This window comes from Oryctolagus cuniculus, chromosome 11 (genome assembly GCF_051225735.1).
Source record: "Oryctolagus cuniculus isolate XC-2025 breed Fujian yellow rabbit chromosome 11, ASM5122573v1, whole genome shotgun sequence".
NCBI lineage: Eukaryota > Metazoa > Chordata > Mammalia > Lagomorpha > Leporidae > Oryctolagus > Oryctolagus cuniculus.
In genome coordinates this window covers 696,779-821,453 of record NC_142877.1, presented here as the reverse complement: position 1 = coordinate 821,453, position 124,675 = coordinate 696,779, and the positions used below count along the sequence as shown (strand labels likewise).

Here is a 124,675-nt window from a genome sequence, read left to right as displayed (position 1 = left end):
TGCGGTCGGGCAGTGCACAGACCGTGCACTGGGGGTCACTGGGGGGGACAGGGAGGCAGGGGGCAGTTGGACGCAGAGGCCAAAGTCCCTTCAGCCACACTGCGGGGGAGGGGCAGGAGCAGGAGCAGGGTGGGCAGAGAGTCGCCCCACCGCCCCCAGGATGCCCCTCTGGGGTGATGGGGTGGGGGCAGGACTTCACGTGCCCCCCGGTGCAGCCCAGGTGAGGCAACAGGAGGGGGGGCAGGGGCTTATCCCCAACCTCTGGGGGCTTCAGCCAGGAGGTGACAGGTGAGGAGGTGATGTGCAGCTCCCCCGAGGGGAGAGTGACCCCTTCCTGCGTTGACCCCTGGCCTCTGGGGACTGGCCCCGCCTCCCAGAGCAGGTCGCGTTCTCAGGGGTCAGGTACATGTGGGGCCCTGCTCTCGGCTGCTGCCAAGGTTCCTGCGTCTTAGGCTCAGACCCGGGGCCCCGCCCCCAGCACCTGTGCCAGGCGCAGGGGTGTGATGAAGGCCACAATGCTGGGGTCATCGCGTGAACCTGTGAAGAGGGAACTTGCCCCAGCCATCCCTGCGGGTGGACTCGGGGGGCCGCAGGGAGCGGGAGGGTCTGGGCGAGCAGGAGGAAGGGGCCCCCAGAAGCCGGGACAGCCACAGCCAGCGAGGGCTGGGCACCCACTCCCACCACCCATGGGGCTGGATCTCACGACGTCCCCAACGGGCAGCAGGCAGACGTCTCCCAGGGCCACCAGGACCCCGGCTGCAAAACCTGGCTCTCGGCCCAGAGACCCTGAGCAAGGAAACTGGCTGGGCCCAGGGCCCCCGAGGGCCGCTGCCTGGGCGTCGGGCGAGCAGAGGCGGCCCCCGAGGCCCGAGGTGACTTCCAGCAGCAGGGCCAAGGCGGTACCACGCGTCTGGGGGAAGCTCGCCCCCCCACCCCGCAGCCACCCTGCACAATTGTCTGCGTGTTCCTGTGCACCTGCAGGGGAGCGAACTTGCTCCTGAGCCCCGAGTTAAGCCCCCCAAGACACCACAAAGCCAGGGCACCCATCGGGCGCCCCGTGCCCAGGCTGCGTCCACACAGGACGGACGCGCGCAGGAGGGGCAGCTGGCTCCCGGGCACCCCCCCACCTCGGCCGACACCTGAGCAGTGGCCCGCCCGAGCGCTTGGCTCCCTGTTCCGGAGGAGCGGACGGCTCGGAGCATCTGAGCTGCGCTGAGACACACGACCCCAGGGCCGCACAGCTGACGGGCAGCCGGGGAGCCCTCGGCGGGGCCGGGCCCATGGCGGGTGCGCCCGTCCCTGCTGGCCGCCACCTCTGCCGCTCTGGGCAGTGCTGCAGGCCGCGGGTGGTCTCCGCCCCGCTCAGTCCCTGACTCTCCCGAAGGGACGTGGTGGACCCTGGCACAGCCACCACGGGGCTGCCCTGGGAGGGCTGATGTGAGGACCACCTCTTCCTGCGGCCGGGGGGAGCTTGCCTGGCCGTCTCTGAGGACAGGAAGCTGCCGGGAGGGGGGACAGGCCAGGCCCCTGAGTGCTGGAATGGGCGGATCCTGTCAATCTCGCACAGGAACTGGTTTGGGCTGACGTCTAGGCCCGGCCCCGGGCACTCCGAGCTGCGAGGTCAGGGCCCCTCGCACCTGCTGTCCATCTCCCAGACTCACTGCCGAGCCCCCAGCGAGACTGCAGAGGCCACGCCCCACGGCAGGTGGGAGGAGGGCCGCCGCGGGGAGGACGAGGGGACGAGCATGTGCTGTCGTTTCTGTTTTTAAAGATGTATTGATTTGAAAGCCGGAGTTAGAGAGGAGAGACACAGAGAGACACAGGTCACCACAGGAGACACAGGTCACCACGGGGGACACAGGTCACCACGGGGGACACAGGCCACCACAGGAGACACAGGCCACCACGGGGGACACAGGCCACCACGGGAGACACAGGCCACCACGGGAGACACAGACCACCACAGTAGACACAGGTCACCACGGGAGACACAGGCCACCACGGGGGACACAGGCCACCACAGGAGACACAGGTCACCACGGGAGACACAGGCCACCACGGGGGACACAGACCACCACGGGGGACACAGGCCACCTCCTTTTCTCTGATCTTTCTCCATTAGCCATGTACCAGCATCCTCTCATCACTGTGTCTCTGCTGTCAAACAAGGAATCTTGCTGTGCTCACTGTGTGGTGCCTGGCAGAGAAGCAATGGGACCCAAGAGTGGCGGGGGGTGTGTGGGTGTGAATGGGGGGTGCATGGGTGTGAACAGGGGTGCGTGGGTGTGAGTGTGAACGGGGATGCACAGGTGTGGGTGTGAATGAGGGGTGCATGGGTGTTGGTGTGAACGGGGGTGCATGGGTGTGGGTGTGAACGGGGGGTGCACGGGTGTGAACAGGGGTGCGTGGGTGTGAGTGTGAACGGGGGTGCACGGGTGTGGGTGTGAACGGGGGGTGCACAGGTGTGGGTGTGAATGGGGGTGCACAGGTGTGGGTGTGAACAGGGGGTGGATGGGTGTGTGAACGGGGGTGCACAGGTGTGGGTGTGAATGGGGGGTGCACGGGTGTGGGTGTGAACAGGGGTGCGTGGGTGTGAACGGGGGTGCGTGGGTGTGGGTGTGAACGGGGGGTGCACAGGTGTGGGTGTGAATGAGGGGTGCACGGGTGTGGGTGTGAATGGAGGGTGCACAGGTGTGGGTGTGAATGGGGGTGCGTGGGTGTGAATGGGGTGCACAGGTGTGGGTGTGAATGGGGGTGCGTGGGTGTGGGTGTGAATGGGGTGCGTGGGTGTGAATGGGGTGCACAGGTGTGGGTGTGAACGGGGGTGCGTGTGAATGGGGTGCACGGGTGTGGGTGTGAATGGAGGGTGCAGAGGTGTGGGTGTGAATGGGGTGCGTGGGTGTGGGTGTGAATGGGGTGCACAGGTGTGGGTGTGAACGGGGGTGCGTGTGAATGGGGTGCACGGTGTGGTGTGAACAGGGGTGGGGAGTGGTGGGTGGAGCATGGACGTTGGCGGGAGACAAATGTGCTGCTCAGGAGGGCAGCTGCCTGTGTGCTCGGTGACGGGTTGGCCCCTCCCCTTCCTTGCCGTGGGTCCCAAGGCAGCTGGTAGGGAGGGAGGTCAGCGCCCGTCGGACTTTGCCAGGGGACTTCCGTTAGGAAATGAGCGTCCCTGCGGGCGTGGCAGATGTGACAGGGAGGGCACGTCCCGGCGATGCCTCTGTCAGGCTCTGAGGGGACCGGGACGGCAGAGCTGAGGGCGGACGGTCAGCTGCAGGCTGGGCCCCCAGCCCCCACGCTGCCCCAGGTGGGCGTCTGCTCAGCACCTGCTAGTGCCCCAGGGTCCAGTCCACGCTGTCCACACAGGCGCTCCTGCCCCAGCCTCCCCTCACACAGCCCAGGACAAGGTCCAGGTGCAGGGGTCTCTGGGAAGAGCCCCAGAGAGCAGGTGGCGACGGGAAGTGGGGAAACCGAGGCCCAGTGTCCACGTCAGGCTGCTCGGCCACTCCAGGGAGGTCCCACCCCGGGCAGGGACCCGGGGCTCACCCAGCAACACCACCAAGCATCAGGGAAGGCCACTCCCGGACACCAGCGCCCGAAAGCTGGACCCAGGACGCCCACGGCAGGGGCGGTACCCCCCCCCCCCCGCCAGACGGAGCAGAGCCGCCGCCCCCCAGGGCTCGGCAGGCGCTGGATCTGCCGTCCGGCTAGGAGGAGGGTGGGCCTGCCCGCTCGTTGGGGTGTCCATCAAGAATGACGCGCAGCCCAGCTTCCGAGCCGGGCGCTGCCCGTGGGCGGCCGGGGTGGGGGGTGCCATCCCCTGCCGCGTGCGCGTTTCTGTGACAACGACGCCTCCAGCGCTGGGGTCGGAGTTTATTTCCTGCACTTGGACACGCGAGGACGCTGCTGGGGGCACCAGCGCGCCGGCTGCAGGCACCCGCGTTCCGCTCTGACTGTGCTACACGCTGGGGCCCTGGGTCGGGGGCGAGGGGGCAGCGGTGGCCCTAGCCTGGCCCTGGGGGGAGGCGGAGGCGGAGTGGGCGGGGCCTGACGCGTGGGCGGGGCCTGCTCCCCGCCAATTGTTTGCTGCTCCCCGCAGCAGACTCGTCTTTGACAGCTTCATGGGGGAGGTGATGTGTCGGGCTTTGGGGAAAACGTGACAAGCGCTCATAATTTTCGTCTTCTGTGGAAACCACAGCGCAGAGAGGCTTCCCCTGCGTGGCCCAGCACGGGGGAGGCAGGCGGCTGGGTCCTAATGCCCTCACTGAGACTGGGCAGCAAGGGGACAGACCCCGGGAGGGCAGCCAGGGAGGACCCTCGGCCTGCGAGCCTGGACTGAAACCTGACAGCCCCGCTGGTGACCCCGCTCTTGACGCCACTGACAGCCCCAGTGGACTCCGGGGCAAAAGAGGCCCAGTGGGGTCCGGGCACAGTCGTAGCCGCAGCTGGAGCGGGGAGGGGGGTGGAGCGGGCCAGGCCAGCGAGTCTCCAGGACGCAGCTCGAGGGCTGTTCCTGCCGGCCTCGTGGCCCCCACCCCCCGCAACAGGCTCAGTTCCCGGAGGCTTCAGGACACAGGAATCCCCGGGATTCCCGCGCTGACCCGGGCAGGCAGACAGAGGCGGTGTCGGCCCCTTCCCCGCCCTTCCTGGTGAGCCCGCGTGGTCATGCCGCACGGTCCAGGCGAGGCCATGTCAGGGCTGATCGCCATGGCGACCCGGGCTCTGGGTTGCAGCTCTGCCTCACCAGGGCCAGGCCAGGACCCACTGGGGCTTCTGCGTGGGCAGGTGCCCCTCACCCTCGCGGTTTGCCGCAGCCCCCCCCCAGCACGCAGAAGGACCGATGTTGCAGAGTGGACAGCCACGGGCGCCTGCTCCACCCCCAGCTCGACCACTGCCCCACGAGGAAGGAGAGGGCCTGGGCCAGCCGGGACAGATCCGCGTTGAGAGGCGCTGGGCTCTGCACGCGTCCGCACCTCAGCATGTTCATGCTGTGGACACGTGTGTTCATGCTGCACGTGTGTATTAATCGTGCACACAGGTGTTCATGCTGCGAGCACACGTGTTCATGTTGTGTGCACACACGCATGCACCTGTTTCTCACCAGTGCCCTGGGCTTGAGGCTCCTCCTCTTCCCGCCCGGCCCACAGGCCTGAGCCGGTTCCAGGCCGCGGGCAGCACAGACCCCCAAGGCAGTCTGGGGTGGCCCTGCACCCACACAAGCAGCGAGCAGAGGGGGCCTGTGTCTCCCCAGGGCCCCACGCCTGACTCCTCCCTGAGGAGCAGCGTGGGAGGGGCTGCCCTGGCCTGCTTCCTGCAGCCGTGGGACCGCGGCTTAGCGGCCAATCAAGCTGCTGGCCAGGCGCCAGCTGGGGAGAAAGAAGCGAGAGCCCGGGCCAAGGGCAGAGCGCCAGCGCGGGGCGCTCACACCCGGAATTCTCCAGGGTCACCTGAAATTCCGATTCAACTTGGCAGCCGGAAGTTTATGTTAAATCTGGCAACTCCTAAACACAGCCGAAGCCCCCACGGCCAGTCAGGGGCGACGCTGGCCCCAGCATCCTGCACCTGCCCCCATCTCGGTGACCTGGCCCTGTGGGTGACATGGAGGCGACAACAACAGAGGGCACTGCCGTCAACAGAGCTGCCCGCGAGCCGTGCCACTGGGCGGGGATGGATGCTCCCCCCCACCCCCGTCAACAGAGCTGCCCGCGAGCCGTGCCACTGGGCGGGGATGGACGCCCCCCACCCCCGTCCTCAGAACTGTTTTGTCCGCTAGATGGCAAGGACGGCCCCTCCCACTGTGCGGGCCACCCTCCTGGAGACCAGGAACGGCTCCTGGGTCCATTCAGTGGGTGGGAGACGCCCCCTGCAGGCCCAGCGACTCCCCAGGGCCAGCTCCGAGGTCCGCGCAGCCGTGGCCACGCCAGCGGAGACAGAATTCGGGCGTGAGGGCCGTGGTCAGCAAGGTTGCAAGGTAGCAAGGCTTATTGGAGCAGGGCGGCCATCAGAGTGGACGGGACAGAGAGCGCCCAGTCCCTCAGACCGGGGACAGCAAGGTCACGTGGTTAAGTGGAGCGGCTGCACCTGAGCCCGGGCGGGCGGCTCAGCAGAGCCGAGTGCTGGGCACGGGCTTCGTTCAGACCGGGGTTTTTAAGGGAATCGGTCTGGTTCTCCCAGGCTTTTCTCTCTCCCCCTCCCCCTCCAGGAAAAAGGGCTTTCTCAGCGTAAATTGTGAAAATTCTTCCCAAGGGTTTACTACTCGGTGCTGTCAGACTGGGGGCCACCACTTGGTCAGAACCCAGAGCCAAACCCAGAGCCCCCACTCCTGGGGTCCAGGAGCGGAGAGGTCATTTACCCCTTAGTTGGTCAGTTAGTCCATCAACAGATGGCCACTGCCCCCTTACGTGCTGGGTCCTTCCTGGGAGGCTGGGCAGACCCAGCCAGGAAGCCCGCCCTGGCCCTGCAGGGAAGGCGCACATTGGACGGCTGTCACCAGTCCAGCGTGAGGAGCAGGGGAGTGCGCCACGGCAGCCTACTTCCTGTCTCAGCCTCCTGGCCCGAGAGGCTGCTGCTGCCCTCGGCCCTGCCATCTGCTTCAGCTCCCGCTCTGGGCATCCTGTTATTCCTGCCCCGCCCCACGCAGGTGTGCACCCCAACCCCCAAGGCCGGCCTGACCCGGGCCTCCCTTCTGCCTCCCGCAAGTGTCTGCTTGGTCAGGCTCACCGCCCCGCCCGCCCGCCCGCCCTCCCTCTAGGAGCTGCTGAAGCCGCCTCGCCCGCCCCCGCCGTCAAGATGGGGGGGGGACACCTGGGCCTGTTGACTGGGGCGGCCCCTGCCCATCCCCTCTTCCCAGTCTAGGGAACTCCAGGGAAAAGCCTGGGTCTCGGCTGGCTCCGCCCACCTCCAGGCCTTCCCGGTCCCCAGGCTGTGCGCCCCCTCGGGAAGGGACCCAGGCCAGGCACACGGCAGGCGGGGGAGGGACAGCAGCTGCGTGGCGCCCTCCCCTTCCCCACCATGGAGGACGCCACTGCCCAGCACCCCACTCCCGGCCTCAGCCTGGACACGCAGTCCGTCTACTGAGGGCGTTTCAGTTTTTAAACAAAGATGTGAAGGCTTCCTGGGCCTGGCTCTGTGGCATAATAGGCTAAGCCTGTGCCTGCGGTGCCGGCACCCACATGGGCACTGGTTCGAGTCCTGGCTGCTGCTCTTCTGATCCAGCTCCCTGCTGTGGCCTGGGAAGGCAGAAGATGGCCCATGTGCTTGGCCCCTGCACCCACGTGGGAGACCCGGAAGTTTCCTGGCTCCTGGCTTTGGATCAGCCCAGCTGCCGTCTGGGGAGTGAACCAGCGGTGGAAGACCTCTCTCCCTCTCTCTCTCTAACTCTGCCTCTCAAAGAGCTGCGTCCCGCAGCCGCCCAGGTTGTGCCCCGTGGAGACCGGGCCGGGAGCCGGCACCAGCAGTTTGCCCACAAGATGCCCGGGAGAGAGCGAGGCGCTGCCCTCGGCCCGAAGCACCCTGCCGGCGTCTGCGGTGGAGCGCGGGTCGGGGCAGGGCTCACCGGGCAGGCGCACCAGCGTGGAGATGACCTCAGGGCCAGGGGCAGCCCGGGGGAGCGGGCAGGGATGGGGGGCCAAGACGGTGAGGCCGCCGCCCGCGGGCGCTCAGACCCCCACGGGGACCCGGCCGAGGAGCACCCGCCTCGGGCTCCTGTGACGACTGGTGGTCCGGGCAGCTGGGATGGGCGCTGAGCCCGAGCCCAGAGCCGCCGTCCCGAGGGCGCGAGCCCCTCCTAACCCCCTAGGGCGGGCTGCCCTTCGCCCCACCGCACGGGGACGACGCCGAGACCGGACGCGCGCGGGGCCTCGCCGGGGGTCTCAGCCGAGACGCCGCAGAGCCCGAAACGCTCCCCGGCCTGCAGCGCCGTGCACAGACGCACGTGTGCGCCGCGTGGGCGTGGCGCGCGGGGAGAAGGCGGGGTGGGGGCGGAGCCACGATCCGTGCGGACTCCTTCGGGCGCCTCTGGGAGCCGGTCCCCGGACGCGGTCCAGTCGGCGGCCTCGCTCCGCCCAGGCCCCGCCAACTCCGCCCCTCCCTGGCTCCGCCCACGACCGACTGCGCCGGAGGGCACGCGGGATTCCCGCCTCGCGCAGACTCCGCCCACTATGGGTCCGCCCCGCCCCCGTTGACTCCGCCCCCGGGCCCCTCCCACGACCCACTCCGCCCCGGCCCGCCGGGGAGTGGGCTGAGACCCCCAGGCAGCCCCGCGGGACCCGCGGCGGCAGAGCCGGGGCTGACACCACCCTGGTGGTCCCGCTGCAGGCCCCGCCCTGGGCCCGGGGGCGCCGGCGGGGGTCGAGCGGCGCCGCCGAGCTGCTAACTTGGGTCCGACGCGAGTCGGGGGGATGTGTCCGGGCGGCGCTGCTGGGGCCACGGAGTCGGACAGAGACCTGGGAGACCCCCACCCATAGCAGCCGCGCCCGCCTCCCGCCTTTGCGCGGACTCGGGCCCCACCCACCCCCGGGCCTCGGCCCCGGGTCCGAGCCGCGGGCTGCCTCTGCGGGCAGGTTCCGTTCGGGCCCGCGCCGCCAGGGGCCGCCGCCAGGGGCCGCCACAGCGCGCCCCCCCCCGACCGCAGCTGCGCCTGCGCCGTCGCCGGCGCGCGCGCCCGAGCGGCCCGTGACTGCGCCTGCGCGGAGCCCGGGCCGTGCCCGCGCCCTCCGGGGGGCTTGTCGCCGGGCGGCCATGGGGGAGGCCGAGGTGGGCGGCGGGGGCGCCCCGGGTGACAAGGGCCCCGGCGAGGCGGCCACGAGCCCGGCGGAGGAGACGGTGGTGTGGAGCCCCGAGGTGGAAGTGTGCCTCTTCCACGCCATGCTGGGCCACAAGCCCGTCGGTGAGCGCGGGCCTGGCGCGTGGGGGCGGGGCGGGCAACCGTCAGGGCGGGGGCGGGGCCTGGGACCCCCGCGACCCCGCACGCCCTCACCCCGTCCCCGGAGACCCGCAGCTCCCACGCCGGCACCCCGCAGCTCCCCACCCCGCCCCCCACTCCTCTGCGCCCTCCCCGCGCTCTCCCACGCCCTCAGCGCCGAGGGGGGCCGCGACTTCTTCACCCCCACCCCCCGGGCCCCCGCCCAGCCCCAGCCCCCTCACCCGGCCCGCCGCCCCCGCAGGTGTGAACCGGCACTTCCACATGATCTGCATCCGGGACAAGTTCAGCCAGAACATCGGACGGCAGGTGCCCTCCAAGGTCATCTGGGACCACCTGAGCACCATGTACGACATGCAGGCCCTGGTGAGCTGACCGCTGCGCGGGGCCACGCAGATGGGGCAGGCCCGTGGGACCCCAGGAGGTGGAGGGGGCGTGCGGACGCCTGCCTTGCTGGCCACCTCCTGGGGGTCCCGGGCCTCACCTGTGTTGCTGCGGGGGGCAGGCTCCCCCCGGGCAGGGCTGCGGGCGTCGGGTCTGGGAGTTCAGAGGCGCTGACTGCACCGGGAAGCAGGTGGCTGGGGGGGAGAAGGGGCCGCACCTGTGCCTCCCAGGCGGACTCGGGGCTCCCGCGGCTGTGCGGGGCGGGGGGGGCAGCACCTGTGCCTCCCAGGCGGACTTGGGGCTCCCGCGGCTGTGCGGAGCGGGGGGGGCCGCACCTGTGCCTCCCAGCCGGACTTGGGGCTCCCGCGGCTGTGCGGGGTGGGGGGGGCAGCACCTGTACCTCCCAGCCGGACTCGGGGCTCCCGCGGCTGTGCGGGGCGGGGGGGGGGCCGCACCTGTGCCTCCCAGCCGGACTCGGGGCTCCCGCGGCTGTGCGGAGCGGGGGGGGGGCCGCACCTGTGCCTCCCAGCCGGACTTGGGGCTCCCGCGGCTGTGCGGGGTGGGGGGGGCCGCACCTGTGCCTCCCAGCCGGACTTGGGGCTCCCGCGGCTGTGCGGGGCGGGGGGGGGGGGCAGCACCTGTGCCTCCCAGCCGGACTCGGGGCTCCCGCGGCTGTGGGTGAGGAAGGCGCCTGCCGCCCGGCGCCCGAGGGAGCGCGCAGCCGCCCTGCGGCACCTGCGTCGTGCCTGGGGGTTCCCCTCGTGGCTGCAGCGGCCAGAGGAGCCTGGGAGGCCGGGGCCAGGGCGCGCTCACGGCCCAGGTGCTGGCCCAGGAGCAGCGCCCGCGGCTCCAGTTCGCCTTCCAGGACTTGCTGAAACCCCGTGTTCCTTTGCCGTGCCTGACGTCAGCACGAGTCGGAGATCCTTCCGTTCCCGAATCCCGAGAGGAACTTCGTGCTCCCGGAGGAGATCATTCAGGAGGTCCGGGAAGGTGAGAGTCGGGCAGGGCTGGGCAGCCGAGGCCCGCGTGGCCGGCACAGCGGGTGTCCCACGGTGCCGCCTCCTCCGCAGGCAAAGTGATCATGGAAGAGGAAACCAAGGAGGAGATGAAGGAGGACCTGGACCCCCACGGCGGGGCCGACGATGGTGAGCGCGGGGCGGGGCCGGCGGAGGGGGGGGGCCGGCGGAGGGGGGGGACTGCGCGCGGGGGCGGGGCCGGGGCGGGGCCGGCGGAGGGGGGGGACTGCGCGCGGGGGCGGGGCCGGCGGCGAGATGCGGGGTGCTGCGGCGCACAGGGCCCTGCTGGTCCCCCGCGCCGCAGGATGGGTCCTGGCCGTCCCTGAGCGCAGGGTGCTGGCTGCGCTGGCCTTCAGGCTGGACACACCCCTGGAGCCCACGGCCCGGGCTCCCAGCCCAAGAGGGCACCGAGGGTCAGGTGCGCAGAACCCGACTTTTGCAGCTGACGGGCGGCCGGCCGAGCTCCCGGCTGGGTGCTCAGCTGAGTGGTTTTGTTCTCAGTTTTCTCATCAGGGAGCTTGGGCAAAGCCACAGAAAAGCCCGGCAAAGACAGAGAGAAGAACTCGGAGCTGGGCTGCAAGGAGGGGGCGGACAAGCGGAAGCGCAGCCGGGTCACCGACAAGGTCCTGACCGCCAACAGCAACCCCTCCAGCCCCAGCGCCGCCAAGCGCCGCCGCACATAGGCCCCAGCCCGGGGGCAGCCGGAGCCGGTGAGGAGCCGCGGCCGTCGAGGGCCGAGTGCCGGCGGCCAGCAGTGGGAAGCCCAGGTGGGCCCGCCATGTCCACAGGCTGGACACACGCAGCTCGGTCCAGCGTCCAGCACGGGTGGGCCGTGGCAGCGGCCTGGGCCCGGGGCAGACCTGGACTTGGCGAGCCAGGAGGACAGCTCCGCGCCCCGCTGCCGTCTGAGGCCCCGAGCCCGCCCCGGGGCCTGCGCGGATGGCCGCCCTGGCCACCTGGGGCCTAGGACGAGGCCTTCTGCCCCCGCCCCGCCCCGCAGTGGCGCGCGGTCGGGTGGGCGTCTCACTATTTAAATTTCATAAGCCTGTTTTACTAGGGTTTTCCGTGAAAGCACACGGCGGCGGGAGCCAGCAGCCTCGCACAGCGCCCGGCGGGGAGCGGGGGGCGGGGCGGGGCGGGGCGGGGCAGGGCAGGCCGGCGCCCCCGCCCTGGGATGAAATTTCTTTTCCTTTGATTGCTGCACATTAAAGCAGAGAGGGGCGTGTTCACAGCCAGTGGCCTTTCCTCCAGCAGGAACTCGCGTGGGTGACCTCCTGCGGGCGCTCGCTACATTGTTACTGTGTCTGCAGCAGGGAGAGAGGAGGAGTGTGGGGCTGGGCGGCCTCCCGGGTTCCGCTCCGGCACCGCCCCCCACCTCTGCCTCGGGTCTGCGGTGCTGGGTTCTCTCCTGCACTGACCCCACAGCACCCACCGAGGCGGCCGAGCCGGGCCTGCTGTGGGGAGGGACTGGCGGCTCCGGGTCACTTTCCGGGCGATGTCGGGCTGGCAGCTGCTTCCCTAACGCGCACGCAGCACCCTGTGCCCCCTGACCCCCCCCAAGCCAGAGCCAGGGCCCAAGATGCATGGCTGCCCTACCCTGGCCACGCCCACCCGGCCCTGGACTGCAGAGGGAGGGGAGGGGTCCCCTGCACAAAGCCAGCCCCCCCTTCCCCCACCTGCCTTGGGCTAGCTCTGCGGCCAGCTCTGTGATCTAAGCGAGCTGGGCCTTGCAGGAGTCGGCCCGGGCGCGTGCTCGCCACCCAGCACCTGCTCTGCTCTCCGAATGTGCCCACCCCATCACGTTTCAACCCTGGTCCCTTCGCGCGGGTTTTCTAAGGATGGACTGGTGCCGGGCGCACGCCGCTTCGCCCCCCAGAGGGCAGTGCAGCTGGCTGGGCCGAAGCCTGGAGCTGCCTGCAGGGGCTGAGGCACGCGGGCCGTCTTCCACTGCTGTCCCAGGTCACAGCAGGGAGCTGGGTTGCAAGTGGAGCAGCCAGGACTTGAACCTGTGCCCGTGTGGGTGCCAGCCCTGCAGGTGACCACAGCACTGGTCCCAGCATCCAGTTTCTGCAAGCAGAGGTTGCCCACACACCCCAAGAGGCCGGCCTGGCTGGACGGGTGGGCAGCCCTCCTGGGCCCCTGCGGGCAGGTCCCGTGGCACTGCTGTGTGCAGGGACTTGTGGCAGGTTCACATGCACCTGGGACAGGTGCTCGCGCTCTCCTGGCCGGGGTGCGGCCTGCGATGGGCTTAGGAATACCTGGGCTCAGTGCAGGTGGTGCCAGCCGGGACTGGAAGGTAGAGGCAGGAGACGCGGCCCAGGGGCAGCTGACCCTCAGCTGAGCCAGCGCTGCCGTGTGCTTTGTGTGGGGGCCCCTGGCGAGCACCCCGTGTACCACGCAGGCTTCCCTAAAAGTTATTTGAAAGCCAGAGTTAGAGGCAGATCTGTCCACTGGTTCACTCCCCAAATGGCCACAAGGGCCAAGGCTGGAGCCAGGAGCTTTGTCCGGGTCTCCCTTGCTTTCCCAGGTGCATCAGGGAGCTGGGTTGGGAGTGGAGCCGCCCGGACTTGAACCAGCGCTCGTGGACTGCGGCATCTCCCGGCCCTGGCCGTCTCCTGGTGGATACAGATGGGGGTTCAGGAGGGGCCAGAGGGGTGGGCGTGGCCGCAGCCGGGAGGGAGACTGGGCCCCGGTGCTGCCCAAGTAGTGGTGACTGCTGACCGGCATTGGCCGCTTGGGTGAGGCCCTGGCCACACGCCTGTAGCCTGCTGCCAAGGACAACAAGGGGATTCGAACCGGAGCCGCCGGAGCTCCAGTCCTTGGTGCTGGGCCGGTGTTTCCAGGTGTGCCACCTGCTTGCTGCCTCCCCCAGCCCCGGCCCCACCTCACAGGTGGCAGGTGCTGTGCCCACACCGGCCAGGGAGCGTCTCACCAGCAACGCTGTGGGAACGCAGCACCACGAGCCCGGTGAGACGGCCACATGCGCTCCGACCCATGGGACTGCCCCAGCACCCACCTGTGCCCCACCAGAGGCCCCTGTGCACTGACTTGGCAGCTGGGCCTCAGCTGGGAAGCGTCCAACAGGCCGCTGAGGCTCGGGGCCAGCCCGCTGCCCTGGCCACACGGGGAGTCCTGGAGGAGCGGCGGCTCCCACAGGAGGTCAGCTGCGGTGACAGGTGCCATGGGCAGGGGCCCTCGGCTGCAGTAGCCACAGCCCCAGGCGGCCAGGGGTCCCAGCCAGTGACGCAGCAGTCCTCACGGCCCAGCCTGGGTTTTGCCTGAACTTGGAAAACCCAGGAGGCGGGATCCCAGAGTTGCACCTTGCCTGGCCAGCCGCCCGCCCCGCGCGCCCGGCTCCCATTTCACCTGCCCAGCAGAAGTCAAGGTCAGAGGTTAAGCCCGGGGCCGCAGTGGCTGGGGACTTGAGTGACCTGTCCGCAGGTGTGACGAGAACCGCGACCACGCGGAGGCCCTGAGACGGCGTGGGCGGACCTTTCCCGGCGCTCCCGCCTCTGAGACCCGCTCCCTGGAGTGCGCACTCGGGAACTGTCCGGCGGGGGCACGCGATGCGGTGCGGGGACTCCGACACCCGCGGCCGGGCGGGGGCGTGCGGCGCGGTGCGGCGGCTCCGACACCCGCGGCGCGCAGCCCACAAGGTCCGGCCTCCCCCCAGCCCCCGCACAGCGCCTTCGGGGCTACCCTGGCACGCGGGGTCGCGGCGGGCGGAGGATTCCCGCGCCTCCGAGGGGCGTCCCCGAGGGCGGGGCCGGGCCCGGGGCCGCCCCCCGCCCCGCCCCCGCGCTTCCTCCGCTTTCACTTTCGCTTCCGCCCGAGCGGGCCCCGCCGCCGCCGAGCATGGACGACCCCGACTGCGACTCCACCTGGGAAGACGACGAGGAGGACGCGGGGGACGAGGAGGACGAGGACGCGGGGCGCGACGACGCGGAGGACGAGGACGCGGGGGAGCTCCGGGCGGCCCGGCCCGGCGCGCACCAGGTGCGGCCCGGGGAGGCTCCGGGCCCCCGGGGGCAGAGGCCCCCCTCGGCCGCGCCGGGGGCCCCCGAGACTCCGGCCTAGGACAGGCTGCGGAAAGCGGGGCTAGCCCTGGGACCGCGGCCGGACCGGGTCTGTGTGTGCGTGACGTCGGAGCCGTGCGCGCGTGACGTCAGGGGTCGGGGTCGGAACGTGGCTGTCCTCAGAGCCCCAGGCGGGGCCGCGGTCCGTGAGCGGGTCCCGCAGCCCGACCGCCTGTGGTCACCACGGCCGCCGTGGCCTCTGTGCGCTCTGCTGGGCACAGCCGCCCCTCTGCGGGTGCAGCGCCGCGAGCTCCCGGGGTTGGGCTGGGGGTGGCGTCCCCGGCGGCGGTCAGCGCGCGCCGGTGGTGCTCGGCTCTGCGGCGGGTCCCGCGCGGTTGCCCAGAGCGTCCGCTCCCCGCCCGTGGTCTCGGGATGGGTCCTCCAGCTCCACTCTGGCCCGCGGTGGTCAGGCAGAGCGGCCGGAGGACCTCCGACCTCGTCTGCCCCGATCTGGACCCTGGCCAGGGGCACTTGTCGCCCTCTGCACACAGAGGGGAGTAGGGACCGCCGGCGGGCGGGGCCGGCCGCCGAGTTTCGGTTTCTCAGCAGCTGGCCCTGGTGTCGGCGGAACCAGGAACGAGTTCCGGCGTCCAGACGTTCCTCCGGGGCCTGGGGCCCCAGCGTTTCCGCGGAGGGCCGCCCCGGCCCCTGCCTGGGCCCCAGCGTTTCCGCGGAGGGCCGCCCCGGCCCTGCCTGGGCCCCTTGCTGCCCTGCGATCACCGCGGGGCTCACCCCCACCCCGCCCCCGGCCAAGGAGGTGGGTCAGGACTGGCCCCCCCTGTCCCGGGTGTTTGGCTCTCCTAGCGGGAGGCTGAGGGGCGTGGTCAGCCTGGGCCAGGAGTCCCGAGGTGGGGGCGCAGCCTCGCCCTGGCTCTGGCAGCTCCTCTGTGCAGGGATCCCACGCACCCTCTCGACCCAGCTCTGCCCACTGGGCCGTCCTCCCCGAAAAAGTATCCATGTGGGGGCACAGCAGCCACAGCCTCTGTGCCCTCTGCAGGGGGCCTCACCCTTCTCTCCTCCCCTCAGTCCAGGACACCCCGGCCCCGCAACTGGCGAGCCATGCAGGACATGTGCAGGTACCGGCGCCACTACCCGGTAGGTACCGCCCCGGCCCCCCGCACCTCTCCTCAGAGTGCCTCGGGGCCCCGTGTCAGCGGTCAGGTCCCAGGGAGATGGGGGGACGTGGGTCCCACGAGGACGCCCCACTGTGCCAGCAGCCCGCACCCCAGCCTCTCCCCGCGGCCCCCTTTTCAACCCCAGGCTGCCTTGGGGCTGTAAGACGGGGGTCTCCCTCCCTGCGCCGCCTGGTGGGGCCGTGAGGGTGGCTGCCAGGGGTCAGCCGGGAGCCCCGCCCCCAGTGCACACCTGCTGCTGCCCGTCCCTGACCCTCTCCTCCTCCCGCTTTCTAGGGTCTGGTGGAGCGAGACGGCAATGGTGACATGCCCAACCTGAGCTTCTACAAGAACAAGATCTGCTTCCTGCCCAACGGTACACACCCGCCTCCTGCGGGGCTCCCTTGCCCCTCCCGGGCTGTCCCCCAGACCCTGGCTTCTTAGGTAGCTCCACAGTGCCCCCTGCAGGCGGCTGGGGGACTCCAGGGAAGGCCGGGTCGGGGCTTAGTGAAGTCAGAGGCCGGGCCCCGGCCCCGGGGGATCTCTGCGGTGCTGGGTGCTGTGCGCTGCCCCGAGACCCAGGGCGTGTAGCCTGGCTGGGAACCAGGCACGCGCGCGCTCTCTCTTTCTCTTTTTAAGATTTATTTGAGTGGCCGGCGCAGTGGTGTGGGAGGTAAAGCCTCCCATATGGTTGCCGGTTTGAGTCCTGGCTGCTCCTCTCTCTCTAACTCTGCCTTTCAAATAAATATTTTTAAAAAGATTTTGTTTATTTGAAAAGCAGAGTTACGGGCGAGGGGGTGGTCTTCCATCTGCTGGTTCACTCCCCAAACGGCCGGAGCTGCGCTGATCCGGAGCCAGGAGCTTCCTCCAGGTCTCCCACCCACGCGGGTGCAGGGGCATAGGCACCTGGGCCATCCTCCGCTGCTTTCCAGGCCACAGCAGGGAGCTGCATTGGAAGTGGAGCAGCCGGGACTCAAACCGGCGCCCATAGGGGATGCCGGCACTGCAGGCGGCTGCTTTACCCGCTGCGCCACAGCGCCGGCCCCTGATGCTGGAGAGAACTTTACGGAGTGGAATGCTCTGTGCCATGAAAATGCCTGGGTTACTAGTGAGCTCTGGGCGGCTGCCGGAGACCGCGGCCTGCACACGGCTCAGTCCTGGGCGCGGGCGGCTGCCCCTCCCAGGCGTGGCGGTCTGGGCTGGGGTCTGTGTGAGGCTGAGCTCTGTGGCCGAGAGGCTGTGCAGGGGGAGGTGGCGAGGCCAGGTCCTCCGGACGCCCCCAGGCCCCCTCTGCGTCGCCCCAGTGGGGAGGGGAGGGGCGGGGCGGGGCGGGGCCGCCGGCTGACTCGTGCCTGGGCTCTAGGCTGCCTGATCGAGGAGTTTCTTCAGCAGTGGAGGAGCCGCTACAGCCTGCTGGAGGACAACCACTCCTACATCCAGTGGTGAGCGCGGGGGCTCTGCCCGGCCTCGGTGCTCCGCCAGTGGGGGAGGGCGGGGCTCCACAGCGTCCGCCCTGGGCTCGCCGCCTGGGAGACGCTGGCCCTGCCCTGAGCGCGGCCTGCCAGGCCCCCTCGGAGCCTCCCCGCAGGCTGCATCGGGGATAACTGCAGCCGTGAAGACGGGGAGAGAACCGGAAGCGGAGGCCGGGCCCCTCCCTGACGGGCCGTGGCCGTGTTGGCTGCAGGAGGCCTGGGGGGGCCACTTTCTGTCATTTACGGGGCCGCCCTGCCCGCAGGCTGTTTCCTCTGCGGGAAGCAGGAGTGAACTGGCACGCGAAGCCCCTCACGCTCAGGGAGGTGGAGGTGAGCTCGGGCCGGGGCAGCTGGGGAGGCCTGGGCTGGGGACAGGGCTGGGGCAGCTGGGGAGGCCTGGGGTAGCTGCCCCTGCCCAGGGCCGGGCTCACACCTAGCCCGGTGTTTGGGGGCCCCTGGCGAAGGCCTCTGGGGTAACGGTCTTCTGTACAAGGTGGTCCCCCCTGCCGCCCCCGAGGCATGGAGAAATCCGACTTTCTGAGACCGCCCGCTCCCCAGCAGGAGGGAGGGCGGCGGTCTCTGTGGTGTGGCTGCACAGGGCCGCGAGGGTCGCCGGGGAAGGGGCTCCCGTGGCACCCCAGTGGCCTGAGCCTGGGCGGGTGTTTTCCAGGCATTTAAAAGCTCCAAAGAGGTCAGGGAGCGGCTCGTGCGCGCCTACGAACTCATGCTGGACTTCTACGGGATCCAGCTGCAGGACCGGGACACGGGCGCCGTGTGCCGGGCGCACAACTACCAGAAGCGCTTCCAGAACCTGAACTGGTGAGGGGAGGTCCCGCCCCTGGGGGTGGCAACTTGAGGCCTGTCCCAGGGCGAAGCCAGAGCCGGGGCATGGGGCATCGGAGGGGCCACAGCTCCTCTGGCCTCTCCCAGCGGGGGGAGGGGGCGGGGGGGGCGGGGAGTCGGGAGTCGCGGGGGTGGGGCGGTGAGGGGCGGGGGGTGGAGTCGGGAGTCACCGTGGGGGGCCGGGGCTGGCCCCCTTCTGGGTGACGCCCCACTCCTGTGCCCAGGGCCCTCGCCCACTCTCTGGGGTGTGGGGTGAGGGTCCCCCCCGCCCCCCAGGGAAGGGGCCTGGCAGGCCCCGCCCACCACCCCTCCCCCTCCCCCTCGCAGGCACAGCCACAACAACCTGCGCATCACGCGCATGCTCAAGTCGCTGGGCGAGCTGGGCCTGGAGCAGTACCAGGCGCCGCTGGCGCGCTTCTTCCTGGAGGAGACGCTGGTGCGCCGCGAGCTGCCGGCCGTGCGCCAGAGCGCGCTGGACTACTTCGTGTTCGCCGTGCGCTGCCGGCGTCAGCGCCGCGAGCTCCTGCACTTCGCCTGGGAGCACTTCCGGCCGCGCTGCCAGTTCGTCTGGGGCCCGCACGGCAAGCTGCGCAGGTTCAGGCCTCTCGCGCCGCGGCCGGCCCCGGGGCAGGCAGAGGGCGGCCAGAGCCCCGAGCAGGGCCAGACCTGCGGGCCGGACCGGACAGGGGTGGGGGACGGGGAGGCCGAGAGTCCCCCGGGCGCCAGCACCCTGGAGGGGGAACCTGAAGCCGAGGCCGGGGACCGCGGGGAGGACCAGCCCGAGCCCCCCAGCCCCAAAGAGACCAAGAAGAGGAAGTTGGAAGCCAACCGGCAGGAGCGGACCCCGGAGGAGCCGGGCCCGCAGGGCGCCTCCGACGTGGAGAAGGTCGCCCAGAACCTGGAGGGCTGCGCGCTGAGCCAGGGCGGCCAGGAGCCGGGGGACACCGAGCAGCCCTGCCCCGGGCCCCCAGGCGCGAGGCCTGCCGAGACCAGGAAGCGCAGGAAGGTGGACGGGGGCGCCCAGGCGCCTGCCCCGGCTGCACCCTCCGCCCCGCAGGGGCGCCCTGGCGCCGGAGCCAAGGCGGAGGGGCCGGAGGAGCCGGAGGAGCTAGAGGGGCCGGAGGAGCCGGAGGGGCCGGAGGAGCCGGAGGAGCTAGAGGGGCCGGAGGAGCCGGAGGGGCCAGAGGAGCTGGAGGGGCCGGAGGAGCCGGAGGAGCCGGAGGAGGGAGCCCAGGGCTGCCTGTCGGAGAGCTCTGGCCAGGGCACGGCGAGAGACGCCGAGCAGGACAGGGCTGGGGCGGAGGAGCCCTCGGAGCCATGAGGAGTGGACCCGGCCGGACAGGAGGAAGCTGGGCCCAGCCACGGGAGTGGAAGCGCCCGGTGGTGGCCAGGACGGAGCCGCTCAGGGAAGGCCACGGCCTTGGGGACGCCTCTTACCTCAGCTTCCCCCTTCTCTGCGACCCCCATCTTTTGCGTGGACCCTCGGGGGTCGGGGTGGGGTGGCTCCTGTTTTCCTACTCTGGTGCCGAGGGAGGCCTTTTCCAAATAAACAGTTTACTTGGAGCCTCTGCTGTCGCCTGCGGCCCGGCTTGGGGGGCTTCGGAGCGGGGAGCCCCTCTCTGGACTCCTCCCTCCCTGGTAGGTGCAGCCTTGCTTTGCCCAGACGCCGCCCACCCCTCAGTGTGCACCCCGCGCTGGGCTCCATCCGCCCTGGCAGGTGCCCCTGGGGCCATGCCCCGCCAGGATGCCAGATTCTCCACCAGGGTGTCTGCATCACTGGGCGGGGGCCTGTGTGGGCCTGCGGGCAGAGCAGCAGAGGAGGCCGGGACACAGACAGAGACGGCTGGGGGAGGCCGGGACGCTCATTCCTGAGCCATGGCAGGGGCGCACCTGGGCTGGGGGGCCCAGCGCTGGCTGGGGACAGGGGTCTCGTAACGCTGGCTCCTCAGCCTGTGGGTGCACCAGACCCCGGTGCCTCCACTCTGGCTCGGTGCCGGGGTTCTGCCCCCGGGCAGGGACTGGGCGCTGAGGTGAGCCGGGCACTGGTCCCTCCAGCAGGGTCCGTTGGGCTGTCTGGCTGACCATCAGGGGCCTCCGGGGGGACAGAGCCCCTCAGCGCCTGCCCTGCCCTCCAGCTAAGAGGCTGGTGCCAGTGGGGCTGGACCCTGATGGGTGGGTTTTGTGGGGGCTGATGGCGGGGGAGGGTGAGTGAGGTCTCAAGCGCCTGTCCACCCGCCGAGCGCTGGCCACACGGTTAGTCCAGCAGGAGCCCTCGCTGGCCTGTGCTGGCCGTGGCTGCACAGGGCCAGGCCGGATGGGCTGAGGGGCACTGGCCTCACCTCGTCTGGTCCCAGGCCTGGTGTGGGGGTGGGCTGGCTGCCTCCCCACCCGCCACCAGTCTTCTGAGACTGGGCTGGGAGCTTCGTCCCCGCCCCTCCTGATGCGATGCCCACCGAGGCTCCTGCCCACTCCCTGGTTGGCGACCTCAGGAGGTCAGTGCCACTGTCCTCACTCCTGTCCCGCCCCACTGTATCACACTCAGCTTTGGGGGAGGGGCCTGGGATTCTGTGCATTGGGGAGCTGTAGGGGACCTACAGGGTGCCCCCCGCCTGCCCAGGAGGTGTCCCTCGCCTTGGGGACCTGGTACCCCCTCAGGAAGGGGCCGAGCTTGTGAGAAGGGGGTGGGGGTCCTGACAAATCCCTGGGGCCGGAGCAAGGCGTGGCTTCCTCCTCCAGGGGCCAGGACCTCCATAAGGCTGTGGCCCTCGCCACTGGCGCCGACGTGGCCACGCCATGTGGTACAGCCCGGGCTTCGTGGGCAGGGGATCCAAGGGGTCCCAGCCTAGCAGCCACAGAGCCTTTGCCAGGGCGCGGCCTGGGGGTCTCCCTGGGCTGGGGGTGGGGCGCACGGCTCACAGGAGCCTTGTGTGCGGCCGACGTCCGGAGAAAAGGTGTCTGTCTGCCCCGCCGCGAGGTGCGTAATTTTAACTCCCCGGCTGGCCGCGAAGACGCCGCCACCCGCTCCCCCCGCCCGCCCAGGGGCGGCCGGCTGAATGGGGGGCTTGTGCGCTCGGCCCCGGCCCGCCCCCGCCCCCGCCCGCGGCCCCACCCCCGGCCCCGCCCCCCGCGCCGCCGACCCCGTGCGGCCGCGCCACGGGCGCTCAGAGCGAGCGCAGCCATGGCCCGCGCGCCCGCCCTGCTCCTGCTGCTTCTCGGGCAGCTCCTGGCGGCCGCCGCGGCGCAGGTGAGCGCGGGCTGCGGGCCGGCCAGGGTCTCGGATCTGCGGCCGGGCCCGGGCCCGCCGCCCCTGACCCCGGGACGCCCGCGCAGCCTGGCTGCCCGCGGCCCGCCTCGCCGACGGCGCGGCCCGTGAGCCCCCGGACGCCGGGATGCTGCGGGGAAGAGTCCGGGCCAGGGTCGGCCGCTCCGGAGCCGCCGGCGGACAATGTCCTCTTTGTTTCCGGAGGCTCCCCGCGGGCCCGGCGCAGCTGCTCCCCGCCCGGGCGTGGCGACGGCCGCGACCCAAGGCTCGGGGGTCTCTGGGGCGGGCGGGGGTCGCGGGTCCCGGAGCTGCTCGAATGCGGGAGCTCTCCAGCGACGCTTCTCCGTTTCAGAAAACCGGACCGCGAGGGCCCCCCGGCCCCCAAGGGCCACCTGGGAAGCCGGGAAAGGATGGCGTCGACGTGAGTTTGGGATTGGGTCGGGGGTCCTGGGTGCCGGCTGCTCCCCCGCCTCCCGGAGCGCTCTGTGGCTGGGTTGTGGGCCCCGAGGGCTCCCTGCTGTGGGTAGACGGCTCTCAGGGTCTCTGTGGGGCGCAGCTGAGCACCTGTTCCCTGCCGCCGCCTCCTTACCTGAGCAGTGCCCGACCCTGCCTCAGCCTCCCCCATCTCCACTGGGCTGTGTCCAGGGCCCCGTGTAGGACCCCGGGCCTCAGCCTCCCCCTGACTGTGAAGTTGGTGCAAGGATTTCAGGCCTGATGCTGGCCACGGGGGCGGGGGCTGGGGGTCTTCCTGGAGGAGGCTGCCCTCAGGCAGCCTCTGAAGCTCCTGGGGTCCTGTCCCAGGAGCTGGCCCCCACGCTGCCGGCCCATCAGTGCAGTGACCGGTGGGTCCTGGCAGGAGCCAAGGCCCCACCTCCTCTGACTGGACACAGGGGTGCAGCTAAGGGGCCGGGGCAGGTCTGCCCATCCTGTCCCCTGGGCTGGGTTCCCGTGGGGTGGGATTTTCTGGGGTCACAGTGGGCATCTCTCCCTGTGCAGGGAGAAGCTGGTCCCCCCGGTCTGCCTGGGCCCTCGGTGAGTGTCCCCCGCCGTGGCGGGGAGGGCGGGCCCAGACAACAGAGGGTCATTGAGCACAGCGGCCCTGGGTCTGGGAGCAGGGGCTGGAGCCAGGAGGGGGAGGGGACGTGTCTCTGGGCAGGGTCTGGCTTGAAGCTTGCTTTGGGCCGGTGCCCAGGCAGCCAGGCAAAGGGAGCGGAGCAGCCCCGCAGTCCCCCAGACAGGGCCCCGGCAGCCCTCAGCTGGGGCGACTGTCCCGGGGCTGGGGCCGTGGGGCCGGCTGCTCCCTCACACCGGTCCCCTTTGTCCCCACGCAGGGACCCAAAGGGCTGCCAGGGAAGCCGGGGACGCCGGGCGAGGCCGGACTGCCGGGGCTGCCTGGAGTGGATGTGAGTGCCTGGCCCCGCCCCCGCCCCGGCCCTGGACGTCCCCTGGGGCCCGGGACCCCCTCCAGCTGTGCCCACCCCAGCAGGACCCCCGGCACTGACGGCCACCTCCAGAATCCCACAGCGAGGGTCTCGTGGTCGCCACGCCAGCCCCCAGCGCTGGCTTGTCTGGGAGCCAATTCCCATTGGCGGGCTGCTCTGCCTGCCACTGCCCGTGCCCCTCCGAGCCCCAGGCCCACCTGGGCGGGCATCCGTGGGCTTGGAGCCTGGCGCTAGGGTCCCTGTAGTTTTGCTAGATGACATGAGGAGTGACTGCTGCCTGGTCCCCCGGGCCTGGCTCCAGCAGGTGCCCCCACTGCTGGCCCCCCACTCACTGCCCCCGCCTCCCCCAGACCCTAGGTGTGCACTGGGTGGACGGGGCCGGGCCTAAGGCCGAGACCGCCTGACCCCGGGGGCATCTGTGAGGTCCATGTGTTTGCGCCTGTGTGCTGTGCGTGTCCCGTGTAGCTCCTGGAGTCCTCTCCCTCCCTCCCTCCCCAGGGTCTGACTGGGCAGGATGGACCCCCTGGACCCAAGGGCGCTCCTGGAGAGCGGGTAAGTGCCGGCCCCGTGTCCAGGGGCTGCCGTTCAGAGGTGAGGCCTGGCTGGGGTGAGTAGCAGTCTGTGTCCACCTGGGACTGGCAGGATGCGCGGGCAGGGGGGCCCACGTGGTATTGCCTAGTGGTCCCGCGTGGCAGCCCTCTGTGCCCCGTCCACATCTGGCACCCAGACCGCAGCAGGCAGGGTAGGTCCATGCAGGGGGTGTAGGTGGGTGGGCAGCCCCATGCACCTCCTCCCTTGGGTGTCCCTGGGGCCCCGAGGAGGGCCACCGCCACGCGGCCTCCCTCGCCCGGAGTCTGACCGGCACAGTCACCGTCACTGTCACCGTCACCGCGGAAGCCCCGCCCGGCTTTCTTCTGTGTGGCCGCTGAGCTCACGGCTGTGCCCAGCCCTCGGAGAAGTGACCGTCCCTGTGGGGCTTCTGGGCCTGGTGCCAGGCAGCACCCAGTGGGAAGGCTGGGCGGGGGGCACGGGACGCCCCCGGGCCCCTGGGAGCTCAGCAGCTGAGCGCCACGCTCTGCGCCGGCCTCTGGTGCAGGGATGGCCATGTGTCCCCTCCTCGGGCCAGGAGCCGGCTCCTGGTGGCTCAGGCTGCTGGGCCTTGTCCCTGCTGAGGCGGCCTGTCTGGCTGCCTCCCCTCGGGGGTCCTTGCTGCTGCGCTGCTCAGCGGGGCTGTTGGGGGAGCGCCTGCGCAGTGCTGGGGCGTCAGGAGCCCCTTGGGCCTCAGCTCCCGGCAGAGCGAGGCTCCCTCCCTGCCCCCCCCCCCCGCAGTTGATTTCTCAACAGTGTTGCACGAGGGGCAGGTTCCGTGTCCCCTGATGCCCCTTTCTTTCCACAGGGCAGTCTGGGACCCCCAGGGCCGCCCGGGCTGGGGGTAAGTGCTGTCGCCTGTCCAGGGGTCTGGCTGGGCGGGGTGACCACCAGGCGCCCCCTGCTGTCCTCTTTGCAGCCCCTCCTGGGGTCTCCTAGACCAGGTGCCTGTGTCCAGGCCCCCTGCACCGTGTGTGTGTAGGGGGGTGGGCTGTCCTGTGCTCTGACCCCCATGGCCGGGCCCCCTTCCCCAGGGCCCCCTGCACTGTGGGGGGGGCTGTCCCGTGCTCTGACCCCCATGTCCGGGCCCCCTTCCCCAGGGCCCCCTGCACTGTGTGGGGGGTCTGTCCCGTGCTCTGACCCCCATGTCCAGGCCCCCTTCCCCAGGGCCCCCTGCACTGTTGGGGGGGGCTGTCCCATGCTCTGACCCCCATGTCCGGGCCCCCTTCCCCAGGGCCCCCTGCACTGTGTGTGGGGGCTGTCCTGTGCTCTGACCCCCATGTCCAGGCCCCCTGCACCGTGTGTGTGTTGGGGGGCGGGCTGTCCTGTGCTCTGACCCCCATGTCCGGGCCCCCTGCACTGTGGGGGGGGCTGTCCCGTGCTCTGACCCCCATGTCCGGGCCCCCTTCCCCAGGGCCCCCTGCACTGTGAGGGGGGTCTGTCCCGTGCTCTGACCCCCATGTCCGGGCCCCCTTCCCCAGGGCCCCCTGCACTGTGTGGGGGGGGCTGTCCTGTGCTCTGACCCCCATGTCCGGGCCCCCTGCACTGTGGGGGGGGCTGTCCTGTGCTCTGACCCCCATGTCTGGGCCCCCTTCCCCAGGGCCCCCTGCACTGTGTGGGGGGGGGCTGTCCTGTGCTCTGACCCCCATGTCCGGGCCCCCTTCCCCAGGGCCCCCTGCACTGTAGGGGGGGCTGTCCCGTGCTCTGACCCCCATGTCCGGGCCCCCTTCCCCAGGGCTCCCTGCACTGTGTGGGGGGGGGCTGTCCCGTGCTCTGACCCCCATGGCCGGGCCCCCTTCCCCAGGGCCCCCTGCACTGTAGGGGGGGCTGTCCCGTGCTCTGACCCCCATGTCCGGGCCCCCTTCCCCAGGGCTCCCTGCACTGTGGGGGGGGGGGCTGTCCCGTGCTCTGACCCCCATGGCCGGGCCCCCTTCCCCAGGGCCCCCTGCACTGTAGGGGGGGTTGTCCCGTGCTCTGACCCCCATGTCCGGGCCCCCTTCCCCAGGGCCCCCTGCACTGTAGGGGGGGTTGTCCTGTGCTCTGACCCCCATGTCCGGGCCCCCTTCCCCAGGGCCCCCTTCCCCAGGGCCCCCTGCACTGTGGGGGGGGGGCTGTCCTGTGCTCTGACCCCCATGGCCGGGCCCCCTTCCCCAGGGCCCCCTGCACTGTAGGGGGGCTGTCCCGTGCTCTGACCCCCATGTCCGGGCCTCCTGCACTGTAGGGGGGGCTGTCCCGTGCTCTGACCCCCATGTCTGGGCCCCCTTCCCCAGGGCCCCCTGCACTGTAGGGGGGGTTGTCCTGTGCTCTGACCCCCATGTCCGGGCCCCCTTCCCCAGGGCCCCCTGCACTGTAGGGGGGGCTGTCCCGTGCTCTGACCCCCATGTCCAGGCCCCCTTCCCCAGGGCCCCCTGCACTGTTGGGGGGGGCTGTCCCATGCTCTGACCCCCACGTCCGGGCCCCCTTCCCCAGGGCCCCCTGCACTGTAGGGGGGGCTGTCCTGTGCTCTGACCCCCATGTCCGGGCCCCCTTCCCCAGGGCCCCCTGCACTGTAGGGGGGGCTGTCCCGTGCTCTGACCCCCACGCTTGGCTTTGCAGGGCAAAGGCCTCCCCGGACCCCCGGTGAGTACAGGCCAGCGTCACGCGCCAGTGCCGGCCTGGGCGGGCGGGGGGGGTGGTGCTTTTGGGCTGCTCTGGCCCTGCAGAGACGGGCGCTGGCCCAGGGGGGCGCCCTCTCGCCGTGGAGCTCCCGGGGCCTCACTGGTTTGCTCTCCCCAGGGAGAGGCAGGAGCGAGCGGCCTGCCTGGAGGGATCGGCCTCCGTGGCCCCCCGGTGAGTGGAGACCCCCACATCCTCGCCCCTCACCCGGATTCCACTGGGGTGGGGGAGGGCTGGGAGGGCTGGGAGGGCTCCCTCCCCTCCCCTCCCCTCCCCTCCCCTCCCGTCCCCTCCCGCCCTGTCCCCTCCAGACTGTGGGCACAGCACGCAGCAGGAACTGGGTGCGTCTCTTCTGGGAGTGGTGGGTCACCTCGGGTGGGGGTGGGGGCTGGCGCTGCTCTAACCCCCGCCTCCCCACAGGGACCCTCTGGACTCCCAGGCCTCCCCGGCCCTCCTGGCCCTCCTGGCCCTCCCGTAAGTACTGGGCAGGCACGCACGGGAAGTCGGGACAGAGCCCAGGGCTGCAGCCAGGGCTTGGTCAAGGCCTGGGCACCCACGGCCACCCTGTCTGAGGATGGTGGCTTGTGTCACTCTGGTCGTGCAGACGGGCCAGCAGCACCTGGCGCTGGTCACATGGGGCTGGAATGAAAGGCCCCTAGGTCCCTGGGGGTGGGTGGACCTCAGTGTTTTCTCTTTCCAGGGACAGCCAGGGGTCCTCCCCGAAGGCGCCACTGACCTTCAGGTGGGCACTTGCTGCCTTTGTGCAGGGGGTTGGGGGCATCTGCCTTGGGGGTGGGGCTCCCGCCTGGGGGAGGGGTCCGTGTGGGCGGCTGCGGCACAGCCTGGAGCATCCCCCACCCCGGCCCCGAGGACACGGGCAGCCTGAGTTGCACACCGAGCTTCCTGTGGCCCCAGCGCAGCCCCGCCCGTGTTCAGCCCCAGGAGGCCGGGGCAGCTCCGCGCGCCTCCCTCACACACCAGGTTCCCGACGCGAGTCTGGGACTGGCTTCTGTCCTGACGTCTGCCTGGTCACTCCCCAGGGTCACGGCCATAGCGCTCAGTGCCGTCTGCTGGCTCCTGGCCACAGAGACTTCTGTGTTTTGTTTTTAAAGATTGATTGATTGATTGATTTGAAAGAGCTACAGCAAGGGAGCAGAAAGAGATCTTCCGTGTGCTGGTTCAGTCCCCAAACGGCCGCATCACGGGGCTGGGCCGGGCCGAGCCAGGAGCTTCCTCCAGGTCTCCCACGTGGATGCAAGGGCCAAGCACGCGGGCCATGTCCACTGCGTTCCCAGGCCACAGCAGGGGGCTGGGTCAGAAGTGGAGCAGCCGGGTCTTGAATCAGTGCCCGTGTGGGTGCCGGCGCTGCAGATGGCGGCTTCACCCCCTACGCCACAGCACCAGCCCCAGGCTTTGTATCTGCAAGGGAAAGTGTCCCCCTGGCTTCACCGAGCCGCAGGGTGGCCTGCCAGCTGCTCGCCGCACCCTGGGCCCCACGTGGTAGCCGGGTCGTGTCCTGGGAGGGAGAGCCTGGGTAGGCAGAGGTTGATGGTGCCAGCCCTGCACCCCTGCCTGGTCTCCCGGGTCAGCTGGGGAATGATCTAGAAAGCTCCATACCTTCCATGGGTTCCGGCACAGGGGAGCTGTGGCACAGGTCTAGGGCCCGGGCTCACGTCCCTCCCAGAAGCCACACAGCAGGCAGATCGGCACACGTGAAGGTGCCGCCATGGTACCGGATGGCGCGTCTCAGGTGTCCCTGGGGCTGCAGCCCTGCTGGGGGTCTGCTGCGTCAGGCTGGGAGGGGTCTGACCACTCTGCTTTCCAACAGTGCCCAGCCATCTGCCCACCAGGCCCCCCTGGGCCACCGGGAATGCCAGGGTTCAAGGTGAGTGGCCACAAGGTGACTCAGGCCGAGCCCACCTCCCCCCTGGCAGGGGCAGCCCGCCCAGCCCCCGACACAGGCCGTGAGACATCAGGATATGGGAGGCCTGGCCCTGGCTCCAGGGCTGTCCCCGTCTCATCACCGAGACTCATGCACCTGGAGAGACACCCCCCCGGGTGCCCAGGCTGGACGCTGGGCCGGCTGGCGTGCGGGCTCCGTCGGCAGCACTGCCAAGGGGCAGTGACTCTCCGTCTGCTTTCAGGGGCCGGCTGGCTACAAGGGGGAGCAGGGAGAGGCGGGCAAGGACGGCGAGAAGGTGAGGGCGGGGTCTGCTCATCTGGGTGGCTGGGGCGGGGCTGCACGCACGGACGCGCACTCGTGTGCTGGGGCTCCGCGGGGACACTCGGGTTGCAGCCTGAAGTGTCCCAGGGACGCCCCCACCTTGAGCCTGTGCTGAGGCCAGGGGGGACCACCGCGTGCGTGGCTGGGGTTGTGCCTGGCCACAAGAGGGGCCTGAGAGGGGGCAGGCTCAGGCAGACACCAGGCGCGGCCTCTGGCACTGTGGGTGCGTGACCCTGCTGCTTAGGCCTGGACCCGCTGACCACTGCTCTGTCTTGACGCAGGGTAACCCTGGCTCTCCAGGGCCCGCTGGCCTCCCAGGCACTGTGGGGCTGCAGGTGAGCCTGGGCAGAGGGGAGCCGGCAGTGTGTGTGTGGGGGGGGGGCTCGGGCTGGGGGTGGTTGGGGGTCCTGTCCTGGAAAGGCTGCTGGTACCGAGGCTGGGCCCCTCCCTCTGGGGGCCTGAGCCGAGTCAGGGGCTTCCAGGGGCCCGGGTGGGTGCAGTGCTGCCTCCATGTCCTTCTCTGTCCCTGCAGGGCCCCCGGGGAGCACAAGGACTTCCAGGGCCACTTGGACCCCCCGGGGACCGGGTAAGTCGTGCTGGCCGGGTGGTGGCCGGGTGGTGAGGATCCGGGGCCTGCACCCCCCTGGACTCCAGGTGGGCCGGGAGGGCTGCTCCCCAGCGAGGCGCCGCTGGCTCTGCCGGGGGTGGCTGCCGTCGGGCCGGGCCAGGCCCCGGCGCTCGCGCGTCTGTGAGGACCCAGAGCCCCCTCTCTCCTGCAGGGTCCTATCGGGTTCCGAGGTCCCCCTGGGATCCCAGGAGCACCTGGAAAAGCGGTACGTGTGTGCTGGGGGCGTCCCCGTGCCTCCCCCTCGTCATGGACACCTCCCCCAGCTGCGCTGCTGCTGGCCCGGTCCCAGGCTGGGCTGTCCGTGGCCCCGATGTGCGCGAGGAGTCCGACGCGGCCTCAGCCACGCTGGGCCTGGGCCTGGCCCTTCTGCTGTTTAACTGTCCCTGTCCCCTTCCTTCGCAGGGTGACAGAGGCGAGAGGGGCGCAGAGGGGTTCCGCGGCCCCAAGGGCGACCTCGTAAGTGAGACAGAATTTGGTTCTCTGGGTCCTTCCGGGGAGAACCCTCATCTGCTTCCTGGGTGGGGGAGACGGGATCTGCGGCCCTGACTGGAGGGTGCCTGCAAACCGCGGGGCCTGGCCGGGGCTCCAGGCGCCGGCGCCAGCGTCCATGCCACCAGGCGCCCTGGCGGGACGGGGTGCAGAGCCTCCCGGTGCTGTTGGGACCAGGGCGGCTGCCCCTGCAGCTCAGGATGGGGGGTGGGTGCCGCCGGCAGGAGGGTCCCCGGGGTCCCCACTGCAGCCCTTCCTTCCCCACGTGTCGTCCAGGGCAGACCTGGTCCCAAAGGACTCCCCGGAGTGGCCGGGCCTGGCGGAGAGCCGGTGAGTGCACAGTGCCGCCGCGCACCCCTCCCGCATCCTGGCCCTGCACCTGGTGGGCTCGTGGCCCATGTTCTCACAGCCCTGCTCAGGAGGGGCCGCGCTCAGTTGACCGCTCTGCCGTTGCCAGCCTGCAGCTGCCACGCCATGTCCTGGGGGCCCCTCCCCCATCCGTGCCCCTCCCCCCTCCCCTCTGGAGCTGCTGGAGCGGCCTACAGGGGAGACCCCTCCTCCTGCCACTCTCCAGCTCCAGAAATTGGAGCGAGGCCCCCGGGGGGGCCTGGCCTGTGTCCTGGGTCCGCAGGGGGCGGCCACCAAACCTGCCACCCCCGGGCCTGAGGCTGCACAGTTCTAGGGGCTGGGGGGGCTGCACCCCACCCAGAGCTTGACGTCCTCATCCCCAGGGAATGCCGGGCAAGGCTGGCCGGGACGGCGTGCCAGGCCTCGATGGCGAGAAGGTAGGTGGCTGGGGGGGGGGAGGGGCCGCAGAGGAACCCGGTGCCCCGTCTCAGCACCTGTTCCCCTCCCCCTCCATCTCGGTCCTCACAGGGAGAGGCAGGTCGCGGCGGTGCCCCGGGAGAGAAAGGCCCCGACGGGCTGCCGGTGAGTGCCCTGCAGGGGGCTGCCCGCCCAGCTGGCCCCGCCCCCTCGTGTGCACACACCTGTCCCTCGACACGGAAGGGCCAGCCCCGTGTGGGGCGTCAGTGGGGGTTCACAGAGGGCTCTGCCTCCAAGGCTGGGGAAGTGCAGGAAGCCCCTGGGGTCAGCAGGGCTGGGGGCAGACGGCCCCACTCACCCCGCGCTCTCCCCCAGGGCCTCCCCGGAAGAGCGGGGTCCAAGGGCGAGAAGGGAGAACCGGTAGGTGGCTGCTCCCGGGGGGGGGGGGGGGGCAGGCGGCTCCGCAGCCCTGGCCCCTGGGGTGGGCCGGCACCTGAAGCTGTTTTCCTCAGGGCCGAGCTGGGGAGCTGGGCGAAGCCGGCCCCTCGGGAGAGCCGGGCGTCCCTGTGAGTATCCACAGCCCTCCCCCCACGTGTGCGCCTGCCTCAGCCCTGCCCTGCCCTGCCCCGCCCCCGTGGGCGCGTCTGGACCCTGCTCCAGTGTCCCCATGCCCCCTGCAGGGAGACGCTGGCGTGCCTGGGGAACGCGGCGAGGCTGGCCACAGGGGCTCTGCGGTGAGTGGGGGGCACGGCCCCGAGCGCCCCCGGTGCCCCAGTTTGAGTAGGCGGGGAGGGGACTCGGCACGCAGATGGGCCAAGCGCCAAGGATGCCCGCATGGGACAGGGGCCTCGTGTTTTTGGTCCCTGGCCCATGCGGAGGTGGAGAGGCCACCCGTAGCCGCCGCCGGCCAGGGCCCTGGGGGAGGCAGTGCACATCAGTGCCTGGCGCAGAGGCCGGCCCGAGGGTCTGAGCTCTGAGCCTGTGCGGGAGGCTCCCCGCCTCTGTCCCTGGCCACTGGAACAGACGCGACCACCACTGCAGCGTCCACCTAGCCCAGCTAGGGAGGCAAAGCCGAGGCCCTGGGGCCCTGCCACCCTGGGCACTCACTCACGCCTTTCTCTTTCAGGGGGCCCTTGGCCCGCAAGGCCCCCAAGGGGCCCCTGGCACCCGAGGCTTCCAGGTAAGAAGGTCGGGGTGGGGGGGGCAGGTCCCCTGGGCCCAGTGGGCACTGACGCTGGGCCTCGTCCACAGGGCCAGAAGGGCAGCGCAGGAGAGCCTGGCCTTCCAGGCCCCCAGGGCCTCCGAGGTGACGTGGGTGATCGGGTGAGTGCCCCCAAGGGCTGGGCCCCGAGGTCAGAGACCACTCAGGCCAGCAGGAGGCTTACCTGCGGCTGCACACCTTGTGGGGGCGTGGTGGTGCGACCCTGCAGTCCCGTGGGGCTGGCCTGGGGGCTCTGTCTACCCCCCGCCCCCGTGGAGGTCCAGCCAGGCAAACAGCTGTAGCTGCCCCATAATCAGGACGGGGTGTGGGGTGACTCCACCCCCTGGGTGTCAGCTGAGGTTGGCTGGGGGACGGGTCCCACTGCTGTCTGAAGTCCTGGGAGTCCCAGCTCACCTCAGCTTGGTCCCTGTTGGTCTCGTGGCAGCGGTGCCATCAGGGCACAGGGGGGAGGGCAGGTCCCTGGTGGTCCCGTGTGCCTGCCTGGCTGCAGGGCAGGGACAGAGCTCTGGACACGCACGTGGCCCGGGCAGGCGCCAGGACCCCCTGCAGACAAAGCCCCGGCTGAGACAGTGGGCCCTTTATTAGCCCCCCGGGCAGGACATTCCAGCTGGGCCAGACGCTGCCAGCAACCCCGGGGCCCCAGACAGGGAAGGCGTGGCGGTGGCTTTCTGCCCTGTCCCCGCAGGGGGCGGGCAGGCCCCACACCTCAGTCTGGGCCAGGAGCTCTGGAGGGAGTGATCCCGGGCCGGGGCGGGGGCTGCCAAGGACGGCACAGATTCACAGCCGTCCAGGCAGGGTCCACCGCAGGCCTCTGAGGCCCAGGCGGGCAGCGTTCCCGTGCCGCACTAACCCAGGGCCTTCTCTCCGCCCTAGGGCCCAGGAGGCGCCGCAGGCCTCAAGGGAGACCAGGTGAGTGGGCGCAGCGTTCGGGTCAGATCCGGTCCCGGCTCTCCCAGGTCCTGCCGGCCCGTGTGGCTCTCGGCTCCCTCTTCCCCCTGCCTGCTCTGCACAGTGACAGCAGGCAGGTGCCGTGGCGGGGATGGCGAAGCAGACGGCTGCAGTCCCAGGCCCCCGGGGAACAGCTTTGGGTGAGCCGGGTGCAGGCTCCAAGCTGCGCGTGGGCCACGGCAAACTGAGAAACGCTTCCGCCATCTCTGGCGAGGCCGTGCGGGGTTCTGGGCAGAACAGCCTCCCTGTGCTAACCCGGGCCTCAGCCCGCGGGCGGCAGGGCCCAGCTCCGGGCTCTGCCCTGGGGCTGGACAGTGCGTGACGACTCTTACTGGTGGTTCTGACCTTTGGGTCTCTTTCAGGGAGTTGCAGGTTCCGACGGTCTTCCTGGGGACAAAGGCGAGCCGGTGAGTGTTGGGGAAGATGGGCGCTTGCTCCGGGTGGGCAGCTGCCCAGACAGGGCCCTCGCCCGCCCACCTGGGAGCAGTACCTGCACCGGCTGCCTTCCCCATCAGGCGTCACAGGGAGGAGGGGCCTCCTCCAGGCAGCTGGAGGGTCAGCGCTTCGGGGAGTGTTGGGCGAGGGTATGTGGTGGTCTCACCGCTTCCCTGGGGGCTACTTCCCACCCAGCCAGCGACATCTGGGTAATTCAGCGGTCAGCGCTGTGGCACTGGCTTCCCGTATGGGCGCTGGTTCCAGTCCCAGCTGCTCCACTTCCAGCCCAGCCCCCTGCTAATGCACCTGGGAAGGCAGCGGAAGATGGCCCAAGTGTTAGGGCCCTGCAGCCACGTGGGGGACCCTGCCGGAGCGCCCGGCGTCAGCCTGGCCCAGCCCCAGCTGTTGCGGCCATCTGGGGAGTGAACCAGCGGATGAAGATCTGTCTGTCCTTCTGCTCACTCTGCGTTTTCTCCTCGCAGGGTCCCAGTGGCCCAGTCGGACCGAAAGGAGAGGTGAGTGCCTGGCAGGTCCTCCCTGGCAAAATCCAGAGCCTGTGGCCTCCCGTCCGCCTCTGGGCCAGCAGCCAGGCCCCGGCACTGGCCAGATGCGGTCACGGCAGCTCGCCAGGGAGGCCTCTGTGCTGGCTGGGGCGCAGGCCCAGGGCGCAGCACCGCTCCTGGCGGGGCCCACCTCCAGCCCCTTGTCCTGTCCCCTGCAGTCCGGCAGCCGAGGGGAGCTGGGCCCCAAAGGTATCCAGGGCCCCAACGGCACCAGCGGCGTCCAGGGCGTCCCGGGCCCCCCCGGCCCCCTGGGCCCCCAGGGCGAGCAGGGTGTCCCTGGCATCACCGGGAAACCAGGAGTCCCGGTACGTCAGCTCTGCCCCGCGAGCCCCTGCCGTTGGCACCTGGTTCACCCGCAGTCAGAGCACGGGGCTGGGGGTGGGGGCAGTAAGAATGCCTCCGGGGCTGCCAGCGCGGCCCCCCGCTCACGGCCCTGGGCTGAAATTCCAGGGCAAAGCGGCCAGCGAGCAGCGCATCCGAGAGCTGTGCGGGGGGATGGTGAGCGGTGAGTAGGTCAGCCTCGGCAAGCGGGCTGTGCCCCCGCCCTGCCCACCCGCCTGTCCTCCGGCCAGGGCCTCCCTCGCTCCCCGTGACCGTCCGCCCGTGGCCTCACGGGCGGCCTTCACGACCTGGAGCCGCCTCTTTACCGCTTCCCGCACGCCCACAGCAGCTGGCCTTCGGGAAGGCTCTGCCTCGGGCACTCTGACCTGCCGCCCCTTGTCTCCCAAGAGCAAGTCGCACAGCTGGCTGCGCACCTAAGGAAGCCGTTAGCCCCGGGCTCCATCGGCCGGCCTGGCCCAGCGGGTCCCCCCGGGCCACCGGGCCCCCCAGGCTCCATCGGTCACCCAGGGGCCCGAGGGCCCCCCGGATATCGTGGGCCCCCCGGAGAGCTGGGAGACCCCGGACCCAGAGGTGAGTGTCGACTCAAGAAACAGCTGCTGCAGCCACAGGCAGACCCCAGACACCCCCACGCACGGGGAGGGACAACTCGGGCCCGTGACGACCCCACACCTGGGTGTGACCAGCCTGTGGCCTGACACGTGAGCTGTGTTGCCTCAGAGCCCCCCCGCCAGCTGGCTCACGCGTGTGGGCACGGAGGTGTCACCAGGGACTCCCGGGAGGCGGGGACCCTGTGCCCCTTTGGGACCTCACGGTGACTCCTCACGACCCTGCAGGACTAGGCTTTTGTTGAAGTGCGGTATTTTCCTTAAATACCATCAGAATGGCATCTGGTAGGAAGAGCTGATAAAAAGTGAGGTGTTACGGGAGTCCTGTGGGTCCCCCAGCTTAGCTGATTCCCCCAATGTGGCTGACTGTCCCCCAGCGTGGCCAGGTCATCCATTGTGGCCAGGTCCCCCATTGTGGCCAGGTCCCCCAGCGTGGCCAGGTCGCCCAGCATGACCAGGTCCCCCAGCGTGGCCAGGTCCCCCCAGCGTGGCCAGGTCGCCCAGCGGGGCAGGGTCCCCCAGTGTGGCTGACTATCCCCCAGCGTGGCCAGGTCGCCCAGCGTGGCTGACTGTCCCCCAGTGTGGCCAGGTCACCCAGTGTGGCTGACTATCCCCCAGCGGGGCAGGGTCCCCCAGCGTGGCCAGGTCCCCCAGCGTGGAGCGGCTGCGGGTGCTGGCTCCCGGGACTGAGCGGGCTGAGTGTGCGGGAGCAGGAGTCGGTACTGACCTGTTACAAAGCGACTGGCGACCCAGTGTGCTGCGAGACGAGACGCGCTGCTTGGCTCCAGCCTCGGCCCGGCCTCGGGTGTGACGCTCGCGGTTCCAGTGCCGAGCGGCTGGCGGACGGCGCCGAGGTGCAGCTGAGCTCAGCAGGGACGCGCGGGAGCCCGTGCCAGTGGTGCCAGTGGCGGTGTTTCACGCCCTGAGAGGGCAAGCGTGTGGAGTTCATCTTGCCCGCAGGCACCGTCTGGCCCAAATCCGGAGGCTTCCTGGGTTCTGGAAGCCTCTCCAGGTTCTGCCTGCTCAGGCCCCGCTCCAGCAGCTCCAACGGGCACCTGGACGCCTGCTGGACTCTTGGGGATAACAGTTCAGAGCACTGACCCTCCCTGGGTTCACACCCATCACACAGCAAGGGCAGACACACGGCCGGCCCGTGGAGAGCCAGACGCAGACACACGTGTGCACGCACACACGGGCTTCAAGAGGACGTCGTGCAGAGTGGAATTGTTTGATATCAAAACAATTCCGAGTCCACGCGCAGGTTTTCCATACCACACGTCCCACTAACTTCACACAGCCGGGCCGCAGGTCCAACAGGAGACCCTGCCGCTGTGCCTGGGCCCGCCCACGCCCGCCCGCTGCACGGGGCCACTGTCCCGCCTGGGAGGCCAACCTCTGACCTCCCTCCCGGTGTAACGGTGGGGGAGTGGTGGCCGCCGCGTGACCCACGCCTGACGGCGCACACGGCCGCAGCACTGAGGGTTAACCCAGAGCCCGGGGGGGGGGGGCTGCTGGGGTGAGCGCCCTCACGTGCTGACCGCGAGGTTCGCTTACCAGGAGCAAGGTTCTAGAACAGTCTGCGTGCTGCCGGCGAGCGTCGGCTGGCCCCTCTGACGTCACAAGGCGGGGTTTCCCCAGCGCTCTCACCACACGGGGGCTCCCAGGCCGGGAGGTGTGCGACCCGAGTAGTGGGGGGCCCCAGCACCCTGGGTCAGCTGTTGGGTGGCACGGTGCCTCCAGCAGAGCCGGGCTGCCCGTGGCTGGAGGCTGGGGCCTCTCTGCGGACTGTCGGGCCTGCACGGCCGGCTTCTCTGCCGGACGAGCCCCCCGCAGACACCCCAGCACCCTGTGTCCTCGCCACAGGGAGCCCAGGGGACCGTGGAGACAAAGGCGCGGCGGGCTCCGGGCTGGACGGGCCTGACGGAGACCAGGGACTGCAAGGTAGGAGGTCACGGCGCCGCACTGTAGGCGGCCCGGGGTGCGAGCGTGCCTCTTCGTAGGGAGGACGTGCCCTCCCTGCCTCCCCGGAGGCCAGGTCAGGAGCTGCCTCAAGGGTCCCCTTAGCCAAGAATGTTCCGTTAAATCTGCTTAACTGACGCCCCGGACGCCCACCAGCGCCCGGGATGAAGCAAAGGGCCAAGAGCTCCGGCCAGGTCCAGCCACCTGAGCCATCCCTGTGTGTGCAGGAAGCTGGAGTCAGGACCCCCGGGCATGGGCTTCCTCGCCAGTCTTTTTTTAAAGACTTATTTGAAGGGGGGTGGGATACATAGGTAGGTAGACTAACAGAGCTTCCATCTGCTGCTTCACTTCCTGAATGTCCACAGCAGCTAAGGCGGGACCATCTGGAGCCAGGAGCTCCATCCCGCTCTCCCACGTGGGTGGCAGGAGTCCAGGCACTTCCGCGTCACCCGCCACCTCCCAGGGCACGTTAGCGGAAGCTGGCCAGGAAGCGGAGCAGCCGACATTCAAAACGGCCCTCGAGCGTGGGACGTGGAATCCCAGGCAGCGGCGTAACCGGCTGCGCCACCGTGCCTGGCCCCCAACCAGCGGCTTCAACAGCCACACCCCAGTCCCTGGAGGGTCCGTTTTTGTAATGCCCAGCCCCTCCCCCAGTGCCCGGCTCGGGACCCTCACCTGCACCCACAGGCCTGTCCACTCCAGCTCTGCCTCCACCCAGGGCCCCATGTCCCCACCTGCGAGGCTTTCTGTCGCCTCCGTGTGGCCTCCAGGTGGACGGCAGCCCCAGCTGTAGGCGATTCCAGCCCTGGACTCGGCCACCTCCCCAGCCTCCAGAGTTCGAGTCGGAGCCGGGGCTGGGTGCCTGGCGCTGCTCACCTCCCCACTCTGTCGCAGGACCCCAAGGCATGCCTGGCGCAAGCAAAGACGGCCAAGACGGCGCTCACGGCGAGCCTGGCCTGCCCGGGGATCCCGGCCTGCCCGGGGCCGTCGGTGCGCAGGGGACTCCAGGGATCTGCGACACCTCGGCCTGCCAAGGAGCCGTGTTAGGAGGGGGCGGGGAAAAATCAGGTCCCAGAAGCTCCTGAAGTAGAACTGAACCAAGTGAGGCGGCGGCGACCACAGCTTCAGCAGAGCGTGGAGAGGGCTCCCCGGGAGCAGCGCGCCGTCGCCGGGAGCGCTGGGGGCTGGCCTGGCCTCAGTGCTGGCCGAGTGGACGCCGGGCCCCCCCCGTTCACCCGTGACGTCTTACCTCAGACGCAGGCCTGGGTGGTGACTGCCACCCGACACTCGAGGGCTGGGAGGTGTCGGGCCGAGTTGTGCACACTCCCGTGCGATGGGGTCACTCGGCAGTGTTTACACGACACGTGTGCAGGCTACGGTGCGACCCCAATAAAACGGTACGAACGCTCAGGGCGCTGGCCGCAGTCTGACAGGAAATCCGGACGGCGTCCCGGCCAGAGAACCGGACCCCACCCACAGCCGCGTGCAGACTGCACTAAAGGCTTGGTCTGTTGTAATAAAGCCACTCATTGGAAAACTCGGGTCCAAACACTGCAGTTTATTGCACATAAAATAATGACTCTCAGTGTGGAATGCGCACACTGAGCGTTCTACTGACAATATCGCTCTTACGGACGGAGTGGCTTTGCAGGGGTCTCTGGGGAGTTTATTTAGGACCGCCCCTTGCAGCACGGCGCCGTCACCAAGGGGAGCGACAACAAAGCAAATAAAATTTCCGAACTACTACTACCTAAGAACAATGTAACTTGTTCCAGCTGCTGGAGGGGCAGGTTTAAAATGTAAATGAAATAAGTAAAAAGCAAGGCACCTTCTAGGACGAAAGAAATTACACAGGATGTAACCCTTCCAGGTATCATGTTGAGGAAACATGATGCAATCAGATCACTGAAAATTACTAATTGTCAAGATGTCATCACCCCGAATGGTCTCACAGCCACGAGTGGGCTGGTGTTGCGTGCGGACTGTGGCAGAGTGTGCTTCCACGGGGCCCGGTGTTGTGTGAGACAGGCAGAGCGCGCTCTCACGGGCCACGAGTGGGCCGGTGTTGTGTGCCAGGGGAGACAGCGGCCCCGTGTGTGGGCTGGTGTGTGTGGAGACGGCAGAGTGTGCTGTCATAACATGTGTGGGCCATGTTGGAGCCCGGGGAGCCTGTGGGCCGTGCGTGGGCCATGTTGGAGCCCGGGGAGCCTGTGGGCCGTGCGTGGGCCGTGTTGCGTGCCAGGAGAGCCTGTTCTACAGAGTGTGCTCTCAGGGGCCCTGCTGGAGCCCATCAACCTGAGTCGGGTCCCCCTCGAGCCAGACGGTCAGCTCCAGGACCAGGGAACCCTCTGGATCGCGGAGGGACGGCCGCTCGCTGCCTGAGGACTCCTGTTCAGTCCGTCACTTGATCTCCATCGAGGGGCTGCCCTGCAGGCTGCCCTGTGCGGGACAGGTGATCAGTGAGTCCGGCCTGGTCAGCTTCAGCCTTCTGCCGGTCTTACCGCAAAACACACTCTCAAATTCCTAGGGCCAAGACGGGATCGTTAGTGCACTTTCTTCGCAAGCACGGCTGCTAAGATGGGGCTGCGTCGCGAGACGGAGCCGTGTCACCCCGATTCCTGTCCCCTCGGGAGGGCGCCCGCGACAGACAGGGACTCGGGCTTCTCTCCAGCAGCTCCACGCAGCCACTTTTAGACTGTGGCAAAACCAACACAAAACGCACCACTTAAAGCACCAGTGGCGCCAGTGCCGGCTCGGCAGTCACCCCTGCCAACCGCGGACAGCGGGCAGCGGCGCTGTGGCTCTCCCGTGGGGCGAGCTCCTGGCGCGCCAGCTCTAAGAAGCCGGCACTGCAATGGCTGCGTCAGCCTCAAACCGGGCCTCCTGAGGAACACCACACGCAGAGCCGGGTCCCATCAAGACTTCAGGGCACCCACCCCTCCACGGGAGGAAAGACAGCACGGCCGACGTGCAGGGCGGGAAAACCGCCCACTCCTGAGGACGGGAACTGACGCAGGCTGAGACGCATCTCAGCCGTCGACCCAGCACGAGGTCTGGATCCCGACTCAGAGAGGCCACGGGGGGCGCGGACAGGGCTGGCCACCAGGTCAGGAAGACCACGGGGGCGCGGACAGGGCTGGCCACCAGGTCAGGGAGGCCACGGGGGCGCGGACAGCGCTGGCCACCAGGTCAGGGAGGCCACCAGAGCGGCGAGGACGTCCTGGCCGCGTCCTCACACAGCCCTGTTCTGAATGGAAGCTTTACAGCAGGGAGGATGAAGGACAGGGAAGCCAGGGGGCTCGTGCCTGCAGGTTTCCATATGCCTTTTTTTTTTTTTTTTTCCACAGCTAGCGTTAGTGAGAGACAGAAAGGTCTTCCTTCCGTTGGTTCACCCCCCAAATGGCCGCAACGGCTGGAGCTACTGCCGATCTGAAGGCAGGAGCCAGGCGCCTCCCCCTGGTCTCCCATGGGGTGCAGGGCCCAAACACCTGGGCCATCCTCCACTGCCCTCCCGGGCCACAGCAGAGAGCCGGACTGGAAGAGGAGCAACCGGGACAGAACCCGGGGTCTAGAATCTGGCGCCGCAGGGGGAGGATCAGCCCAGTGAGCCGCAGCGCCGGCCCCAATTTGTCTTTTAATTTGGTGAGGGACGGGGTCAGGTGCTGTGTTTCCTGTGCACGTGGACACCCCACTTCCCCGGCACCAGCTGCTCCAGACTTGCCCCTTCCACCGTGTCAGTCAGTCGGCGGAGCCCACGGATTCCCGGTCCTCTGCCGGGCTGTGCGTCCCGTCCGCTGCTCCGCGGTCAGGGATCGAGACGCGTCCACCGCGGGTCTCTGCTCAGCTCACCGCGGCCGCTCAGGGGCTTGTGTGGCTCCACAAATCCTAGCAGTGTTTCTCCACTTCTCCGAACAACGCCGTGGAGTTCTGACGGGCTGCACTCAGTGTGTAAATCGCTTGGGCAGTGTGGCCGCATCAGTAACGATTCTTCCAGCTCACGGACACGGGACACCTTCCCTTTCTGTGCGTGTCCTCTTCAATTCCCTCTGCGATTCCCGGGTTTGGCAGCTCTAGGGCACGGGATGGCTCTCCTGCTACTGATAAAATCAACCTCGGCTGCCTGCGTTGGCCACACCCTAACCCCCCCCCCCCCCCCCCGCTCACTTCCCGGCAGCCTCTGGGCGGAGCGCGCGTGTTCCCTCTGCCTGCGATTTCCGACGACTTCGGGGCCCCACGCACTACAATCACACGGCACTGCTTCTCCTGGAGCTGGCTCAGTTCACTCGGCAGAACGCTCGCGTCGTCACGCCGAGGCAGGCGCGGGGCTCGCCGGCTCGTGCGCTCACTGCCGGTGGCGGCCTGGGCTGCTGCCGCCAAGAGCATTCCCGGACAGCATCATTCCGGCTCTGGGACAGGACTGGCCGACCGGGCGCTGGTTCTAGCCTCAGTTTTTTGAGCAACTGCCGTAGCTGTCCAGGGCTGCGTCGTTGCCATCCCCACAGCAGCGCACAGGGTCCGGGCTGCTCCAGTCCTCGCCGACGGCCACACTGGTGGCTATGGAGCGGCGCCTCCCTGTGCGCTTCCTGCCTACCGGCGTGTCTCCCTCGGAGAGACGTCCACCTGCACGTCCTTCCTTGCTGCTGACTTCCGTTCAGTTCACATCTGATTCCAGATGAGAAGCGGAAGGGGCTTGCGGGCGACACCGACACCGACACCAAGGCCGGCCGACACCACAGTGCGCGCGGGAGCTGTGTCCGCACGTGAACAGACTCCGGCTCTCCCAGGCCTCCAGAGGCTTTAGGATGCAGTTAAGATGAAGCACATCTCGCTAACTGCCTACACCTGACACCTAAAGCAGACACAAAGTAGCTCCCTGAATCTGGCAGAGCAGAATTTGCCTTTTAGAATCACTCCATGAAAGGGAGAAAATGACCACTTCTCAGACGTCAGAGGGCACCTGAGACTCTCCAAACCATTTCCATACAACCACGAGGCCGCGCAAGGCCTCTGCTGCAGGCCGGCGGGAATGCGTCAGGCTGAAGCTGTCCCTCCAGGGACAGAGTGTGGTGACCAAGACGCAGTGGACAGACGGACCTCACTGGGCCTCCTCAACTGGAATGACGACCCAGGATCCTCTCCGCGGGCCGGCGCTGTGGTGTCCCGGTGAGGCCGCCGCCTGCAGTGCAGCATCCAGTATGGCTGCTCCACTTCCGGTCCAGCTCTCTGCCAAGGCCTGGGAAGGCAGTGGAAGATGGTCCAGGTGCCTGGGCCCCTGCACCCACGTGGGAGACCCAGAAGCTCCTGGCTCCTCAGATCGGCTCAGCTCCAGCCGTAGCAGCCATTTGGGGGGTGAACCAACGGAAGGAAGACCTTTCTCTCTAACTCTGTCAAAAAAAAAAAAAAAAACCTGCGCAGATGGAAAATTAAAAATGGACTTCGAGAGAACTCACAGCTCGAAGAGGCAAACAAATGAAAACTGCAAGATACGAAGGACGGCGCGACGACCAGAGATCGCAGCCCAGCCTGGGGCGCGCTTCCCCAGGGCAACACAGAAACCCGCTTCCAATGCACCCCAATGCACCGGGCACTAAGCAAACAAAGCAAACTCAACTCAGCACACTGGGAAAAACTAAAACTTGAGAAAGGAAAACACAGATCCAAGGTTTTAAAGAATGATCAAGATAAAAGCAAATTTCAACAGAAAAGACATGCACCCCCAGCAGGGGTGACGGGGGCCCCGGCAGCTCAGGACGGCCCAAGGGTAACACGGGGTAGATTCATCGGCACAGACAGCAGACTTGATTTTCAAAACAGATCCCAACACAGCTTTTGCAGCAGCCACACGCAAGCTACATTCATTCAACAGCGTGTCCCCAAAGCAGACAAAAGTCCCCGTCCAACAGCCCTCAAAGCTTCCACGGGGACTCTCAGCCTGCCCCGAGGCTGCGCCGGGGCCAGCCCTGCGAACATGGGGTTCAGCCGTCCCTGGGGCCCCTTAATTCCCGCTGACGCCAGCTGAGGCACCTGTCACACCACCCCCCCCCACACACACACGGAGACAGGCAGAGCCCCTGGCGTCCTGCTCCTCCTCAGAGAAGTCACGCAGCACTGAACGCGACAGACGGCCTCGGAGGTCCAGGGCAGCACCCACCGCGTCAGTGCCCACGCCCTCAGAGCGCGCCCCGGGCAGGTCGCGGTGCTCACAGCCTGCTAGAGGCCGGGATATCCTGTGCGGGCCCCACCTGCTGGTGACTACTTCTCTTGTGGGCTGGGTCTCTGTGCAGAATGGCCTGCCACGGGCACGTCACAAAGGTCAGGTGACCGTCCACACCCCACTCACACGACACGCAGGGCAGGGCTGGTTCACAAACACGAGCCTGGGAGGGGCGACGCGGGCTGGCGGAGGCAGAGCCGCCGGGCACCCAAAGACCGTCCGGCTCCGGGCTCCGGGAATACGGATACCGGGGCGCTCAACAGAACCAGCCTTCGCCCTGTGCGAGGACTGTCCTCCCTATCCTGGAGGCAAAAGACGGGGGAGGGAGTTCCTGTTTGGAGGGCGAGGCTGGTTGCAGACTTGGGGGGCCAAGCGTGCAGGCAGGGGAGGCACCCTACTGACCACGAGAGCCAAGGACACTGGACACAGATGTGGGGGGGCTCTCCAGGTCCCTCAGCTGCCCAGCTCCAGGACGGCACGCACAGCCTGGGCTCCGCAACGTGGAGAACCCGGGCACAGACCAGCTGCCGGCAGGGAGGGCTCATCCCGGAGGCTGTGGCGTGTGTCCGTGCTACTCAGAAAGCCACGAGGTCCCCTCTCATCCCGCGGCTGGCTACACAGGAGGCAGAGGGGGGCCGCACCCAGAGGCTGACGGGGATGTGGGTCTAGGAGAGGGTGGGGAGGGGGCACCTGACTCGGCAGCTAACGAGGGCCAAGGGCTTACTGCTGGCAGGGATCCCTGTCCAGCGCTCCCCCAGGACAGCGACAGGCAAAGTGAGCAGGGGCGGGGCAGGCCCTACGTCGTCGGTGCCAGGCTCAGAGCAGCAGTGAGGGCCTGACTCCAGTGTGGCCGGAGGATCCAGCCCTGTGACGAGGGGGCAGCCGGGCAGGTGGGCTGCCACTGCCGACAGGGACAGGGAGCGTGCGGGGCCGTGCTGAGGCTCGTCACAAGTGGGCCCGGTCAGTGGCTGGCCCAGTTCCTCCAGGGAAAAGCACGCAGACGTTACCGGGACAGAGGCAGCACCTGAATGGATCAACAGGGCACCTAACCCCTCCTGCGATGGCCAAACCCAGGTCCAGGCACGCGAGAGCCACGCGTGGGCGGCGGTAGGGACGGAGCTCTCTGCGCAACTCTGAATGTGTCTGGGCTTGAAATGATGCCGAAACCGAAATCACAGTAAGCAGCCGGAGCCCCAGGAAGTGCGTCCTGCAGACAAGCGGCCTCGGCCCCCGTCTCCGCCCGGGCCGTCGGCGCGGGCCACGACACACACAGCGCCAGCCACGGCGTGCTCTGGGTGAGGGCAGAAGCGCACCAACGCCACGTGCAGGGACAGGCATGAGGTGGATGCCATCATCCTCGGGCAGTGCGGGCGCGGGCGCGGCACCAGGAGGAGCCATCCTGAGACGCGTGAGACAGTCGAGAGGAAGACCCGGGCTCTGAGCGTGAAGCTGTGCGCACACAAGGTGCACACGGTCAGCGTCAGCTGCTGAGGTCGGGGCACGGACACGGGCGTCCACAGTATCTGCACATCATGTGCATCCGAACACACACGAGTGGCTGTCTGCTGGGGACGCCTGCCCCCGGCTGGTCGGCAACACGCTCCCCACTCCCCACCGGCCGCACCCCCAGCCCCCAGCTGTGCCGGTCAGCTCACGCCCTCCCAGCTACGCTTAACCATCGACACGCAGGGAAGCCTCATTCCTGCCACGTCCTGTGGCCAAGGCGTGTCTCCCCCCCCCCCACGGCGGCCAGGGATGGCTCTAAAGGCTGTCAGATCTCGGGGCGCCTTGACCCTCAGGAAGCCTCCAGCCCAGCATGCCTGGCCAGTCCGCCTCTGCCCCAGACCCTGGCCACGTGGCTGCTTGTGGTGGCCCCCAAACACAGCCGTGGCACTGTCTGAACATCTGTGGAACCCCAGCTCCTACTCACCCCCAGCCTCAGCCAGACACCCAGTCCCTGTGCAGTCCCACAGAGCCGCCCACAGAGGACCCTCCATGCCTGAACAGACGCCTCGGACGGAGAGAGACTTGTCGCGTGAAATGCACGCTGAAACCACCCAGAAAAATCGCCTCAAAACCTCAGCATCACATCTGTAAAGACAACAGTGCCCACGAAGGGGGGCAAGTTGCCATGGAAATGCGTGCGTGCACGTGCTCGGGCCGTGTACACGCGCTGGGCGCCGGCCTACACGTGCTTGGGCCGTGTACACGCGCTGGGCGCCGGCCTACACGTGCTCGGGCTGCGTGCACTCTGACAGGCCTGACAACGCTGACTGGCTTCTCGTCAGCTGACCCCTGACGGGCCCAACGACCTGACTCAGAACAAGCCACCGTGTCCACGTAACCGAGTTTATCTAATCTTTGAGCGTAAGCATACAGTGACGACAGGGGTTCTACTTCCGAGTGACAGACCTCTAACGAGTAACGCGGGGGTAACTGCACTGAAATACCCAAGAACGACGCCGCACAGCACAGCGCGGCTGGAAAACGCAACTCGAGGTCTAAGGAAAATAAAGAACGGGAAACAAGGAGACCCGGACGCGGCTGCCACGCGGACACGGCGGGGTGGGGGGGTGAGAACCTGCGCACGCACGGCCCACTGGGGCACTCCCAGGAACGCTTCCGGCGGCCACCCCAGCTCCTTCTCCAGTCCGATTCCTGCTGGGCCAGCAGCAGTGCCCGCCGACGGACTGGGCAAGGCACACAGGACCCCACAGGTCACATCCCTAAGGCCTGACAGTCACTCCTGGAGCGACAAAGCCACCAGCCTCGGCGACTGGACTTCTGACGCCGGAACCTGGACCTGAAGTCCCCCCAAGGCAGGCGCCCACGACTGCCGCCCCTCGCCCCTCAGAACCACCTGTGCGTTCAGAGAGCAGAGCAGGCTGGCCCACAGCTGACAACCACGCAGACGAGACCCAGGGAGCGGTGGCTCGTCCCAGGTCACCAGGCCCCTGGGGCCCAGCACAGAGCAGGTGCTCAGTGTCGCCGGACAGGGTCACTGCTTCGGGAGCGACGGGCGGCCTCCCCGGGAGGCTCTGCTCGCGCTGCCGCCGGGACCGGGCGTCCGTCTTCGGGAGCGACAGGCGTGGGAAGGCCGCTTCGCGGGCAGTCGTGCCCCACCGAGGGCCCGCGGCCCGCTGAGCACTGACCTTCTTGAGGGCGTCTCCGTGCCGCTCCTGAATGTACTTCAGGAACGCCGTGGTCCACTGCAGCGTCGTCGCCTTGTCCGTCTCCGCGTTGCAGAACGGAACCAAGAGATTCAACTCGTCGCAACAAATGCGGATTCTGCGCCTGCAGTCAAAATCCAAAGGCGTCACACGGAGGCTGAGGCGGGAGAAACGCAGCCAGCGTCCCAGCCAGCGGCTGCACGTGCCTGAGGCCTGCTCTCGGGTCCCGCTGCTGCTGGCCCAGGCTGCCCAGAGCGGCCCCGGCCCTGCACACGGCCTGCAGCCTCCCCTGCCGACCTCCCGAGGGCCAGGCTCAGAGGCTCCCGGCGCTGAGCGCGCGTGTGCACCCGGCACGGCATCCTGCCACTCGGAGGAGCCGCCGCTCTGCAGGCGCCAGGGCCCGGGCAGACCCCCCCCCCCCCCCCCGTCCTGAGACGCAGCTCTCGGAGGCCATTTAAAGCCCAGCTCGCGACTTAGTTTGCGGTTTACACGATTCCGTGTTGCGCTCAGCAAGTCACAAAGTCCCCAATAAACCGCCCTCAGCGGCCGCACGGGTCCTCCTCACTCCTGTGTGACTAGAGCGTTTTTTAAAACAACCTTTTTTGAAATTTACTTATTTCCATTTTATTTGAAAGGGAGACACACAGGGACCTCCCATCTGCTGGCCCATCCCCAAATGTCCACGACAGCCAGGCTGGGCCAGGCGGAACCCCCTCCAGACCTCACACGTGGGAGGCCGGACCGAGGACTGCGGCGGGGGCGCAGCTGCCGCTGCACGAGGGACGGCCGCTCTCCCTGCAGCCGCACGCCGGCTCTGCTCCTTGTGCAGACAGCAGACCCCAGGGCAGAGGCAATGAACTTGCAGACGGCGTGGAATCAAGTGTGGTCACAACCCACAGCGAACACGCGGCAAAGGCCTCTCTCCCGCAGGCGCTCGGTCCCTGTCCACGGCAGACACAGCGCCCGGCGCAGCCCACAGTGAGCCCAGGAGGGCCTCAGCCGCAGTGCGTGCGCACAGCCCCGCCGCGTCCTCCAATCTGCACGTCGCACGGACGCCGCACGCACACACGCAGCAGAAAGCTGAGGACTTGGCTCCGCGTCACTGCCCGAGCGGGAGACAGCGACCAGTCCGGCCCTTTACCTGCACATGGAGGGAACGCTGGGAACGCCGCGGGAAAGCCCAGCTCACAGAGAGCAGCACAAGTAAACCCACGCGCGAGCCAACTCAGTGCCCCGAACTCCTCCTTCCCCAGCGTTCTCCAAAGAGCAAATCAAAATGCAGAACCAAGTGGTCCGTGTGTGCCCGGCGGGCCCTGGACCGGCTCCTGGACCACAGCGCTCCGGGGTCAGTCAGGGTGGCCCCCGGCACCCAGGGTCGGTGCTCAGCACCTGCCTTCCGCTGGGGAGCTGCGAGCCGCGTGCCAGGGAGACGCCGCCTACGCGATGGCCCCCAGCAAGCCCCGGGCCCTGGGTCTCCCTCGAGCCTGCTGCTGCTGGCTCTGGGAGAGGCCGCCTGGGGGCGCGGGCCCGGTCTCCCCCACACCCACTCCCCATGCGCCTCTGTGGGCCCTCACTGAGGCCAGGGCGGTCCTGGGGGCGCTGACCCGCCAGGCCACGCCCTGGTGATGCTGCTCGCCCCCGAGCATGTGGCTAACGGCGCTCTCTGCCAAGCACCAGCTCCAGGGCGGCGGCACACACGCCGACCCGACAGCCATGCACCGACCTGACAGCCACATGCCGACCCGATGGTCACACGCCGGCCCGACAGCCACACACTGACCCGACAACCATGTGCCGACCCAATAGTCACACGCCAACCCGATGGTCACACGCTGACCCGACAGCCACACGCCGGCCCAACAGCCATACACCGACCTGACAACCATGTGCCGGCCCAACAGCCACACACCGACCCGATGATCACACACGGGCCCAACAGCCACACACGCTGACCCGACAGCCACACCCCGGCCTGATGGTCACATGCCCACCCGACAGCCACATGCCGGCCCAACAGCCACACGCCGACCCGATAGGCACATGCCGACCCGACAGCCACACGCCGACCCGATGATCACACGCGGTACCTTCTGTCTCGTTCCATCCGGTTGTGCCTCTCCCGGCGCTGGGACCTCCCGCCCTGGGGCCCGCTCTGGGCCTGCTCCCCCAGGGGGCACTGCGAGGACTCCGAGGACTGCCAGGCCTGCGCGGCCGCGGGGCCCTCGCCCACGTTCTGGATCTCCCCGAGGGCTCTGCGCTCCGTGCTCGCGTCCAGCTGCCGGATCCGACTCCGATTCCGCTTGTTGATGGCCTGTTTACATAGCGCTTCTTCTTGCGGAAGAAGACGAGAGCGCTGTTTCAGTTTCTCACCCCTGCCTTGTGCCCGCCCACGCCGCACGCGTTCCAACACCCCGGGGCGGGCCGCGCAGAAGTGACTCTGACCCTGGTCCAGCTGCCACACCCACGCCAGCCCCTCCCCGTGCTGTGGGGCAGCTCACCTGTCACAAGCCCCCCTCTCGCCAGCAGACCAGACCCTCTGTACATACAGTCACCCTAATGGGACAACGCTGTTCTGACCCCAGGAGGGGGCGGGGGTGCCCCCTCAGCCGCGTTCTGACACCCAGGAGGGGGCGGGGTGCTCCCTCAGCCGCGTCGGCCCACAGCACACAGTGCCCCCGCCGCGGGCTCCCTGCTCACCAGCCACCTGCCGCACCCTGAGGCCCTGGGCCCCAGTGCTGGTTTGGCCGGCGCGGGCTCGGCCGTGTTTGACCCCTGCCCACAGGCACCGCCCAGGGGCTGCTCGACGCTCACTTCTGCCCCAGACACATGACAGGGAGAAACCACAGGACGGCCGGGGCCGCACCCCCAGCCCAGCGTCTCCAGGCTCGGACGGCCTAAGCCGTCGTTTTGCTGGGAGGACTCAGGACTAAGCTCCAAGGGCCCGGGTCAACTCGCAAGGCGGGAGGCACCCCTTCCTCGGCGGTTTCTTGAACTCCGGAACTTTCTGAAGCCCCCAGGGCCCCCTGCCCACTGAGGGCCGTGTCTCCTTGGCCCCCTCCCCCGGCGCTGGTGGACACCAGACCCCTGCCTCGCGGGTGCTCCTGGACCTTGATGAACCGGGAACCCCGTGCGTCCACCAAGGCACGGCGGGTGGAGCCCCTCCCAGTCCTCGGCTCCAACGCTGGGATCCAGGACATGCCGACGCGACGGGGGCCCCTGAGCCGCACACACCGGCGGGGCTCCCACGAGCAGCCGCTGTCGCCCCCGCTGCCCGAGGCCCAGAGGGCGCCCAGCACCGGCCGCGCGGCCCCATCTTACCTCCCACTTTGATCCAGACCTGCTCGGGCAGCGCTTTGTTTCTGCTCCCCAGCGTCTGCTTGGTGGACTCGATCTCCTGCTGGTAGCAGAACGAGAAGGCGCGGGGCAGGCCCACGTCCTGGTGCTTGGCGGCCTCCAGCATGGAGCAGGCGCCGCCCGAACTCTGCGGGGAAAGGAAGCGACAGCGGCCTCACCGCCTGCGCCGCGGCCCGCCGGGGGCCCTGACGCGCCAGCGGCCCGTGCGGCCGCACCTGCGTGGGCGCCAGGCCCGAGGGCCCGCCCGCCGAGCAGGCGCCGGTGGTGAAGAGCGGGTAGCTGAACTGCAGCGCCGTGGCGGCCGCGCTCTTGTTCTTCACCAGCGCCGTGCACTTGCTCTGCTGCTGCAGGGGCACGTTCATCAGCTCGGACGGGTGTCGGATCAGAGTCACCAAACTGCCAGGCAAAGGACAACCCGGCACGTGAGCGGCAGGTGCACCCCGGCGGCCCCGCCCCGCGCCCCGCGCCGCACGCACTTGTTGAGCGCCACGCCCGGCGGCTCCGGGGGCTCGGGGCCGCGCGGCGCGGGCGGCGGCTCGGCGGGCATGCTGTTGAAGCGGTCCTCCAGGCGGACGCGCACGGCCGACTTGGCCCGGGCCTCGGGGGCGCCGTCGGGGCCCGCGGCCGCGGCGCCCTCCTTGGCGCCGTCGGGCCGGGCCCGCGCCCCGGCCGCGTCCGCGCCGCCCGGGGTCTTCTCGGCCGCGCCCGCGCCCGGCGCGCCCGCCTCGCTCAGCAGCATCATGCGCAGCTCCTGGAAGTCGATGTGGCCCAGGCAGGGCGCGTCGGCCGCCAGCGCGGGCGGGCACAGCACCGGGTAGACGGGCGGCGCGGCGCCCACGCCCGCGCCCGCGCCCGCGCCCGGGCCCGCCAGCAGCGCCGAGCTGAGGCGCGCCTCGAGCTCGCCGTCGGCCGCCTCCATGTGCGAGTAGAGGATGTGCTGCAGCTGCGTGTACTCGATCTCCGTCATCTCCACCAGGCTCAGGTCGGTGGTCGTGAAGCTCAGCCCCGGCTCGCCGAGCGCCGCGTCCCCGCCGCCCGCGCCCTCGGGGCCCGCGTCGCCGCCCGCCGCGCCCGCCTCAGGCGGCGGCTCCCGCGGCCCGGGGCCCGACATGGCGGCGCGGCGCGGCCCAACGGCGGCGGGGCGCGGGGACGCGGGCGGCGACGCGGGACGGGGCGGCGGACGCGGGACGCGGGCGGGGCAGCCGGCCACCCGGCCCGAGAGGACGCCGGACGCAGCGCCGGCCACCGCGGGCGCGCCGTTGGGGGGCGGGAAACCGGTGAGCGCCGCGCAGTGCGCCTGCGCCGCCCCGCCCCGCAACGGTAACCCCACCCCCTGCGCCGGCCACGCCCCTCCGTTACCCGCCGCCCCGCCCCCGGCCCAACCGCCTGGCCGCCCCGCCCCCGCCGCCCCGCGGCGGCTGCGCACGCACCTCTGCGGCCCGACAGGACGCGCCTCGTGCGCCGACGGGCGGGCGGGCACCACGTGCCTCACACGCGGGCCCTCGACGCCCGTGCCTGGCCACGCCCCCAGCGACGGCTGCGCGAGCACCTCCGGGGGGGTGGTGCCATGTGCCTCACGCGCGCGGGCCCTCGACGCCCCTAGGCGGGGCCACGCCCCCAGCGACGGCTGCGCGCGCCTCCGCGGGTGGGAGCCACGTGCCTCGCGCGCGGGCCCTCGACGCCCGCGCCCGGCCACGCCCTCAGCGGCGGCTGCGCGCGCAGCGCCCACTGCCCGGCCACGCCCTCAGCGGCGGCTGCGCGCGCACCTCCGCGGGCTTGCGGGAGCGGTGCAGGGCGCCGAGGCTGGGCGGACTCGCGGGGTCGCGGCCTGCAGACGGCGGCGGGGGATCCGCGCTCGTCCCGGGGCGCCACCGCCGCGGCGCCCGCCTTCCTGGGCCCCGGTGCGGCCGGAGCTGCCCAGGCTCTGCCGGCTGCGTGTCCAGAACCCCCGCTGCTGCTCTTCCTGGAGAAGGGGCGTCTCCGCTCCCGCGCCGCCCACCCGCTGTGCCCGCGGATGCCCCTGGCCGGGCCGGGTGCCCGTCTCCGGGGCACTGAGGGAGCCGCTTTCCCCAGAGGAACCGGACGCCGGCCTCGGCCTGCGGTCAGGGTGTGCACGAGGTGGGCCCGGGGGCCGCAGGTGACCGCGGGCCCGGCGCTGGGCGGCATCGCCGGGCCCCTGCCCCTCGTTCCCGCGGCCTGTGCCTCCTGCCTCGGCCTTTGGGCAGGGTGCGGGCTTGCCTTCCCGTGGGCAGCTCCGTCACTGCCCACGTGCTCCTCCGTGGACGCTGGGGCCCGCCCCACCCATCTTCAGGGAGCGCGCATTCCGTGACACCTGTGTGTCCGCCGGATGCCTCGGGCTGCCCACGTGTGGCAGGTGGAAATCCCAACTGAAGCGAGGAGAGGAAGGAAGAAGTCGAGGAGCCGAAGCCACTGCGGCCCCGTCGTGGCTGTCCCGGGCCTGGGCAGTGGCCGCGGTGTGCGTCCTCGAGCCCGTGTGTCCCCCTCTCTCCCATCCTGGGCAGCTGTCCTCCCAGGGTGCCCGGTCCCCGTCTCTGCAGGTGGTCGACTGGGAGCTCCACCTGCCGGACACTGTGGCCTCCGGACCCGGGCGCCTGTCTACCTCCTGTGCTGGCCAGTGTGCTCATGAGGATGTCCCCTGGGCGCACCTGCTCACAGCTGGCATGGACACAGGGACTTGCTGACAAGCTGAGTCGTGGCCAAAGCACCACACCGACACTCGCGATGCCCGCCTTTGGGACAGGCGACGTCCCAGGGCGAGGTCGGCACCTGCCCACTCCCTCCCAGCGGGGGCGGTGCGCAGCTGGACGGGCCAGGCAGGGCGGGGGACCCTGGCCAAGGGGCATGGCCATAGCCACACTGTGCCTGACCTCTGTAGCCAGTGGCTCCCCGTGAGGCTTGTGGCTTTGTGGTTCTTGCTCTGAAAACCCAAGGACCCCGGGTCAGAGCCCAGGCGGGGAACCCTCCTCCCTGCATGCCCCGTCTGTCATGGATGGGGCTTGGTCCAAGGTCAGGACAGAGCCCCAAGAAGGCGCCCACACCCAGCCTGCAGCTTCCCCGGGCTCAGGGTGGACGCCTGCAGGGGCCACGGCACCCTGTCCTGGAGGCCCTGTGGGCAGCAGGTGAGGGCTGTGGGAGGCCCGGCTTGGCCTGGGCCACTGGGCCGTCTGGGGAGTGAACCAGCAGGTGGCCCATCTCTGCACTTCAAGTTGTCATCTCTTAGAAGGCTCAGTGAGGCGGGAAACGAGAACTTTCTGTGGATGTTTATTCTGCTCAAGTAACAAAACCTATCAAGTCCCGTGTTTAATGTACAGTGATATAATACTCTGCAATATAAAATACAATTTACAGAAATTTCTATCAAGTAAACCTAAAGGAACACACTTGATTTTTACATTTGTGTATTTAAATTAGAAAAATTTGCTTTATATGTAAAAAAAAACAACAAAAACCGAACCCTTCACATCCTACCAGACGCCGGTTGACGGGCGCGTGGCTTGACCGCCGCCCCCCGCTGCGAGGCGACCGCGATGGAGCAAGGGGCTGCAGGGAAGACACGAACTCTCTCATCTTACATCTGTTTTATGAAAACATAAAAAATTACCGAAGTCTTGTCTGCAGTCAGGTGGATCAGCCGGGCCGCAGGGGCCGCCCCCGCGCTGACTGTGCGAGCCCGTGCCATTTGGTCACCTGGGAAACAGAGCTGGGAGCCGGGGCCCAGGAAGCGCTGCTGGCGGTGAAACCCCAGTGCACCCGCCCTCGAGGTACACCTGTGGGTTGATTTGCTCTCACATCTTTCAACAAATTGTTATTTCAAATGCAAGACTTTCTCTACTAGGACGGATGCTGGCTTTAAGTCACGTTTTTGAAAGAACGCCTTTGAGGGGGCAAATAAAAACTGAGCCAAACTGCGAACTTCATCTTTTGGTTTCTGGATTGAAATTTGTAACTCAGATTTCTTTATAGCGAAAGAAAGATATATTTGTAAGTTTCGGGTTCCTAACCGTTCCGGACGCGCGTCTCGGGCACCGGCCACCCCGGCCACGGCTCGGCACACGCAGGCATGCGCGCGGCCAGGGCCTGTGCTGACCGACGCCCCCACAGGCGGGAAGCCAGCAGTGGTGTGGTCCAGGGCCCACCGAGATTCCCTTAAAATTCACAACAGTCAAGTTACTGGAAAAGATAACTTTATAATCTCAAAAAGCAATATGCTTTTGTGGACACGTTCCCATTTCTGTAATTTTAAATGGAAATATTAAAGAGTTCTTACTTTTAAAAAAGTATCAGAATTTTAAGAGGTGAAATTTTGTAAGAAACCATTATACACAAAATTACAGTCATTTCTGAAGTCCAGAATCTGCTATCTGCGTCTACGTTCACAGCTATTTCAAACTATTTGTTCAACGCATTTTATGACCTTGGCTTTTGAAAGGACCTGTGGGGGCTGGGCCTGTCCGCACAGGAGGACCCCCTGGTCCGGGTGGGCCGGGCCCCTAGGCCTGGGCAGAGGCGGCCTCGGCCTTGGGGTCCCGCGCGCTCTCCTTGCTCTTGCCCTGGTCCCTGCGGTCCCGGTCGCGGCCCCGCTCCCTGTCCCTGGCCTTCTCGCGGTCCCGGTCCCGTCTCCTGTCTCTGTCCCTCTCCCGGTCGCGGTTCCTGCTCCGGCTCCGGTCGCGGCTGCGGCCCCGCTCCCTGTCCCTGTTGGCGCTCCGCTCCCGGCCCCGGTCCCAGTCCCGGCCGGAGTCCTTGTCCCTGTGCCGGTCCCACTCGCGGCTCCTCTCCCAGTCCCGCTCGCGGCTCCAGTTCCTGCCGCGCTCTCGCTCCCGCCTCCTGTCCTCGAAGCCCCGGCCCTGCCGACTCTCGGGCACTGGGGCTTCGGGCTCGTCCACTGGTTTGTCTTTGGGTCCGGCTTCAAAGCGCTCTCTCGGCCTCCCCTCAAAAGCCTGGCCTCTGTACTCGTGGCCTTTGGCCTCCCGGAAATCGGGAGACGCCCACTGCGCCTCGGCCTCGGGGCCCTGTCCGGATGAGCCGGGGCCAGCCTCGTCCCAGCGGTCCTTCCTGTGCTGCGGGGGGTGGCTGGGGAGCTCGAGCAGCGGCCGGGGCCCCGGCTTCAGCACCTGCGGGGACTGGCCCTGGAAGTGGAAGCGGGCCGGCGTCTGCTCATTCTTCTCAGGAAAGGGTGCAGAGCCCCTGGGCCCAGCAAACGGCAGGGGTGCGGGTGCCCTCTGACCTGCAAACCTGGGTGGCGAGTTCACTCTTTGTTCTTCAAACTGCTGTGGCTGAACCCCCCTGGGGCCCGGCATGAAGGCTGGCGCTTGGCCTCTGGGGCCTTCAAACTGGCCAGGGTGGGGCCCACGTGGACCCACAAAATGGCCAGGGGGTGGTCCTCTCTGGCCTCCAAACTGGGATGGAGGGGGGCCTCCCCGGGGTCCTTTGAGCTGAGACAGCAGAGGCCGTCTCTGGCCTCCACACTGGAAGGGCACGGGGCCCCTGCTGCCCACGCAAGGGGCTCGCTCTGGTCCTTCAAACTGGGCGGGCGGGCCGGGCGCCTCGCTGTACGGGGGGTCCTGGAAGTCCCGCTGCTCCCCGTGGAGGTCCTTGCGTTCTTCAAACTGGGTCGGCGCTGCTCCTCGTGGCCCGCCGAGGAAGGGGGGCGAAGGGCCTCTGGCGTCCCCGTAAGGAGGGGGCCCGTGCTGACCCGCAAACAAGGAAGGGATGGGCCCCTTCTGGGCCCCGAACCTGGCAGGTGGAGGCCCCCTGGGCCCGTCGCTCGGAACGACGTTCTCCTCGGGAAATGAAGGGCCCGGCCCCCGCGGGCCTGGGAAGTTGGAGCCGTGAAGCGCCGACACCCCAAAAGGGCGGGCCGGCTCACGCTGGCCCTGAAACGGGGGCGGGGGCGCCCCCCCTTTCTGCCCAGGCAGGGGGAACTGGGCGGGGCCCTCCCCAGCCCGGGCCAGGGGCTCTCTGCCCATCTCAGCGCCGGCGGCGGGGCCGTTGCCCTTGCCGGCACACTGGCTGTGTCTGGGGCTCTCGTAGGGGGCCCCACCGAGAGGCCGTTCCTGAGCCGTGAACGCGGGGCCGGGGAAGGGGTCCCGCCCTGCGGGGGAGCAGAAGTTCTGCCCGTCGCTCTGCAGAGCGAAGCCGGGCTGCAGGGCGGTACTCGGGGGCGTGGGCAGCAGCACCCTGCGGGCAGGTCTGGCCAGGCCGTCCCCGGCTGCCACGGGATGGACGCCCTCCATGGGCAGCTGGCCGGGGTTTCCGGAGTACTCGCCCCTCTGGCTGTCCTGGGTGGGCATCAGTGGAGGTTTTTCACCTGGAACCCACGGAGGAGGTGTTGCCTCTTCCTCCTCCAGGGCCTGCACGGGCCCCTGGACCCCGGGAGCCCCTGCGGGAGGTCCCCTGGCTGCAGGGCCTGGCTGGCTGCTGCCTGCTGGGGGTTTGACGGGCCCAGCCTCGCCACTCTCCGCGGCCAACCGCCTGGCCTGCCGCGGGTCCCGCCGCTGCCGCGCGTCCGCACTCTGCTGCGCCACGGGGGCCGCGGGATTTGGGGCGGCGGGCGCGGCGGACCTGTCTGGAGCCTGCTGCTGCTCGGGCTCCAGCAGCTCGCCCTTAGTCAGAGCCGCCTTCGGGGGCGGCGACATGAGCGCGTCCGACACGGAGAAGTGGGCCATGGACGCGCCCACGGCCGCCCTCTGCTGCCGGAGGGCCTCCTCCTGCTCCTCCAGCTGCCGCTTCTGCTCCTCGATCTGCTTGTTCAGCTCCTCCAGCATCTTCTGCTGCTCCACCAAGGAGGGGGTGGGGGCGTCAGGGGCGCAGCCCGCCGCCCTCTCTGCGGGCTCTGCCCCAGCGCCTGCACACATCCTGTTGGGCAGGTCGTCAACCGTCACTTTGGCTTCCTCTAGAATCGTCTCATCCTCGGGGTCGTAGGCCACCTCCTCCCGCTCCGTCGCATCGGGAGCCGACTCCGTGTCGCGGCGAGCCCCCGGCCGGGCGGCGGGCTGCGCGCCGAAGGCTCTCTCGGGGCCGTACTCCTCCTCGGGGTCATAGGGCCTGTCGTCCTCCTCCTCCACCGGAGCCTTCTCTTTGGAGAACTGGCCGAACTGCTGCACGATGGGGTCCAACAGAGGGGCTGCTGGGGCCCCACTGTCCAGCGGGGGGGCCTTGGGGTCCTGGTGGGGAGCCGGGGCCGCCCCCCCAGACTCCTTGGCCTGGGCGTCGAAGGACTTCTTCTTCCCGAAGAGAGCCTGCAGGATGTGTTCCAGCGGCGAGGCCGTCTTGGACGCCGGCGCAGCGGCCGGGGGTGCGGCCGCCGGGGCCGCGGGTGGCGCAGCAGGAACCGAGACGGTGCCAGCGCAGCCAGGCTTGAGGGGTGGCAGCACTTTGGACACGGGCGGCTCTGGAAGAGGGGGCGGAGGCGGAGGGGATGCAGGGGGCGTGGTGCTGACCATTGGGTCTGCAGAGCAGAGCGGGTACCTGGAGGGCCTCTTGTCGCTCAGGGGAGCCGCGGGGACCTTGGGGCCTGCTGAGATGTCAGCTTCGTCCTGGAGTCGGCTCCGCCTCTCCTCCCCCTTGTCCAGCTCGGCAGTGTTTGAAGGGCGTTTTATTTTTTGACAGATCACAAGCCCGAGGATGATATTGGGACGCGGACACTCAAGACCTGAAAAACAAAACTGGTATTAAGATTCTAAATCTGGTCCCAGCCCTCGGCGAGGTCAGTTTTATTCAGGGCTCTCTCCAAGGGAATGTTGAAAAGGCAGAGGGAGACTGGGACAAACCCAAACACCTGAGCAGCTTACTCCAAGAGCCCGGGGGATTCCGATCCGTGACGGCACGAGGCCACCTCCCCAGTCCTGACCGTGGCCTTCTGAGCGGCAGCCACAGACCAAAGCCCACGCAAGCCGTGAACAGACTCCCCCAGGGTCAGATCCTGTGGGAGGGGCTTCTGCTCCAAGAGCCTCGGGGAGGCGGGGCTCCATGCAAACGTCCACCGCTAGGCCTGGAGGGCTCAGGCCACGGAGCAGCCGCGTGTTGTACACGGAATCTGGCTACTTGTCCTTTCAGCTGCCCTTCCTGTCTCTACCCCACTAAAACATTCTAACAGTGAACGAGCAATGCGTGACCAACAACAGTGCATAACCATCCATAAGGCATAAGTCATTAGGCAAACCCATTAGTCTCTGGCATCAGAATTGCAGTGTGGAAAAAAAGAAAAAAAAGACGTGGACTGAAATGGCTAAAATAAATGCCTTTTACGTTCAAGCGTTCCTGGATCAAGAACTACTTAACGCTCAAGTCTCTGCTTACCGCCATGTGGCCTGGGGATCTGTGCTCAAAAGCCCTTATTTCTTTAGAATTGTGCTAACGTGGATCAGCCATGTTGCGGTCCCAGTATGGACCCCAGCCCTACACGTGATAAACCAAGAATGCCAAGAGGGGAACCCAAACCTCCAAGTCACAAAAATCCAACTTGGGACACACACACACACGAGTCATCGATGCAGTCAGCCAACTGCACGCTGGACTGCCTTGGGATCACTGCACACAGAGGCTTCCTTCCTGCAACCAAGACGGGGACTAAGACCTTCCTGTTCTCTCTGTGACTTCCAAAGATGATCACAAGTCTTCAGAGCTCTTTGGGGCACCATCACGCAGTTCTAACCACAGCTGTCATGGCTGTGGAGAGGCTGGGCAGGTGGGGGAGGCGGGCCCCGCCCCACGGGGGGAGAAGCTTGCCGCTCCCCTCCCCCACCGCCACGGTGGGAGGTCTCCACGTGCACTTTGCAGGCACGGTGCCCAGGCTCCGACGCGGGCCAGCACCCTGCCACGTCCCTCCCTCACGGACATGCCTCCCAAAACGCCCTCTGCCAGCCCTCCTTGGTTAACAGTGGGCCGGTGGGGGGAGGGGCTGCACAGGGCGGGCAGCCGGGGAGCCAGACAGGCCACAAGGGACGTCACACCCACAGGCCCCTGCTTGGCAACCGATCAAGCAGTTTCCTTCTCTGTGAGCGTGAACTACGGGTGTTCTAACAGAACTTCTCCCGCTGGGTGTGCGCAGCAGCTGCTACTCCGGAACACCTGACTTATTCACAGCACAGCCTGAGGGGGATCGATTTTCAGTCGCCGCTAGACAGCTTCGCACAGCAGCAGCAAGGGCTCGGCGGGGGGAAGCCGATGGGGCCCCAAGGGGCTGAGCCACCTCGCACAGGAACAGGTCCCATGACAAGGGCTGCTGTCAGGCTTCTGGCACAAACCAAAGTCAGGTAGGTGGATAAACCACAGGTCCCAGGCGAGCCAGCGCTAGGCCTACCTAGCTGGACCTGACAGCTGCTCTGGGCTCGGCCTTTGCTGCCCCACTCGGCAAAGCCAAGGTGGCTCTGATCACTCGGCATCTCCACACAGCTCCCTAGGGTGGGCTGGAGCAGGATGCAAGTGCTGCCAGTCCTTAGCATAACGCAGCCCTGGCCTGGCGCAGGGCCGCATGGGCACTGGGACTCCACCTGTCCTGCGCCTCAGAGGCCACTTCACTGCCCCAGAGCGCGCTCTACACTGGGCCTGCAGCCTGGCATCAAAGGCCACACGTCCCGACCACGTCCCGGGTCTGGGGGACGGGCATAGGGCCAGGCGTCTGCTCTGAGCACGAACCCCAAGAGTGCCAGGCGTGGCAGACCCGGCTGCAGCCGCAGGGCGGTGCAGACGAGCCACCAGGCGGGAGGGTGGGTACCAGACCACCCTCCACCACCACAGAAGAGAGTGGTGGCCAGGCCCACTCCCCTCCAAGCCCCCAGAGGGCCAACGTTCCCCACGCTGTGCAAACAGCCCTGGTGAGCCCCGCGGGGCTGTGTCCCCAGTCTTCCTGGTGGAAGGGCTGGCTTCAGACGCAGCGATGAGACCAGGACACAGGATGAGCAATCAAGGAGCCAGGGACACGTGTATCTGGGAGGGTGCGTGCCGGTCAGAGACGGGCTGTGCGCCCAGCAGTGTGGGCACAAGCAGGGGCCCTCCAAACCCAAAGCCATCAACTGACCCCCTCACTGCTGAGTGAATCGGGAACCCTCTTCTGTCAAATTTCCAAACCTGCTGGAACACAAAGCTGTGTGGAAGTCAATAAACGATAGTTCTTAAGTATAACTGATAGAGACTTGGCAAATATGGGGGGAAAGAGAATACTTCCTGCACCCCACCCCCACACGCACACGCTCAGACCCACCCGCCCAGGCCTGCACAAAGCCCTGGTGGGGGGCTGTGCTGCCACCGTGCACTGTGCCGGCTTAGGAAAAGCAGGGCAGCCAGGAGCTACCGAACGGTTCTGATCCAAACAACAGTGACCAGTTTCCAGGAAATACTTTATTGATTCAGAAGGAGACAGCAGCACGTGCATGCACCTCGCTCATCACAGTTTCAGTGCACAGCTGTGGGTACAGACACACGACACCCTGCTTACCTGGCAGACGAGGGTCCCCACCTACTCAGGCAGCAGCTCAAAGTGAGCAGACACAAGGCACCATGGTGGTCTGTGCTGGGCACAGGGGCCTGCTGATGGCCTGGGAAAGCAGGGAGGACAGCACGAGTGCTTGGGCCCCTGCACCCACCAGGGGGACCCGGAGAAGTCCCGGGCCCTTGTGGCCATTTGGGGCGGGAACCAGTGGATGGGAGGTCTCTAACTCTGCCTTTCAAGTAAGAAACAAACAAACAAAAGGCACTCTGGATGCGCACGTCTCTCCGAGAAGTGGCAACACTCCGGGAACAGGACCCTCAAGGGGCCAGTGCCCTCGCCCCTCATCCGGGGGAGCTGCGGGGCTGGATCAGGCAGCCAGCCAAGCCCTCCTGACTCAGACATGGGCTGGGGGTGCCAGCAGCAGTGTGGCTGTCCTGGCTGCAGTCCTGGTCCCGTCGGGGTCGCGGTTGGAGCCCAGCACGAGGCCCCTGGCTGACCAGTCGTCCAGGAACAAGGCTGGGACTGGGACTCTGAGGTCCCAGGTCTCTGGCTAAGCACACCGTGGAGCTGGAGTTGGCTAAGCTGGGAGAAGGTGGCCACCTGCACTGGGCTGCCCTGGAAACAGTGCTACGTGACCCAAACCGTCACCGTGTGACACAAGACAAACCAGGACTTGCATGGACAAGTCTTACAGATGCCCAGGACACGGGCGTTCCCGGAAAGCTCGGGCAGGCGCAGGGATGCTCCGGACGCTGCTCTGAGGCGCACGGCTGTCGAGGACCCGGGGACAGCACCCTCCAGTCACTGTGGCCGAGCACAGCTGGACAGGAGCCCAGCAGTGGCCAGGAGCCAGGGCACCACCCCCTGGCTGTGTTCACTGCTCCGCAAGTGTGAGCAGCAGGCCCGCGGAGGATGCGTGCTGGCAGGGGCACCTGGGCCCGGTGCTGGCTGAGGACCGACGTGGCAGCCCACCCCGGGGCTATTCTGTGTTCGCCACCTGAGAACTGAAGGGCAGCAGCCTCACTGTGACCCTGAGCGCAGGACGCGGGGCCCACACAGACCCCACAGTCCTGCCACCTCTGTGACTTAGGCCGCAGGTGGCGTGGGCAGCAAAGGGATCCCGGGTAAGGGACACCGTGGGCCGCTGGGGCCAGGGCCGGCTGTGCGGTATGTGTTCGTGTGGGACAGCAGGCTGCCACGCTCGGCACAGCCTGTGCTGGCCAAAGGCTTCCGTGCAAAGATTTAGGCTCTGTGAGGACAGGAACCAGGGGGATGGGCCCCAGCTTCCCCCAGCCAGCCACACGCGTGCGCGCACGCACACACACACACACACACACACAGCCACGCTTGCACACCTTGAAACCAGGATACACATGTACACACCTGTATCCTGAAAATGCCAAAGTAGTGTCCCAGGCAGGGCGGGCCAGGCTGAGCCAGGCCAGGGCAAGGCTGCTGGGCTGCAGAGGGTGTTTGGGGGCACAATCGCACTGACTGCTACTTTCCTAAAATCCTCCTTCCTGTTTTGAAACATATTTGCTCTTCACCGTGGACAGGAACCCGGGGCTCTGCCTGCCCCTCCGGCCAGCATCAAGGCCTCAAGCGAGCGCTGTGAGGGTGAGTGTGCAGCCACGCGGCCGGGCACCCAGTGTGCCTCTGGGTGGTCAGTGCCCCACACAGCTAGCGTAAGGCAAGCCTCCTCTCCCCCAGCGCTCCTCACGGGGAGGCGCTGCACCTCTGTCCTCTCGCAGGCGACTTCCCCACGCCCCTGCCCCGACCCTGCGGCAGGGAGGGAGACCCTGCTCTAGGTTGTCACGAGGGGCTCCAGGTGCACTGCTCCCCCCGCTACAGAAGAGGCTCTGCACAGCAGCCAGCATCTCATCACGGCGAGGGGCGCTCGTGCCCGGGGCCGGCCAGCCACTCCTCCCAGGCGTCCGACAGGTCAGCTCCAGGTTCTTCGCCCCAGCAGAGCCAGGCACGTCCTCTCTCCACACAACCGCCTGCCGGGCAGCTCAGCTTCACCCCGAGCGGTCTGACAGCCCAGATTAAAGCATTTTGCTTCTAACAAGTATTTGGCTTTAAAATAAAATAACACAAGGCCGCTGTTGTGGCATAGCAGGTAAAGCCGCCACCTGCAGTGCCGGCATCCCATATGGGCGCTGGCTGGTTCGTGTCTGGCTGCTCCAGTTCCAATCCAGTTCCCTGCTAATGGCCTGGGAAGGCAGTGGAGGATGGCCCAAACGCTTGGGCCCTGCACCCACGTGGGAGACCCGGATGAAGCTCCTGGCTCCTTGCTTTGGCGCGTCCAGCCCCAGCTGTTGTGGCCATGTGGGGAGTGAACCAGTGGATTGAAGATCTCTCTCTGTCCCCTTCTCTAATTCTGACTTTCAAATAAATATATAAATCTCTTTTTAAAATAATATAATGCTACCCAGCCAGGGATTACTTAACCCTGGGATCACTGACACCAAGTGATGGCTTCACGCACACCGAGCTCCAAAGGGAGCGCAGCCTGGGCCCCGGCTCAGTCGGGCGAGGGCGGGGCCTGGGAGACGGGTCTCTGGCCTCTCCACGCGCCCGACTGGCCTGCGTGTGCGAGGCAGCGCGGGCTCTGAGCACCTGCTGAGCCCGGGGTGGGGCCGCAGTGTGCTGCGGGCAGGTCCTGCTGCACCCATCAGTCTCAGGAGCGCAGTGGCTGCCCAACGCCACTTCAGCCTCTGAGGGGTCACAGAGACCACGCACGCTCCCTCGGAATCACCCTCAGTCCTGTACAAACCTGAAGTATTTCTAGATTACGTTACAAGTGGTCCTGACAACATCCTACTTCCTGAGAAATGAGCAAACACAAGGTAGCGGGCCGAAGCTGGCAGGATCCGGTAACAGCCGAGCAGCGGCCTAGAAGCGACCCCTCTAGAAGCGTCCTGTGTCCCGGTGAGAAGTACCGGCTGAGGTGCTGCCGCCCGAGGGACCCAGGCTCACCCATCCAGGGTGGAGGACCGAGAGCCAGGCCTCCCCTCTTCTCCCTGGTCCTGGCTTCAGCCTGCGGCTCATCCCTCTCCACTAACATCTTTGAGACCACGTCTGCTACTGCCCAGGAGCGTGCAGCGCCGCCCTCTGCGCCTGCGGCAGCCGCTCAGGAGCCCACCAGTGAGAAGAAGGCGTGGGTCCCACGCGCCTCAGCACCAAGGAAGTGGGCGCTTACCTGGTCCCTCAAAGGGCAGGAGTTTGGACGGAACCGGGTCCTTGGCACTCAGCGGAATCAAGTAGAGGTCCTTGACGTGCCTGTTGTTGTTGGCGACCACACCGAAGCGGCCACGGCTGCTAAAATAGGAGTAGAGAGAAATATAGGCGACCTCCTCCTCCTCCGTGGCGGGGTGGAAGCGGATCAGGCAGAGCTCCTGCAACGCAAACAGAGGACGGCGAGCGTTCACCTTGGCTGCCCGGGAGAGCACGCGCTGTCCAGCCTGCACCGAGCCCGCACGCCTCCAGCGGCTGAGCCGAGCACACCGAGCGGCACGGCCCCGTGGCGGAGGACACTCAAGCTCCGGTGCCGGGCTCACACCTGTTTTTCTGCAGGAAACTTGGAACTGCTCTGTCCACACCCCGACCTCAGATTTGCGTGCCAGCTGGGGGCAGCCCGGCAGCGCGTGGTACGAAGTTTTCACCACACGCTGAGACCAGGACAGTTCCAGCCTCCTCTCAGGAACGGGACAGCCACCACAGCCCTTTCCACGTGCCACGGCGCAGGTGCGCGCGGTGCTAACTCAGCCCCGACCGAGCGCCTGAGCCGCAGCACTGCCGCGACCCCACCGTCTGCTCCTTCAGCCGTTAGAGAAAAGTGAAGCGCACACACTTGCTAGTGCCGTGTGCGGCACACGCTGGAGCCGTCAGAAGTCCCGCTGCCGAGGGCTCAGCCGCTCTCACAGCATCGCTGGGTCAGGCTGTGGGCTCGGAAGCCCAACGGGAGCGCCGGGGCAAGCAGTGCCGCGGCTGTGAGCAGGTACCTTGGACACGGAAGACTTGAGTTTGCCAACATAATCCCAAACTGTCCTTGGCGCAATCCTCCCGCCAATGTGGATGGTGTCGGGCAAGTCCTAAACAGAAAGCACTCTGGGTAAGCAAAGGAAGTACAGCCATTTCCAGGCACGAAGCCACCGAACCAATGACAGGCCCACGCCACCAAAGGCAAGGTGGCATGAGGCGACCTGCCACACGGGGCCGTGCGTGGAGACCCCGCCCAGCACCGCGCGCTCTCACGCGCATCCGCCCCAGTCCAGGTGCCGCGGCACCCTCGCTCCTCCCGTTCTGCCCACTTGGCAGCAGGAGACCCCACGTTCAGCAGGCTCCACGGGCCTGGCCGTGCTCACAGCCGGTCACCGCCCCCCTGAACGGAGAACCAGGGCCCCCAGCTTCTTGTCCAGCTTCTGCTCCGTCCCAGCCGCTGGCTCCTCCCAGCAGCCCGTTCGTTTCCAGAGCGGTGGGAGTGGCACACGCTGCTCTCCGGTGAGATCTTGTGCGGGACTCCCACGAGCGACACAGGCGCGCACACACCCACACGCACTCTCGGTGCTAACCTCACTGAGATAATCCAAACTCCCAGACACAGGGTACGCCTTAGTGACGAACTTGGCCACACCCTGCATGTTGATGAATCCCTTCCAGATGGCGCTGAGGCGAGACAAGAACAGGCTCGTGTCTCCTTCCGGGGGGGACCGAGAGCCGGAGACACTGGAAACAAAACAGAGCGTGAGCCCCTCTGTACAGGAAGCTTCCCGGCACGGACACGCACGTGTCCAGAAAAGCAGAAGTGAGCTCCTGCCAGGTCTGACAAGTTCACTTTTGCTAATTAACTATGCAAATGAAACTACACAAGTGGACGTTTTGGTCAGAGAAAAACAAGCTGATTACACTACAAATGTGCTCAACCAGATTCAAATTTCAGTTTTCAAAACCCACACCTCCAAGACCCAGCACCGTGGCACAGCGGGCTACGCCACTGTAGCACCAGCAACCCACGTGGCTGCTCCACTGGGAAAGCCACAGAAGGTGGCCCAAGAGCTTGGGTCCCTGCACCCGTGTGGGAGGCTGGGAAGAGGCTCCTGGCTTTGGCCTGGCCTAGCCATGGCGACTGCAACCATTTGGGGAGTGAACCCAGGGGTGGAAGATCTAGCTCTGCCTTTCAAATAAATAAATAAATCTTTTAGAAACCAACAACAAAATCCCACCTGTAAAGACAATTACACATCCTAAAAACCGCCTCTTGGAAAGCATACAGTGGTGTTTCTGTTTCTGGATAAATCTTGGAGTCGCAGCTACTGAGTACCCTCCCCCCCCTTTTTATTATTTGACAGACAGAGTTAGACAGTGAGAGAGACAGAGAGAAAGGTCTTGCTTCTGTTGGTTCACCCCCTAAAATGGCCACCACGGCCGGAGCTGCGCTGATCCGAAGCCAGGAGCCAGGTGCTTCTCCTGGTCTCCCATGCGGGTGCAGGGCCCAAGCACCTGGACCATCCTCTACTGCACTCCCGGGCCACAGCAGAGAGCTGGACTGGAAGAGGAGCGACCGGAACTAGAACCCGGCACCTGTATGGGATGCCGGCGCCGCAGGCAGAGGATTAACCAAGTGAGCCACGGTGCCGGCCCCTCCCCTTTGCTTTGTTAATCAAAACAAACTGCTCTCAGCTTGTCCGTGAGAACCACACACCTGACACCTGGCGACGGTGGAACCGACAAGTACCGTGGGTCCGGAGACAAGGAAGAGGAAGGCTTAGCCAGTATGGACTTGGGCACCGTCACAGAAGTCACAGCAGGCTTCGGCACATCTGATTTGCTCTCCATCGCGTGCGGACTGTCCAGGTGGGCTGCCGCAGAGGCCATGCCTGTGCCTGACCCACTTGGAGCCGTCCTGGGGTCCCGGCCCGATACTGTGACAGTGGTAACCACCCCACCCCCAGCGGGGGCTGGGCAGGCGGAGAGGCCCTCGAGTGGGGACGGCTCGGGACAGCCGTCTCCCGGGGGCCCAGGGAGCGGCTTCCTCTCCAGGTGTGGCTGCGAGGTGCCCTCCAGGTCGGGCTCGGCAGCTTCTCCGGGCGGGGCTTCTGGGATCTCGTCGTCAGCCGGGCTGGCAGCGGGGTCCGGGGGAGCGCTGCCGTCCCTGGACTTCAGGTCGTCCTTCTTAGCGGAGGCTGACAATTTTTGCTTTTTTGGAGCGGGTTCTTCCGATGACGCGACCTGACCTGAGGAACAGGAGAAGGGACGTCGTGAAAACCCGGCAGATCAAAGGCAGGGAGCGCGCCCCAGCGGGCCAGGGCTTTGTGGAAGAATCCAGAGGCGACGGGACAAAGCCAGGGGTTGAATACAACTGGCTGCAGGAGGCGCAGCACCGCTCTGTGTCCGACTGCCCTCTCCGCCGATTACGCTCACCTGTGCAGATCTTACAGTTCAGGTCAAAGAGGTGCGCACGGTGCTGGCTCGTCGTGTCCTTCAGCATGCTGCTGAAGACGTCCAGGGCGGGGGCTGTGCTCCGCTCAGGGGCAGCTCGGACGGCCTCTTGCTGTTCCTGCGAAGTAGCAGCCATGTTTCTCCCAAGCTCACGGCCAGGAAGAACCCACAGAACAGACAGGTCCACGGGGGCGAGTCACAAAGTCGGAGAAAACAGAATTAAAAGTTTTGGTGCGAAAAACATCAAATCCAAGCACACGTGGCTGCTTGAAGTTCATGGAAAAGTGGAATTAAGATACATCTCGTTTGCTGCCAAAAAAAGGGCAATCTCCACTCCTTTCTTCTTAACACGCATTTTTCACAGATTTTTACCCTCAAATACCTGCCACAAGCTCAGCACCTGGCCCAGCGACTTAACGGCAGCTCCAGCAGACCCGGACACTCACCTCCGAGTCCGACACGGGGGGAGAATCCTCCATGTCGGGGGCGGCCTCCTGGACAGCAACTACCCGCTTGCCCCCATTATGCAGCCTGGCTCTGGGCTCCACCGCCTAGGACACGAAGGACAGGGTGAAGGCCGGGCAGACGCTCAGCCCGCCCCGCCCCGCACACGCCGCTGTCCCAGGGGACTCACGGGTCTCCTCGGTCTCTCCTTCCACGTGGAAAGCTCTTTGGATACCAGTTCTTCTGGCTTCATCCTCACAAGTTTTGCCAAGGAGATTTCTTCACGCAGAACACGATGGAAGAGCCCCTACAAACGAACGTGTTTCATTCGCTTGTTCACAAACTGTTTGTGTTTGTGTCTGTGAGCTTGGAGAGGGCACGGGAAAACGGGGCACAGCAGTCACAGGACCAAGACCCGAAGCAGCCAGAGAAGGCGGCACCGTGCCAGGCAGCAGCCAGCACCCAGGGGATGCCACCCATGCTGGGGACCCACAGCTGGCGTCCGGGCTCACCCCAAGACCCCAGCACTGGACCCCGCCCGGCAGGCAGCTTGTCCTTCCCCCACAAAGGCCCTGAGCCAGGCTCGCCCCGCGGCTGCAGGAGGCAGTGCCCGCTCAGGACCGCGACGCAGCCACAGCTTTGCTTTGCAGGCAGTGACGCGGCGCCCTGGGGTCTGAGCGTGGTGCAGCGAGTGACCGAGGGAGCCAGTGAGGCCACCGACGGGCCCAGAAGGCCCTGCGGCGTCCGTGCCGGGCGAGCACACACCTGGTTCTTGGGGTCCTTCAGATTGAACATGATACTGCGGTACTTGCTCTTGTAGCGGTTGTCTGTGACCTGGAACAAGCCGAACATCTCCTTCTCGATGTGCAGCGCGACCTTGCCCACCTCACTCTCCGTCATGATCAAGTCGTCGCTGTCATTCACCCTGAGCAGAGAGAGCACAGGCGTTACCTTCTCGCGCCGCGGGGCCGCCTGGAACCCAGCACACCGCACAGGACGGCAGCCCACCTCTTCCACAGAATCTCCTTCAAGGAGCGCCTTATGTTCTGCCGTATTTGTGAATTTGGCTGGGACGGTGCAGGGCTCGCGGCTCCGAGGCGTCCGGCGGCCGGAGAGGCTGCCGATGCGGAAGTCGCCGCTGGCTTCCTGACGGCTCCCGCCAGAGCAGCACCCGGTGCCTTCTTGGAGGCGGCCGTCGCAGGGACGGCTGTGGGTCCCGCCTGCTTGGCAGCTGAGGCGCCGCCCGAGGGAGTGGCCGAGAGCCACGGTCTCTTGGGGATGGCGCCCTTGCAGCCAGAGGGTGCCTTTTTAATGACTGGCCTGGCGGCCACCATGCCACCAAGAGGAGACTTCTTTGGGAGGAGACTCCTGGGCGCTGTCTGTCTGCTCGCCGAGGAACCTGGGAGGGCCGTCTTCTTGGAGGCTGCTGCCGTCGTCACTTTCTCCTCCACTCTTCTGTCTTCTTTCACAGCTAGAACAGAGCAGGAGGCACGTGAGAAAGGGCGCTGGCGTGGCCAGCAAGTGCACACGAGGCACGCTCGATGGGACAAACTTAAAATACAGGAGAGCATGGTTCAGGGCTGCCAGGAGTGGTCACGCGACCACACTGCTGCAGAGCACGCAGGGCGGCGGTCTAGCGCAGTGGCCCAGACGCTGACCGGGGCACCTGCACTGCAGCCCCCTGCTCGTGTGCACCCTGGAAGGCAGCAGGGGTGGCTCGAGCCGCAGGTTTCTGTCTCCCACCTGGGGACCTGGATTCAGTCCCTGGCTGCTGTAGGCTGTGAGCATCTGGGACCGCGAACGTAAATGCTTTCCTTCACTGCACTGACGCTCTCACCTCGGCTGACCAGCCAAGCAGCAGAGGCTGCACCTAACCATGAGCTGAGCGATCAAGCTCAAGGACAAAGTCCAGTGCCACAAGAGGCTGCACGGAGAATGGCACTTTGACCATTAAGTGCGCAGGTGAGATCCTCGGCAAACTTGCACTTGGAAGCCTTCCCAGGAAGGGCAAACGCACGTCCTCTGAGGGACCCAGGAGGCCTCGCACTGGCTCAGCCAGCAGGAGACGAGGCCGCTGCCGGCATGGAAAGGGGACAGGAATGTGCGACACGGGGAAGCCACACCAAGTGCCGGGCCAAGAACGCAACGAAGCCGCTACATCCCCTCCCAGTCACAACGCTGCACTGTGACTCAACGCGGCGTGTGTCGTTCGTCCTCAGCGCCACCGGGGCTGTGGCCCAAAGCTCAGCAGAAAGGCCAGTCTCTGCATGTCCGCACCTGACAGAGGCCATCCCCACCTGACCGGACCACCAGAGTCCAGGCAGCAGCGCCACGAGCTCTGGGCGCTGGGAGTCCCTGGGCTTCAGGGACCAGCACCAGCCTTCCCTCTGGCACCCCACGTGCCCCGGAGATGCCCTCTCACCCAGGAGTTAAGAACAAATGAACCCTCACTCCTCTCCCATTGCTTGTGTTCACCATCCCCAAAGAGTCCCAGAAACCTGGGAAAGAGCTGAGACCCCGTCTGTGAGGGCCTGAGTGGAAAACCTGCCCTCCTGAAGAGCTGCTCCCGGGGTCCCCGCAGGCCACAGCCTTGCCACCGGCCTGGTTGTGCGGGCAGGGGGCTGGCTGTCAGCCCCTCCCTGGCAGCCTGAGCACCGTCACCACACAGCACCAGGCCTGCGAGCCACACATTTCCCGCACTTCACAAGGTTCCTTAACAAAACCTGCACTAGCACTACTCGGGAGGTGGGGGCAGGCATCACCAGGTCTTGTGCTTTTTCCTAAATACCATCCCACTGGCAATGCACCAAGGCAAGCCCACCACTGCCAGCAGGTACAGTCCCATCTCACACCCCCAACACCAGTGAGGGGCCAGTGCATGGGCTGCCTTGCCCTCTCCCACTTCCATTGCCTGGGGGTGAACACACACCCCCAACTGCTGTCTCTCCAAGTGCAGCACCCCTTTTTGGAGCTGGGTTTTTACACGGTGGGCACTATAAAGCCATGACAATGCCTGGCAAAGCAGAATAATGGGACACCCATCCCCCACACACAGGGCTCAGCAGGTCACAGGCCCCTCAAAGCTGGGTGCCCAAGCTATTTCTCAGGGTGGCGGGGGGACTCTGGACCTCAGTATGCCCACTCACTTCTGACGTGCAGATTTCGCTCCAAGGCAGCAGCACCTAGCAGAGAGGATGCCCGAGTTCCAGCTATAGGGACCCCCGAAGGCCTTGCTCTCGGAGGGCAGGGGCGCATGTCTGCAGCAAGGACAGGGCTGTGCCCCGGGAATGAACTGGCCAGCTCAAAGCTGAGGCCAGAGCGCATCCAGTCCCTGCTGCTCTGAGCGCAGAGCCAGGGCCTCAACAGGACACCCCGAGCGTCACACACAGGATGCTGCGCCACGCGACCCAAGGCCAACCTCCAGGGCATTACACTCTCGTATCAGAAACTTAATTCCACACGTCAACACTGCTTCTCCCAACCCCAGGTCTAGATGAGCCATCCACGGAGACCAGAGCTTCCACTGATGTATGTCCTCCCTCTTGGGGGAAATCCAAGTCTAGACGTTACCTTTAGGACTTCCCCAACACAAGGCTGAGTCACCCGTCCTGGAGCCCAACCGCCCTCCGTGAAACCAGCCGCTCCTATACCGTCTCTCTGTCGCCCCCTACTGCCACTCCCGATACACCACTGAGCTGATTAGGTAAATGAACTTGGCAACAGCCTCCCAGATTGGTGGACTCCAGCTAGCTGGTCTGCTGGTATCTGCCACGCAGCAAACACGTCTGAAGAGCGTGTGACACGCTGGAAGTCCTGCCCAGCTGCTCGGGCCAGGGCTGAGTGCTCTTCCTCCTACAGCAGGGGCAGCACGGCCAGGGCTGGGCCTGGCTTGGCCTCTGCTCAAAGGACAACGATTTTCAAATGCTGTTAACCCAAATCTGCAACTTCTTGACTCTAGTTCGCTCTTCAGTGTGTTGTGCAGGCCAGCCCTGCTGCTGCCCTCCCTCCCTCCCAGGCCTGCCTGGCGAGGCAGCTCAGCCCTCAGCAGCCACAGGAGGAAGTGTATCCAGGCAGGCAACACCATGGAACTTGGAGCAAGCTTGCTGTGGCCGTGTCTGTGAGGGAAACTGTTTGCGCCTGGCCTTGGTGTGCCGGGATAAGCCAGCAGGCTCCAATTGGCCGGCTTTCCTGAAACAGGAAACCAGGAGTCGGGCCTGGGAAGGCTGGCGCTGCAGCAGCACCAGTCACTGGGTGGCACTAGTGGGCCTCCACCAAGACCCCGTGCACCAGCCCAGGGGGACTGCAGCACCGAGAGGGTTTCAGACGCCCCTCCCCTCCTCGCTGGACAGCTTCCCAGGGACAAAGGAGCTGCAGCCTCCAGCCAGGGCTCTCCCATCGGAAACAGTGCCTCAGGCCAAAACCCAGGACTCTGCCCCCTGCGCTAGCTGCTCCGTGTGAAAGATCAAGGTGACAGCACCCAGAGAAAACAGCTTCTCTGTCTGTCTCAGAGGTAGAGAGCTACTGCCTTGTCGGACTGACTCCTTGAGGAGGAAGCAACACTGCACGGAGCGATGCTTCTGCAGCTGCCGGCAGCCGTGTGAGCAGCGCCCACGGCCAGGTCGCGCTCCCTCGCAGCTGTGCAGTCCCTGGTCTCCCGGGGCAGACGACCTCGTGGCACGAGCTCCACATACAGCACTCTCAGCTACGACTCGCGCTGGGTTGGTCACACACAAAGAATTCATCAAATGACACTTCAGGGTGGACCACCAGGATGTGACGTGGAGGGGCCACAGGCAGGGGAGCACTCGCTGTCACTTAGTTGTCTGCTGGCTGCGCACGGCTGTGCCCAGCTTCCAGACCAACACTCACTGGGAGGGGAGTCGCTGCTGTCCTGAGCCACCCGGCTGCTTCCGCAAGCGCATGTCTTAGTGGAGGTTTGTCCGCGCCTGCACTGTGCCCTACTTGAAGCCCGTGACAAGGCCACAACCCTCCCCTTGAAGGCCCACAGGGTCACACTCAGTGTAAGCTTCAAGGCTGATGGCACCCAGATCACAGCTGGCTACCGCTCACAGTCTTCCTGCTGGAAACTTCAGGTTTGCAGCGTGTCCAACCTTCGTTTAAATGACAGCTGGGGCGTCACTGTGGTGTAGACAAAGCCACCACCTGGTGCCAGTTCCAGTCCTGGTGCTCTTTGCTAATGAACATGGGAAAGCAGCCAGAGTGTGGGAGACCTGGGAGATGCTCCTGGCTTCAGCCTGGTCCAGCCCTGGCCATTGCAGCCATCTGGGGAGCCAGCCAGCCGATGGAAGACTGTCTGCCTTTCAAATAAATTAAAAAACGGGACAGGCACTGTGGTGAACCTGGTAAAGCCACCGCCTGCAGTGCCGGCATCCCATATGGGCACCTGTTTTGAGTCCCACTGCTCCACTTCCAACCCAGCTCTCTTTGGCATGGGAAAGCAGAAGATGGCCCAATCTTTGAGCCCTGCACCAGTATAGACCTGGAAGAAGCTCCTGGCTTTGGATCGGCCCAGCTCCAGCTGCTGTGGCCACTTGGGGAGGGAACCAGTGGATGGAAGACCCCTCTCCACCTCTCTAACTCTGCCTTTCAAATATATAATCAAAAAAATTAAACATAGTAGGGACCAGCATTGTAGCATAGCGGCTAAAGCCACTGCCTGCAGTGCTGGTTCAAGTCCCGGCTGCTCCACTTCCACTCCAGCTCTCTGCTGTGGCCTGGGAAGAAGCAGAAGATGGCCCAAGTGCTCGGGCAACTGCACCCACGTGGGAGACCCCAAAGAAGCTCCTGGCTCCAGATCGGCACAGCTCTGGTTGTTGCAGCCGTCTGGGCAGTGAACCAGCAGATGGAGGCCCTCCCTCCTCTCTCTGCCTTTCAAATACATCAATCTTTCAGCAAATTTTCTTTTAAAAGCCAAGAATATGAGCAGGCAGGTGTTGATGTGCAAGAGAAGCGTACTACGGAACTTCACATACACCCGGAGCCCACGTGGCGTGGTCATCACCGCAGGCGTCCCGAGAAGACCTGTGCCCTTGGACAGGGACCTTCCTGGAGCACGGACTTCGGAGTGAGCAGACCCGCAGCGCCCAGGCCGCAGGACGGTCATGTGGGCTGGGGGGACCCCGTGGGCCCAACACCCACTCCCGCCAGAAGCTTCCACCTCCCCCAGGGTGGCCTTGGCACAGGCACCTGAAGACGGGCGAGGGGGCTTCCCCTTGCAGGGTCATGGCCAAGGAGATGTGCAACCTCTCCCTAACCTGAACTTCTTAGTAGGCTACTCTAAGGCTAAACTTCTAACATAGCATTATTGACAAATGAGAATTCTAGCTGTGTAAACATTCAAAGATAGCTGTTCAGCTAAACTCTTTTAGCGTAAGCTTTGACTTTTTCCTCTAATTGGGAGACAAAGTCAGGTTCCTCGTTTTATTATCACCAACTCTGGATGAGGGAGACAAAAGCTGCTCATGAAACCAGCAAGATGCCCGCCCCCCCCCCCCCATGCCTGCACAACCACCGACACCCCAGATACTTGACAGGGGCTCTGTTCCTCTCAGGGCTTCGGTGCAATGTCCTTCTGCGTGTTCCCTGGGCAGGCTGCCCTGAAGCCGCCCGGGCTGTGCACAGCGAGGCATCTGGGTTCGGGTCTACAAAGTTGTTAAGAAAGATTTTCACTCTCTCTCCCACCGCAAAAGGAAATGAGGTTTAGAAATCCGTTTATCAAAGCCTGTTTGGATCCTCCACTGTAGCTTAAGGAGTCCCAAATCCTAGAAATTATGCTACGAGGACCAGGGCTCCATTTCCGAATCCTAGCGCATCAGGAACATTTCGGAGGATTACAGCCACACCACATCCTGACAATAACGGAGATGAACAGTGGGAATATAAAGAGGGAAAAATGGAATAAGGACACAGAAACAAAAGGAATGTGATTTTGTGGAGAAATAATAAGATGACAATCGTTCCGTAAGCTAGAGAGACTACACAAAGTCCTAAGAAGCAATTTGAACAACAAACCAGAGGGCTGGCTGCACGCCCACGGCATCACCTTGCGTGAAGATCTGCGGCTCCCACGGGCAGCACCGGTCCCTGGCCCGCACTCCAGCAGCTGGGCCTGTGTCCACACCTCTGTCCCAGCTGCCCACGGGGAGGACAGGGCTGCCCAGTGCGCCTCTGCAGCAGCGGTGGCGCTGAGCTGTGCCACGTGGGCTCCTCGTGCACGGTGAGCCGAGTGTCAGCCGACTCACAAGGGGCCAGCAGCATAGCCCCCGCTGGCCTCAGGCGGGCTCTCACCCCAAGCAGCGCCTGCCAGGGAGGCAGGACACAGGTCCTCCCAGACGCAGCGCCCCAGTGGACTGTGTGTGAGTGCCCATAGTGTGTCCTGCCCCAGGGAGAAGAGATGGAAGAGGGAGGGGTGCAGCCCCGCTCTGCTCCCCACGGCTAAAGTCGGGCTCAGTCACTAAAGACCCTGCTCTCCTGCCATCAGCTCATGGGGAGATGGCGTTTCTGGGGTAACAGATCAGAAGCAACTGTTTCCACGTGCGTGCTGCGCCGTCAGTTCAGCCGAGAGGTGGGTGCACTGGGAAGGTCCCGCAGGCACCCGTCAGTCCCGACCTCCTGCCACGCAGCACAGCAGCTCCACTGAGAGCTCACAGTAGGAAAGGGGGGGGCTGGGAGACATCAGAGCAGGAATGCACAGGACCCAGCCCCCAGGAGGAGACAGGAAACCACGGTTCAGACCTAGTGCCCCACCCCCACCCCATCCCCTCCCCCCAGTGGGCAGAGCCTCCTGAAACTCCCCCGTTCTGGCTGGCAGCCAGGAATCAACTGCACTGCACTAGATGGCCCTTTGCTGCACTGGGTTGCGGGCCTGGGTGCTCTCCCTTCACTGCTGTGTCTGTAAGCAACAGAGGCCAGGCCTACTGACACACCCTTGAGAGCTGTGACAAAGGTCACGCCGTGGACACGGGTGTCACTGCAGATAGCCACGTGCTGCCTGGAATTCTCAGCTGCAACAACTGAAGGTGTTCAGGAGTCACTGCAGGGGCCGGTGCCCTGGCACGATGGCCCGAGCCTCCGCCTGCGGGCCCAGCACCCCACATGGGCACCGGCTCTTGTGCCGGCTGCCCCTCTTCCAGTCCAGCCCCCTGCTGTGCCTGGGAAAGCAGCAGACGGCCCAGTGCTTGGGCCCTGCACCCACATGGAGACCTGGAGGAAGCTCCTGGCTTCAGATCTGCTCAGCTCCGGCCATTGCGGCCATCTGGGGCGTGAACCAGTGGATGGAAGACCTGTGTCTCCTCTCTCTGCAACTCTGCCTTTCAAATAAATAATTTAAAAAAAAAAAAGAAAAAAGAAAAACAAAATCACTGTAACACAATTCGTGGAGGCCGTGCACTTAGCTCTCGGGCTCAGGGGCCTGAGCACAGTGCACCACCCACAGGGCTCGTCAGACGACACAGCCCTGTCTGATCGCGGGGCTCAGGGCTACTCCACCTCTGGTGCTCCTGTAAAAGGCACAAGGAACGAGAGCACACCCAGGAACTGAGCGGGCAACAGTCCTGCTGCTGCAAGCGGTGCCTATGCATCTGACGATCTGGGAAGACCAGAGCCACGGTGGGCGTGGCATCCAAAGCTCTGCTGACGTCCACCTCACTGATCCGGCAGTGGGGCAGGGCACTTCAAGTCTAAACATTCCCAAGGAGCCACGAAGTTACCCCTCCCCAGCCACGACCCTCTGGCCCTCGGGACGGGCGCTCTGCTGTCACTCACCGCGGCTCTGCAGCAGCCTTTGCGCGTGCGTGTGTTAGGTGGGTGTGTGGTACGTGAATGGGGGGAGAGAAAATCTGTATCCAGTTAAAAACCAGTGTCACTCTTGAGGGCCACCGCCTCACTGAGCGTCAGAACACTAAAGTGCAGGGCCCCACAGCAGTGATGACGGTGGGCAACGTGGAAGAACCACACTTCACACGATGAGCTTCGAGCGCTGGCCAGGGTGCGTCTGTTCCGACTTCGCTGTGCGGCACAGGGATACTTACCAGAGCCTGGCAATGCGGACGGACTAGAGACGCTAACAGGGACACTCAGCACGAGGCTGCGAGCTGAGGAAAGACTGACAGACGTCCCGCACACCAGGGACACACACGGGGTCAAAGGGCATCCTGCACACCGGCACATGCTTCCAGCTCTGACAGCGCTGCCCGTGTTCAGGGCCAGCGTCAGGACACCAGCGCAGCTCCCAGTCCCGGAGAGGCCAGGAAGCGCCTTCCGGAGTGAGCGGGAGGGCCCGGGAGGCCAGCCCCAGGTCATACATACATTTACACAACAGTGCCGACGAGAGCGCAGCACTCTTCTCCGGCTTTACTGCGTTGTAATTGTGGTCGCTCGCCCAGGACGGCGTGCTTTCGCTCGGCGCCTCCTTCCCCACAGCTTCGCCCCTAGGAGGGGCCAGCACCACCTTCTTTGTTGGGTTTTCTTTCTTTTCTGGAGCTGGTCTCTTGTGTACAGAAGAGATTTTTATGCCTGCCTGGATAACCAGTAAAACCCCGGTCATTAAGGTGTCACTACTGCTTCTTGGGGTCAGCTGAAGGCCCCTCACGCACCCTGAGCCCGTGCACCGGCACAGCCCTCAGCCCCCAGCCCCCAGCAGCAGGGTGCACGTGAGGGTGCCGTCTCCTCAGCTCAGTCTGGAGCTCGAGCGCCCCAGCACCACCGTCCTGAGTGTGCCGCACCCACGGCTTCTGCAATCCCGGCACTAAAAATATCAGCCTTGAAATCCAGCCGTCTAAAGGCTAAACAACAGCCTGAAAGGAAGCCAGCCACCTTCTCCAAGCAGCACGAGTCACGTGTGTCACACACGTGATCGCGGCAGGGCTGGCACAGTCTGATTTCTAACCCCCCTGGCTGCTTCCCAGTGGTGCCCCAGAGACGCACGGCAGCCCAGGGCCCCGCCCCGACCCAGGGCAGCTCCTGGAAAGACCAGCGCCGTCTGCGCGGCTGCCCCGCCCCCGGGCCGACTCACCTGCACGCTCCAGGTGGGCGGACGGAGCTTTGCTGCCTTCAGCTTCGCCTTCTCCTTGGGGCCTGAGCGCAGCAGCTCCATGGTGGCGGCGGCGTGCCTCAGGATGCAGCCACTGCTGCAGTAGACGGAGTCCGGCTGCGCCGTGCTGCAGCACCCAGGGCCGATGCACCTGGCGGCCCCAGGAGCCTCCGCCACCTGGGAAGGAAGCGGGCACTTGGAGCGACGCACACGGCCACCCTGGCCGTCAGCGTCTGTGAGTCACCAGGTGCCGAGGACACTGCTTCCAATTCTACCCCACCCCAAGCATCGAGCCTTGGGCTCTGCTCTAGGGAGACTCGTGGGATTCTACAGGTGCCATCCAGGCCCCGACTCTGCCAGCAGAAATCGCTGGCCAGAGGCACTGGGCCTCTTCTCCAGAGGGGACCCCACGCCGGCCTTGCAGTTAAGCTGGCCTGTGAAGGGGGGACACCCAATTAAACCTGACGCTCAGACAACCAACAACTTTTAGTATGTGTATGCCACAGACTAAATGCTGGACAACGCTTCCGGACACTTCTACCTCCTGAGAGCACACGTCCTGGCCTGCAGGCTGGGAAGCACCGTGACAGCCCGCCCGGCTGCCTCCGCTCACAGCCCGGAGAGAACGCTTTGATGGAAAAGAACAGATACACAGTAACGTGTTCTCCAACTGCCATTTCTCGAATTAAATAGTCAAGATACTTATTCTTCCCCCAAAGACTCAAAAGTTGTACTTAGAGTAAAAGTTGGGCTTCTGTCAACAACATGGAGAGTGAAGACTGGAACTAAGGGCCTTCCCCGCAGCTCACGTCCCTGCTGATACTTCTTGTTTTTGCTGATTCTCAACGACAGCCGTGGCCACGGCAGCAAGGCCACACGCCCACCTCTGCAGCGTGCCCACCTGCACACTGCACAGGCCACATGGCAGGCCGGCCACGGCGCAGACCTGCGGAGCCACAACCGTCCCATCCCCCCACCATGGAACTGGACTGCAGCACACGTGGGACACGTGACAAAGGCCCACGGCCCAAAGCAGGTGTCCACCCCAGCGGGAGACTTGGGTAAACAGCGGCCAGCAAAGAAACGCCATCACCAGCACCAGGAGGGCCACGCTGACGCCAGTGCCGCCGGCCCTGGGCTCCTGGTGTGAGTGGCAGCCGCTCCAGGTGCTGGAAGGGGACACGGGGTGCACGTTTACCGCGGCAACGCGACACCAAGTGCCCGGCAACACCAACGATACTCAGGTGAGGCTCGCGCACCGGCACGGCTGGACGGTGTGACAGCCGCTTCCAGGTCTGCACTGCTGTGCTGTCAGCAGCAAGTCTGAACCACGAGGCAGTCCCTCGCGGCTCACCAGGGCAGCCCCCCACTCACCGGCTGGAATATCTTCAGCTTCTTCTTGCCACTCGGGTGCGCGGCCTTCTCGATCCGCCCCTTGATGCCCTGGTCCTCGCTGGCCCGCTGCTCCACGGTTCCCATGCTCATCAGGGCTGTGCCATCCGCGCTGCCGGGGGTCACTCCCGCGTCCTGCTGGTCGGCGGCTTCCGCGTCGGGCTCGGCCTGCACTTGCAGGATTGTGCAGTTTGGGCAGATGTAGTCTTCCCCATTCCGCTCCAAAAGCCTCCCCCGATTTTCAGAAATGCCCACACAGTCACCGTGAAACCATTCCTCACATCGGTCACAGCAGATCATGAACCTGAAACCACGACACCGGGAGGTGAGGGGGACAGCCACTGTAGTGCCACAGTCAAGACTCGGCTTAGCATTCTAACAGGGCAAAATCAGAAATGCACAGAACAGGAGAGAGCAGGCCCACCGTCACATCCACAGGAGGGAGCAGGACCACCATCATCCCACCTGACCTCCTCTGGATCCCAACACCCCACTAAAATCTGCTTCTTGTCCTGACCCCACGTCTCCATGTGCATCTCCCGACAGCACCCACACCCGTCCTACCCTGGAGCCGGGCCACGCCCCACCACCACCCAGCCCCGGACCCTGCAGAGGCTCCAGGCAATCTGTACACCCCAAGGGCTGTCTAGAGCCAACAGGGCTGACCAGGTCCAGGCCCAGAGTGGACAGCGTGCCTCCACGCAGTCCTGACAAGGACTCTTCCTGTAAAACCCAAACACAGGCAACGTCCTCTAGCGCCATTTTTCTCTGCAGGCCGGGGCAGCTGACCACTCCCCAACCCACCTGCTGTTGTGGGGCTGGCGGCAGATGCAGTACAGGGTGCTGGGGTCGTAGATTTCGCACTCAGGCTTAGGTCTCCCCGTGTTCCTGGGCTCTTCCTCGACTCCCTGTGCCGCGCATCCCTCGGCCTCACTCTCGGCGCCCTCGTCCGCCACCTGGGACACGGCCCCTCGGCCAGCCTCGGGCTCCTGGGCACTGGGCAGCACCTGCTCAGCAGCAGCGCCGGCCTGCGCGTGCAGGGGCTCTGCGGGGTCCTCCTCCCGCCGCTTCTTCCTCAGGCGACTGGGGGCCCCTTGCGCGGGCCTCTCGGCCGGCTCCCGCTCCCGCTTCCTCCGCAGGCGGTTCTGAAGCTCCTTCAGGGTGAGGCCGTCACTGTCGCTGTCGGAGGTGTCGTCCTCCTCGTCACCTGCTTTGGCTTTCTCAGGAGACGCGAGTCGCTCCTTCGCCGGCCCGGCCCCAGGCACAGAGCCACCCTTGCTCTCGGAGGCGCTCTCCACGCTCCCTTCCGAGGCGGTCTCGGCGTCGGTGACGGGGCAGGACGCTGGCTCCGTGCCGTCCTCCAGGGAGGCCGGGGCGCTCCGCCTGCCCCGGCGCCGCACCGTGGTGAGGAATTCTTCCACCCGCTCCGTGCGCTTCGGCTGCCGGCCACTGCGCCGCAAGGACAGGCCATGCTGCGGCTGCGGCTGCGGCTGCGGGGCCGGCTCTGCAGCGTCCACCTCGGCGTCGCCTGCGCCCTCACGCTTGGCAATCGTGGTTCTCCGGAAGCCCCACGTCTTCCTGAACTCCTTACTTGTGGGCTTGATGGCCTTGGGGGCCTCCTCACTGCTCGGGTCTCCCGAATCATCCATACCTAATGATGAAATGTAATCGGGTCACGACCAGCACACAAGTTCAAAGGTCACACGGCCAGCACCGCCTACCATCAAGTGCACAGCTAACAGGAAGCCCCGCTCCACACATCAGCCGAGCCTGAGAGCTCTGACAAGGAAGTGTGGCGGGGAGGTGACTGTAGGCAACTCACAAGGACGGCCGTTCCGGCTCTGTCCTGGCTCTGTCGCCAGCATTAGCAGAAAAAGCAAAGCCAGCAAAACTGTATGTGCTGCTGAGAGGACAAGGCCGACAGGCAGCGAGCGGCAGCACCAATCACGCAAGGCACTCGATGTGGTAGTCCTGAGGCCACGCAGGTCCCCAGCACCGGGTCAGGCTGGCCCTGCCTGTAACCGACCTAGCCACATCCACCCTGGCCCCTGGAGCACTGCTGCCCAGCCTGCTGAAGCCTGCGTGGAGAGGCAGGCCCACTGTGCCCTGGAGCCAGCCGGGACCCTCCGCACAGCCCTGCTGCAGGCTGAGCCAGGCAGGGGCGACCCCCCGAGCCCACAGTCTCCACGTGCACAGCTTTCCCCCATTCTTCCTCAGACTGCTAGAGGAGTTTGCAAAAACATGCACTCTTGCTTAAAACCACAAGAGCTGAGAAAGGCAGTATATACCTTCAGAGTTTTCCCAGCTGTGCAGGCTTTAATCCCATGTAACTGCTGAGGGTGACCCCGGCTTCACGCCGCGTTCCATGCTAGGACAAGGCACACAATGAACCCTAAAAGCAGAAAACACACGAACTTAGAACGACCTGCAGCTTCCGCTTCTTCCTGACCACGGCCTTGGCCACGCTGTGCGTCTGACCCCCACTCTCAGGACACCCGCAGCTGCCCAGAGCACCCAGAGGCCCCTGAGCAGCACCGCCAGGGTGGGAGCAGATGGGGTTGTGGGGGAGGGGGCTGTGGGTCTGCATGTGAGACCCAGACACACGGCAGAGGGCTCATTCATCACCTTGATCACAACTGCTCGTTCCCAATACAAATTTCACTTCCAGGAAGCTTTCTGTGGCAATTTGACAGCTGTAGCTGTCTCGAAGAGGATCAAGTCCTGATTTTCAAGCAACTTTAAATTTCTACTGAAGATGTCTCAGTCTCGGCCAAGTGGAGCGTGCATGGGGGGGGGGGGGGGGGTGTCTCAGTTCTCCCCGGGGCAGCGCAGTCGCGGGCACTGGCTCTCAGACGCCTGCACTCACCTGAACACCTCCGACTGACCTTGAGAACGCTTCAGATAAACACGAATGCCACATGTGCCCAGTGCAAATGATGTCACTTCAGACACAGAAAACACAACTTTATCCCACCATGTAAGACCAGCAATACTTTACCTGCCCAACGCTGAGCGCCTGGACACTTTTCCCAGAAGTCCCGAATGCAGCAAAACCTCGGCGAGTCTCTTAGAGAGGGCCAGGCCTCCAGCCTGTGCACAAGGAACAGGATTCGTATTTCCAACAACTGCTCCTACAAGAAAATGAAAAACGTTTCATAGCTCTTCAGTGACCACAAGAGCCCACGACAGGGCTGATGGACGAGCCCCACCTCCTCCTCTGCACGGCGGGGTGACGGCGAAAACGCCAGGGTCACAAGAGTGCAGCCTGGCCTCCAGTCCCCACGAGGGACGAGGGACGGCGTCCCAGGACAGCAGGGGCCAGGCCTACTTTTGAGATGTAAAACCCAACACTGAGCAGGGAAATCAGTCAGAAAACGAAAAAGCTCAATAAAGTTATACACGAACGTAATTCTTAAAAATTCTCTATACTGCAACTATGTCATCACTTTAATTAAAAACCAAGAAAAAAACAAGGAGGAGCGACCCCCATCATTACCTCACGCGAGCGTGGCGTGGGGTCTGTGAGCGTGCTCCACACAGCCACCCGCACACGCCGGGCCTGTGCGCCCGCCAGGTCCGCAGGCCTGATAGCTGTGACCCTCTGCAGGCCAGAGCCTGCCTCGGACCCTGCCTGCTCTTCTCCAACTGCCTCCCCTCTAACTGTGGTCTCCCAGGTGACGGCAGGACAATCCCACATTCTGACGCGGCTCACTTTAAAGGGACAGCAACCATTTAGACTTCAGAGTTCACTGATCAGCCAAACGACGCCGATGTCTGAATGACTGCTTCAAGGGCTCAAATTATTCAGAAGAGGCTGAATATAAACTTTGTATTTCACAACACTGAACATTTTTTAAAAGACTTTATTTATTTGAGAGGCAGCATTAGAAACAGAGAGGTCTTCCATCTGCTGGCCTGCTCCCTAAATGGCCACAAACGGCCGGAGCTGGGCTGATCCAAAGCCAGGAGCTTCTCCCAGGTCTCCCAGGCGGGTGCAGGGGCCCAAGCACTTGGGGGCATCCTCTGGTGCCTTCCCTAGCGAGGATCCTTATCAGGGAGCTGGATGAGAAGTGGAGCCGCCAGGAGGTCTGACCTAGTACGCCACAGCACTGGCCCGAGTGTTTTTTCAAAGACGGTTTCAGGGACTGGTATTGTGGTGCGGTGGGCTTAACCGCCACCTGCAACGCCAGCATCCCACGGGGCCGCAGGTTTGAGTCCTGACTGCTCCACTCCAATCCAGCTCCCCGCTAACACAGCACGGCCCAAGCGCTTGGCCCCAGCTCCCAGGCGGGCGTCCCGACGCAGCTCCTGGCTCTGGTCAGGGCTGCAGTCATGTGGGGAGGAAGTGATGGTCAAACCAGTGCATGGAGGACCCCTCTCTCTCTCTCTCGCTCGCTCGCTCCCCTTCTAACTCTACTTTTCAAATAAAGTTTTAAAGCTCACTCTCTTGCATCCCACCCGCTGGTTCACTCCCCCAGCAACAGCCTGGGCTGGGCTGTGCCAGGGCCAGGAGCCAGGCGCTGTGTCTGGGCTCCCACACGAATGGCAGGAGCCTAAGTACCTGGGCCGTCGCCTGCTGCGCCTGCGGGGCAACAGGAGGCCGGATCAGAAGGACAGAGCAGCCGGCGCTGGGAAATGGGATGCAGGCCTCTCTCTCACACAGCTAAACCTGTGCTCTCGACACCACACTGAGCGCTTGCAGATGAAAGCAACCAGATGAAGGCGTTCTCGGAAATAAAGGTGCCCCTTTTAAAACTGCGATTCATATGTGAATCTGAAAACTAAGGGACTCTGCATCTGAGTTCTGGAACAACTGAAACTGTCAAATGTAATCATTTCTGTTATGATGAGAAAAAGGACTTTCAGGATAGCTACGTATCTGCAAAATTGTCTTCATAATTTTCTCAACACAAAACTATAAAATTCTAGTTATCTTGTAAATAACCACAGATATCAAGACAAAAGTAAAAGAAAAATAAAGTACACATAAGGCAAAAGTAAAACAAATTACGTAAAATTTCTAATTTTACACATTAATTCCATATGTCACAGAAATGTCACCAAAACTGCAATCACGCAAATGGAGAGAGACAGCGTCTAGAGAACCACACCGGCAGCGGTATAGGGACCGGGAACCATGCCAGCAGTGGTATAGGGACCGGGAACCAGGCCAGCAGCCGTGTAGGGACCGGGAACCACACCAGCAGCCCTGTAGGGACGGGGAACCAGGCCAGCAGCACTGTAGGGACCGGGAACCACACCAGCAGCCCTGTAGGGACGGGGAACCAGGCCAGCGGGCATGTAGGGACCGGGAACCAGGCCAGCGGGCGTGTAGGGACCGGCAACCACACCAGCAGCCGTGTAGGGACCGGGAACCAGGCCAGCAGCCGTGTAGGGACCGGCAACCACACCAGCAGCCGTGGAGGGACCGGGAACCACACCAGCAGCCGTGTAGGGACCGGGAACCACGCCAGCGGGCGTGTAGGGACCGGGAACCACACCAGCAGCCCTGTAGGGACCGGGAACCAGGCCAGCAGCCGTGTAGGGACCGGCAACCACACCAGCAGCCATGTAGGGACCGGGATCCACACCAGCAGCGGTATAGGGACCGGGAACCACGCCAGCGGGCGTGTAGGGACCGGGAACCACACCAGCAGCCCTGTAGGGACGGGGAACCAGGCCAGCAGCACTGTAGGGACCGGGAACCAGGCCAGCAGCACTGTAGGGACCTGACTTGACTTCGCTCTGCCTCTGAGCACAGTTTCTGCTCAGCTGAAAACCGCTCCTGCTGACTCAAGTACGGACAACTTGTGATTACCACCCCCATCCTGGACAGCTCTGACCCTGGGGCCTGTGAGGTCACAGGATGCAGACCCTGGGGCCCACCGGGGGCGCCCCTTCACTGAACGCCTGTGTCCTGTCTCAAGTTGGGGGCTGCAGGCAGACGTGTTCCTGTCACCCACGTATGGACCTGGACTGGGTCCCCGGCTCTCCACTGCCCTGGTCTTTGTGGCCTTTGGGGAGCAGACCAGTAGACGGGACCCTCCTTCCCCTCCTCACTCTTGTCTCTCAAATGAAGGAATTAAAAATAAAAGTTGAGGACTCCAAAGAGCTTTAGTTTATGAGGAACATATACTGATATTTCCAAAAATTTAAATTTAAAATACAAAAACCCATTACACACTAATACTTTTTTTAAATAAAAGTAATGTCAGTTCTAAAACCAGTAACAAACATTGTGTTAAGAGTGGGGCTGACTGGGCCAGTGCTGTGGCGTAGCAGATAAAGCTGCCACCTGCAGTGCCGGCACCCCGTATGGGCACCAGTTTGAGTCCCAGCTCTCCGCTATGGCCTGGGAGAGCAGCAGAAGATGGCCCAAGTGCTTGGGCCCCTGCACCCAATGGGAGACCCGAGAGAAGCTCCTGGCTTCAGATCGGCACAGCTCCGGCCATTGTGGCCATTTGGGGAGTGAACTAGTGAAGGAAAACCTGTCTCTCTCTGCCTTTCAAATAAATTAATCTACAAAAACCGGAGACTGCCTTATAATTCTGCAGATCTCTGGCTTAACACAAGACGGCCGGATTTCCCCTCTGCATCTGCAGTGAACCTACCCCCTCCACTGTCTGAAAGACAAGTACTCCATTTTTTCTATTTGAAAGAGCAAGAGAGAGAAACAAGGCACTGGTTCGCTCTCTAAATGGCCACAACAACCAGGTCTGGGCCAGTATGAGCTCCGCCCAGGTCTCCCACGTGGCGCAGGGGCCCAGGGACTCTCAGTGGAGCTGGACTGGAAGCGGGGCTGAGCCTGCAGCCAGCACTGATACCGGACAGTGGTGTTGCAAGCGGTGGCCTGACCACTGCGCCATGCACGGTGTCCCCCGAGTCTCAACAAGAGGCAGTTTCCTGCAGCTGTCTGCACCCAAGAAAGCCGTGGAGAAGCACACCGGACACGTGCGGTGGTGCTGCCGCATCAGAGCAGGCTACCACCGACCTGGCCCCACGTCCCCACCCCACAAGCCATCAGAACCCAGCACACCTGGACCGCTTTCTCGACTTCCCTCACCACAGCGAGGGCAGAGGCCACAGACGCAGTCTAGCCGCCGCGGCCTTGTTACTCCAGACGTGCTAACACCACTCGTGCGGGGAAAGACAAGCGTGAAAGCATAGTGTTTAAAAAAGCTGTCTTAGACTGCAAGAAATTAAAGAAAAAGAGTGAGCCAATACAAGACGCTTGTAACGCAGTCTTCACTGACAGTCGCTCCTAGGAATATGCTTGGAAGTTCCACGTGACACCCCAAGGAGGGACGATTTCCAGAGCCAACTCCGCCTCCTTCCAACAGAACCGCGCAGGTCTGCAGCAGCAAATGCTGGGCTGGGCGCACAGGGGGCCGAGGTGCCCAGTGCTCGACCCCTGCCCGCACTGCGGGACCACACTTCCGTCCTCAGGAGCCAGCAGCATCACCATGGACACCTGGGAGCAAGCCCACCAAGTTTCTCCCGAGAAACGTCTGTGCTTGAACCACCTAAGGTAAGTGCACAAACAGCAACCCTCCTCGCCCGGGGCAGGACCAGTGACCTCTGAGGGCGACGCGGGCCGGAAGCCACCTCCCCAAAGCTCGCAAGGACTTCACTGAACAGGTGAAGAGGAGGAGGAAAAAGGAGAGGCGCCCCCTGTTCTTGAATGATTAGACACCACCCCTAATCTCGCCTCTCGGCAAGTAGGAAAACACAGTTTACAGACGTGCTGGCCCAAATCCTACATCCCAGGGTGATGGATGCTCTCCCACCTGAAGAGTTTTTGTAACCGACACCTAAAAGTCCCCTGTGTCAGGGCACAGGTGTGGCCATGTGGACTGGATGAAGGCAAACCGGGACACACGGCCTCCTGCGGTGAGCTTTCCCACCTGAGGGCACACAGCCACTGTCTCCGTGTGTGCTCAATCCACTGAACCGACAGCTCCAGCCTCACCCACGTGACAGCTGTGGCCCTTGCACCCGCACATCCCGGTGGACCTGGCTGTGTGAACGGTGCTGCACCCAGGAGTGGGACTCCCGGATCACAGGGCAGCTCCATTTTTAGCTCTTAAGGAACACCTGTGCTCCCCGTAACGGCCGAACCATCATCACCTTCCCACCAACAGCGTGAGGAGTTGGCAACAGCTTCCTACAAGAGCGGGAGTCACCCTCCAGTGACAGCCGCACCCTCCTTAAGACACCATGGGAGTCCCGCCACTCCTCTACCCATCCAGCTCCCTGCTGTGGCCTGGGGAAGCAGTACAAGATGGTCCAAGTCCTTGGGCCTTGCACCCGCGTGGGAGACCTGGAGGAGGCTCCGGCTCCAGACCACTGCAGCCATCTGGGGAGTGAACCCGGGGATGGACAATCCGCCCCCCCCCCCACTCTTAAATATATACATAAATCTTAAAAAAAAAAAAAAAAGAAAGAAAGAAAGAAGGAAGGAAGGAAAAAACAAGGAAGCCGTGGCCCATCAGAGGTGGGGTGCTCAAGAACAAAGGCCCGGGTCCCTGGGTCCTGGGGCTCCACCCTGATCCTGAGCGTTGCCCGCTCTGCACGGCCACCCTACCTGCTGGTCACGCGCTAAAGCGCTGTCCCCTTCAGCACCTGGGAGCGCTCCTCACCCCCAGCCCTCGCATCTCAGGGGCCGGTGTGCCTGGGACACCAGCTCTGACTCAGCAAAGACTTCGCTGAGTCACCACAGTTCAGACACCTCCAACCTCCCAGAAGGAACCCCCTTCCCAGGGTGCTGGCTCGGCGTGGCCCCAGGTGCCGCCAGCACACTAGCTCCCCAGCGCTCTCCCTGCCCCCCCCCCCAGCAGACATCGGAGCTCTCTACAACAGCAGCGCCTCCACGTGAATGCACCTGCCGCCAGGCAGGAAACAGGCCCCTTTCCCACCAGACCGCTCAGGCAGGCCAGAGTTCACGTCGGTGTCACGGGTTTACTACTACAAGGTGTTTAAGGAGTAATGTCTACGCCTCCCGGGTGGGGAGCAGAGCGGCCGCAGAGGGCAGGGGTCACCCGCCAGGCTGCAGGGGAGCCGTAAGGGCACCACCTCCAGAGGGCTGCTGGGGGGATGAGAAGGGCACAGCTCCTCCCCCCTCCCCCCGAGCCTCAGGACACAGAAAATCCAAAGGGAAGAATTTTCATATCTGCATTCCAGCCGGAACCGCCCTCGTCCAGTTTGCTCAGGAAGCAAGAGTGTGACAGAGTCCAGCCAAAAGCAGCAACGCCCGTCACTCAGCACAGGTGGGAAGGAGGGAAAACGCAGGGTCCCTGGCCAGGGTCTACCCGGCCAGACTCAGCACAAGGCCACCCTGTGCTGCACTTCCCTGTCATCTGGACCTCGGCTCCCTTGACGACCTCCACAGTCCGGTCATCACAGCCCAGTCCCCACCAGCAGGACAGCGGGCCTGGGGAGCTGGGTGGGCGTGGGGAGAGGCTCACTCCGACCCCGCGGCCCCGCCAGGGGGGAGGGCTAACTCGGGCGAGAGGGCCACCAGCGGCAGGCGGAGTCCTTTTCCATCAGCACGGACGGCAGTGCGTCCCTGCGGTCACTGCTGTGGGAGGAGCCTGCAGCAGAGTGACAGGCGACAGACACACCAGCCCTGCTCACCCAGCTCAGCTCTGGGCTCCTCAGAGGCGCTTCCCCCACCCCCGGTTCCACCCCCCCCACCCCCAGCAAGCGCTTTCTTCAACAACCTCACTCTGGGGAAAACGCTGCTCTATCGAGGTGTCTACACCACTCGGACGTCCAGCAGCACGGAGAGCAAACCCGGGGCTCTAAACCCGACACCAAAACGAGCATTCGCTCCCCGAGTCCACACGAGGGGAGCCCCGCCGGCGGCCAACCGCTCCAAGTCCGCACGAGGGGAGCCCCCCCCCCCCCGGCGGCCCGCCTAGTTCCAGCCAGAGCCCCCGGCGCGCAGCAGACTCGGCCGCAGCCCAGCGCCCGGCACTCAGACCCGCCGATGGAGCCAGCCCCTCTCGCCGGCCGTGGGGAGAGCGCCGCCAGCTACACCGGAAGGGACCCAACTTCCTAAATTCTAAACTACGACACGCGAAAAGGAGACGACACAGGGAGCACATCCTTAGCGGACTTCCAGGGCCACAGCTGCCCCGGTGCAGGCACAGCACCTGGCACCGCTTAAGCGCGGACCCAAGCCCAGAGACTCGGGACCCACAAACCTCGAAGCCAAGAAAACGAGATCAAAGGCCCACCCGACGCCCCTCCCCACCGCCCGGGGCCGGGCCGGGACTGGCCGTCACCAGGACTCAAACCGCCGCGCTCGACGCGGCCCAACCTGCAAAACCAACAGGGTCAGCGGAGGGACCAGGAGAAGCGAGGGCACACTACCCTCAGACAGCAAAGCAGCCACAGGCACCGAGCACGGCGCGGGGCAGGAGCCCGAGTTCCGAGGGGCCCCTGTGCTCACGGGAAGGCGGGGGCCGCCGTGCACACAATGACCCGCGGCCCCTGCCAGCCCTGGCGCCAACACTGCGCCCGCGGCCCGCGTCTGCGCCGGGGACCCCCGGCCCCGGCCGGAGGAGCAACGCCCGGATCCAGGGCGGGGTCCAGGCGCGGCCTTCTCCGCCCAGGGTCTCGGCAGCCAAACGTGCGGCCCCGGCCGGGTCGACCCGCCAGCCTCCGCCGAGCGGAGGGGCCAGGGCGGGGTCCAGGCGCGGCTCTCCGGGCCGCTCCCGCCGTCGGCAGGCAGAGTCGGACCACGAGGGAGGCCGCGGCCTTGCTCGGAGGCCGCGAGACCCACCGGAGGGAGGGGCACCGGGCCGGCCTCTGTCCGCCCGCCCCCCAGCTCACACGGCTCAGTTCGTGAGGCCCGCGGCCCCCGGCCGGCCCGCCGCCCCCGCGCCGCCATCTTCTCCGCGGGCGGCTCAGCGCGGCCCGCGGCTCCAGGCCCGACGCGGCCCGTCCTGCTGTCCCCGGCAGCCCGCATGGCGGCTGCCTCCCTCAGCCCGGCGCCCGGGTCGCCACTCACCGCAGCCGCAAGCCTCCAGGGTCCGGCCAAGCCCTCCGAGCGTCTCGGAGAAGGCAGCCGGCCACCGAGACGCGGCGGCCAGAGCGGCGCCCCCGCGCGGCGGGCGGAGGCCAGCCACCGAGACGCGGCGGCCAGAGCGGCGCCCCCGCGCGGCGGGCGGAAATCAGGCCCCGCCCCGCCCGCGGTGCGGGCCCCGCAGGGTACCAGCCCTAGCGAGGACTCGCTTCCTCCGGGGCTGTCTCCCCGGGCCCGGGGGTTAAAGCTGCAGGCGGGCCGCGTCGTCCCGCGCCGCGTGGGCGTCAGGGGCGTCAAGGAAGACTAGCCGCGCTCCCTGTCCGGACTGCACCGCGGCCAAAGCCGGGGGTGGGGCGTGCGGAGAGCCTGCGTGTTCTGGCTGCGGGGGCCCCACTGGAGTGGACGCTTCTGTCCTGCCCTCAGATACGGGGCAGCAGGCAGTGCAGAAGCCCCCAGCCTCCCCGTGGCCGCCGGGCTAAGGGCTCTAAGCGGAGCCGTGACTGCAGGCTGGGCATCGCCGGGCACGCGGCTGCGAAGGACCGGCAGAGGGGCCGAGGCCCGGGGCGGGACCCCGCCTGCCACAGCCACCGCTCGCCACCCTGCCCTGCGCTCGCTGTCAGCCCTCAGCGGGCACTGGCGGAACCCACAGCTGAGTACATCCTCCCAACCACTTTTTTTTTTTTTTTTTTTGGACAGGCAGAGTGGACAGTGAGAGAGAGAGACAGGGAGAAAGGTCTTCCTTTGCCGTTGGTTCACCCTCCAATGGCCGCCGCGGCCGGCGCACTGCGGCCGGCGCACCGCGCTGATCCGAAGCCAGGAGCCAGGTGCTTCTCCTGGTCTCCCATGGGGTGCAGGGCCCAAGCACTTGGGCCATCCTCCACTGCCCTCCCTGGCCACAGCAGAAAGCTGGCCTGGAAGAGGGGCAACCGGGACAGAACCCGGCGCCCCGACCGGAACTAGAACCCGGTGTGCCGGCACCGCAAGGCGGAGGATTAGCCTAGTGAGCCGCGGCGCCGGCCCCAACCAGTCACTTTTAAGATTCGCTGCATGTATTTAAGTTAAATAGAAAGGGGGAGAGAGCGAGCGAGCTTCCACCCTCGGTCACTGCGGGCGAATCAGCAGGAAGCGGGATTGGAAGTGGAGCAGCCGGGATCTGAACCAGCACGGGTCAGCAGCCTGCCCCCTGCAGCACAACACGGGCTCTGGGAACGCCCCCAAGACCACGTGGTCGCTGCTCCACTTCTGGTCCAGGTCCCCCCAAAGGGCCTGGGCCCATGCTGGAGACCCGGATGGAGCGCCTGGTCCAGCCTGGCCCAGCCCTGGCCGTGTGGCCTTTTGAGGAGGGAACCAGCGGATGGAGACAGCTCTGTCCCACTCCCTCTACCTGTCAAATACAATAAATCTAGGGAAGAAACTCCTCCCCTAAATGCCCCTGATCTGCAAAGTACGGCTGATTGACAGCAGGCTGTGGCTGGGGAGACGGGGGCGGGGTCAGACCCCGGCCTCCCGCGGCCCCCCTCCCCAGGACTCGGACCCGGACCCCAAAGGAAAACACTGGGGCCGCTCCAGCAGGAAGGTCGCTTTATTGTGACTTCACCCCAACCCTGCGAGGGGAAGGCGCCGCCCAGCCATCGCCCAGGCCTGGGGGCCCTGCCCCCACCTGGGGGACCCAGCCCCACCAAGGAGGAAGGGGCGCGGGGAGGGGTGCGATGGGGCCCAGCCCGTCTTCAGCCAGCAGCAGAGCCTGCAGGAGCCTGGAACGGAGGCGGCATCATCTGACCTCAGGCTGCCCCAGCCCAGGGTGGTGGACGGCCTTTCGCTGTTTGGCCAAGGACAGGAACTACTGGACCTGTCTCACGGCCAAGCTGTCCATCCTCGGGGCTGCTCACATGGTGTGCCAGGGCCGGGTGCCGGCACTCGGGTTGTGCTCCCGGCACTGTGGCCGAGCAGGGTAAGCCACCGGTTCAAGTCCCGGCTGCTCCACTTCCCATCCAGCTCCCTGCTAATGCACCTGGAAAAGCAGCCTGGGAGATCCCGACGGCGCTCCTGGCTCGTCTTCAGCCTGGCCCAGCCCTGGCTGCTGTGGCCATCTGGAGAGTGAGCCCGTGGACTGAAGAGCCCTGCCTCTCCCAACTCTGCTTTTCAAGTAAATACAAAGAGACAAGGAACGGACAAGCAATGGCAAAATCACCCATCCCGGGGGAGGGGCGCAGCCTTTGCTCTGAGACACGGGGCCAGGCAGGGGCCAGCCGTCAGCTCACCAGGGCTGAGGCCCGGCACGAGCTGGCTGCCCCTTCTCAGACCTGCTGTGTCCACCGGCAGGGTCAGCGCCACGTGGGCACCCCCAGGGCAGGAGGCTCCCTGGAAACTGCCCACTCCCCAAGCGCGGCTGAAGGTCGTTCCCCGTGGAGCGGTGCGGAGGCCGCGTGGTAGGCTGAGGGGAACTGGCGGACGGGTAAGGCCAGGAGACAAAGAGAGAAACACTGCGGCCCGGGGCGGCCACAGGCTCACAGCAGCCAGGCAGCGTCACGGCCGTTTCCTTTTAGGCCAAAGAATCAACGTGGAGGAACGGGGAGGAGAGGGGGCAAAGGCACACAATGCATCCACCACACTGCGCCAGCCGCGCCACCGAGGCGGAGAGCGCTCTCACAGGACACGGTGAGGGGCAGGTCTCCCCCATCTCCCGGGATTCTTACATCCTCTGCAGCAGTAAGCCCCACTCGTTATCTGGACGCGCTCCCACGGAGCAGGCTCCTGGCCCCGCACCTGTGAGGGCCTGCAAGCTTTCCCTTCAAGTCCAGGGAGACGCAATAAAACCAACGGCAGGGAAACTGAGTCAGTACCGGGCGTAAGAATCCTATTCACCGACTGTCTTCAGAGCAAGACACCAGACGCAGCCGAGGAGACAGCGCTGCCTCCCAGACGCCCACGGGGAGCGGTCCCGGCTCACAGGTCTGGGCTGCACCAGCACGCGGGCATTTCCAGGAGGTGAGTCGGGGCACCGTGAGTGCCGGCTCCAGTGCTGGCTGTGGACTTCCCATCCAGCTCCCTGCCCTGGCCTGGGAAAGCAGCAGGAGCGGCCCGAGTGCTTGGGCCCCTGCGCCCGCGTGGGAGACCCGGGTGGCCTGGCCCAGCCCTGGCCATTGAGGCCGTTTGGGAAGTGAATCAACCAATGGAAGTTCTCCCCGTGTCTCCAACTCTGCCTTTCAAAATAAATCTTAGAAATAAAATGCAAGTTCTCAACACAGTGGGGGTGGGCAGGACGCCGCCCCGTGCCCGCCGTGACCACACTGCCCGGGGCCGCCAGAGACAACGCAAGGCTACAGCCGAAGATTTAAAACAAAGATTTTATTTGAAAGCCAGATGCACAGAGACAGAGAGACCTTCCACCCGCTGGCTCACTCCCCAGGCTGAAGCCAGGAGCTGGGAGCCTCGTCTGGGTCTCCCACGTGGGTGGCAGAGACACAACCCCTGGGCCATCTTCTGCTTTTCCCAGGACAGCAACTTGGAGGGAAGTGGAGCGGCCAGGACACAAACTGGCGTCCATACGGGTGCCGGCGCCACAGGCAGAGGCTTAGCCAGCTACACCACGCCTGCCCCTGAAGATTTCCCCCCACACATTAAAATACTCAAGTCAGAGAGATTATCTGCCCTTCCAGAACTAGGGCTTGTTCAGAACAGGAATTCGGTGTAAAGGAATCCCCGTTCCTGCCCAGCTCAAGAACAGAACGGGGACATCAGGAAGGCGGTCGGGAGACACGGCCAGAACGACTGGCGCCCCCAGGCGTGTCCAAGGACGCGCAAAAGGGAACTCGGTTCTGTTCCGAATTTCAGCAAACCAGCATCCATAAACCACCCTCCCGTGCTAGAATCGAACCACCTGCTTCTAACATTTAAAAGCTGGGCCCGGCGCCGGGGCTCACTTGGTTAATCCTCCGCCTGCGGCGCCGGCATCCCATACAGGCGCCAGGTTCTAGTCCCGGCTGCCCCTCTTCCAGGCCAGCTCTCTGCTGTGGCCGGGAGTGCAGTGGAGGATGGCCCAGGTGCGTGGGCCCTGCACCCCATGGAGACCAGGATGAGTACCTGGCTCCTGGCTTCCGATCAGTGCAGTGCACCGGCCGCAGCAGCCATTGGGGGGTGAACCAACGGAAGGAAGACCTTTCTGTCTCTCTCTAACTCTACCTGTCAAATAAAAAAAACAATAATAATAAAATAAAGTGTAAAAGCTGACCTGTCCAAAGGAAAAATAAGACCTGTGTATCTGCCCACAAGTGGGGAGCCAAGAATTTTGCTGCATTTTAGGGCTGTGCAGAAAAATGAAAAAATCAGACACACACAAGTTTCTTTCCAACAGCAAATAAGCGAAGAATAAACAAACAGAAAAACTAACGGAGCGGTGAGGGCGACGAGGCGGGGTTCGCTCGTTTATCGGGGAGCCCTGGCCATTGGTTTCCACCCCCGAAGGCGCTCGTGATCCCTAACCCGGAGTCAGCATCGCCGGCAGCCAGAAGGCCCGCGGTGCCCCAGCTCCACGCAGCCGAACTCCGCGCTGCAACAGGGAAAGGGGGAGCCCAGGCCAGCGAGGTCTCTCCACACCGCCCCCGGGCTCCCGCGGGTCTGGAGTTCAATGTTTACAAATAAATATCAGCCTTGGACCCCCATCCACATGGCCACTGGTTCGAGTCCCGGCTGCTCCACTTCCGATCCAGCTCTCTGCTGTGGCCTGGGACAGCAGTGCAGGATGGGCCAGGTCCTCGGGCCCTGCACCCGCGTGGGAGACCCGGAGGCGGCTCCTGGCTGTGCATCAGTCCAGTTCCGGTTGCGGCCAGTTGGGAGTGAACCAGCGGATGGAAGCCCTCTCTCTCTCTCTCTCTCTCTCTCTCTCTAACTCTGCCTCTCAAATAAACAAGTCTTCTGAAACACATTTGTTATCCTTGCCCTTCTCCAACCAAAGAAGCTGCGACGGGAGCAGTGCTGTCCCACGGCGCCGTGTGGACGCGGACGTAAAATCCAGCGCGGGGCGGGCCCGGGGTCCGAGCCACAGGCAGGGCTTGGATTTTGGTAGGAAACACCCACAACACCGCGGTCCTGCCGGCCCGCGTGACCACAGAGCGGCCCCCTCTCGGCCCGGCAGCTCCTCGGGGTCCAGGCCGCCTCCCGGGCTCCGACCAGGCCAGGGAGGGAAGCCGGCGCCCCGCGGCCCGCGGCCCGCTCCCGCCGGCTCCCCTGGCACCCGGGCCCCAAGGCCCACGGCCCCGAGCTCCTCCGGGCCGGGCGCAGGCCGGGGCCGCGGCCCAGGGTTAGTGCCGGGGCCGCCCCGCGCGCCCGCGTCCCGCCGGGGCTCCCGTCACACCCCTCCGCAGGCGGCCTCACTGCGCCCGCAAGGGGCCCTCGCCGACCTCCCGCCCCAGCCCCGCGTGCAAGGCGCCAAAACGCCAGCCCGGGGCCGGGCAGAGGCCGCGTCCGCGCCGCTCCGAGCGGCCTGGCGGGTGCAGCCCCACCCCGCACCCTCGAACGCCGGCCTCCGAACGGTTCGCCGCAGGACCACGCACGCACTCGCCGGGACCTAACGCTTCCCAGCCGCGCGGGCGCCAGGCTGCGGGCCGCAGACCCGGCTCGCGCAGCGCGGGACCCGCTCCTGCTGGGCCAAGTCCAGCTCCGCGCACGCCCCGCAAGCGCCTGCTCCGCCCGGCGCGCTCTCCCGCCACCGACGGGAGGCCCTGAAGCCCCGCGCCTGCGTTCCAGCCGGGGAGAACCGGGCGCCCCCGACGGCCCCGGGCCCACCGGCTGCAGCGGACGTCGCGCTCCCCGGCGCCGTCCAGCAGCCCCCAAGGAACCGGCCCCCACCGCGAACCAGGGCGCCCGGCCGACAGCCCGGCGCGGCGGCCGCTCTCCGGAACTCCGGGGCGCAGCCCTGGCAGGCCGCCAGCCGGGGGCTCCCTCAGGGTCTCTGACCGCCCGCCCGCCCCGTCCCCACGGGCCTCACACAAACGACGCGAGAGGAGCTGGGACCTTCGCCGCCGACTCGGTCGAGACGTCCCGTCAGGGCGCAAGGACTCCGCGCTCGGACGCCTCCGCAGCCGCCATCTTGCCCGCCGCCGGCCGACGCCTTTTGACTCTCGCGCCAACCCGTAGAGCGAGGGCACCGGCGGGGACGCTCTGCGCAGGAGCGGAAGCCGGGGCCTGCGCTTCCGGCGGCCGCCCGCCTCGGCCCCTCGCGGGAGCGCTCCCCATTGGCTGCCGGCTCGCGCGGTCTCGCGAGAAGTGGCTGAGGGGCGGCCGCCGGTGCGTCTGCTGCCCCGCTCCCCGCCCCGCCCCCGCCCGCGCCGCGGCCTCCGCCTCCGCCCCGCTCGGGCGCCCCCGCCGCCGCCGCCGCCCCGCCCCGGCCCGGGAGCGGCCGCGGAGTCTCCGCCTTCGCCAGACCGATCGCGCGGGAGGCGGGATCCGCAGGGTAAGATGGCTGCGGCGGGCCCGGGCGGGCCGGGGCCGGGGCAGAGGCCGGGCTGGGCCGGGTTGACCCCGCGCCGGGGGGAGGGAGAGGGGTGGTCCCGGGGTCAAAGGTCGGCGCAGGTGCCTGGGCCTCGGGGCCGGGAGTCGGGGTAGGGGCAGCGCCCCCTGGGTTGGAGTCGAGCCTGCCCGGACGGACGCCCCCGCCCGAGCCTGGAACGCGCGCCCGTGTGGCGGAGGAGCGGGGGCTTGTGCGGGATGGGGGTCGCCGGGCGCTGGTGGTCGTCCCGCGAGCGGGGACGGTGCAGGGCCCCCGACACAGCCCGGCCTCCGCGTGGGAGCGTGCGGGGGCGCCCGCGGGCCGGCGGGGGCGGACTGTCCGGCTTGGCCGGCCCGGCCGGGCCTCGGGCGCCGGCCGCCTGCGCGTCGAAGGCGGGCCTCCCCGCCCCTCAGTAGCGTCTGCGGGGTGAGCCCCGGCTCCTGACCCAGACTCGCCCTGCTGCTCGGCCCCGTGCGTGCGGGCCAGCGTCTCCGTGGGTTGGCGCGGCTCGGCGCGGGCTTTGCTGCGTGCACCGTGACGTCCGCGCCGCGCGTGGCGCCCAGGCGGCCCGGGAGCCCGCGTCCGCCGCCGAGCTGCGCCTGTGTGCGGGGGCCCCGCGGCGGCGGGAGCGGCGCGAACCGCTCACTGAGTGCCGCCGTGGGATGGGCGCCCGCAGCTCCCGGCAGTGCCGAGGTGCGCGGCTCCGGGACCGAGCGCTTTGCCTACGCTACCTGGAGGCCGAAACGGCTCGGCTTCAGCCCCTGCGGAGCGGGTGTGGATGGTGAGGGGCCGCTGTCCCGGGGGTTAGCGGGGGGGCGCGCGTGTCTGCACCCCCGCGTGGGTGCAGGGCCGCCGTCCCGGGGGTTAGCAGGGGGGCACGCGTGTCTGCACCCCCGCGTGGGTGCAGGGCCGCCGTCCCGAGGGTTAGCAGGGGGGCGCGCGTGTCTGCACCCCCGCGTGGGTGCAGGGCCGCCGTCCCGGGGGTTAGGAGGGGGGCGCCTGTCTGCATCCCCGCGTGGGTGCAGGGCCGCCGTCCCGGGGGTTAGCAGGGGAGCGCCTGTCTGCATCCCCGCGTGGGTGCAGGGCCGCCGTCCCGGGGGTTAGCAGGGGGGCGCGCGTGTCTGTACCCCCGCGTGGGTGCAGGGCCGCCGTCCCGGGGGTTAGCAGGGGGGCGCGCGTGTCTGCATCCCCGGCCCGGCCGTGTCAGGCTGGAGGTGTGGGACTGCAGCCTCCTCTGCACCTGCGTCTGGCCGTGCGGCTGTGGCTGTGACACCTGTGGCCGTCCCCTGCGCTGGTGGACAGCTGAACGCCTCCCTGGCTCTCGGGGCCTCCCAGACACCCAGCCTCCTGCCGTCCCCGAGCCCGTGTCTGGGTGTCCCACAGTGACAGCGGCGTGCAGGCTCTCCCTCCTGGCCTGCCGGCCGCAGGCTGCCCGAGCGTCTCTGGCTCTGTTTTCCCGCAGAAACATCAGAATGAGCTATGCGGAAAAGCCCGATGAGATCACGAAGGACGAGTGGATGGAGAAGCTGAGCAACCTGCACGTGCAGCGCGCGGACATGAACCGGCTCATCATGAACTACCTGGTCACGGGTAACCTGGCGGCGGGGCCTCCCGGGCGCGGTGCGGAAGCTGTTGTGCCGAGCCCCTGTGAAAGCAGGCTTGTGCCTCGGCGTGAGCCGCCTTCTGGGGAGGCGACACCACTGTCCCCGCTCAGGCCTGAACCAGAGCCTGGCTCTCGGTCCGTGACAGCGTCACGGCGGTGACCAGGGACTCGTCTCCTGAGGCCCCGAAAGCCCGCGCGACCGACTGCGCCTGGTGCTGCGCTGAACGACAGCGGCCAGTCCACAGGCTGGGGCCGTCCTCAGGGCCGTGCTGCGCGTGGCAGGACGGACTCCCCGTCGCAGGCGCTGAGGACGTGCAGGCTGCAGGGAGGGGCGCAGGGCGCTGAGCGGAGCCGGTCCTGGGGCCCCTCGGCCTGGGGACCTGGCCAGCACGTCGCCCTCACCAGGAGCCAGCTCTGCGCTGCGCTCGGACCCCAGGAAGGGGCACTGTGCTGCCAGCCCTTCTGACCGCTGTGGTGGGTCGGAGCGTTTGCACGGGGTGGAGAGGACTGAGGCACAGGGCATAGCATGTCCATCTCAGACATGGCCGTCCCACGTGCCTTGCAGAGTGGGGACCGCAGCAGCGGCCGTCTGAGGCCACCGGGCTTCCCCATGTGCAGCCCCCGCGTACAGAGCCCTGTACAGCCCCTGCATATACCCCCGTGCACAGAGCCCCCGTGCACAGAGCCCCCCGTGCACAGAGCCCCCGTGCACAGAGCCCTGTACAGCCCCTGCATATACCCCCGTGCACAGAGCCCCACATGCACAGAGCCCCCACGTGCACAGAGCCCCCACGTGCACAGAACCCCATGTGCACAGAGCCCCACGTGCACAGAGTCCCACGTGCACAGAGCCCCCACGTGCACAGAACCCCATGTGCACAGCCCCACGTGCACAGAGCCCCCCGTGCAGCCCCCACGTGCACAGAGCCCCACGTGCACAGAGCCCCCACGTGCACAAAGCCCACGTGCACAGAGCCCCCACGTGCACAGAGCCCATGTGCACAGAGCCCCACGTGCACAGAACCCCACGTGCACAGAGCCCCCCGTGCACAGAGCCCCCACGTGCAGCCCCTACGTGCAGCCCCCACGTGCAGCCCCCACGTGCACAGAGCCCCCACGTGCACAGAGCCCCCCGTGCACAGAGCCCCCGTGCACAGAGCCCCCACGTGCACAGAGCCCACGTGCACAGAGCCCCCACGTGCACAGAGCCCCACGTGCACAGAGCCCACGTGCACAGAGCCCACGTGCACAGAGCCCCCACGTGCACAGCCCCCACGTGCACAGAGCCCCACGTGCACAGAGCCCCCCGTGCACAGAGCCCCCGTGCACAGAGCCCCCACATGCACAGAGCCCCACGTGCACAGAGCCCCCACGTGCACAAAGCCCACGTGCACAGAGCCCCCCGTGCACAGAGCCCCCCGTGCACAGAGCCCCATGTGCACAAAGCCCACGTGCACAGAGCCCCCCGTGCACAGAGCCCCCCGTGCACAGAGCCCACGTGCACAGAGCCCCCACGTGCACAGAGCCCCACGTGCACAGAGCCCCCACGTGCACAAAGCCCACGTGCACAGAGCCCCACGTGCACAGAGCCCCCCGTGCACAGAGCCCACGTGCACAGAGCCCCCCGTGCACAGAGCCCACGTGCACAGAGCCCCCCGTGCACAGAGCCCATGTGCACAGAGCCCCCACGTGCAGCCCCCACGTGCACAGAGCCCCACGTGCACAGAGCCCCCCGTGCACAGAGCCCCCGTGCACAGAGCCCCCCGTGCACAGAACCCCACGTGCACAGAGCCCCACGTGCACAGAGCCCACGTGCACAGAGCCCCACGTGCACAGAACCCCACGTGCACAGAGCCCCCACGTGCACAGAGCCCACGTGCACAGAGCCCCACGTGCACAGAGCCCCCACGTGCACAGAACCCCACGTGCAGCCCCCACGTACAGCCCCACGTGCACAGAGCCCCACGTGCACAGAACCCCACGTGCACAGAGCCCCCACGTGCACAGAGCCCCCACGTGCACAGAGCCCCACGTGCACAGAACCCCACGTGCACAGAGCCCATGTGCACAGAGCCCCCACGTGCAGAGCCCCCACGTACAGCCCCATGTACAGCCCCCACATGCACAGAGCCCCCCGTGCACAGAGCCCCCACGTGCACAGCCCCCCCGTGCACAGAGCCCCCACGTGCACAGCCCCCACGTGCACAGAGCCCCCACGTACAGCCCCACGTGCACAGAGCCCCCACGTGCACAGCCCCCACATGCAGAGCCCCCGCCGGCGCCCCGTGGGCTTTGCCAGCAGTGAGGACGGTTTTCCTTTCCAGAGGGCTTTAAGGAAGCAGCGGAGAAATTCCGCGTGGAATCTGGAATCGAGCCGAGCGTGGATCTGGAAACCCTGGACGAGCGGATCAAGATCCGGGAGATGATCCTGAAAGGGCAGATTCAGGAGGCCATCGCGCTCATCAACAGCCTGCACCCCGAGCTCCTGGACACCAACCGGTACCTGTACTTCCACCTGCAGGTGAGCGGGCGCGCGGGCGGGCGGGCGGGGGGTGCCTGCTCCCCGTCCCCCCCGGAAGCTGTGTCTCCTGTTGAAATGCTGATGTGAAAACTCGCGTGGGGGACAGGCCTTTCCTTTGAGACGGGTTTTTTTTAAATGGGATCTTTTTTTTTATATACACGTGCTTATTTGAAAGGCTGAGTACAAAGAGGCAGAGAGAGAGAGAGAGAGAGAGGTCTTCCATCCGCTGGTTCACTCCCCAAATGGCCACAACAGCCGGAGCTGGGCTGATCCGAAGCCGGGAGCCAGGGGCTTGTGCAGTCTCCCACGCGGGGCAGGGCCAGCAGTCGGGCATCTGCCACTGCTCCCCAGGCCAGAGCAGGGAGCTGGATCGGAAGTGGAGTGGCCGGGACCCAAGTCAGCACCCATAAGGGACTTCGGCACTGCTGGCGGCGGCTTCGCCCGCTGTTCACTGTTCCGCAGCCGGGCCGAGATGGGCGCCTGATGGGCACCGAGCCCTGCGGGCCCTGGTCTTCGCCCGCTGTTCCGCAGCCGGGCCGAGACGGGCGCCTGATGGGCACCGAGCCCTGCGGGCCCTGGTCTTCGCCCGCTGTTCCGCAGCCGGGCCGAGACGGGCGCCTGATGGGCACCGAGCCCTGCGGGCCCTGGTCTTCGCCCGCTGTTCCGCAGCCGGGCCGAGACGGGCGCCTGACGGGCGCCGAGCCCTGCGGGGTGCTGCTGAGCCCGGCTCTCTTGCCGTCACACAGCAACAGCACCTGATCGAGCTGATCCGCCAGCGCGAGACGGAGGCCGCCCTGGAGTTCGCGCAGACGCAGCTGGCGGAGCAGGGCGAGGAGAGCAGGGAGTGCCTCACGGAGATGGAGCGCACGCTGGCCCTGCTGGCCTTCGACAGCCCCGAGGAGTCGCCCTTCGGGGACCTGCTGCACACGATGCAGAGGCAGAAGGTAGGGCGGGTGGGGGGGGGCACGGAGGGGAGGGGCCGCCCTAGGAGCCGGGCAGGGCCGCTGGCCGGGACGCGTTGCGGCGGTGAGCCCGCCTGTGTCTGCACCTGCCCTCCCGCTGCAGCCGGGCCGGCGCCATTCAGGCTGCTGTGCTGCTGCTTGTCCGTCTCCGCCTTCTTCACGTGTCGGGGCCTCCCAGAAAGAGGTCGATGTCTCTGGAACGTCCCTCCCTGCCACTCCGTGTCCCCGCTGGTGCCCCGGCTCCTTTCCTGGGCTCTGTCCTCCCTGTCCTGGCCTGGAATGACCGCCCATCCCCGACGGTCCACCCGACGTGTTTTGCTGAGGCTGACTTCTGTAATATTTGAGAGGCAGAGTGACAGAGAAAGATGGAGGTCTTCCGAGCACCGGGTCACTCCACAGTGGCCACAACGGCCCAGGCTGGGCCCGGCTGAGGCCAGCAGTCTAGAATGCCATCCTGGTCTCCCACGTGGGTGCAGGGCCCGAGCGCTTGGACCGTCTCCTGCTTTCCCAGGCCACAGCAGGGGGCGGGACTGGGAGTGCAGCAGCGGGCCTCGAAGCAGCACCCACGTGGGATGCCGGCCGGCCCTGCAGGCAAAGGCTTAGCCTGCTGCACCACAGCGCCGGCCCCGGCTGCCCCTCCCGAAGCTCCTGGCACGGACCTGTCGTGGCAGGGGCGACGTGACGCCCAGCTGGTGCCCTCACGGTCCCACAAGTGGCTCACGGTCAGGGAGCAAACGCTTGTCGTGGGCGGCGCACAGCCCCTGCGCGCGTGTGCGGGCCACACGGCTGTGTTCCTCTTCCAGGTGTGGAGTGAAGTCAACCAGGCGGTGCTCGACTACGAGAATCGGGAGTCGACGCCCAAGCTGGCGAAGCTGCTGAAGCTGCTGCTCTGGGCTCAGAATGAGTTGGACCAGAAGAAAGTGAAGTACCCCAAAATGACAGACCTCAGCAAGGGCGTGATCGAGGAGCCCAAGTAGGGCCCGGCCACGCCGCGGGAGCCACCCCTCGGCCCCGTGCTGTTCTCCGACCCAGCGTCTTTCTAAAGGGAAGCGCGGCCCTCGGGGCGGGAGGACGCCACCTGCAGGGCTGCGGAGAGGCGCCGGGCTCGGCCTGCCCTGCGCCGCTTCCCGGGGACCCTCAGCCGACGGCACTGGGCCCTGCGCGGCCGTGTGCGGGCCTGGAGGCCGCCCGGCCCTCGGGGCTCCTGCCTCACCCGGCCCGCGTCTGCAAGTTTTCCTTCCTTTGTTTGTTTCTCTGTTTTTTCATAGGAAAGAATATATAAATTTGTAAATCCTAATTCTAAGGTGACTCCGCGTGAGGGTCTTGAGTTCGGCCCGGGTGTGTGTGAGGGCTGGGCTGTGGTTTCAGTTTTTTAAATATATATATTTTGGTGCTGTGTGTGGTGAGAGGCGTTCCTAGTGGACCGGCGAGCCGTCTCTGCCAGGCAGTTCTGTTGGAAATAAAGGTTTGAATCATCTCACGCAGCCTTTTGTCTTTGGGGCCTCACGGGAGTGCAGAACACTGTGGTGGTGACGGTGGTGTCACCCAGGACCTGCAGGAGGCCCCGGCCCTGACGGGAGCAGCCCAAGTGCCCCCTACTGCAGCGCCGGTGCCGGCCTCTCAGCTCCCGCCTCACTGTCCCCAGCTGGGCAAGTGTCCCCCTCCGGGCACCCACTGGTGCCTGCTCACAGGCGCGAGGTGGGGCTCGTGCAGCCCAGAGCACAGCCCTGTGGACCCCTGGAGTGGACCTCGCTGGAGCAGTGCTGGAAGCCGGTTGTGGGTGGGCCCAGAACCACCAAGGCACCGTGTGTCTGGCGGAGGTGGCAGCGCCATACCGGGACCGTCCTCGGGTGCTTGCTGCTGGCCGCCCCTGCGTGCCCTGGCGTGCTGGAGAGAAGTGCTGCCGGCAGCCGAGCCGCTCCTGACTGGCGAGGGCCAGCATCCCTCGGGCACTGGTGGTGAGGTGTCTGCTGCCATCTTCGCACGGCACCAGGTGAGGGGATCCCCCTGGGGTCTGAAGGCGCCAGTGGGGGTGAGTGGCCCGCCGGGTGCGCAGGAACAGGACAGAGAGGTGGGAGGTAGGCATCGCGAGTGTTCGTTGCATAATTAACGTTCTCGGGACAAGACGTGAGTGGCAAGGGGGTTGGGCCCTGGCCAGCTGAGGACCCCTGGGACATGAGGGGGCTGTGCTCTGGCCAGGGACCCCCAGGACGTGTGGGGGCTGGGCCCTGGCCGGCCACGGACCCCTGGGACATGAGGGGGCTGTGCTCTGGCCGGGGACCCCCGGGACGTGAGTGGGGCTGAGGCCCTGGCCGGCCACGGACCCCCGGGACGTGAGTGGGGCTGTGCTCTGGCCGCAGGCCCCCGGGACGTGTGGGGGCTGAGGCCCTGGTGCCAGGGCTGGGAGTGGCGTGTCACCAGTGCAGCGTCGTGCTGAGCCTACGCAGGGTCCTCCGAGCTGACGTGGGCCAGCTTCGTGGCTCCTGCAATCGGCAGCCGGGCCGTGGCTCTGCCCAGAGCGCCCGGCTCACCGCCCAGAAGCCACTTCGGGCCTTTGCAATCATCCGGCCGTTTCGTCCCATCTGGGTCGCGCTGTTCACTGAAGGCAGTGACGCCTGCGGAGAAGATGTCTCCAGCACGGTGAGGATGCCGGCGCTCCGTTCCTGGTAGCGTGCGGGCCTGGCAGGGATGCCCGGGCGCGCAGCTCGCCAAAGCCGAGGGGCTGACGCGGAGTAAACGAGAACTGATGGATTCTGCACTTGATTTACGGGAAAAGCAGGTGTCAGCCGGGGCTGCTGCTGGGACCCCGGGCCCGGGGACGGTCACGGAGCAGGCGGGAGCCGGCTCTCTGGTCTCCGTGTTTGTGGGGAGCAGCGGACGGGGTTCAGACGGTCTGAGACGGCGACATCTCCAGGGTAACGGAGCAGCAGTCGAGCGAGGACCTGGAAGGGCCACGTTCAGAGCCTCAGGCGGACGGGCAGGCGGCCTGGCTGCGGGGCCGGCTCCGTGCCAACGGCAGGCGGCCTGGCTGCGGGGCCGGCTCCGTGCCGACGGCAGGCGGCCTGGCTGCGGGGCCCGCTCCGTGCCGACGGCAGGCGGCCTGGCTGCGGGGCCGGCTCTATGCCGACGTGTGTCCGTCCCAGGAACGTGCGTTGCTTTCTCAAGTCCACAGCAAGTTGGGCCCTCAGCATTAATAATTTGGAGTCGTGTGCGAAAGCAGACACAGCCGTAGTACTTCCGGACGGGACGAGCTCTGCAAGCCCTGCGTGCCCGCACAGGGTCTAGAGACCCAGAACCGGTTGGTGCTGCCGCCTGTCCGGAGCTGATGGAAGCGTCCTGGCCAGGCCTTTGCTGGAGATGGGAGCAGGAGCTGTGTGACCACGCTGCGGCTCTGTCCGTCCCTCCGACGGGATCAGCCAGTGCGCTGCAGCTTCACAAGCTAGTCTATTTCCTGAGCTACCCAACACCCTTTTTTTTAAGATTGATTTATGAGGCTGGCGCTGTGGTGCAGCAGGTTAACACCCTGGCCTGAAGCGCTGGCATCCCGTATGGGCGCTGGTTCGAGTCCCGGCTGCTCCTCTTCCAATCCAGCTCTCTGCTGTGGCCTGGGAGAGCAGTGGAAGATGGCCCAGGTACTTGGGTCCCTGCACCTGTGTGGGAGACCTGGAAGAAGCTCCTGGCTCCTGGCTTCGGATCAGCGCAGCTCCGGCCGTTGTGGCCATCTGGGAAATGAACCAGTGGATGGAAGACCTCTCTGTCTCTCTACCTCTCCCTGTAGCTCTCTTTCAAATAAAAATAAATCTTTTAAAAATGATTTATTTATCTGAAAGCAGAGCTAGAGGGAGAAACAGAGATCTTCCATCTGCTGCCTCACTCCCCAAATGGCCACCGCGGCCAGGAGCTTTAGCCAGGTCTCCCGGGTCGGGGGGAGGAGCCCAAGCTGCCTGGGCCGTCCTTGGCCACTCTCCCAGGTGCACTAGCAGAGCTGGCGCTCAGGTGAGCGGCCACGCTTGCTGAGCCTGGGCTGGAGGTCGATGCAGGGGTCCAGCCTCGGCGCTCCCATGTTTCCAGGGTCGCCAGGCCTTGGAGTGAAGGTGCTTACTGGCACTCCCAGCACCAGGAAGGGAGCAGAGTGGGCCCCGTGCAGTGTGCTGTCAGGTGCCCATGGTGCCTGCGTGTCACACAAGAGGACGTGGGCGTCGCGACGCTGTGTGGCTTCCGTCAGCCCTCGCGGTGCAGAGGCCTGTTAGGGACCACGGTTCCCTGTGCGTGTGGCTGCGTGATTTTGGAATGCCATCCTTGCTTGAGAGTCTCAGCGTGGTGAAATGGGGGTTTGGGGGCCGGCATCGCCCGTCAGCACCAGTTCCAGTCCCAGCTGCTCCACTTCCGGTCCAGCTCCCTGCTAATGCACCTGGGAAGGCAGTGGAAGACGGCACGAGTGCTGGGCCCCTGCACCCGCGTGGGAGACCTGGATGGAGCTCCTGGCTCCTGGCTGCAGTCTGGCCCAGCCCTGGCTGTTGAGGCCATTTGGGAAATGAACCAGTGGATGGAGGGACGATCTCTCTGCTTTGTTGCCCTGCCTTCCAAATAAATAATAAATCTTTTTAAAAACAGAACAGGGTTTGAACGCACTGGATATGGTGCTGCTGGTGTGGGGAAGTGAGTCTGTGAGGCGGGGCCTGTGTGTGTGAGGCGGGGCCTGTGTGTGATGGGCGTGTGTGAGGCGGGGCCTGTGTGTGATGGGCGTGTGTGAGATGGACATGTGTGGGGTGTGGGGGTGTGGCTGTGTGTGGGGTGGGGCGTGTACGTGTAACATGTGATGTGTGTGTGGTAGGCGTGCGTGTGCAGTGGGTGACGGGCGTCTGTGGGGTGGGGCATGTACATGTAACATGTGATGAGCGTGTGTGGGGTAGGCGTGCGTGTGCAGTGGGTGACAGGCGTGGGAACTGTCTTCCATGCTCGGCACCACCAGTGTCTCCAGTTGGAAATCGGGGGCGGAGGGGGGACTGTGCTGAGGGAGACAGCGGCCTGGGGCCAGCCTGCCCGTGGTCTCCCCGCCGTGACCGGCAGAAGTACCTCCTGGAGCGAGCGCCTGGCCTCCGCCTGTCTTGGTTCAGTGCGTTTGACCTGCGGGTCACTCCCGGCTCTGCTGCGCGCACGCGAGCGTGGTGGGGACGGACGCTTGGGCTCCTGGGAGGGAGGAACAGCTGCTGCTCCACCGCGGGGTGGTGCCTGTGAGCCTTGAGCCCTGGCCCAGGGACGGGCTGGCCCAGGCACGCCAGGCGTTGTCCCCGCCTGCAAGGTGCTCACCCGTGGGTCAGGTGGACCTGTCACCCAGGCCTCTCAGGCACCGAGGGCCACAGGGAGCCAGGGCAGGGGTGGTGGTGTTGACCAGGCCGCACTGCCCCAGGGTCTCTGTGTGGCCACGGAGGGACTGCCCAGTCCCCAGTCTGGGCACTGCGGCGGTAGAAACTGAACCCTCCGACACCCGTTCCAGAACCTGCCGGCATCGTCCTCACAGAGCGCAGTGTGCAGCCCATGGTCAGAGCACAGCCCATGGTCAATGCACAGCCCGTGGTCAGAGCGCAGTCCGTGGTCAGTGCACAGCCCGTGGTCAGAGCGCAGCCCGTGGTCAGAGCGCAGGCCGTGGTCAGAGCGCAGCCCGTGGTCAGAGCGCAGGCCATGGTGAGTGCACAGCCCGTGGTCAGAGCACAGCCCGTGGTCAGAGCACAGCCCGTGGTCAGCGTGCAGCCCCGGGTATTTCACACAGCTCTTCGCCACTTTCTCTCTACCACGGACCCCGTTCCTTCAGCATGAGCTAGGGATGCTGCTGCCGCTGTAGCCAGCTGCAAATTCTGTGCAGGACAGAGTGGCTGCCCGTCAGGCAGGCCCCACGGGTAGCGTGGTCGCCCTGCCGGAGCCTCAGCAGCCGGGCAGCCCAGGGCAGGCCACAGGGTCGCCCTGTCCTTGAGAGCCTGGGTGTTGAAGTCTCCTGCCGTCCCCTCCCTTCCTGGTTCTCTTAAACTGCAAAAGTGGTTCGCGGGGGCCGGGGGCAGCTCACAGAATCAGCTAGAAGCTGGGGGTCTGTGCCCACCCTGGCCAGGGCCAGTGCCCATGACGCCACAGCTTCCCCTTGGGAGGGCGAGGTCTGGGGAGGTGCACAGCGCACCCTGCAGCCTCCTGGCTTGGCTGTCACACGCCTCGCAGCTCAGCACCTGGCTGCTGCCTGCCGGCAGGTCCCCCTCACCCAGGGCTGGGTGAGAGCAGTGAGCATGGCTCGATGGCCTCCGCAGCGAGGCCTGACTATGCCTTCTTCATCAAGGCCTCACTCAAAAGTGGCCTTGAGGCCGGCACCTATAGGCTACTCCTCCGCCTTGCGGCGCCGGCACACCAGGTTCTAGTCCCGGTCGGGGCACTGGATTCTGTCCCGGTTGCCCCTCTTCCAGGCCAGCTCCCTGCTGTGGCCAGGGAGTGCAGTGGAGGATGGCCCAAGTGCTTGGGCCCTGCACCCCATGGGAGACCAGGAGAAGCACCTGGCTCCTGGCTTCGGATCTGCCCAGTGCACCGGCCACAGCGCGCCAGCTGCGATGGCCATTGGAGGGTGAACCAACGGCAAAGGAAGACCTTTCTCTCTGTCTCTCTCTCTCTCACTGTCCACTCTGCCTGTCAAAAAAAAGAAAAAAAGAAAAAAAGTGGCCTTGAGAGGGGCCGGCGCTGTGGTGTAGGACCTGCATCCCATGTGGGCGCCGGTTCAAGTCCCAGCTGCTCCACTTCTGATTCAGCTCCCTGCCAACATGCCTAGGAAAGCAGCGGAAGATGGGCCAAGTGCTCGGGCCCCTACACCCACACGGGAAACTCAGAGGAAGCTCCTGGCTTTGGCCTGGCTCAGCCCCAGTGGGTGTGGCCTCTTTCAAACGGAGGGAAGAGTATCCCTCTCTCCTCTCTCTGACTGTAACTCAGCCTAAATAAATAAATAAATCTTAAAAAAAAAAAAAAAAAGGCCTTGGGGCCTGACTGGAGCGCCACCTTCATTCTCCTTTGGTTTCTTGTCCACCTGCCCAGGAGGGAAGGGACCTTGTCAAATTATGAATTTGCTGCAAGTGTGTAGCTCTGGTCTTTCCCTCAAAGCTGTAACCACAGAAGCCAGCAGCCTGTGTCGTGGCGGGAAGTGTAGGGACAACCCACCAGCTGGCCCCAGCTGGCCACATCAGGTGCGGGAGGAAGAGCAGCCCTGCTGTGGGCACTGCTGTCACTCTGTTGGCCAAGCGCGTGTGCAGCCAGGCAGTGGACGCTGGGGAGCCACGGGGGCCATGGTGCAGAGGCCCTGGCAGGGCTGGGCAGCTGAGGACACAGGAGGCCGTGGCGTGAGTGCAGCGAGACGCCCCCTGTAGGTTGTCAGCTGACCACCAGGCCCCCAACCCCCGACCCCCGACCCCCGACGGCTGTGCGGCTGCAGGGCAGCTGGGGTGAGGGTCGGGGGCAGGAGGTTCTGCGTGGCTGGGAGAAGCAGCCCCAGCCTTTCCCTGCTCCTTTTTTTTTTTTTTTTTTTTTTGACAGGCAGAGTGGACAGTGAGAGAGACAGAGAGAAAGGGGTGCACCGTGCTGATCCGAAGCCAAGAGGCAGGTGCTTCTCCTGGTCTCCCATGGGGTGCAGGGCCCAAGCACTTGGGCCATCCTCCACTGCACTCCCGGGCCACAGCAGAGAGCTGGCCTGAAGAGGGGCAACCGGGACAGAATCCGGTGCCCCAACCAGGACTAGAACCCGGGGTGCTGGCACCGCAGGCGGAGGATTAGCTTAGTGAGCCGCGGCGCCGGCCGTCCCTGCTCCTTCTTGTGCACCTGCCAAGCGCAGTGGAGAGACGGCCCAGCTGCACACGGAGCCCCGCCCCCAGCCCAGGGCTTGGCAGTCAGTGTCCAGAAGACCTGCAGGGAACGGCTGCGTGGGCCGTCCTCTCCCAGGCCAGGCAGGTTCCCGGGAGTGGAGCTCTGTCCCTCCAGCTCCATAAAAACGAGCGACCCTGGGGTGAGCCTTCTCCTCTCGCATCTGAGCAGCCCTAGCCCTGGGGGGCATCGCTGCGCTCAGTTTGCCGTGGGGGGGTGGCAGCCCCACCAGCCCCCAGCCCACCTGCCCGGGCTGCGGCTGCCGGGGGAGCACTGGACCCTCAGGGCCCATGGGTGTCCTCCCTGTGGGGCAGCGGGGAAAGCTCTGGCCGGCGCTCCAGACGTGGGCGGGGTGGGGGCGGGGCCCATGCAGTGCACCACGCCTCCTGGCCGTCTGGGGGCACGCTCCTGGGAGTGCAAGACGGAAGCGCAGCTGGGACTGACACGTGGACTTGGGCGGTGCTGCCCGGGTGGGCGGGAGGCAGGAGGGCCCGAGGGCACTGGGACACGGCCGGCCACGCTGTCCCAGCGCCTGCCGTGAGCTCGATGCAGCCGCAGGACGAGGCCCGCAGGGACATGGCTGAGGAGGCCCGGTGGTCCAGGTGGAAGGGCTGGGCACTTGGGGAGGGAGCGGCTGGGGCTGGCTGGGTGGGCAGCGCTGGCCCCCGAGGGCTCTGCTGACGGGGGCTCGGCACCTCCACAGCAGCCACCCTCCCTGTCTGGGGCGCCCAGCCCTGGGAGGAAGCAGGAGCCATGGGACCCTTCGTCCCAGGACGTGGCTCTGAGAGGACCCTGAACCCTCCTCCCAGCCGCTGTCCTGAGGGTCTGGCGGACAGGGCCGCATCCTTGAGGCCTGGCTGGGGGAGCGGGGGGGGGGGCTGGAGGAGGTCGGCTGGGGGCAATGGTAGCAGCTCTGGGTCACCACAGGCAGACTGGCAGTGCGGAGCCGTTTACAGGGCCCAAGTGACCGCGTAACGAGGGCCGCCCCCTCCAGCGGGGGGAGGGGAGGGGTCATGCCGGGCCTGTCACCTACCTGTCCATGCTCTTTCCACACCACTGCCCAGGAAGGGGCTGGCCCAGAACCCAGGGTGAGGTGGCGGTTGCTACGCAGGGTCCGAGTGCGCGTCCCCAACCACCGTGAGCTCCCAGCCCCCTTGGGCCTGTGTGCGGCGCCCAGAGTGAGCCCCCCCACGGCTGGTCCCCAGTGCCGGCCCTGACTGAGGGGACGAGCTGCCCCCCCAAAGGCTGGTGTGGCTGGGCAGGGGGAGGGGCTGGCGGTTAGAGGAAGCAGGGGAGGGAGGTAGAGAGCACAGTGAGAGCCCAAATCACTGCCCTGGCTCCAACCAGGCGCCAATTAGAGGGGAGGCTGCTGCCTGCCCCCACTGCCCCCCCAACGTGGGTCCGGGCTGCCTGCCCGGCGGCCTTGCTCCCCGCAGCTCTGAGGGTGGGGGTCCCAGGACCTGGACAACATTGAGAGCTTCTGTCCCCGCCACCTGCAGCCCGGCCACTTCGCGGCCCTGGGCAAGGGGGCCTTCGTGTGAGCAGAGAGGGGCAGGTGCCTCTGCCTGCACGGCCGCGGCTCCACTGGTCTCGGCGGCGGGCGGCGGGCGGTGGGCGGAATCCGGGGGCCGGTGCCCCGTGCCCCTGGCCCCTGGGGCACACTTCCCTCTTCTGAGCCCAGGCTCCACGTGACCCCGCTTGCTCAGGCGTGGATGGGTCTGCACAGGGCCCTCTGCAGAGAAGGGGCCTCTAGACTGTTCACGGGAAGCATCCTGCTGGGCAGGGGTGGGGGGAGCCGAGGGCCACGTGGCGGCATTTCCCGAGGGACCCTGCCCTCGGCTCCCTGGTGCCTCCCGGCAGGGTGGAGGGTCCTAATTAGCCTGCAGGCGGTCACCTTGGGCCACCTTCCCAGACTTCCTTGTCCTGCCCGGCTCAGGGACGCTCAGGCCGCCCCAACTGTGAGGACAAGGAGGAAGCACACAGCTCCCGGCCCTGTGCCAGCGCCTTCCGCTGAGGGCACACAGGTCTCCTGGCCGTGGATGGGTCCCTGCGCTCAGTCCCCGCAGGCGTCGGCCCCCCACCAACCCCGCCTCTCCCCAGGGGGCAGAGGCCCAGCCACTGTGTCTGCCCCAGGGGAGGGAGGGACAGGCAGCATGCTGGGTGGGTCCAGATCCCCTCTGGGCACAGCTGGCCCCTTGCCACTTGGAGCACAGAAAGGAATAAAAGTTTTAAAAGGCACCTCTGGACCACATGACCTGAGTAGGAGCCGGAACCTCGCTCCCACACCTGCCACAGCCCTCCTGCTTCGTCAGTGAAAACCAAACTCCTGTGCATGGGGCGGGCGGGGGGGGGGGGCTCGCCGGCGGGGCCAAGGCAGCATGGTGGGCGGCGTGCTCTGGCAACCCAGCCGCCCTGTTTGCTCAGAGGACGGTGTGCCCCCAAGCCTCCACAGTGGTAGGGGTGCCCCGTGGGGGGCCCTCACCAGCCAACACTTTGTCGGGCCCCATGGATGGATCCCCCCACCGAGACAGGTACCCAAGTTTGGACAGCTCAACCCCAGCCCAGAGTGCGGCCCCCAGGGGTCCACAGGCCGTGAGGGGCACCCAGAGAACAGAACCGCTGAGCACGCCATTGGCCAGCGGGTTTGCAACTTCCCCTGTGACTGCCGCGCCCAGGGTTCACAGAGCCCCTCCCCTCCCCACGCCTGCAGTGTTTTCTAATCCTGGGCAGAAAACCAGAGTTCTGACCTCAGCCCGAGAGACGGGGCCTGCAGCGCGCGTGGCCTCACTGACACCTGCCGTGCGGTCACTGTCCCAGCTTCCGAGTGACTCCACTAACTTTCTTTCTTTCTTTCTTTCTTTCTTTCTTTCTTTCTTTCTTTCTTTCTTTCTTTCTTTTTTTGGAAGAATTTTATTTATTTATTTGAGAGACAGAGAGTCAGAGAGAGAGAGAGAGAGAGAATCTTCCACCTGCTGGTTCACTCCCCAGATGGCCGCAATGGCTGGAGCTGGACCGATCCAAACCCAGGAGCCAGGAGCTTCTTCCGGGTCTCCTGTGGGTGCAGGGCCCCAAGTATTTGGGCCATCTTCCACTGCTTTTCCAGGCCATTAGCAGGGAGCTGGACTGGAAGTGGAGCAGCCAGGACTCAAACTGGCGCCCTTATGGGGTGCCGGTGCTGCAGGTGGCAAATTTATTGCTATGCCACAGCACCTGCCCCTCCATTAACTTCTTAAAAAATTATTTATTTGAAAGGCAAAGTGAGAGCGAGAGAGAGAGCGCGCACTTCTATTCAGTGGTTCACACCTTCAAATGACCACAATGGCTGGGGCTGGGCCAGACAGAAGCCAGGAGCCTGGAGCTTCTTCCAGGTCTCCGACATGGGTGCAGGGACACAAGCGTGTGGGCTATTTTCCACTGCTTTCCCAGGACATTAGCAGGGAGCTGGATCAGAAGTGGAGCAGCTGGGACTGGAACTGGCACCCATAGGGGATGCTGGCACGGCAGGTGACAGCTCTACCCACTATGCCACAACACTGGCCCCATAAAAAGTGCCAAGTCCTGTGTTTTAGAGCGGTGCTGGGTTTACGGCATCTTGTGAGGGCAGCAAGGGCGCCCCCGAGTGGTCCCCAGTGCACTCCCGCTCACACGGCGGATTCGTGGACTGCGCTGGTTGTCCCAGCCCATGGACTGATGCTCACGGGTCGCCATGAGCTGGGCCCACATGCTCTTCTGAGTCCCTCAGCTTCCCCAAATGTCCTCGTTCTGCCCCGGGACCCCACGCAGCACTTGTGGTCATACGTCCAGGGGTTCCCTGGGCCGCGGCAGCCTCTCGGAAGACAGAGCAGGTGTCCCGGGTGTGTCCACTGCTGGGGCTTGTCTGGGGGTTTCCCTCTGGCAGGGAGACCACATTCTGCCAGGGTCCACACTGCTGGCCTCACACTGGCCACACGTGGGCGCTCCTTGGTGTATTTTACGTGCCTACTACCTGCCTATGTCCTCCCAGGAGTCAGTGGGTAGGTAGGTTTGTTTAGACGTTTGCAACTCGCCAAGTTGTCCTGCAAAAAGCCTTGCGATTCCCAGTCCTTCCAACGTGTGTGCGTCCCCAGCGCCCAGCCCCCAGCCCCCAGGGCCCCTGCAGGGCTGACTCCACTGTGTTCTCCTGCAGGCCCGAGTGCCAGGCCTGGACGGGGGCCCTGCTGCTGGGCACCTGCCTGCTGTACTGCGCCCGCGCCAGCCTGTCCATCTGCGCCGCCACCATGAGCCAGGACTTCGGCTGGAACAAGAAGGAGGCCGGCATCGTCCTCAGCAGCTTCTTCTGGGGCTACTGCTTCACGCAGGTCGCAGGCGGCCACCTCGGGGACCGGTAAGCCGCCCGCCCCATGCCGGCTTCTCAGCCCGCACACGCGGGAGGCAGGGGCCAGAGCCTGCGGAACAAACCTGGGAGAAATAACCCCTGGCCGGGGAAAGCGAGGCATAGCCCGGGCAGACCTGAGTCAGCACGAGGCCTCGGCACCCCAGAGGCAGCTGTGAGCGCCGGCCAGGACCTGCAGGGTAGACGGGCAGCCAGCCCTGGCGCGCCCGCAGCGTGGGTCACGCGGTGCCCGGCCTGCACGGCCACTCCCAGGTGCTCCTCCTTGTGTCGCCTCCAGCATCGGCGGGGAGAAGGTCATCTTGCTGTCGGCCTCCGCCTGGGGCTGCCTCACGGCCGCCACCCCGCTGCTCAGCCGTCTCGGCAGCGCCCACCTGGTCTTCATAACCTCCTCGCGCGTCCTCACGGGCCTGCTGCAAGGTAAGGGAAGCCTTGGGCCAGCTCCTGCACGCACCGGCGTTTAATTCTGTCTGCTTGGCAGAGGACGTGTGCCTGTGCCTGTGTGCAGGTGCCCACGTGTGTGCAAGGTATACACACACGTGCACAGGTTGTGTACATGCATGTGCCCACACATGCGTTCACGTGTATGAGTGCGTGTGCCCACGTGTGTGCCTGCAGCTGCGCTGTGCACTTGGACGTGCCTGCAGGTGGGCTGTGTGCACGCATGTGCCCACGTGTGCACTCAGGTACACGTGCACAGGTTGTGTACATGCATGTGCCCATATACGCGTTCACATGTATGAGTGCGTGTGCCCACGTGTGTGCCTGCAGCTGAGCTGTGCACTTGGGCGTGCCTGCAGGTGGGCTGTGCACACAGGTACACATGCACGGGTTGTGCACATGCATGTGCCCATACATGCGCTCACATGTATTGTGCTGGTGCACATGTGTGTAGGTGAGCTGTGGGCATGCATGCGTGTGCGTGCGGGTGCGTGTGCTCCTGTAGGTATGTGCTGCCTGTACAGATGACCAGATGGGCCCCCTGTGGTGACTGACCTGGCTTCATAGCTCAGTGCGCGTCCTGGCTGACAGGGCCACCTGGTCTTGCCTGAGGAGCTGACGCGGGTGGTGCCTCTGACACCCGCACCTTGAAGCTGCTGAGTGACAGGGAGGAAAGGGGCAGACCCTGCTGGGCTGGGGTCCCGTGGGGAAGCAGCTCTTGTCTGGCACTCACTGGGTCCTGCCTACCTCCCCCAGGTCCTGAGCTATCCTCACGCCCCCATCGGCCGGCCGTGCCCTCCTTCCTGAGCCAGCCTGTTGGCGGGGGAGGGGGACTTCTCCACGTCCTGAGCCTGCCCAGGCTTCTTCCCTCTCCTGCTCACCCTCACTCACCAGGTTCAGGCCTGTGTCGCTTAGCCCCTTCCTCCCAGCCCAGAGGAAGGAAGCCGTCTGTCCGGGGGGCTGCCCTGTGGGCAGTCCTCAGAGAGGCAGCTGGGGCACGGACTGGGACACGGACGTCTGTCTCGCCAGGAGAGGCAGGGTGACTGAGTGAATGAATGAATGACCAAGCACCCCGGGGGACACAGCACGGCTGCGTGCACGTGGGCCTGCCCTCCAGGTGGGCGGTGACGCAAGCCCCGTGCTGCCCTCTGCTGTTCCAGGGGTCTACTTCCCCGCCCTGACCAGCCTGTTGGCCCAGAAGGTGCGGGAGAGCGAGCGGGCCTTCACCTACAGCACCGTGGGCTCTGGCTCCCAGCTCGGGTGAGTCCCAGACTCCGAGGGCCCTCGGGGCACCTGGGGCTGTGCCAGCCTAGGCACTGGCTGCACCCCGCTTCCTGGGCCTGTGTGAAGCGTTTCCCTCTGCCCTCCTGGGGCACTGGGGCTTCAGCCTCGTCCCTCCTCACTGCTGGAGTCAGGTGCTGTCCCCTCCCTCTGCAGCTGTTCCACATGAGAGTCGGGGCAGCGGCAGGGGCCAGGCGGCTGCAGCCTGAGCTCGAGCCTGGAGGGCGCCTTCTCTCCGTCCCACCCTGGATGCCAAAGCCCCGTGCCCCGCAGCCTCACCCTCTGCACCCCCCCACCCCAGGAAGCTCTGGGCCCTTCCACAGTCTGTGTCACAGGACCTGGGGGAGAAGGGCTCCCCGGCTGCCACAGGATGGCTATGTTGCGTTGCTGAGGTTCAGGGAGAGCCCAATTCAGGGGAACAGACAGGAGTGGGGTGTGTGGGAGCAGCCCCCGCAGGGCCACAGTGACCCTGGTTCAGCAAGCAAAATACAGGCGCCCGGTGACCCACCGATTTAGATGAGTGAATCTGTTGACGGACAGGCCCGGGGGCAGCAGAGAGAACCACCCGCGGCCCAGGTGCTGGCTCCGCCCCCAGGCAGCAGCGAGCCCCAGCACCACGGCAGTGAGGCTCCCTCAGGGGGAGCTGGGGCCAGGGCAGCGGGCGGGGCATGTGGGCGGGGTGGCCCTGAGGGCGGTCGTGGATGCTGGGATGGGTCATGGGACACCGTGGGGTTGGGGCTTTGGCTCTGGCACCACTGTTGCAATGCTTAGCGCTCTATCTGGAAGTTTATCCTCTCGGATCAGTGAAGAAAAAGGAGATGGCAGGTTGCCCCCCAACTCGAAGGCCTGGAAGCAGGAAGTTAGGAGCTGCATGGGCGCCCCAGCGTCGGTCCCTGAGCCACGCCCCGTGCGTGGCTCCTCGCAAACCCACCTGCCCCGTGCCGACCTCCCCGCCCTCGCCATCCTCGACAGAGCCCATGCTGCCGCCGGGTGGGCGTTCTCGGCCACCTCCTGAGCGGTGGGGTGCAGCCGCGGCCACGGCCACGCTCTTCCCTGCCCTCCAGGACACTGGTAACTGGGGCCGTGGGCTCCCTGCTGCTGGACTGGTACGGCTGGCAGAGTGTCTTCTACTTCTCCGGAGGCCTCACCTTGCTCTGGGTGGGTTACGTGTACAGGTACCTGCTGAGTGGAAAAGGTAACCGTGGGCTGGTGGGCGGGCCCGGGGCCTCCCCCCTCCCGGCAGCTGCCGAGTGTCCAGGGGGCGGCACGGCCCTGCAGGGTCCCAGAGGCCCCAGAGGAGCCCTTCAGACCAGAGCCTGAGCAGGACACAAGTCCCGCGGGAGCCAAGGCGGCCACAGAGGTGGGGCAGGAGCAGGGCCCCGCAGCTTTGTATTCACTGATACCCACTTGTCCCTCAGACTGCGGGGCCCTGGGCGCCCCTCCCGCAGCCAGGCCGTCCCAAGTGCCCTGGAGACAGCTCTTCCGAAAGCCTTCAGTGTGGTGAGCCTCGCGGGCTGGGCGGGCGGAGCACGGGCAGGGACGGCCACCGCGGGACACAGACCTGGCTGGCCCCTGGCTGGCCCCTGGCTGGCCCGAGCAGGCGGGGGCTTTGGCCCTTGGGGAGAGGAGGTGGGGCCTCAGCCGACTGTCACCCGCCCGGCACCCGCAGGGCAGCGGTCCTCTCCCAGCTCTCCTCGGCCTGCTCCTTCTTCATCCTCCTCTCCTGGCTGCCCACCTTCTTCCAGGAGACCTTCCCCCACTCCAAGGTGAGTCACCCTGGCCGAGGGCTCGCGTGGGCTGAGCCAGACCCATCCCCTTGGACACCGAGGGTCCTGCGTGCAGTGGACGGGGTCCCAGTTCAGGCTGCTGGCCCTGAGGTGTCAGTGTCCACGGTTGGAGGCAGATGTCAGGTTCTGAGGCCCAACGCCTGCTCCTCGCTGTGGCTGAAGGTTTCCCTGCACAGCCGTGGTTCACCTGCAGGGCCTGGCTGGCTACCGTGAGCAGGAGCCAGGGGGTCCCCTGCCTTGGCCTGTGTCCACCTCTGCCCAGTGACCAGGTCCCTGAGCTGTGTGACCCCAGGCAGAGCAAGCCCCACGTGGGGCGGTGTGGGTGACTGCGCATGGGCCCAGCATTTGGCCAGGGTGGCACTAGGCTAGCGGCTACACCGCCTCCCAGGGCTCCTTGACCTCAGGGTCCAGCCTGTGGGTGGGAAGAGCCCTCCCGGGTGGGGGCATCCACCCAGTCTGTGCTTCCGCTGCCCCCTCTGAGCTCTCGCTCCCCCTCGCAGGGCTGGGTCTTCAATGTGGTGCCCTGGCTGGTGGCGGCTCCCACCAGTCTGTTCAGCGGTTTTCTGGCTGATCACCTCATCAGCCAAGGTGAGCCCCGGGCTGGGCGCCTCCTCTTCTGGGTGCAGCCAGAGCCCCAGGACTGCCCTGCCCCCACCCTTCAGGACCAGCGCAGGGTGGGCCACGCTGGGGCTGCCCCGAGCCAGGCCTGCTTCCCACTAGAGGGTGGGGGCTGGGAGCAGTGAGAGGCCGCAGTCTCCTGTGCCTGAGCCACCCTGTCCCTGGTCCCCGTGTCCCCTCTGCAGCTGTGCTGGTGGCTCCTGGCTCTAGGCTGGGAGCACCCAATTCTCCGTCTCCCTCCTCTCCCAGGTTACAGAACCATCACTGTGCGCAAGTTCATGCAGGTAGGGTTCTCTCTGGACATAACCAGAGGTTTTGTCCCCGTCCTGACTCCTGGGAACGCTGGACCCAGCACCCAGCCCTGGACTGGAAGCCGCCTGGCTGAGGTGCGGCCGGGGATGCCCAGGCTGTGCTGGACGCTGCTTGGGCTGACCAGAGACCCTTCCTGGGCCCAGGCGCCTCCCGTGGGGCCTCGCTGACTGCTGGGCGTCCTGGCTCAGGAGGGGTTTTGGGTGGCACACCCGGCTCTGAGTGCTGGCCTGTCCCGGTCCCCTCCCCAGGTGATGGGCCTCGGCCTGTCGAGCATTTTCGCCCTGTGTGTGGGGCACAGCTCCAGCTTTCTCAAGTCTGTGGTCTTTGCCTCAGCCTCCATCGGCCTCCAGACCTTCAACCACAGGTGAGGGCCGGCTGCCCGGGTGCCCCAGGCTCGTCCTGGCTTGAGGGTGGAGACGGCTCTGGGCAGCCGGCTGCCGTGGAACCGGGTCATGCACGATGCGGGTGGCACTTATCACCGGATAGTGGCTCTGCTACCTGAAGAGCCGGGAGTGAGCGCCTCCTCCCCCTAGCTTTGCGTCCCTCCCGGTGGGCGTCGTGGACAGCTGTCCTGGCGGTCAGCGTCAGTGTCACCCTGGGCGGTCACAGCATCCACGCCGGCTGCCCTGCACTTTTCCATCCTGAGTTCGGCTCAGGAGCAGCTCCCTGCGCCATGCCTGCCGTGAGGATGGGGGTCGGGACACAGCTCAGGGGCACGTGGGGCCCTACTGCCTCCTCGCTTCCTGCCCCATGGCTCCAGAGGTGGCAACCGGGCCCCCCGGCCACTCAGCCTCCTTTCCGGTTTCCCACAGCGGCATCTCCGTGAACATCCAGGACCTGGCCCCATCCTGCGCCGGCTTCCTCTTTGGTGAGGTCGCTGCTCCCCCCAGCCTCGTCCTCCCCTCCCCCCATCCACCCCACCCAGACCCCAGGAGCTCAGCTCTGCTCTCTGACCCTCCTGTTCTCCATCTGGCCTGTTCACAGGTGTGGCCAACACAGCCGGCGCCTTGGCAGGTGAGGAACGGGTCCCTGTGTCCTCCGGGTGACAAGCGGGGACTGGGGCTGGTCCTGCAGGGTGGGGTGGGGGCCCCTCAGAAGGGCCCAGAACTGGCCCGGGGAGAACAGAGCAGCCTTCCAAGGTGCCCACTGAAGCTCGCAGTGGGCAGTGTGAGTCGAATCCAGGAGTCCAGACTCACAAGACCCCCCGGGCTCATTCTCTGGCCCAGGCCCCTGGGAGGGACATGAGCTGGGGTGGGGTCCGCGGGGGCCATGTCATGGATGGCCGTGAGGTCTCTGTCCTCCAAGACCCCCCGGTGGGATCCTGGCCCCGACCTTGGCCCTGCTGCCCCGACACCTGGACTCGGCCTCAGAGAGCACAGAGGCTTCTGTCCACTGGGAATGGGGCCTGGACTGTCCAGGGCACTCAGTCCGGGCCTCTTTTGGGTCCAGGTGTCGTAGGCGTGTACCTGAGCGGCTACCTGATAGAGACCACAGGCTCCTGGACCAGCCTGTTCCACCTGGTGGCTGCCATCAGCAACCTGGGGCTGTGCAGCTTCCTGGTGTTCGGACAGGCCCAGAGGGTGGACCTGAGCCCCACCCACGAGGCCCTTTAGTCCGTGACTCACCAGAGCCTCCCTCCCTCCCGGAGCTGGCGCCGCAGCCTCGGGAGCTGAGGTCCCCAGGAAAAGCGCCAGGGTGGCTCCGGTCTCAGACGTGAGAGCCGAGGAGGATGCAGAATACAGGGCGCTGGCAGGCGGGGATGGGGCAGGTGCCGGGGCCCAGAGCAGCCTGGGTCAGGGCCAGGCGTGGCCTCTCTCTGCGCCTCCGCCTCCCCGTCCCCAGGGCGATGATCCCGACCCCCTTACAAGGCTGGCATGACCGTCAGCTGTGAGTGGCACCCTTGACAGCAACGGCTTCGTCACTCACGCGGTCTGTTCCGTGGGGACGCTGGCATCCCTCTGTGGTCACCCTGTGGGCACTGTCACTGCTGGGCCACCGGGCTGCCATCTCGGAGTTCCCGACTCTCCTAGCAGCCAGGCCCTCGCTGGTCTCTGGGGACCCCTGATTTGGCCCCTATCCTGTGGATCCCCCAGCAGGTGCACCCTAAGCAGACAGCTGCCTGGGCACCCCTCTGGTCTGAGGCAGCTTCCAGCACCTCTGGGGGGGGCGACTTGGCTGTGCACCCCAGAACAAGGCAAGTCCCTTGTTCAGACAGTCTTTCTACCTCTTTTTGTGCCCGAGGAGCTGGTGGTTCATGAATGAATAGTAGAAATTGCAAGATGTAGAGAAAAATGGAGAGTTGTAACAAAGTGTTATTTAAATGTAACTATTGTGCTATTTAAACAGAAGATTGATATTTTTGTAACACTTTTGTTTTCAAAGAATGCACATAGGGCAGGTGTTTGGTTTGCTGGGGGGTTAAGATTCTGCTTGGGACCCTTGGACCCCTCGAGGCACTGCCTGGGTTCGAGTCCCGGCTCCTCCACTTGCGATCCATCTTCCTTGTTCATGCACACCCTAGGAGGCACTGATGGCCAAGTGCTGGGGTCCCTGCCACCCATGTGGGAGTTCCAAGCTTCTGGCTTCTGCCTGGCCCAGGCCCTGCTGTTATGTGTGCATTTGGGGAGTGAACTGGAGGAGAGATCTCTCTCTGTCTCCCCACCTTGCAAATAAAATGAAAAAATAAACAATGTTTTTAAACATGAAAGTGTGTTAAAGATTTTATGTAACGTATTCAGGAGGAAACGGTTGAAATGTCAGGACCTGGCCGGCTGAGAGCCCCCAGAACAGGGGCCGGCCAGGGTCAGGGCGAGGAGGTGGGGCCGCAGAGCCGCCTGCCCCTGGGGCTTTCTCTAGCGCCCCCAGGCTGCTATCTGCTGTCTACAGAACTTTGCAGAGCGGGGGAGCTGGGCGGTTCCTGCAGCGCCAGACAGCCCCGGTGTGCTAGGAAAAGACAACCTTCAATCTCCCACTGAAGCACAAATGTCTCCGCAGTCGGCTTGGATCAAAAAGAAGCTCAAAGAAAGATTCTTAGAAGGAGAAAAGTTCACTGTTTATTTTATTTTACTTGAAAGGCAGAGCAACAGAGTGTGAGAGAGAGCGCTACCGTCTCTGGTTCGCTCTGCAAACACTCACAACGGCCAGGGCTGGGCCCCGTGGAAGCCAGGAGCCAGGAGCCCATTTGGGTCTCCCACACGGTGGGGGTTCAGCTCCCTGAGCCGTCACCTGTGCCACCCAGGTGCATTCTCGGGAAGCTGGATTGGAAGCGGAGGAGCCGGGACGTGAACCAGGAACTCCGACTTGGACGCAGGTGTCCCCCGCTGCCCTGCAGTCTGGATTGCTTGGTGGAAGTGGCCTGGCTGCTTCCGCAGGGCAGCCAGGGGCGGTGACCGCACCAAGGCCTTATTTAAACAGTGTCCCTGGGACTGTGACATTGGCTCCCAGGGAGCCTGGGGCTGTACTTCTGGGAGCCTCTGTGGTTTGCTGTCCTGAGGCTGGGACTCCCGGCCCAGGAAACTGCCCGCTGCAGGAGTCGGGGCACCGTCCGCCGGCCTCCCCGCGTACTCACGGACACGGAAGGTACACTTTGCTGCGTGTGGTGCAGGGGCTTTAAGGTGTTCACACTGCTATGCAGCCCTCGCTGCCGCCCACCTCCACAGCGCCTCTAGCAAGACGGAGCCTCTCATACCCAGGGTCACCCCTGGCCCCGGCCCTGCCCGCTCTCGTCTCTGTGAGTGTGGCCCCTGGGGCCTCGTGGCAGTGGGACCCCCGAGGGCCCGGCCCTCCGTGATGGACTCATCCCTCTTACTCCGCCTCGCCCAGGCTGCCCCGGGTTTCGGGTTTCAGGTTTCGGGTCTCCTTCCTGTTCAAGGCGGAGTAATATTCCCGCGTGTGCGTGCGTCTGCTTACCTGCCCCGGCTCTTGCTGCCGCCCCCTCAGCCGCTGTGGACACGGGGCGCACTGAGTACTTTGTTTGGAGTCCACAGCCAGAGTGAAATCTCGGAGAGCGTGAGAGAGAAGGAGCCCTTCCCACGGGAACCCCAACTCATCTGGGGCCCCGAAGCGGTGCCAGGTGCGGGAGGCGCCAGGGGCCGGCCCTCTTGGAGGGGCCATGCTTGCCCGTCAGCCTGAGCTGTGGGCCGCAGTGTGGGCAGGCCCTGGACCCCCGCGGTGGCGGCTACAGGAGGCTGTTGAGCACGATTTGGGGGCACACACGGAAGTGCCAAGCCCTGCCTGTTTGTGGGTGCAGGAGCAGGTCTGGGGGAGGAGGTCCCAGCAGGGTGGAGCAAGGCGGCCCTCTGCCTGGCTGCTATCTGGGGCGGACAGGCCCAGACACCGTCCCGCCCCAGCGCCTGGGTCTGGATCCGTCTGTGGGGAGGGGTGGAGCCCGCACTGCGCAGAGGCCAGCTCCCTCCCTCCCCCGGGCTCTGCTACCCAGGTCAGTCCAGGCCCCCTGGAATGGGACAGGCTGGCTGCAGGGGGGCTGTGCCAGGTCTGTGAGGAGCATCCAGGCCCTGGGGGCTCCGCAGTCAGGGTGCGTTTGGGGAGGGGCCGGAAGAGGGGCAGGGCCTTGGGGAGAAGCAGCCCGGCTCCCTCCTGGGCCAGCGTGGGTCGGCCTTGGCCACGAGCCCCTTCTCCTCTCGGGGCCCTGGGACCATAAAGGCGGGCAGAGCTCCGTGTCCGGGAGAGACTTCACCACTTGTGTGGACTGTGGGCCTCTGTGTGTGTGTGGCTGTGTGTGCACATGTGTGTGTGCACCGTGTGTGCCTGTGTCTGAGTGTGTGGGCTGTGGGCCTCTGTGTGTGTGTGGCTGTGTGTGCACATGTGTGCTCACATTTGCACTTTCCGGGCCCACAACCTCAGAACATGGCTGTTGTCATTCCCCTTCTTGACGACAGAGGGCGCCATCTGACAGGGCGGTGTCTGTCCTCCCTGCACCATGATGGCCCCAGCGGGTCTCCTTCCTGCTGGCGCCGGTCAGGTAGCACTGTAGGAAGGGTGTCGGGGGAGGGAGCAGTGTGGACTGCGGCTGGGGAGCTCGTGTCTGCTTCACAGTGGGAGTGGGGTTGGTGAGGCCGAGGGGCAGGACGTGGGAGGCTGGTGTGTGCACTTAGGGTGCCCAGGGCCCCCCGGGTGTGGGGATCTCTCAGGGGCTGATGAGCAAACGACAGGAGCTGTTCTTCCTCCAATGTGTCCCCCGTCTGGGGTCACCACACAGGTCCCCCCGAGGAGAACGTGAAGAAGCCCACAGCCACACTGCGCTGCCACAGCGACCCTGCTCATCCCAGCTCGGGCCTTGAAGGTGAGACCCCAGGGGCTCAGCATCAGGGGCGGGGCTGGGGCTGCGGTGTAGACAGGGTGCTGAGGTTCCTGGGGGAAGCTGGGCGCCTCAGTGCTGGCCTTGTTTTTGTGAGGATTTCATTTAAAGCCGTTGCTGTTACGACATCATCATCCGTGGAGGAGGTTAAAGGGCGAATACGGAACCCACTGCTCTGCCTACCTCCCCCAGCAGGCCCTAAGGCCCCCCAGCATCTGGGCACGCCCTCCCCAGTCCCCCAGTCCCCTCCCTTCCTCCCGGTCCCCCACTCCCCCAGTCCTGCTGCCCCTCCCATCCCTGTCCAGGCTCTTTGCTCCCAGGTCCTGTCCCCAGACCCCATAGGCCCATGGCTGGCCTCCCTTGGAGCCCCCACCCCATTTCCTGCCTATGCCCACGCTGTCCCCTCCTGGTCTCCATCGATGACAGTTCTCCGTCATTCCTTCAAGGTGGGGTCTTCAGTGGTTGTGTAAGATCAGTGACTCCCGCATTAGTGCCCTCTGCTTCTGGGTCAGTCGTGTTTCCAAGCCACCGTCCTGCAGCTGCGTGCTGACCACACCTGGGGACCAGGACTTCCCACCTGGGCTGGGGCCTCTCTGGAGCCGGCCCCAGCACTTGCTTCATTGTGTTGAACTGAGAAGCGCTGAGGTATCCATGAATATTCAGCGGCGGCTGCTGGCTCTGAGCCAGGCGGCTGTGACTCGGATGCGCCCCAGCACGGGGCTGTCCGAGGGGGAGCGGCGGTGGGGATGCTATTAATTGAAATAGCTTCATTAATTAGTAATTAACAGCAGGGTAACGACTGTGTCACTCGTATTTCAGTGGACGCCCTTCATGTGTTACGGGCCTCTGATTAAAAGACCTGCATTTTAATTAAAGGCAAGCTTGGCCCTTTGGCCTCTGGAATACAAAAGACACTTCTAGCTTCTAAGGACACTGGAGGGAGCCTGGTGCAGGGGACGGGGCTGCCGGGCGACCTCCTCGGGGTCTGGTGGAAGCCCTGGCAGCCACGTGGGTCACAGGCCAGCACAGCCTGCCCCCCCCCCCCCGCTCATCCAGACCAGCACCTGGCACTGAGCAGGAAGGTGCTGGCTCCTCACACCTGTGGGGGCTTCGCCCGAAAGTGAGAGTGAAGCCCAGCAGACACCCCCAACACAACACACTGCACACATGTCCAGTCACATGCAGGCACACATGTAACACACACACACACACAACACACTGGGCACACATGTCCAGTCACACACACACTTGCAACACCAGCAGTGCAGTGCCTAGTTGCATATACACACGTAACACATTTGCACAGGTGCCCAGTCTCATACATGCACTCATGCAACATACATGCATGCATGCATTTAACAAACTAACATGCACACATACACAAGCACATGTAACACACTGTGCATGTCAGCAACTTACATGCACTGTGTACAAATCACGTACTTGCACACCTGTAACACGCAAACATTAGGGCTGGCGCTGTGATGTAGCAGATAAAGCCACCGCCTACAGTGCCGGCATCCCTTATGGGCACTGCTGCTCCACTTCCAATCCAGCTCTCTGCTATGCTCTGGGAAAGCAACAGAAGATGGTCAAGGGCTGGCACTGTGGCGTAGCGGGTTAAAGCCCTGGCCTGAAGTGCTGGCATCCCATATGGGCACCGGTTCCAGTCCTGGCTGCTCCTCTTCCGATCCAACTCTCTGCTGTGGCCTGGAAAAGCAGTGGAAGATGGCCCAAGTGCTTGTGCCCCTGCACCCATGTGGGAGACCTGCAGGAAGCTCCTGGCTCTTGGCTTTGGATCAGCGCTGCTCCGGCCATCTGGGGAGTGAACCAGCAGATGGAAGACCCCCCCCCCACCTCTCTCTGTAACTCTATCTCTAAAATAAATAAAGTAAATCTTTAAAAAAAAAAAAAAAAGAAGATGGTCCAAGACCTTGGGCCCCTGCACCCACACAGGAGATGTGAAAGAAGCTCCCGGCTCCTGGATTTGGACCGACCCAGCTCCGGCCATTGCTGCCATTCGGTGAGTGAGCCAGCAGATGGAAGATATCTCTCTCTCTCTCTCTCTCTCTCTCTCTCTCTCTCTAACTGTTCCTTTCAAATAAATAAATAAATAAATCTTTTAAAAACCCCATGGACACACCGTGTGGTGGACAGTCACGTGCACGCCCACGTGTTTCCCATCCTGGGCAGGGCAGGTCTGTGACATGTGTGCCCACCTCAGCACCTGGCAGGTGGCTTTGCCAGGGCAGGAGAGGGCTCCCCACTGGGTGGGGTCCGGTAGCACTAGGAGCACTCGGCCCCCTCTTTCTGCCTGCCCCTCACTGAGCAGGACAAGGAAACCCGGGCCCCACTGTCTTTTCCTTGAGAGAAGTCTGCGCCCCGGCCCCTCCCCCTCCCCCTTGCCTGGGGAGGCTGGAAAGCGACTTCTGCAGCGTCCACCTGCTCTCTGTCCGCCATGCTGTGGGGACGCCCAGTGAGCTGCCAGAGCACCTGGGGGCCTGCCCAGCCCTCACCGCCCCAAGTCCAGGCTGCCCCACAGAGAGTGTCGGAGAGACACAGTGATGACAGAGGAGCAGACAGGAGTGGGGCTGAGCTAGA

General features: G+C 65.8%; 7 protein-coding genes across 31 annotated transcripts; 5 read left to right on the top strand and 2 right to left on the bottom strand.

The window, feature by feature from the left end:
- The first annotated feature begins 8,663 nt into the window (after window positions 1-8,663).
- On the top strand, window positions 8,664-11,551 carry MRGBP (MRG domain binding protein). Of its 3 annotated transcripts, none has more exons than XM_051829430.2 (5): window positions 8,664-8,887; window positions 9,165-9,286; window positions 10,213-10,294; window positions 10,375-10,449; window positions 10,822-11,551. In XM_051829430.2, the coding sequence occupies exons 1-5, from the start codon at window positions 8,740-8,742 to the stop codon at window positions 11,001-11,003; spliced, it is 609 nt and encodes a 202-aa protein (XP_051685390.1). In that variant the 5' UTR covers window positions 8,664-8,739; the 3' UTR covers window positions 11,004-11,551. The 3 variants fall into 3 exon arrangements, with proteins under 3 accessions (XP_051685390.1, XP_069907725.1, XP_069907724.1); XM_070051624.2 differs by having other exon boundaries at window positions 8,670-8,887; window positions 10,158-10,294; XM_070051623.2 differs by having other exon boundaries at window positions 8,670-8,887; window positions 10,137-10,294.
- Window positions 11,552-14,099: 2,548 nt separating this feature from the next.
- Window positions 14,100-19,386, top strand: OGFR (opioid growth factor receptor). The gene is made up of 7 exons (XM_051829431.3): window positions 14,100-14,316; window positions 15,423-15,491; window positions 15,806-15,884; window positions 16,872-16,950; window positions 17,244-17,310; window positions 17,651-17,799; window positions 18,151-19,386. Exons 1-7 carry the CDS (start codon window positions 14,176-14,178, stop codon window positions 19,142-19,144), a joined length of 1,578 nt encoding a protein of 525 aa, XP_051685391.1. The 5' UTR covers window positions 14,100-14,175; the 3' UTR covers window positions 19,145-19,386.
- Window positions 19,387-20,937: 1,551 nt separating this feature from the next.
- COL9A3 (collagen type IX alpha 3 chain) lies at window positions 20,938-37,487 on the top strand. The gene is made up of 32 exons (XM_051829429.3): window positions 20,938-21,067; window positions 21,438-21,506; window positions 22,082-22,117; window positions 22,417-22,488; window positions 23,026-23,079; window positions 23,924-23,959; window positions 25,711-25,734; window positions 25,891-25,944; window positions 26,191-26,244; window positions 26,471-26,512; window positions 27,599-27,655; window positions 27,915-27,968; window positions 28,276-28,329; window positions 28,527-28,580; window positions 28,774-28,827; window positions 29,025-29,078; window positions 29,388-29,441; window positions 29,843-29,896; window positions 29,988-30,041; window positions 30,252-30,296; window positions 30,389-30,442; window positions 30,557-30,610; window positions 31,003-31,056; window positions 31,128-31,199; window positions 31,972-32,007; window positions 32,409-32,453; window positions 32,964-32,996; window positions 33,203-33,349; window positions 33,495-33,549; window positions 33,774-33,956; window positions 35,855-35,932; window positions 36,845-37,487. The coding sequence occupies exons 1-32, from the start codon at window positions 21,002-21,004 to the stop codon at window positions 37,033-37,035; spliced, it is 2,043 nt and encodes a 680-aa protein (XP_051685389.1). The 5' UTR covers window positions 20,938-21,001; the 3' UTR covers window positions 37,036-37,487.
- A 728-nt stretch (window positions 37,488-38,215) lies between these two features.
- Window positions 38,216-50,229, bottom strand: TCFL5 (transcription factor like 5). 5 transcript variants are annotated; one of them, XM_089306927.1, is made up of 6 exons: window positions 50,119-50,229; window positions 48,904-49,084; window positions 48,653-48,815; window positions 47,422-47,665; window positions 45,317-45,458; window positions 38,216-38,473 (listed from the first exon to the last, which is right to left on the bottom strand). In XM_089306927.1, the coding sequence occupies exons 2-6, from the start codon at window positions 49,048-49,050 to the stop codon at window positions 38,351-38,353; spliced, it is 819 nt and encodes a 272-aa protein (XP_089163053.1). In that variant the 5' UTR covers window positions 49,051-49,084; window positions 50,119-50,229; the 3' UTR covers window positions 38,216-38,350. The 5 variants fall into 5 exon arrangements, with proteins under 5 accessions (XP_089163053.1, XP_008251556.2, XP_051685392.1 ...); XM_008253334.4 differs by lacking the exon at window positions 50,119-50,229 and adding an exon at window positions 49,165-49,971; XM_051829432.3 differs by lacking the exon at window positions 50,119-50,229 and adding an exon at window positions 49,165-49,930 and having other exon boundaries at window positions 47,422-47,662.
- Window positions 50,230-51,957: 1,728 nt separating this feature from the next.
- DIDO1 (death inducer-obliterator 1) lies at window positions 51,958-94,680 on the bottom strand. 6 transcript variants are annotated; one of them, XM_051829425.3, is made up of 17 exons: window positions 94,482-94,680; window positions 80,465-80,597; window positions 79,755-79,858; window positions 78,271-79,117; window positions 77,449-77,770; window positions 76,057-76,251; window positions 75,351-75,561; window positions 67,032-67,494; window positions 66,789-66,948; window positions 66,214-66,330; window positions 66,026-66,130; window positions 65,562-65,697; window positions 64,843-65,374; window positions 63,713-63,866; window positions 63,143-63,232; window positions 62,341-62,536; window positions 51,958-56,360 (listed from the first exon to the last, which is right to left on the bottom strand). In XM_051829425.3, exons 4-17 carry the CDS (start codon window positions 79,113-79,115, stop codon window positions 53,200-53,202), a joined length of 6,687 nt encoding a protein of 2,228 aa, XP_051685385.3. In that variant the 5' UTR covers window positions 79,116-79,117; window positions 79,755-79,858; window positions 80,465-80,597; window positions 94,482-94,680; the 3' UTR covers window positions 51,958-53,199. The 6 variants fall into 6 exon arrangements, with proteins under 6 accessions (XP_051685385.3, XP_051685387.3, XP_008251557.5 ...); XM_051829427.3 differs by having other exon boundaries at window positions 94,508-94,644; XM_008253335.5 differs by lacking the exon at window positions 94,482-94,680 and adding an exon at window positions 88,481-88,608.
- Window positions 94,681-94,721: 41 nt separating this feature from the next.
- GID8 (GID complex subunit 8 homolog) lies at window positions 94,722-101,545 on the top strand. Of its 2 annotated transcripts, none has more exons than XM_051829433.3 (5): window positions 94,722-94,946; window positions 96,445-96,572; window positions 98,910-99,106; window positions 99,853-100,050; window positions 100,872-101,545. In XM_051829433.3, the coding sequence occupies exons 2-5, from the start codon at window positions 96,455-96,457 to the stop codon at window positions 101,043-101,045; spliced, it is 687 nt and encodes a 228-aa protein (XP_051685393.1). In that variant the 5' UTR covers window positions 94,722-94,946; window positions 96,445-96,454; the 3' UTR covers window positions 101,046-101,545. The 2 variants fall into 2 exon arrangements, with proteins under 2 accessions (XP_051685393.1, XP_069907728.1); XM_070051627.2 differs by lacking the exon at window positions 94,722-94,946 and adding an exon at window positions 95,478-95,763.
- A 6,850-nt stretch (window positions 101,546-108,395) lies between these two features.
- On the top strand, window positions 108,396-123,832 carry SLC17A9 (solute carrier family 17 member 9). 13 transcript variants are annotated; one of them, XR_011379716.2, is made up of 15 exons: window positions 108,396-108,551; window positions 112,115-112,312; window positions 112,599-112,738; window positions 113,920-114,019; window positions 115,105-115,235; window positions 115,459-115,540; window positions 115,710-115,806; window positions 116,328-116,415; window positions 116,695-116,729; window positions 117,006-117,121; window positions 117,570-117,625; window positions 117,742-117,771; window positions 121,976-122,059; window positions 122,521-122,719; window positions 123,631-123,766. XR_011379716.2 is itself a non-coding variant. In XM_051829436.3 (14 exons), the coding sequence occupies exons 1-14, from the start codon at window positions 108,496-108,498 to the stop codon at window positions 123,696-123,698; spliced, it is 1,281 nt and encodes a 426-aa protein (XP_051685396.3). In that variant the 5' UTR covers window positions 108,396-108,495; the 3' UTR covers window positions 123,699-123,832. The 13 variants fall into 13 exon arrangements, 6 of the variants coding, with proteins under 6 accessions (XP_051685396.3, XP_008251662.3, XP_069907452.2 ...); XR_016215695.1 differs by lacking the exon at window positions 123,631-123,766 and having other exon boundaries at window positions 112,574-112,738; window positions 122,521-122,635; XM_051829436.3 differs by lacking the exon at window positions 122,521-122,719 and having other exon boundaries at window positions 123,631-123,832.
- The last annotated feature ends 843 nt before the right edge of the window (window positions 123,833-124,675 follow it).

What these genes read in the sequence shown, in the direction of transcription:
- TCFL5 (XM_008253334.4), bottom strand. Translation starts at nt 49,799, where the DNA reads ATGTCGGGCCCCGGGCCGCGGGAGCCGCCGCCTGAGGCGGGCGCGGCG. An exon ending in CCGGGCGTGGCGCTCAACAA is followed by an intron (nt 49,085 to 49,164) that starts GTGCGTGCGGCG and finishes TTTGCCTGGCAG; the next exon opens with TTTGGTGACTCTGATCCGAC. An exon ending in CGGATGGAACGAGACAGAAG is followed by an intron (nt 45,459 to 47,421) that starts GTACCGCGTGTG and finishes TTTTGACTGCAG; the next exon opens with GCGCAGAATCCGCATTTGTT.
- MRGBP (XM_070051623.2), top strand. Translation starts at nt 8,740, where the DNA reads ATGGGGGAGGCCGAGGTGGGCGGCGGGGGCGCCCCGGGTGACAAGGGC. An exon ending in CATTCAGGAGGTCCGGGAAG is followed by an intron (nt 10,295 to 10,374) that starts GTGAGAGTCGGG and finishes CCTCCTCCGCAG; the next exon opens with GCAAAGTGATCATGGAAGAG. An exon ending in CCACGGCGGGGCCGACGATG is followed by an intron (nt 10,450 to 10,821) that starts GTGAGCGCGGGG and finishes TTTTGTTCTCAG; the next exon opens with TTTTCTCATCAGGGAGCTTG.
- COL9A3 (XM_051829429.3), top strand. Translation starts at nt 21,002, where the DNA reads ATGGCCCGCGCGCCCGCCCTGCTCCTGCTGCTTCTCGGGCAGCTCCTG. An exon ending in CAGGAGCACCTGGAAAAGCG is followed by an intron (nt 28,828 to 29,024) that starts GTACGTGTGTGC and finishes CTTCCTTCGCAG; the next exon opens with GGTGACAGAGGCGAGAGGGG. An exon ending in AGGGCGAGAAGGGAGAACCG is followed by an intron (nt 30,297 to 30,388) that starts GTAGGTGGCTGC and finishes TGTTTTCCTCAG; the next exon opens with GGCCGAGCTGGGGAGCTGGG.
- GID8 (XM_051829433.3), top strand. Translation starts at nt 96,455, where the DNA reads ATGAGCTATGCGGAAAAGCCCGATGAGATCACGAAGGACGAGTGGATG. An exon ending in CATGAACTACCTGGTCACGG is followed by an intron (nt 96,573 to 98,909) that starts GTAACCTGGCGG and finishes TTTCCTTTCCAG; the next exon opens with AGGGCTTTAAGGAAGCAGCG. An exon ending in ACCTGTACTTCCACCTGCAG is followed by an intron (nt 99,107 to 99,852) that starts GTGAGCGGGCGC and finishes GCCGTCACACAG; the next exon opens with CAACAGCACCTGATCGAGCT.
- DIDO1 (XM_051829425.3), bottom strand. Translation starts at nt 79,115, where the DNA reads ATGGATGATTCGGGAGACCCGAGCAGTGAGGAGGCCCCCAAGGCCATC. An exon ending in AGGAGAGACCGAGGAGACCC is followed by an intron (nt 66,131 to 66,213) that starts GTGAGTCCCCTG and finishes TTCGTGTCCTAG; the next exon opens with GCGGTGGAGCCCAGAGCCAG. An exon ending in GAACTGTAAGATCTGCACAG is followed by an intron (nt 65,375 to 65,561) that starts GTGAGCGTAATC and finishes CCTGTTCCTCAG; the next exon opens with GTCAGGTCGCGTCATCGGAA.
- OGFR (XM_051829431.3), top strand. Translation starts at nt 14,176, where the DNA reads ATGGACGACCCCGACTGCGACTCCACCTGGGAAGACGACGAGGAGGAC. An exon ending in GATCTGCTTCCTGCCCAACG is followed by an intron (nt 15,885 to 16,871) that starts GTACACACCCGC and finishes CCTGGGCTCTAG; the next exon opens with GCTGCCTGATCGAGGAGTTT. An exon ending in AACCACTCCTACATCCAGTG is followed by an intron (nt 16,951 to 17,243) that starts GTGAGCGCGGGG and finishes CCCTGCCCGCAG; the next exon opens with GCTGTTTCCTCTGCGGGAAG.
- SLC17A9 (XM_089306921.1), top strand. Translation starts at nt 108,496, where the DNA reads ATGCAGCCGCAGGACGAGGCCCGCAGGGACATGGCTGAGGAGGCCCGG. An exon ending in AGACCTTCCCCCACTCCAAG is followed by an intron (nt 115,807 to 116,327) that starts GTGAGTCACCCT and finishes TCCCCCTCGCAG; the next exon opens with GGCTGGGTCTTCAATGTGGT. An exon ending in CTGCGCCGGCTTCCTCTTTG is followed by an intron (nt 117,626 to 117,741) that starts GTGAGGTCGCTG and finishes GCCTGTTCACAG; the next exon opens with GTGTGGCCAACACAGCCGGC.